Source organism: Oncorhynchus nerka, linkage group LG21, assembly GCF_034236695.1.
Source record: "Oncorhynchus nerka isolate Pitt River linkage group LG21, Oner_Uvic_2.0, whole genome shotgun sequence".
Taxonomy (NCBI): domain Eukaryota; kingdom Metazoa; phylum Chordata; class Actinopteri; order Salmoniformes; family Salmonidae; genus Oncorhynchus; species Oncorhynchus nerka.
In genome coordinates, this window is record NC_088416.1 from 28,269,954 (window position 1) to 28,412,864 (window position 142,911).

The 142,911-nt window shown below is 42.9% G+C and overlaps 9 protein-coding genes and 1 long non-coding RNA gene across 21 annotated transcripts; 4 read left to right on the forward strand and 6 right to left on the reverse strand.

The window, feature by feature from the left end:
- Positions 1–12,590: 12,590 nt before the first annotated feature.
- Positions 12,591–30,227, reverse strand: LOC115110880 (histone acetyltransferase KAT7-like). 2 transcript variants are annotated; one of them, XM_065006510.1, is made up of 14 exons: positions 27,728–30,227; positions 21,187–21,334; positions 20,189–20,350; positions 18,405–18,644; positions 18,147–18,229; positions 17,906–17,992; positions 17,637–17,735; positions 17,267–17,356; positions 16,577–16,762; positions 16,346–16,435; positions 16,099–16,239; positions 15,918–16,011; positions 15,535–15,788; positions 12,591–14,945 (listed from the first exon to the last, which is right to left on the reverse strand). In XM_065006510.1, the coding sequence occupies exons 1-14, from the start codon at positions 27,740–27,742 to the stop codon at positions 14,847–14,849; spliced, it is 1,788 nt and encodes a 595-aa protein (XP_064862582.1). In that variant the 5' UTR covers positions 27,743–30,227; the 3' UTR covers positions 12,591–14,846. The 2 variants fall into 2 exon arrangements, with proteins under 2 accessions (XP_064862582.1, XP_064862581.1); XM_065006509.1 differs by having other exon boundaries at positions 17,246–17,356.
- Positions 30,228–30,313: 86 nt separating this feature from the next.
- On the reverse strand, positions 30,314–33,266 carry LOC115110372 (glucose-6-phosphatase catalytic subunit 1-like). Its single transcript, XM_029635973.2, has 5 exons — positions 32,796–33,266; positions 32,463–32,572; positions 31,580–31,685; positions 31,333–31,448; positions 30,314–31,099 (listed from the first exon to the last, which is right to left on the reverse strand). Exons 1-5 carry the CDS (start codon positions 33,011–33,013, stop codon positions 30,591–30,593), a joined length of 1,059 nt encoding a protein of 352 aa, XP_029491833.2. The 5' UTR covers positions 33,014–33,266; the 3' UTR covers positions 30,314–30,590.
- Positions 33,267–37,867: 4,601 nt separating this feature from the next.
- LOC115110371 (amine oxidase [copper-containing] 3-like) lies at positions 37,868–41,010 on the reverse strand. The gene is made up of 5 exons (XM_029635972.2): positions 40,732–41,010; positions 39,620–39,777; positions 39,118–39,403; positions 38,869–39,001; positions 37,868–38,742 (listed from the first exon to the last, which is right to left on the reverse strand). The coding sequence occupies exons 1-5, from the start codon at positions 40,977–40,979 to the stop codon at positions 38,458–38,460; spliced, it is 1,110 nt and encodes a 369-aa protein (XP_029491832.1). The 5' UTR covers positions 40,980–41,010; the 3' UTR covers positions 37,868–38,457.
- Positions 41,011–41,477: 467 nt separating this feature from the next.
- Positions 41,478–43,819, reverse strand: LOC135563610 (putative nuclease HARBI1). Its single transcript, XM_065006514.1, has 5 exons — positions 43,760–43,819; positions 43,645–43,680; positions 42,996–43,548; positions 42,603–42,714; positions 41,478–42,508 (listed from the first exon to the last, which is right to left on the reverse strand). The coding sequence occupies exons 3-5, from the start codon at positions 43,062–43,064 to the stop codon at positions 42,204–42,206; spliced, it is 486 nt and encodes a 161-aa protein (XP_064862586.1). The 5' UTR covers positions 43,065–43,548; positions 43,645–43,680; positions 43,760–43,819; the 3' UTR covers positions 41,478–42,203.
- Positions 43,820–43,830: 11 nt separating this feature from the next.
- Positions 43,831–45,059, reverse strand: LOC135563612 (uncharacterized). Of its 2 annotated transcripts, XR_010460406.1 has the most exons (6): positions 44,715–45,059; positions 44,452–44,627; positions 44,300–44,361; positions 44,131–44,217; positions 44,002–44,043; positions 43,831–43,933 (listed from the first exon to the last, which is right to left on the reverse strand). It is a non-coding gene; the product is annotated as an uncharacterized LOC135563612 (long non-coding RNA). The 2 variants fall into 2 exon arrangements; XR_010460405.1 differs by having other exon boundaries at positions 43,831–44,043.
- Positions 45,060–48,286: 3,227 nt separating this feature from the next.
- On the forward strand, positions 48,287–49,764 carry LOC135563611 (putative nuclease HARBI1). The gene is made up of 4 exons (XM_065006516.1): positions 48,287–48,506; positions 48,576–48,691; positions 48,788–48,899; positions 48,994–49,764. The coding sequence occupies exons 3-4, from the start codon at positions 48,788–48,790 to the stop codon at positions 49,362–49,364; spliced, it is 483 nt and encodes a 160-aa protein (XP_064862588.1). The 5' UTR covers positions 48,287–48,506; positions 48,576–48,691; the 3' UTR covers positions 49,365–49,764.
- A 6,480-nt stretch (positions 49,765–56,244) lies between these two features.
- Positions 56,245–66,727, reverse strand: LOC115110377 (proteasome activator complex subunit 3-like). Its single transcript, XM_029635979.2, has 11 exons — positions 66,568–66,727; positions 65,995–66,027; positions 65,717–65,779; positions 63,317–63,421; positions 58,483–58,537; positions 58,124–58,239; positions 57,920–57,988; positions 57,687–57,754; positions 57,524–57,578; positions 57,352–57,438; positions 56,245–57,230 (listed from the first exon to the last, which is right to left on the reverse strand). Exons 1-11 carry the CDS (start codon positions 66,610–66,612, stop codon positions 57,150–57,152), a joined length of 777 nt encoding a protein of 258 aa, XP_029491839.1. The 5' UTR covers positions 66,613–66,727; the 3' UTR covers positions 56,245–57,149.
- A 191-nt stretch (positions 66,728–66,918) lies between these two features.
- On the forward strand, positions 66,919–79,893 carry LOC115110368 (next to BRCA1 gene 1 protein-like). Of its 4 annotated transcripts, none has more exons than XR_003860627.2 (19): positions 66,920–67,169; positions 70,515–70,577; positions 70,676–70,694; positions 70,788–70,810; positions 70,899–71,084; positions 72,249–72,326; positions 72,488–72,684; positions 73,005–73,130; positions 73,412–73,615; positions 73,831–73,990; positions 74,148–74,417; positions 74,568–74,775; positions 74,901–75,182; positions 75,286–75,453; positions 75,577–75,982; positions 76,089–76,171; positions 76,565–76,663; positions 76,820–76,916; positions 77,135–77,219. XR_003860627.2 is itself a non-coding variant. In XM_029635963.2 (19 exons), the coding sequence occupies exons 1-19, from the start codon at positions 67,068–67,070 to the stop codon at positions 77,306–77,308; spliced, it is 2,922 nt and encodes a 973-aa protein (XP_029491823.1). In that variant the 5' UTR covers positions 66,921–67,067; the 3' UTR covers positions 77,309–79,893. The 4 variants fall into 4 exon arrangements, 2 of the variants coding, with proteins under 2 accessions (XP_029491824.1, XP_029491823.1); XM_029635963.2 differs by having other exon boundaries at positions 66,921–67,169; positions 76,565–76,640; positions 77,135–79,893; XR_003860628.2 differs by lacking the exon at positions 77,135–77,219 and having other exon boundaries at positions 66,919–67,169; positions 76,525–76,663; positions 76,820–76,909.
- Positions 79,894–80,228: 335 nt separating this feature from the next.
- Positions 80,229–87,181, forward strand: LOC115110380 (transmembrane protein 106B-like). Of its 7 annotated transcripts, none has more exons than XM_029635984.2 (7): positions 80,229–80,325; positions 81,461–81,674; positions 82,387–82,540; positions 82,698–82,838; positions 82,950–82,993; positions 86,340–86,393; positions 86,862–87,181. In XM_029635984.2, the coding sequence occupies exons 2-7, from the start codon at positions 81,466–81,468 to the stop codon at positions 86,977–86,979; spliced, it is 720 nt and encodes a 239-aa protein (XP_029491844.1). In that variant the 5' UTR covers positions 80,229–80,325; positions 81,461–81,465; the 3' UTR covers positions 86,980–87,181. The 7 variants fall into 7 exon arrangements, with proteins under 7 accessions (XP_029491844.1, XP_029491843.1, XP_029491842.1 ...); XM_029635983.2 differs by having other exon boundaries at positions 80,233–80,459; XM_029635982.2 differs by having other exon boundaries at positions 80,233–80,459; positions 81,464–81,674.
- Positions 87,182–92,965: 5,784 nt separating this feature from the next.
- LOC115110382 (ADP-ribosylation factor-like protein 4D) lies at positions 92,966–95,246 on the forward strand. Its single transcript, XM_029635991.2, has 2 exons — positions 92,966–93,124; positions 93,878–95,246. Exon 2 carries the CDS (start codon positions 94,021–94,023, stop codon positions 94,624–94,626), a length of 606 nt encoding a protein of 201 aa, XP_029491851.1. The 5' UTR covers positions 92,966–93,124; positions 93,878–94,020; the 3' UTR covers positions 94,627–95,246.
- The last annotated feature ends 47,665 nt before the right edge of the window (positions 95,247–142,911 follow it).

The following is a 142,911-nucleotide window of genomic DNA, read 5'->3' on the forward strand; positions in this document are numbered from 1 at the left end:
TGTAAAACATACAGAATGCTGCAGCATGGGTACTGACCAAGACCAGAGCGCACACATTACACCGGTTTAAAGGTCTCTGTACTGTAAAACATACAGAATGCTGCAGCATGGGTACTGACCAAGACCAGACTGAGAGCAGACATTACACCAGTTTAAAGGTCTCTGTACTGTAAAACATACAGAATGCTGCAGCATGGGTACTGACCAAGACCAGAGCGCACACATTACACCGGTTTAAAGGTCTCTGTACTGTAAAACATACAGAATGCTGCAGCATGGGTACTGACCAAGACCAGAGAACACACATTACACCGGTTTAAAGGTCTCTGTACTGTAAAACATACAGAATGCTGCAGCGTGGGTACTGACCAAGACCAGAGAGCACACATTACACCGGTTTAAAGGTCTCTGTACTGTAAAACATACAGAATGCTGCAGCATGGGTACTGACCAAGACCAGACTGAGAGCAGACATTACACCGGTTTAAAGGTCTCTGTACTGTAAAACATACAGAATGCTGCAGCATGGGTACTGACCAAGACCAGACAGAGAGCACACATTACACCGGTTTAAAGGTCTCTGTACTGTAAAACATACAGAATGCTGCAGCATGGGTACTGACCAAGACCAGAGAGCACACATTACACCAGTTTAAAGGTCTCTGTACTGTAAAACATACAGAATGCTGCAGCATGGGTACTGACCAAGACCAGACTGAGAGCAGACATTACACCAGTTTAAAGGTCTCTGTACTGTAAAACATACAGAATGCTGCAGCATGGGTCCTGACCAAGACCAGAGAGCACACATTACACCAGTTTAAAGGTCTCTGTACTGTAAAACATACAGAATGCTGCAGCGTGGGTACTGACCAAGACCAGAGAGCACACATTACACCGGTTTAAAGGTCTCTGTACTGTAAAACATACAGAATGCTGCAGCATGGGTACTGACCAAGACCAGAGAGCACACATTACACCGGTTTAAAGGTCTCTGTACTGTAAAACATACAGAATGCTGCAGCATGGGTACTGACCAAGACCAGAGAGCACACATTACACCGGTTTAAAGGTCTCTGTACTGTAAAACATACAGAATGCTGCAGCATGGGTACTGACCAAGACCAGACTGAGAGCAGACATTACACCGGTTTAAAGGTCTCTGTACTGTAAAACATACAGAATGCTGCAGCATGGGTACTGACCAAGACCAGAGAGCACACATTACACCGGTTTAAAGGTCTCTGTCATGTAAAACATACAGAATGCTGCAGCATGGGTACTGACCAAGACCAGAGAGCACACATTACACCGGTTTAAAGGTCTCTGTACTGTAAAACATACAGAATGCTGCAGCATGGGTACTGACCAAGACCAGACTGAGAGCAGACATTACACCGGTTTAAAGGTCTCTGTACTGTAAAACATACAGAATGCTGCAGCATGGGTACTGACCAAGACCAGAGCGCACACATTACACCGGTTTAAAGGTCTCTGTACTGTAAAACATACAGAATGCTGCAGCATGGGTACTGACCAAGACCAGGCTGAGAGCAGACATTACACCAGTTTAAAGGTCTCTGTACTGTAAAACATACAGAATGCTGCAGCATGGGTACTGACCAAGACCAGACTGAGAGCAGACATTACACCGGTTTAAAGGTCTCTGTACTGTAAAACATACAGAATGCTGCAGCATGGGTACTGACCAAGACCAGAGAGCACACATTACACCGGTTTAAAGGTCTCTGTACTGTAAAACATACAGAATGCTGCAGCATGGGTACTGACCAAGACCAGAGAGCACACATTACACCAGTTTAAAGGTCTCTGTACTGTAAAACATACAGAATGCTGCAGCATGGGTACTGACCAAGACCAGAGAGCACACATTACACCAGTTTAAAGGTCTCTGTACTGTAAAACATACAGAATGCTGCAGCATGGGTACTGACCAAGACCAGAGAGCACACATTACACCGGTTTAAAGGTCTCTGTACTGTAAAACATACAGAATGCTGCAGCATGGGTACTGACCAAGACCAGAGAGCACACATTACACCGGTTTAAAGGTCTCTGTACTGTAAAACATACAGAATGCTGCAGCATGGGTACTGACCAAGACCAGACTGAGAGCAGACATTACACCGGTTTAAAGGTCTCTGTACTGTAAAACATACAGAATGCTGCAGCATGGGTACTGACCAAGACCAGAGAGCACACATTACACCGGTTTAAAGGTCTCTGTCATGTAAAACATACAGAATGCTGCAGCATGGGTACTGACCAAGACCAGAGAGCACACATTACACCGGTTTAAAGGTCTCTGTACTGTAAAACATACAGAATGCTGCAGCATGGGTACTGACCAAGACCAGACTGAGAGCAGACATTACACCGGTTTAAAGGTCTCTGTACTGTAAAACATACAGAATGCTGCAGCATGGGTACTGACCAAGACCAGAGCGCACACATTACACCGGTTTAAAGGTCTCTGTACTGTAAAACATACAGAATGCTGCAGCATGGGTACTGACCAAGACCAGACTGAGAGCAGACATTACACCAGTTTAAAGGTCTCTGTACTGTAAAACATACAGAATGCTGCAGCATGGGTACTGACCAAGACCAGACTGAGAGCAGACATTACACCGGTTTAAAGGTCTCTGTACTGTAAAACATACAGAATGCTGCAGCATGGGTACTGACCAAGACCAGAGCGCACACATTACACCGGTTTAAAGGTCTCTGTACTGTAAAACATACAGAATGCTGCAGCATGGGTACTGACCAAGACCAGACTGAGAGCAGACATTACACCAGTTTAAAGGTCTCTGTACTGTAAAACATACAGAATGCTGCAGCATGGGTACTGACCAAGACCAGACTGAGAGCAGACATTACACCGGTTTAAAGGTCTCTGTACTGTAAAACATACAGAATGCTGCAGCATGGGTACTGACCAAGACCAGAGAGCACACATTACACCGGTTTAAAGGTCTCTGTACTGTAAAACATACAGAATGCTGCAGCATGGGTACTGACCAAGACCAGACTGAGAGCAGACATTACACCGGTTTAAAGGTCTCTGTACTGTAAAACATACAGAATGCTGCAGCATGGGTACTGACCAAGACCAGAGCGCACACATTACACCGGTTTAAAGGTCTCTGTACTGTAAAACATACAGAATGCTGCAGCATGGGTACTGACCAAGACCAGACTGAGAGCAGACATTACACCAGTTTAAAGGTCTCTGTACTGTAAAACATACAGAATGCTGCAGCATGGGTACTGACCAAGACCAGAGCGCAGACATTACACCGGTTTAAAGGTCTCTGTACTGTAAAACATACAGAATGCTGCAGCATGGGTACTGACCAAGACCAGAGAACACACATTACACCGGTTTAAAGGTCTCTGTACTGTAAAACATACAGAATGCTGCAGCGTGGGTACTGACCAAGACCAGAGAGCACACATTACACCGGTTTAAAGGTCTCTGTACTGTAAAACATACAGAATGCTGCAGCATGGGTACTGACCAAGACCAGACTGAGAGCAGACATTACACCGGTTTAAAGGTCTCTGTACTGTAAAACATACAGAATGCTGCAGCATGGGTACTGACCAAGACCAGACAGAGAGCACACATTACACCGGTTTAAAGGTCTCTGTACTGTAAAACATACAGAATGCTGCAGCATGGGTACTGACCAAGACCAGAGAGCACACATTACACCAGTTTAAAGGTCTCTGTACTGTAAAACATACAGAATGCTGCAGCATGGGTACTGACCAAGACCAGACTGAAAGCAGACATTACACCAGTTTAAAGGTCTCTGTACTGTAAAACATACAGAATGCTGCAGCATGGGTCCTGACCAAGACCAGAGAGCACACATTACACCAGTTTAAAGGTCTCTGTACTGTAAAACATACAGAATGCTGCAGCGTGGGTACTGACCAAGACCAGAGAGCACACATTACACCGGTTTAAAGGTCTCTGTACTGTAAAACATACAGAATGCTGCAGCATGGGTACTGACCAAGACCAGAGAGCACACATTACACCAGTTTAAAGGTCTCTGTACTGTAAAACATACAGAATGCTGCAGCATGGGTACTGACCAAGACCAGAGAGCACACATTACACCAGTTTAAAGGTCTCTGTACTGTAAAACATACAGAATGCTGCAGCATGGGTACTGACCAAGACCAGAGAGAGCACACATTACACCGGTTTAAAGGTCTCTGTACTGTAAAACATACAGAATGCTGCAGCATGGGTACTGACCAAGACCAGAGAGCACACATTACACCGGTTTAAAGGTCTCTGTACTGTAAAACATACAGAATGCTGCAGCATGGGTACTGACCAAGACCAGACTGAGAGCAGACATTACACCGGTTTAAAGGTCTCTGTACTGTAAAACATACAGAATGCTGCAGCATGGGTACTGACCAAGACCAGAGAGCACACATTACACCGGTTTAAAGGTCTCTGTACTGTAAAACATACAGAATGCTGCAGCATGGGTACTGACCAAGACCAGAGAGCACACATTACACCAGTTTAAAGGTCTCTGTACTGTAAAACATACAGAATGCTGCAGCATGGGTACTGACCAAGACCAGACTGAGAGCAGACATTACACCGGTTTAAAGGTCTCTGTACTGTAAAACATACAGAATGCTGCAGCATGGGTACTGACCAAGACCAGAGAGCACACATTACACCGGTTTAAAGGTCTCTGTACTGTAAAACATACAGAATGCTGCAGCATGGGTACTGACCAAGACCAGACTGAGAGCAGACATTACACCAGTTTAAAGGTCTCTGTACTGTAAAACATACAGAATGCTGCAGCATGGGTACTGACCAAGACCAGAGAGCACACATTACACCGGTTTAAAGGTCTCTGTACTGTAAAACATACAGAATGCTGCAGCATGGGTACTGACCAAGACCAGACTGAGAGCAGACATTACACCGGTTTAAAGGTCTCTGTACTGTAAAACATACAGAATGCTGCAGCATGGGTACTGACCAAGACCAGAGCGCACACATTACACCGGTTTAAAGGTCTCTGTACTGTAAAACATACAGAATGCTGCAGCATGGGTACTGACCAAGACCAGACTGAGAGCAGACATTACACCAGTTTAAAGGTCTCTGTACTGTAAAACATACAGAATGCTGCAGCATGGGTACTGACCAAGACCAGAGCGCACACATTACACCGGTTTAAAGGTCTCTGTACTGTAAAACATACAGAATGCTGCAGCATGGGTACTGACCAAGACCAGAGAACACACATTACACCGGTTTAAAGGTCTCTGTACTGTAAAACATACAGAATGCTGCAGCGTGGGTACTGACCAAGACCAGAGAGCACACATTACACCGGTTTAAAGGTCTCTGTACTGTAAAACATACAGAATGCTGCAGCATGGGTACTGACCAAGACCAGACTGAGAGCAGACATTACACCGGTTTAAAGGTCTCTGTACTGTAAAACATACAGAATGCTGCAGCATGGGTACTGACCAAGACCAGACAGAGAGCAGACATTACACCGGTTTAAAGGTCTCTGTACTGTAAAACATACAGAATGCTGCAGCATGGGTACTGACCAAGACCAGAGAGCACACATTACACCAGTTTAAAGGTCTCTGTACTGTAAAACATACAGAATGCTGCAGCATGGGTACTGACCAAGACCAGACTGAGAGCAGACATTACACCAGTTTAAAGGTCTCTGTACTGTAAAACATACAGAATGCTGCAGCATGGGTACTGACCAAGACCAGAGAGCACACATTACACCGGTTTAAAGGTCTCTGTACTGTAAAACATACAGAATGCTGCAGCGTGGGTACTGACCAAGACCAGAGAGCACACATTACACCGGTTTAAAGGTCTCTGTACTGTAAAACATACAGAATGCTGCAGCATGGGTACTGACCAAGACCAGAGAGCACACATTACACCAGTTTAAAGGTCTCTGTACTGTAAAACATACAGAATGCTGCAGCATGGGTACTGACCAAGACCAGAGAGCACACATTACACCAGTTTAAAGGTCTCTGTACTGTAAAACATACAGAATGCTGCAGCATGGGTACTGACCAAGACCAGAGAGCACACATTACACCGGTTTAAAGGTCTCTGTACTGTAAAACATACAGAATGCTGCAGCATGGGTACTGACCAAGACCAGAGAGCACACATTACACCGGTTTAAAGGTCTCTGTACTGTAAAACATACAGAATGCTGCAGCATGGGTACTGACCAAGACCAGAGAGCACACATTACACCGGTTTAAAGGTCTCTGTACTGTAAAACATACAGAATGCTGCAGCATGGGTACTGACCAAGACCAGAGAGCACACATTACACTGGTTTAAAGGTCTCTGTACTGTAAAACATACAGAATGCTGCAGCATGGGTACTGACCAAGACCAGAGAGCACACATTACACCGGTTTAAAGGTCTCTGTACTGTAAAACATACAGAATGCTGCAGCATGGGTACTGACCAAGACCAGAGAGCACACATTACACCAGTTTAAAGGTCTCTGTACTGTAAAACATACAGAATGCTGCAGCATGGGTACTGACCAAGACCAGAGAGCACACATTACACCAGTTTAAAGGTCTCTGTACTGTAAAACATACAGAATGCTGCAGCATGGGTACTGACCAAGACCAGAGAGCACACATTACACCGGTTTAAAGGTCTCTGTACTGTAAAACATACAGAATGCTGCAGCATGGGTACTGACCAAGACCAGAGAGCACACATTACACCGGTTTAAAGGTCTCTGTACTGTAAAACATACAGAATGCTGCAGCATGGGTACTGACCAAGACCAGAGAGCACACATTACACCGGTTTAAAGGTCTCTGTACTGTAAAACATACAGAATGCTGCAGCATGGGTACTGACCAAGACCAGAGAGCACACATTACACCAGTTTAAAGGTCTCTGTACTGGCTGCCTGTGAGTTTTAGAATTCATTTTAAGATTATTCTCTTGGTTTTTAAATCAATCCACGATTGTTCACCCCAATACATGTCAGACATGCTTTTAAGTTATGTACCCAGTAGGTCCCTCAGGTCCTCTGACACTGTCCCTTTAACTGTCCTAAAGCTTACGGCCAAGAGGCATGGAGAGGCAGCTTTTAGTTATTATACCCCCAGCCTCTGGAATAGCTTCCCAAAGAACCTGAGGAGGGCCAAAACTGTGTTGGTTTATCTGACGTTTGTTGTGTAGTAAATATTTCAGCTTTTATTTTCGTAGGTTATTCATAATCTTTTCCTGTAATGCACATTGCGTTGCATTCCATGTCTGAAATGCTTGATTTCATTTGATTTGATCGGTGGAACAAGAGAGAGAACACTAGGGACTAATCATGCTCTCCCTCAGGAGCGTTTTAGTTGGCAGTGTGACATTCTAGACTGAAGGCAGAAGTGTTGAGAAGGAACTGGCATATATTCTCATCCTAATTGGCTTGAAGTCAATCTAACCTATGCATTCCTCGGTACCTGTAATAGAAATGGCTGACATGTATCGCCCAGGTGGGATGACTTTTCAACGAGGTCCAATTCTAGGAACACATTTTTGCTCATTAATACCCTGAGTTATAAGATGTAGCATATGTGTGTAGGGTTGCGTAACAATCCAAATTAGCAGGCTAATTTCCGAATGAATTACAATAACTAATAAAGATGCTTTCAAGTTGATGCCAGATGTTGAAAACTTGAAGACTAACATTCTTTATTGCTATTTATTGCTCTTTGTAGATGGGTTGCCTGACAACGTCGCAAAAATGATGTGCGCGCATCGATGGGCAGAATGCTGTGTGTTTTATGATTCTGAAAGGTCAGATAGCTGGGAGAAAACTACTCAACAACATGGCTGCTATGTCTCCATCTAATTTGGTTGATCTCTTGAGCTGTGCTAGACATGATTAACACAACACAGCTATGTTACCAAAATGTTGTTTCAGTTATATGGCTGAAACAGGACTGTAAAACACAAAATAAAGATGACTAGACTAAACATTTATTTCAGTTTTTTATCTTCCAGAAATATGTCATTATCTCTTGATGACGTCCACAATGTCCATTGATACGGACCCTTATGACTTCAATGGAGAATGATTTTCAAATGGGTCTGATTTTCAATACAGCTTGATTACAGGCATTTATATCATGTCATTCTGGCAGGTTCTATATAACCTCTCACCTGTATCAATCATTCTACTTCAATGATACATTCATTTTATTACATATACTTTTTTTAGTTTTTTTTTATCAATCATATTAAAAAAAGTGAATCCTGTCAAAGACGCTAAGTTAACTTAACTTCCCAGCCAGCCTGATCTTCCTGGCACATATTCACACCTCTAGACATGAGGCAGCAACATGCCTGAGATTGACTGCCTACTCAGTGAGACTTGCCATTTCACTGAAACAACCTCTGTGGCCTGGGTAGGATTGAGCTGGATAGAGCAGCAATCTCATTTTACAGATTCATCCCTAGAGTTGACCCCAATGTCCAAAAAGACAATGAGGATATTAGGAACCTTTGTGACTGGCTGGAATATTGAATGCAAAACACATGGCTATGTGCTGATTGAACCACTCTTGTCACGCACATCCAATAGCACCTGTACTTCAGCCTGGAATTGGTCCATCTATCATTAGAGGGATGATATAACCAACGCGTGTGTAGCATGTTATTTTGTTCTTTCTTGTGGTGTATATCCAGCCTGTATTTTAATGTATGTATTGTATTGTGTGTATTAACATAGACCTTAGCCTATGCCTGCTATGTGACGCATGCCATATAACACATGGAAGATGTAGGCCTACATGCTACATGCAGATCTGCCACCAGAGGTGTCATGCCCATAAGGGGCACAGGGGCACGTGCCCCCTCAGATGTGTCCTGGGGAAGGAAAAAAAAAGAACATGACATGTTTTTGTTTAATTTGTTGTTATTGTTTCTCTGTAATACTACTAGACACCTACATATGTAGGATGTTAATTTGAGGCAGTTTACTACAGCAGGAAAATAATCCTGCAGCAATAGGAAATATTATGTGGATTATAATTGATGCAATTCTTTTGTAAGGAATGATACATTTTTTGTAATTGAAAATCAAGTCTGTTATTTCAAAGTGGAAATGACAGACTTCAGAAACCTTTTTCAACCTCAAATACACTACAAGTGTTACATTTCCTGCATTGCAGGAAAGTTATGCTGCAACAGGGTGATCAAATTAAGTTTTTGGAAGCAAACCACTCGATTTCATCCCTACTTTATATCGCCATCGAACATGTCATCCTCCATAGGAGAGGGGGTGACCTCGACAATTTATTGTTAAAACGAGAGGCTGCCTGGATCTTTAATTTAAAGACCATTGTTCCTTTCGGGCTTAATGTAGATTTTTATCTGAAGCCATTCTTGTGATTATTGTGATTTTGCTATTGTAAATGTTTGTAGGCCTATGTAGCCAAATTGTATCTATGATCATATGCTATCCATTCATGTTTTTGGTATGTTATTTATATATCTGAGAATTAACCAATGGTATCAGGCTACACCCGGCCATGATTACAGACACCTGTGTGTGTCCTTTGACACTATGTGAAGACAGCTTGTCTGTTAAAACTTTGGTTATTAAATTATTGCATCTGAGCTCCTAGAATGTGCGCCTCTCCTTTAATTTTTCAAGTGATCAAATTAAGATCCTACATCTGTAGCAATTTTATGAAGTTGGCTTTAGCTAGCCCAGATATGTTCCCAATCTCCCAACCTCATAACTAGCTACCAAGAAGACATTTCAGGCTATCAAGTTAGAGTAGCTTGTCTAACTATCTCAGCTGGCATGCCTGCTGGCAAGGTTGGTAGACTAGAAAAGCAAGCAATTACTAAATGTACTGAATAAGACTCATTCATTTCAATATTTTACTCATATTTGAGTAGAAATGCAAAGTAGCATATTTAGTTTATTAATAAAAAAATAAAAAAACACCAGTCAGTAGGATACAGACAGGTCAAGAGGTATGATTAGATATGCAGAAAAATAACCATGTTGTTTTTACATAGAATTAAGCATAATGCTTATGGCTCTAGATTGCAGAAAAAAAGCTGTTTCAAATGTTTGAAAAATTCTAAATTCTCCAAATTGGCAAATAGCTGAATTATTGGTGATAATGAACAAAGCAATGTTAAACATTCCTAATTAATGACATAATTGCGTTCTGGGTATATTTTGTAAATGAGCTTTATGATTTTATATTTATAGCCTTTCTCTGGCCGCCCACCCACCAGACATCCTCACATACTTTGTGCCCCCTCTGGTTTTTGGGTTGCATGACTCCCCTGTCTGACACAGAGATAGAAGGAGTGAAATTACTGAATAAGAACTGTTAAGATATAAGAAACTTTTTTCAATACATATATTGATTAGAGAGGGTTGGATTTGTCCAACATTGATCTAATTAGCATTTTTTTTCACCAAGTCAACTGCAACTGCAATATATATTTCTTCAATAAATCATTGCTTATTGTGCTAACTCAATAGTACTCACCTCTGAGTGTTTTGCCCTCATTGGATGATCATTTATCCAGAGGTAAACAATTCGAACACACCATGTGAAACAAATGGGTTGGAAAAAAACAACACATGCATCATGAGAAAAGGTCAGATGGTTTTAGACACTCGTGTGTTTGCTCACCAGTTGCGCACAAAGCTATGTCAAAAACAATATTTATTCTCATAAAAATGCACATATGATGCTACATGGAGAGAGGGGCGGAGCAAAAACATTGGAATATAAATTGATCACAGCGTTACCGATTGACAGGCACACGAGAGAGACCACACTATAAAGACTGTTACAACTTTGGCTTTGCTTATTAATAGATATCTGTTTGTTTCAAACAGAAGAAACACCTGCTGCCTATCATCTATTTCCTCAAATTTACCGACATGGACGTTTTAAAGTTTGTGGTTTTGATTGTTGCAGTTTTTGCGCAGGTTTACTGTGCCCTGGGAACCCCAACCAGCGACGATGGAGATATTTGGTCGATTGAAAACTGGCAGGTAAAACGCACGTCCCTCTTCTGAAGTGCATAGCTAGTTGGTTAGCAGCGAATGTTGTAGCGTCCTGCTACATTCAAGCTATTATTTTGGGGGTTCACGTTTAGGACATCTTATATGGCAATGGTTGATAGAAGGCTTATGTTACTTATTCACTGTTACAATTATTGTTACAGAGGGATCCGTTGGAAAGTGGCTTTGCCTTCCGAGTGGCTGACCCCATCAAGAGGTCCAACTCGCGGCAGTTTCATGGACTAATTGGGCGAAGCTCAGGTCAATTCAACTTTCATATCTTTTAATTTGGTCTTGTTTTTTTTGGGGGGGGGTCATAGTAAAATGAGCTTGTAGGCTATAATTTATAGAAATGATAGAAATTTGAATGAACTAAACACATTTCATTTCCCAATTTAGGAGTCCCTCAACCGATTCGACTGGGGCAGAAAAGTAGGTTTTTCAAATTTGAAATCATTATTAATTAAATTATTAATTGGCCTGCTTTGGGCTATAGCCTATATTATGTATTTCTTGAATAAAATACATATTGTGTGTGTGTTTCATCAGGAAATAAAGGAGAAATGTATATTGGACTCATGGGTCGAAGGTCCTCAAGTGGAGGTAGAGTCAAGCACCTTACCAGATGATAAATATGTTAGCTATCATTCTTCAGAACAATTTCAATCTAATGTACTTATTCCATATTTGTTTTTTCCAGAGTCACAAGAGGAATGGAAAAAGCCCCAGTATTACTAGAGATGAAGATATAACTTGATTGTTCAAAGTTACTGTAATAATCAATGTTGCTCAAAGTATTCATCTAGTTCAAAGCAATCCAATACATGCAACAAAGCTTAATTGATGTAACATAAGGAATGTGTAATAAGGGTCAATAATTATTTGACCCGTGTTTAAACTGCGTCAGGGATTTGCTGCAACTAATTGACATTTTATGCCTTCCTTAACTGTATCATTCTGTACTCTTCTTTGCAATACAAGCCGCTTGTTATGTTCAGTCAAGTATTTTTGTTGTTGTTGCATAATATTAGATGGATTGTTGTACAAACAAACAGGTATATTTGTCTAATGTAAGATAATTCACACATCCCATCACTGAGAGCATTACTGAACTTCAAGATTCATTAATATTGAAAAATGATTTGCTTTTCTGTGCTTCATATCAAATGCTGATAATTTGTCAGTGAACCCCTATACATCTATGTGGCAAAAGCTCAATGCTGTTCACATTTCCTTAATAAAAACAATTTGTTCAATCAAGTGCACTTTTTGTAGTGTTCATTTGCTTTCAACTGTGTAGATTGACCAGATTGGTGCCGGTCATGGAACGGAGATGAAACCACTAGACTGATCCATGCACCCGAAACAGGAACACATTGCAGTGTGTAGTGGCAATTGGTTGGGGAAACAGAAGATGCTGCCCAAGAAAGTTCAGAAAGAACACCTTGCACACAGGATCAAGACATTTTGGAGTTTAGATTTATTGGAGAGGAAGCAAGTACAAAAGCAGGTGCACACAACTTATCTACATATTAATGCTGTACAGAGGTACTGCTGACTGCTGTGCAGCAACAGTGGTCTACTGCTCTTTTGATAGCTTATTGAAGAACAAATGCTTGTATGATGGTGAACATTATGACCACACACACTGGTTTCAGATAAACTGAGCTGTTCTGGAGTGTCTTTCTATAGCTGCCATGACTGGCACAGGAGGAAACATCAAGACAACACAGCAACCTGTTGGGAGGCAAAATATGAAAGGCAGAGGTAACGGATAATTGTTTTGGGGAAATTAACAGTTGACCTGTTGTAGCAGTGTGTTCTCAGGTTCCAATAAAATGTACAGTGAAATGAGCTGCAAGTTGACCTGCTATAATACCTCTGTGTGATGTTAGGCCAAGTTAGCATCTATTCATGCCAAAGATGCTGCCATTATACAGACTCTTTGAAGAACCATGAACTTTGCAACTAAATCAAAATCATACCCCATAATATAGTGGACAGTGTACAATCTAGTTTTAGAGAGTCAAAATAAGGAAGTAAACAGTCTGATGGGCAGGTATATTTCAAGGCCTTTTACTTAACATTCAAAAGCAGAAGGAATGAATGAAGCCGGACTGGCCCAAAACTATGTTAACATGCAATTTAAATTGGACATCCAACACGAGTGCTTATATTCTGAAAAGAATCATAACGCCATATTATTGGAGTATTAGTTTCCCAGTTCAACCTGGATGCATTGAAATATGACGGTGAAATATACAGTCTATTTGGCAGCCTTGAAGAAATACCTCCTCTCAGATTCTGAGCTTGTTTAGTTTCTCCCCTCTGACATACAAATACACAGATCAAATAGCTTATTTTTTTAAACACACAAGAAAGAACCCAGAAAGAAACACAACGGAATAAAAAAATCAAAACTCTACACAATGATTAACACTATTTCAGAATGACAGTGACGTTTGTGAATCCTTTACGGTGTTAATAAAGAGTTCACTTTTGACATATGGTCAGTAAAGGCCATTTCTTCTGCAACTATAAAGATGTGCACTTTATATATTTGTTGCCCTATTGTGGCTATAAATTCTTGAGATGAGGGCCATACGTCGCTGTGGAAACTCTAAATCTTTATATACACACAGCAGATGGAGGTCATTTCTGGTTTCATCCCATGTATATGCACAATCAGTCTAACAGTCAGTAACATCCATTATTTTATCCTTTTACACATAAACAGACATAAAATGGGTTGACCACAGCGCAAGACAAATAGTCTATTTTGCTGTGTACTACATGCATTTGCTTGTTCCTCTGCAACATGTTAGAGAAAATCTCTTCTAAATAACACGTTCAAATCTAGTTCTCAGTACGGCTAGGAAACCAGTCCTGCACATTTTAAAAACTTTCTTCAAATATACTTTGTCTTGCCAAACCTGTACTATAAAATCTTCTCTCCATCATTTAAATATATTGACAGCATGACTTGAACTTGACATCAAATTCGCACTTCGGCCTCAGGCAGAGCCTGACTGAGAATTCCAGTTCTTCTCCTCCTCCCACAAAGTGTTTACTTGTGCACTCTTCCTCATGGATTTAAAAGGAAGGGATTGGGGTCAGGAACTTCCTCCAGCCAACGTTTTCACCAGTCCGATGCTTTTAAATACTTGAAAGAGTGCACACTGTGGAGAGAAGGGGAAGAAAGGGAATTGGCAATCTTTCAGGAAGCCAAATGTAAAATAGCTTAAAAAAGGACATTAGCCAAAACAGCTTAAAACAGTGGTAAAACCAAACAGAAGTTGAAAACATATATAAAAAAATAAAGTAAAATAAAGCCCAAACCAAACAGAAAATATTAAAGACAATCAAGACACATGGATACATTGTGGTGTTACCTTAACCCCTCCCCAGAAAGACAGCTATATTCCCATACGTACTAACTGACTGGCTCACTAGGTTAATACGGTTCTACTGAGAAGTTGTGTGAGGCAAGCTAGGGTCTGGATTCAAGCAACCCACCATCAGTATTCTTGTTGCTATTATGATCTACTACTTAAGCCTGGTTAGGACTCTCAATAATCATGATCAATAATTCTGCACTAACACAGTGTACTGATCAAAAAGTTGTTTGAAGTAAACTATTCTGATAGTGAGCTTTGAACCCAGGTCATTGTATTGGAGAGTTGGTGTGGTACGGTGTAGGGGGAAGAAGTGTCCTATGTTCCTTTAGGTGGGGTCCACTTTAAGGCAGTGGGTTCAATAGTCTTGCTGCTGCCGCGCTTGGTCTCCTTGGCTTTCCAGTCGTCGATTAGGTCCTGGAGGAGATAGTTAGCATATTAGCCTCAGAAGCCAAGGTTTGTCACGCTCCGTTCCAAAAACCAGTGGAAGTTCTCCTCAGGAAGACAAAAAAAAGGACAGACAACAGTGGTATAGATGGAAACTAGACATGTTGCCACTTTTCAAACCCATTAAATATTTAGCATGTTTCAGCTTATTTTATTTATTCATACACAACTAACACAGCATAGGCAAACTGACTGACACGGTAGAAAGAGAAACAAAGCTAATTTAAAAAAGCAACAAAAAAAGGCCTCTCCTGAGGGGAAACGTCACTTCTACTCAAAATCCAAATACCAAAGTTCTCCAGACTTCCAATAGTAAAGTCATCGTGATGAGATTTGGAAGGATGGCTCCGTGAGGTTAGTAGCACGTTAGCACTGCTAGGCTCAATGATAAGTGGATGTCCAAGACAATATCGAGACTGAACTGATGTCTAATGGAATAACCCAAACCCCAACTAATTCCACAGTTAGTTGGAGAAATGTCCTGGCCGTCACACTAAAATCAGAACTTGTTCTTGGCAGATTAAAGAATAAATATATGAGGAAATAGTAGGTGACATACCTGTCTCTTCAAGACCAGGTGCTTCCCTTTCCAGTACTTGAGCATCTGGAGGGACTGCAGGGTGCTGACGATGTCCACTGGGTTAACGGCTGTCTCCTGGCTGATCTCCTTGATGGAGATCTCCTTCCCCTGGAACTGGTTGAGGTAGCGCAGCAGCACCTCCTTCCAGTAGGACCTGTAGCTGATTAGGCCCAGGTCTGAGAGGGGCCGCTCTGGAGAGCCCACCTTCTCCTCCACTTTAGACAGTAAGTAACCTGGGAGAGGGCAGACCACACACAGGGTTACACAGAGACCAGGGTTAGGGAGAAACCAGGAACACACACGGGGTTACACAGAGGTCAGGTAGAGTTACAGAGAGACCACAAGGTAGTGGCTGTACTCACTGAAGTCAATCAGCATCTTTCCGTAGCCCTGCCTCATGTACTGTGGCATGGTGAGGATACAGGAGACATTGTAGTTCAGGAACGAGTTCTTCTCCTAAAATGGGAGGGCATAGACATTTTGAGTTTGAGAAAAGCAGTTTATAAATTAAACGTAGCATTATAACTATGACTGACTGGTTACCTTTGAGAAGTAGCCAACAAGATGGCAGCCGGTGTTGTCAGCCTCTGTCATGACGTAGAAGAGGAAGGGCTCCACGTCGTAGTATAGGGTCTTGTGGTCCAGGAAGAGCTTAGCCAGAAGGCACAGGTTTTGGCAGTAGATCTGTGGATGATAGGGTCATTTAGCAGGGCTATGGTCAGAGCAGGGTAGTCATAACATTCACAAGGCAGGATAACATTACATTCCTGGGACCCCAGCAATCTCTCACCTTGTTCTTTTTACCGTCCACCTCAAAGACGGAGATGTTTCCCTTTCGATAGATCTCATCCCCTGGTGGGTGTTTCCAGACACACTTGGCCTGTACAGGGGGAGGAGCAACACCGACCATCATATAAAAACCTATTCAGAACTGAGATCCACTCTGAAACGTCTGAATCCATCCATAAAGAACAATCAGAAAACACCGGAGAAACTAATTGACATGCACCAACGTTCTCACCATGTGCCGACGCAGGATGGTCAGACTCTTCATGTACTTGAGGCAGAACTCACACATGTAGAGGCGTCCCAGGCGGGCGTACTCCTCGGGGTAGGGCGAGTGGTACCAGGTGTCCAGCTCGTAGCGGCCAAACACGATGGTCTTGATCATGTTGCTGCCCTCCGCCACCTGGCCCTGCAGCTTCTCCTGCACCAGGCGGAGGGCAGGGAGAGGGGACAGAAAAGGGAGGAGGAAGAGAGAGGTTTGACTAACGCAGCGATGGAGGGGCAGGCAAAGCGCCACGGTAGGAGAACTCATTACTCTCCGTGGAAGCGACCACGGAGATTACGCTTTCATTTAGAAAGAAAAGGTTAGAAATGTGTGTGGAAAGGATAAGAGAGAGCTTTGATTTGGAAGACTGAAAGGGGAGCCTCTTAAAGATATCGGCTAGAGTAAATCTAACTCAAAGAGAGCGAAGAAGAACTTCTCCATAAACTACCCGGTCTTGTAACTGACAACACCAGACAGTGTGAGTAGCCAGATTACCCAGAATGCTCCCCGTCTGGCACTGCCCACCATAAACGGTGAGAGCTGGGCGTCGACTGGGCCCAGTCCAGACAGTCACTAGTACAGGCTCAGGAAAAGAAAGAGGAAAATGGGAGGAAGGGCGATGAGTTCTCTCTCTCTTACAAGATCCTCCGAAGCACGTGCCTGGGCTTTTCGAAAGAGCTCCAGGTCGTAATCACTTGTGATGTTCTCCAGGAGGGGCTCTCGGTTGTTGCCGTGGGACTGCCGGTGATCCTGGGACATCAGAGAGGGAGAAGAAGCCTTTAACCTCAGAACAATCAGCACATCTCTTCAACCGGACACATTATTTACCTTCAACATATGTTGTCCGAACAGTTGTCAAACTGTGCTTGCGAGACACTTTTTAATATTGGAAGTATTATATTTGTTTACCTTTCGTATGGGATAAGAGTGTATTACAACACGTAGGCTACAGCTTTTTCTTCTGGCACTAATGGAAAAGGGTCGTTTTTTCTTTCCTAGTTTGGATTAGAGGTCAGATCATCACACTCACCATGTACTGGTCTTTCTGCTCTTTTAGCAGACCCGAGTTCCTCTTCTTCCTCATTTCCGTCACCTTCTCCTTGTACCTCATCTGTCTCTCCGTTGGGGCCTAATCCATTATGCAATGTTATGAAACGGCCATGATACTGCCTTTAAATCCAAATCCTATTTTGCGCCCTATAGCCTTTCTTGAAACATTTACTGCAAGGAGGGACAAATCCAAACCAAAAACAGTAGCGTAGTGATAAAATGAGATGGTTGACCAAATGATCATAGTACCTGGTGACGGGTACCGTGTCTGTTCTCATCCTGCCGGTGGGACAATGTCCGCTCCTCCACCTGTTTGTCACGAGAGGAGGCCCTCGTCTGTGAAGATAAATCCCGTTTGGTAAGCCATCCCTACTAAAGATATGCCTACATTATGTTGTTTTATTAAGTAGTAGGCAGACAGATGTCAGACACGGTCCTAGAATCCCACACCTCAACACTAAAGCCAACTTCCAAGGTCTTGTAGATTTACCTTGCATTCATCTACAGAGAGGTTGTGGAAGAGAGGGCAGCCAGATATTGAGAAGTGCCTCTCATGTTTCCCTGTCAAATGGCCTGAAAAACAAATAAAACAGAGAACGTCAAGTGAAACAAATGCAGAACATAACAATTAACAGTGTGTGTTTTGAAGGTGTAGCGTTCTGAGGTCCACATTGCACCAAAAGTCAACTATGTAAATAAAATGTCCTGATTGACGGTGGAGCTGACAGTTAAGAATGAGATCATTTACCCAGAGAGTTGCAGCCTGGTGTGGGGCACTTCATGTTGAAGTTGTAGCTCTCGTGGAAGCGGCGGCGCTTGGGCCTGTGGGAGAGGTCACTGCCAGTGTCTTTGAGTGACAGCTCCTTGGCCAGGCTCTCGTCATGAGAGGCGTTAGGGCTGGACACGTCAATGTCCGACTCCGATGAGAGGGCGTTCCCTGTTGGGGTGCGGGGCGGAGACTCGTCCTGGTCTGCTGCTCGCTTCAGGTCTGGAAGAGCCAACGAAGAACACATGTAAAGGAATTGTTATGTGAATTTAAAGTAGGCTCTCTCTAATTCTCTCGCTCTCTCTCGGAGGACCTGAGCCCTAGGACCATGCCTCAGGACTACCTGGCCTGATGACTCTTAGTTGTCCCCAGTCCACCTGGCTGTGCTGCTGCTCCAGTTTCAAACTGTTCTGCCTGCGGCTATGGAATCCTGACCTGTTCACCAGACGTGCTACCTGTCCCAGACCTGCTGTTTTCACTCCTGAGGTGCTGTTACACCCTCTTCATCCACTGTGATTATTATTTGACCCTGCTGGTCATCTATGAACATATGAACATCTTGGCCATGTTCTGTTATAATCTCCACACGGCACAGCCAGAAGAGGACTGGCCACCCCTCATAGCATGGTTCCTCTCTAGGTTTCTTCCTAGGTTCTGGCCTTTCTAGGGAGTTTTTCCTAGCCACCGTGCTTCTACACCTGCATTGCTTGCGGTTTGGGGTTTTAGGCTGGGTTTCTGTACAGCACTTTGAGATTTCAGCTGATGTAAGAAGGGCTTTATATGTACATTTGATGTTATATTCACAAGCCCGACAGACACCTCACGTATTTTTATTTTAACTTTATTTAACTAGGCTAGTCAGTTAAGAACAAATTCTTACTAATACAAAATAAATTTTAAAAAACTTTATTCAAGTAGGCAAGTCAGTTAAGAACATATTCGGACGACGCTGGGCCAATTGTGCGCTGCCCGATCACGGCCAGGACTCCCAATCACGGCCAGTTGTGATACAGCCTGGAATCGAACCAGGGTCTGTAGTGACACCTCTAGCACTGAGTTGCAGTGCCTTAGACTGCTACGCCACTTGGGATGGGGCTTAGTTCATATTTCAAGTGCCTGGCTTGTATCTAGAATTGTGAATGAGGACATTCCGACTATCTCACCACCCTCTCACAATACCATGTTTATACAGTTTCAAGACACAAGATTCCATTTTGTTGTGATGCTGCTATACACACACACACACACTATGCTATATATATTTTTTGTCAATGTGATGCTTTTGGTGATGCATTTATTTTTCCCAATTCTTGCACACCCCCTTCAGGTTTGGAAAAACATGCCTTGGGAGGTATGAAACAGGACAGGAGGGGATGATGACTCATCATGACACCAAACACCCAATACATGATCGCATACAACGACCCCACCACACCAGCAACGGAAACCCAAAGGAATGAATAGGGATGGTAGCTACAAGCATAGGCTGCAATTTTCCACAGAACTGTCTGAGAAACATAACAAATGAGTGGAATAACATGTGGAGGACAACACAAGCTCAAATCATCTATGTTTGAAGACACAAGCCCAAAACAAACTTAAAGAGTAGAAAAGCACTGGTTGAGCATCACTGCCTCTTCGACAACTTAAAATGATACACTGAAAATATAACATGAATAATGCAGTGGGTGGCCAGCTCTCAGGTGTGGACAATGGAGCAGGGGGGAGCTGTGAGAGAAAGTGACCATGCTGCCTCGTCCTCCTACCCTCCACATGCTGCTCCGTGTCCGACCCCGAAGAGCGACTCTGGCGCAGAGGGTATTTCTTGGGGGTGACCGGCGGCCCTTGCTGCAGACTACGGCTACGGGTCACTCGCCGGGCAGAGAAGGTCACCACCTCTGCTGGGCTGATCTGGACAGGGCTGGAATCTAAAAACACATTTTTTTTTTTTAAACAGATGTCTTCAGGGTTCTCTGGCCCTCAGCAGTAATGTAGCAGGCTAGGAGCTACAACTCTTGTCTCGTCAATGGACAAATCCCTTTCAAGCAGAGACACTTACGTACGCTCCCTTAACAAACGGATTCGTTTCCACAACATAACTGACCAGTAGAGTACAGGCAACAAACAAAACATAGGCCCAAGCAGTAGACTACTTGTTGTGTATAACAACTTAATAACAATATCAGTTCAGTTGTCAAATTGAGGACCAAGGGACATGCCAAGCTTTTTAAAAACCACATAGAATGCATCCTGTTTTTTTCAATAACAAAAGGGAGTGGAAACTATATCATCCTCTACTCAAACCATGACCGCCAGACCGAATAGGATGACTGCTGTCTAAACCTATTCACAGTTTATGACTTTTAATGCTGATATACAATGGCTATTGTACAGCAAGTGATAATAACCCATGAGCACATCTATGGGTATAGCTACAGACAGACAAAAGAGAACCCCAGCATTACATTCAGTATCTTCATTTTGAATCTTCTGACTTAGATTATTGTCATAACATTTGGTTCAATGACCGAGACTAAAAACTCATAGGGCTGGAATCCAAGGGATTCATATAGGATTCATAGTTATTCAGCAGGTTCTTGATGCAGAAACATAACCATATAAATATATTGGCCATCTCATGACAGTTCCATATCAAAACTGCATTGTTGGTTAAGGGCGTGTAAGTAAGCCACTGTAAGGTCTACCTACACCTGTTGTATTCGGCGCATGTGACAAATATTTTATTTGAAAAAGGCATATTTACCTTGTGAACTTTGGCTGAGTCGCAGCGATGCCCGGGTGAGGCGCGTGTTCCTCCGTGTTCTCCCATAGGTCTCGATTCGGTCTGTGTGCTCATGGTCAGCAGAGAAGTCGGAATCCTCAGTGCCGTCGGAGCTGCTCCCAGCATTCCTCTTTCATAGAACAAAAGGGAAGATCGGTCGTCAGTTATGCACACCAGTAACATAAACATGACGATTATTTGGTTTGGTTCCTGTTAGCTTGTATGAACACAATGCTATCGTTGAATCTATTTGTGATTATCACGAAGCATCACTTGTGTGCCCCAATCTTCCTATTACTTTCGTTGTCGTCTTCCAACAACATGTGGGAGGAAAAAGCGCAATAGCCGCTTTAACTGCGACGTGAATAGGCTATATTCAGTAGCCTACAGTGCATTCGGAAAGTATTCAGACCCCTAGAGACGTTTTCCACATTTTGTTACGTTACAGCCTTATTCTAAAATGGATTAAACCGTTTTCCCCCTCCTCAATCTACACACAATACCCCATAATGACAAGGCAACCTTTTTTTTACATAAGTATTCAGACCCTTTGCTATGAGACTCGAAATTGAGCTCAGGTGTATCCTGTTTCCATTGATCATTCTTGAGATGTTTCTACAACTTGATTGCAGTCCACCTGTGGTAAATTCAATTGATTGGACATGATTTGGAAAGGCACAAACCTGTCTATATAAAGTACCACAGTTGACAGTGCATAACAGAGTAAAAACCAAGCCATGAGGTCGAAGGAATTGTCTGTAGAGCTCCGAGACAGGATTGTGTCGAGGCACAGATCTGGGGAAGGGTACCAAAAAAAATGCCTGCAGCATTGAAGGTCCCCAAGAACACAGTGGCCTCCATCATTCTTAAATGGAAAAGGTTTAGAACCACCAATACTCTTCCTAGAGCTGGCCGCCCAGCCAAACTGAGCAATCGGAGCCTTGGTCAGTGAGGTGACCAAGAAAATGAAAAGAACCCAATGGTCACTCTGACAGAGCTCCAGAGTTCCTCTGTGGAGATGGGAGAACCTTCCAGAAGGACAACCATCTCTGCAGCACTCCACCAATCAGGCCTTTATGGTAGAGTGGCCAGACGGAAGCCACTCTTTAGTTAAAGGCACATGACAGCCCTCTTTGAGTTTGCCAAAAGGCACCTAAAGGACTCTCAGACCATGAGAAACAAGATTATCTGGTCTGATGAAACCAAATCTGGAGTAAACTTGGCATCATCCCTACGGTGAAGCATGGTGGCGGCAGCATCATGTTGTGGGGTTGTTTTTCAGCGGCAAGGACTGGCAGACTAGTCAAGATCAAGGCAAAGATGAACAGAGCAAAGTACAGAGAGATCCTTGATGAAAACCTGCTCCAGAGCCCTCAGACTGGGGTGAAGGTTCACCTACCAACAGGACAACGACCCTAAGCAGACAGCTAAGACAACGCAGGAGTGGCTTTGGGACAAGTCTCTGAATGTCCTTGAGTGGCCCAGCCAGAGTCCGGACCTGAACCCGATCAAACATCTCTGGAGAGACCTGAAAATAATTAGCATTTTATTGCATGACATAAGTATTTGATACATCAGAAAAGCAGAACTTATATTTGGTACAGAAACCTTTGTTTGCAATTACAGAGATCATACGTTTCTTGTAGTTCTTGACCAGGTTTGCACACACTGCAGCAGGGATATTGGCACACTCCTCCATACAGACCTTCTCCAGATCCTTCAGGTTTCGGGGCTGTTGCTGGGCAATACGGACTTTCAGCTCCCTCCAAAGATTTTCTATTGGGTTCAGGTCTGGAGACTGGCTAGGCCACTCCAGGACCTTGAGATGCTTCTTAGTTGCCCTGGCTGTGTGTTCCGGGTCTTGTCATGCTGGAAGACCCAGCAACGAACCATCTTCAATGCTCTTACTGAAGGAATGAGGTTGTTGGCCAAGATCTCGCGATACATGGCCCCATCCATCCTCCCCTCAATACGGTGCAGTCGTCCTGTCCCCTTTTCAGAAAAGCATCCCCAAAGATGCTTCACGGTTGGGATGGTGTTCTTGGGGTTGTACTCATCCTTCTTCTTCCTCCAAACACAGCGACTGGAGTTTAGACCAGAAAGCTCTATTTTTGTCTCATCAGACCACATGACCTTCTCCCATTCCTCCTCTGGATCATCCAGATGGTCATTGGCAAACTTCAGACGGGCCTGGACATGTGCTGGCTTGAACAGGGGGACCTTGCGTGCGCTGCAGGATTTTAATCCATGATGGCATAGTGTGTTACTAATGGTTTTCTTTGAGACTGTGGTCCCAGCTCTCTTCAGGTCATTGACCAGGTCCTGCCGTGTAGCTCTGGGCTGATCCCTCACCTTCCTCATGATCATTGATGCCCCACGAGGTGATATCTTGCATGGAGCCCCAGACCAAGGGTGATTGACCGTCATCTTGAACTTCTTCCATTTTCTAATAATTGCGCCAACAGTTGTTGCCTTCTCACCAAGCTGCTTGCCTATTGTCCTGTAACCCATCCCAGCCTTGTGCAGGTATACAATTTTATCCCTGATGTCCTTACACAGCTCTCTGGTCTTGGCCATTGTAGACAGGTTGGAGTCTGTTTGATTGAGTGTGTGGACAGGTGTCTTTTATACAGGTAATGAGTTCAAACAGGTGCAGTTAATACAGGTAATGAGTGGAGAACAGGAGGGCTTCTTAAAGAAAACCTAACAGGTCTGTGAGAGCCAGAATTCTTACTGGTTGGTAGGTGATCAAATACTTATGTCATGCAATAAAATGCTAATTAATTACTTAAAAATCATACAATGTGATTTTCTGGAATTTTATTTTAGATTCCGTCTCTCACAGTTGAAGTGTACCTATGATAAAAATTACAGACCTCTCTCTACATGCTTTGCAAGTAGGAAAACCGAAAAAAAATCGGAAGTGTATCAAATACTTGTTCTCCCCACTGTATATCCATCCTGCCCTGCCTTAATTAAAGTCTTCGAAAGCCAAGTTAATAAACAGATCACTGACCATTTCGAATCCCACCGTACCTTCTCCGCTGTGCAATCCGGTTTCGAGCTGGTCACGGGTGCACCTCAGCCACGCTCAAGGTATTAAACGATATCATAACCGCCATCAATAAAAGACAGTACTGTGCAGCCGTCTTCGTCGACCTGGCCAAGGCCTTCAACTCTGTCAATCACCGTATTCTTATCGGCAGACTCAACAGCCTTGGTTTCTCAAATGACTGCCTCGCCTGTTTCACCAACTACTTCTCAGAAAGAGTTCAGTGTGTCAAATCAGAGGGCCTGTTGTCCGGACATCTGGCAGTCTCTATGGGGGTACCACAAGGTTAAATTCTCGGGCTGACTCTTTTCTCTGTATACATCAATGATGTCGCTCTTGCTGCTGGTGACTCTCTGATCCACCTCTACGCAGACGACACCATTCTGTATACATCTGGCCCTTCTTTGGACACTGTGTTAACAAACCTCCAAACAAGCTTCAATGCCATACAACACTGCTTCCGTGGCCTCAAACTGCTCTTAAACACTAGTAAAACTAAATGCATGCTTTTCAACCGATCGTTGCCCGCACCCGCCCACCCGACTAGCATCACTACTCTGGACGGTTCTGACCTAGAATATGTGGACAACTACAAATACCTAGGTGTAGACTGTAAACTCTCCTTCCTGACTCCAATTAAACATCTCCAATCCAAAATTAAATCTAGAATCGGCTTCCTGTTTTGCAACAAAGCCTCCTTCACTCATGCCGCCAAACATACCCTCGTAAAACTGACTATCCTACCGATCCTCGACTTCGGCGATGTAATTTACAAAATAGCCTCCGACACTCTACTCAGTAAACTGGATGCAGTCTATCACAGCGCCATCCGTTTTGTCACCAAAGCCCCATATACCATCCACCACTGCGACCTGTATGCTCTTGTCGGCTGGCCCTCGCATCATATTCGTCGCCAAACCCACTGGCTCCAGGTCATATATAAGTCTATGCTAGGTAAAGCTCCGCCTTATCTCAGCTCACTGGCCACGATGACAACACCCACCCGTAGCACGTGCTCCAGCAGGTATATCTCACTGGTCATCCCCAAAGCCAACACCCCCTTTGGCCGCCTTTCCTTCCAGTTCTCTGCTGCCAATGACTGGAACGAATTGCAAAAAAAAAGAAGAAAAAAAAAAAAAAGATTTAAAATCAATTAAAAATAAATAAATAAAATCGCTGAAGTTGGAGACTCATATCTCCCTCACTAACTTTAAACATCAGCTATCTGAGCAGCTAACCGATCGCTGCAGCTGTACACAGCCCATCCAATCTACCTACCTCATCACCATATTGTTTTTATTTACTTTTTTTGCACACCAGTACTTCTACTTGCACATCATCATCTGCACATCTATCACTCCAGTGTTAATTTGCTAAATTGTAATTACTTCGCCACTATGGCCTATTTCTTGCCTTACCTCCTCACGCCATTTGCACATACTGTATATAGACTTTTTTCTATTGTGTTATTGACTGTACGTTTGTTTGTGTCGCACTGCTTTGCTTTATCTTGGCCAGGTCGCAGTTGTAAATGAGAACTTGTTCTCAACTGGCCAACCTGGTTAAATAAAGGTGAAAAAAAATGCGATAGGATATTTTCCTGTGTTTAGTCCGGACTGCATTCTCACCTGCAGTGAACCGCACCACGGTATGAATAGAATCGGACAGAGTACACCCTTCTTGAGCAAATCAGTGCGTTGTTTAGTGTGCTTTCGAGTGCAGATAGTAATCACACCAGTCCAAACGAGCCCAACTAAGGGGGTAAACGCACCAGAGGTCAGAAAAAACACACCAAACCAATTGTGTGAGAGCCCCCTACAACTGCAAAAACATGTGGCAAAGAAATGTACTTTATGTCCTGAATAGAAAGCGTTATATTTGGGGCAAATCCCAACACATCACTGAGTACCACTCTTCATATTTTCAAGAATGGTGGTGGCTGCATTATGTTATGGGTATGCTTGTCATCAGCAAGGACAAGGGATTTTTTTTAAATAAAATAAAATGGAATAGAGCTAAGCACAGGCACAATCCTAGAGGAAAACCTAGACACTGTGAGGCAAATTCACCTTTCAGCAGGACCATAACCTAAAACACAAGGCAAAATATACACAAGAGTTGCTTATCAAGACAACATTGAATGTTCCTGAGTAGCCTAGTTACAGTTTTGACTTAAATCGGCTTGAAAGTCTATGGCAAGACTTGAAAATGGAATGCTCAACAACCACCTTGACAGAGCTTGAAGAATTACAAAAAATAATCATGTGAAAATATTGCACAATCCAGGTGTGCAACGTTTTTTTTTAGATTTACCCAGAAAGACTCATTCTGATTTCATTTTCAATAAATTTGCTAACATTTCTAAACTACATGTTTTCACTTTGTCATTATACTTATGGGGTATTGTGTGTAGATGGGTGAGAAAAAAACATTTAATCCATTTTGAATTCAGGCTGTCATGTGGAATAAGTCAAGGGTATGTGAATACTTTCTGAATGCATTGTATGTTTTGAAGCAAACTGGACTGGAATACTAACTAATACTCTACACAGAAAAAAAGTCCTAATCCAACAGCACAAGCACATAAAATACAAGAATCACCGAAAACATTGTTTACAAGCGTCAATGGTTTACATATTGATTCATGTGGAGGAGGAGCATGTGTACAAGCAACACTTCCGTAGTACTTTTCCCACAATGCACCATATCAAAACATTTACCAACGGTCAGAACTGAAATCCACTCCATAAATGTTCCAAAACAAACATGAACATGAAACGGACCATGCATATGTATATCAACATTGCCATACTGTTACGTTGACAACTAGCGTAGCGAAAATAATTTCGAGATGAAAATGGTTCAACAATCATGAGGGCACTATGTGTCTTTAACCAATTGCAAGGGAGGAAAGGCGGGACAGGAGAAAATTAAACCAATTGACACTATGTTATTCCTGAAACAATCCAATGAAATCGTTGTTTTGAGGAAGACAAGTAATTTGCCTCACCACCAGCAGGATTCAACTAGCTTCAGCCAGAGAGGTTTGAACCTAGATAACACCTTTTCCTTACACCCTGCGGGCCTGTTCCACCAAGCTTTTGGTTCTATCACTGCTAGCTGGTGGTTCATCTGTAAGATAGATAACTACGTTAGATAGCTAAAGCGATTGTGAAATTATGTTCAAATGCGCCCCATCACTATAGCCATGAATGAACACACGCATGGATAGCTGGTTAGCATTAACTAGACCAGTATCGCATCAGCTTGCCATGGCATTTGTGCTATTCTAAATGTTACACAAAATTGATTGTGCTATGCTTTAAGGCCAACCAGGGCTCAAATAGCTCCCGTTATAGTGACATTTCGACATGATAGTAAGTTAGCTAAACAAATTGACATTAGATATAGCTAGCATGAGTCAGTCACCTGTATTTTACAACTACGTATATAAATAAACCAAGTTCTTACCTTTCTCCGAGGCATATTTCACTTTAACGGTGTCTGTTTTAAGACGTTAGCTATCCCTTAGCTGTAAAAAATAAACAGCGTTTTAAAATGAAAATGCTCACTAATGAAACTGATTGACTGGAGATGCCGCTCAACGTTTGTCTCACACTTCCGTGGTATGTTCAAGCAAGTCGACACGTTTCGGAATGTTTTGAAACGGTTCTACTGTTATTCAATTGGCCACTAGATGGCAGTGTGGTAACGTGTACATGATCGTCCATTGTGTAAAGGCCCCTTGCTATCCGGAATGCATGGGAAGTCCCTACCATACTACAAGTTGAAATGTAAGGTTAGGGTCTAGAGGTACGGACATCCCAAGGACCCCAGATAATGTACAGTGAAATACACTGACAATACACTGACTCATACAGTTTACATAAAAATAGACTGTGCATTTTTTTCTGAGGTAAAATACAGTACAGTACACAAGATGAATAGTGAGAAGTTTGATGAGGATGTACATAGACCATTCATTCATCATAGAGCGCTGATTGAGTGTATATCAGGGGAGGTCTTGTGTAGCTGACCTCCCCTCCCCCACACACTCTGTCTTTGCTACTAAGTCTCACTCCCACCGAGTTCTATAGAGTTCTATACTGAACAAAAATATAAATGCAACATGCAACAATTTCAAAGATTTTACTGTTACAGTTCATATAAGAAAATCTGTCAATTTAAATAAATTCATTAGGCCCTAATTTATGGCTTTCACATGACTGGGAATACAGATATGCATCTGTTGGTCACTGATACCTTTAACAAAAAAAGTAGGGTTTTGTATCAGAAAACCAGTCAGTATCTGGTGTGACCACCATTTGCCTCATGCAGTGCAACACTTCTCCTTCGCATAGAGTTGGTCAGGCTGTTGATTGTGGCCACTTCTTCAATGGCTGTGCAAAGTTCCTGGATGTTGGCGGGAACTGGAACAGGCTGTCTTACACGTCGATCCAGAGCATCCCAAACATGCTCAATGGGTGACATGTCTGGTGAGTATGCAGGCCATGGAAGAACTGGGAAATTATCAGCTTCTAGGAATTGTGCACAGATCCTTGCGACATGGGGCCGTGCATTATTATGCTGAAACATGAGGTGATGGTGGCGGATGAATGGCACGACAATGGGCCTCAGGATCTCATCACGGTATCTCTGTGCATTCAAATTGCCATTGATAAAAATGCAATTGTTTTCATTGTCCGTAGCTTATGACTGCCCATACCATAACCCCACCACCACCATGGGGCACTCTGTTCACAAAATTGACATTTCGCCCACACGATGCCATCTGCCCGGTACAGTTGAAACTGGGATTCATCCGTGAAGAGCAAACTTCTCCAGCTTGCCAGTGGCCATCGAAGATGAGCATTTGCCCACTGAAGTCGGTTTCACGGTGGACTGCAGTACACGTGGTCTGCGGTTGTGAAGCCGGTTGGACATACTATCAAATTCTCTAAAACAACGTTGGAGGCAGTTTATGATAGAGAAATTAACATTCAATTCTCTGGCAACAGCTCTGGTGGACATTCCTGCAGTCATTCAATTGCATGCTCCCCCTGTGTAATGATCATGCTGTTTAATCAGCTTCTTGATATGCCACAGTTGTCAGGTGAATGTATTATCTTGGCAAAGGAGAAATGCTCAATAACAGGGATGTAAAACCAATTTGTACGTAACATTTGAGCGATATCTGCTTTTTGTCCGTATGGAACATTTCTGGGATCTTTGGTTTCAGCTCATGAAACATGGGACCAACACTTTGTTGCGTTTATATTTTTGTTCAGTATATATGTAATTCTATGCTTACCCTCCTTCTCTCCCTATAACAATATTTCATGAAGACAAGAAACCGATTGGTAGTGCTTCTTGATTTTACAATCTAAAGACTGAATCCTCCACAGGCTTTTCTGACTGAGAGCGATAACAAATAAATGAACTGTGGTCTATCTACAGTAAGTGATTATTAATTATGCTATTTGATTGTCAAATAAAATGTTCCATTGGGTATTATAAATCACAGGGCATTTACATGAAAAGTGGCTGTTTCATAGAGCATGATTAATGTGGACTGTACACAATAAATAAAAATATATATTTAATTTTAAAAGAATTGACTCTCATATTTTTACCTTTATTTAACTAGGAAAGTCAGTTAAGAACAAATTATTATTTTCAATAATGGCCTAGGAACAGTGGGTTAACTGCCTGTTCAGGGGCAAAACGACAGATTTGTACCTTGTCAGCTCAGGGGTTTGAACTTGCAACCTTCCGGTTACTAGCCCAACGCTCTAACCACTAGGCTACCCTGCCGCCCCATCATATGAAAAGAAAACCAAGTAGTGCGCTAATCACGGATTTATTATGCTGTCTAATTTCTCAGGGCAAGCCCTGTCCATGACCACTGCACTGCGTGAGGTTACCAGCCCTTCTCCATTGAAAAACGACAGTTGATCCCTCAATGGACATTTTATCCCCCCCAACGGACAATTACCCTGCCCACACCCAATGAACATTTATATTTACCATTGTCACGTCGTAAACATGTATACATAATAATAATAATATTTTTTTATTGTTTCATTCACACCTGCACTGCTGGAGCTCGGAGCTTAAGAATTTCACTGTACACTGCAACTACATCTGTGCATGTGATAAAAAAAGAGAAAAAAAATCTAATATAAAACATCCACCTCATGCAGCAACAAGTGTCTATTGACCGACCTTCAAGCCCTTTCAACTGGGGTGAACATTCCTGCCTCTCCTATGACAGTCCGCCTCTGTCTGTCCCTTCATGGCATTTCTCACAGAATTACAATAAGTTCAAATTAGTTCAAAACTGGTGTTTCTTTCCGTTCCGTCCCGCTGCCCCGGCCACGCAGTAGGGCACTATGCCCACAGTGGCCAGGGGCACAGTGGCACTCTTACAGAAGGACAGCAGGTAGAACAGAGCCCTGGTGTGGGCTGGTGGCCTGAATGAGTCCAGTAGGTGGAGCAGCAGAAGTGTGGCGCCCACACATGCCAGCCTGTAGGTGGCGCCACCGCCAACTCTCCGGGCCTCGGCGTAGAGGGGCGAGTGCAAGCCCAAGCCCAGGCCTAACAGAGTGCCGGTGTTGCGCAGGAGGCTGGCGAAGGGTGTAGTGTCTATGTGGACCCATTGGGGCCGCTGGCACCAGCGCTGGGCCTTGTCCAGGGTCCAGAGCAGGTCCACCCCCAGGCCCCTGAGGACCAGGTAAAGGCCCACAGCGAAGGAGAGCAGGGAGAGGGTGGTGTAGACGTAGCGCCTCAGGCTAGCCCTGTAGATCCAGTGGACCCGGTCAAAGGTCTCCGCCACTAGGATGCCTAGGAAAACGGACAGGCTTGTCAAAGAGAAGTTCTTTCCCAGCTTTCACTTGCATGTTATCAATTGGGAAAACACCTAACAAAGGCGCCAGGGACCTACTACCATACCTCGTTCAAAGACACCTAAATCTTTTGTCTTGCCCATTCACCCTCTGAATGGCACACATACACAACAGGGTAGGGTGTAGGGTTTGATTTAGAATTCGGTATAAGAGTTGGGGCTCTCCACTGACCTGTGACGACCCCAGCGACAACCTGGTGAGGGAAGTGGGCAGCAATGAAAACCCTGGAGAGGCAGACACACACCTGCACACACCAGAAGACAGCCCACAGGGTCCCGCGGACACACCTGACACACACACACACACACGGGGGGGGAAAGACACACAGTCACCTAGAGTTGGATCATTCAATCTCGATAATTGTGTCTAGCGGATAAACTCTGATAAACAACATAAACAACCGAATTTGTCCTCTTACCAGTTCTTGATGTGACCCCCGTGTTCCTTGAGGAGGATGGCGAGGAGTGATGAGATCATAGCGTAGTAAACCCCTGCAGCACTCATGGCATGACCCGACGGACTTCCTGTGAGAGGAGAACTGCTGTAAAAGTACAGTTTTGCTTGAAAGAAAAATTGCGAACTGAATGGAATCCAACTGAATCAAACTGCCCTCTATACTCCTCTGTAAACTGGTCATCTCTGTATACCTGTCGCAAGACCCACTGGTTGATGCTTATTTATAAAACCCTCTTAGGTCTCACTCCCCCCTATCTGAGATATCTACTGCAGCCCTCACCCTCAACATACAACACCCATTCTGCCAGTCACGTTCTGTTAAAGTTCCCTAAAGCTCGTCTTTTCAGTTCGATGCAGCTAGCAAATGGAACGAGCAGCAACAAAAACTAAAACTGGACAGTTTTATCTCAATCTTTTCATTCAAAGACTCAATCATGGACGCTCTTACTGAGAGTTGTGGCTGCTTTGCGTGATGTATTGTTGTCTCTACATTCTTGTCCTTTGTGCTGTTGTCTGTGCCCAATAATTTTTGTACCCTGTGTTGTTGTCTTAGGTCTCTCTGTATGTAGTGTTGTCTCTCTTGTCGTGATGTGTGTTTTGTCCTATATTTTTATTTTATTTATTTTTAATCCCAGCCCCCGTCCCCCCAGGAGGCCTTTTGCCTTTTGGTTGGCCGTCATTGTAAATAAGAATTTGTTCTTAACTGACTTGCCTAGTTAAATAAATATTTTTTTTTTTATAAAAAAATAATAATGGAATTTAATTCATTTGAGTTGAAAATACTGCATGGATTCTCCAGAAGGGAAAGTGGTTTTGCCACCAGCAGCAGACAAACAGGCACTCACCTGGACTAGTCTCACAGGTCATAGGGAACTGCTCAATTTGTGGCGCTGATGAGTTGGCATAGTAAGGAGTCTCTTGAACCCACCAATAGGGACGCTCGCCAAACAGGATCCTGTGTAGACATGAGAGAGTAATATATCATGTATCACATATTGAATCCTCCTCTGTCTGGCAACATACGAAATGGAGGGATCATCTGTTGGATCGTTCTCATAGCATTGTTAAAACATTCGGAACCTGCAGTATTTTCATCCTGGAAATATACATATTATATTGTTATTCTTTATCTTAGCATCTGAGCACTGTGATTAGTATTAGTATTAGCAGTCACCTACCATTTGAAGATAAGGTTGAGCCAGTCTCCCACCACAGCCACCCAGACCAGCTTGATCCCCACTGATTCCCGCAGGTGGAAACACACAGGGAAGAAGACAAAGAAGGTGTTCCGCAGGTCAGCTGCCATGGAAACAAACAGGAACCAGCTCTGAGTGTCCCTGTAGTGAGTCTGGAGGTATCGTGTGGTGCTAACCCCATAGGCGTGGACGGTGTCCATGGCTGCTCTCTAGTTCACTGTATCTGACAGTCACACTAACGTTAAGTACAGTCTTCGACAACTGATCTATAGCTGCTGACTTGTCTGATATCCTATGTCAGAAGAGCAGAGGTGTCTGCTGAGTTGCCCGCTGGCAGTACCATAGTTCTGAGTGTATTGTCCGATAAAGTCGAGAGGTAGTGGTGTGAGGTCTCTGTGCAGCCCTTGTAGTGTGTGCTACGTGTCTGTCCAGTACCCACCTGTCACCACTGCCATCCCTTTTGTACCCTGTGTGAACACCTGGTCACTCCACCACGCCTGATCTTTGAACTGGAGAGAGTGGGGAGGGAAAAGAACTGGACAAACATTACATCATGACCGACTGCACTGCAGCCAGCTGGCCAGTGCATCACCATGGGGACTACCTGTGGCCTTGTATTGCTGGACACCCCCCCACACACACACACACACACAGACATGCACGCGCGAACACACACACCAGTGGCGGCTGGTGGGAGGAGCTATAGGAGGACGGGTTCATTGTAATGGCTGGAATGGAATCAATGGAACGGTATCAAACACATCAAACATATGGAAACCACATGCTTGACTCCGTTCCATTAATTCCAATCCAGCCATTACAATGAGCCAGTCCTGCTATTGTTCCTCCCACCAGCCTCCGCTGAAAGACATATGCATGCACACATACTCATCACCACCGTCACGTGTCATGCATGTGCATGGAGGCTGCTCCTCCAGTTATCGCTCCCTGCCCTGTTGAGAGCTCAGAGTGAGTAGATGCCAGATGAAGTAAATGTGAGGTGTTCTTTTTCCCCCGCCGCCTGATTGCCCTCTTATGGGGATAGTGGAGTTGAACAATAACAAGAGTATGGGTTCAATATAAGCGCCAATGAATCGCTGACGGATTTCTCCTTTCAAGAGTTCAATATCTCTCAATGTCTCATTGATCCATCATTCTTATTTCATTCAATGACTGCTTCAAACTACATGTACTCTCCAATGGTTCCAAAAGGGTCCTTTGGCTGTCCCCATAGGAGAACCCTTTTTGGTTCCACGTGGAACACTTTTGAGTTCCATGTAGAACCCTCTGTGGAAAGGGTCCTACTTGGAACCCAAAAGGGTTCTACCTGGAACCAAAACGATTCTACCTGGAACCAAAAAGGGTGCTCCTGTGGGGACGGCCGAAGGACCCTTTTAGGTTCTAGATAGCCCCTTTTTTTCTAAGAGTGTATGGTTAACCATTTTAAGAAAGGGGACTTTTCCAGGACATACTACTTTGCACGTGTTGCTGAAGGCCAAAGGAGGAGGGGGAAAAAAGGCAATATGGAAAAACCCACACTGGACAGGCATGCCGAGCTAGTGATGGAAAAGAGTGTAGCCTCGTTTAGTGAGGGTAGGCATGGAGGGAAGAGGAGGGGAGGATGAGAGGGTCTGTGTTTACTTCTAGCTGAGTGTTCCCAGCCACCATCCTCCAACCAGCACAAGTTTCCAAGGTGATATGTTATCTGGCCGTGGCCGGCTGACAGACATTAGACCTGTTCCTTGCCTGCTGCTGCTGCTGCTGTTGTTTGCTCCACAAACCATAATCTTCCCCAGGGAGCTAAAAATAACACTAGCATGGTCCCACTGTGCAGCCCACCACACGTACACACACATCCTACAATTCCCAATGTCCGTCCCCCCACCCCTCCAACTGCCCTAATGGAGCGGATGGCTTTTCCTTGAGAAACACGTTTAGGGAGAGGGGAGACAAGTGAACGTGTGTGTGGGGTGGGGTGGGGAGGGGGAAACCAGGTGAGAGATGCATGATGTAAGTGTGTTTTGTTGAACTCTTCCCTGATGGTATAATAGGACATATTTTTGCGATATTTATTCATGTAACATTTGTAAATCTATTACAAACCTATTGATATTTTCTAGCCAGCCAAGGGACTGCTACTGGTGTGAGATTGAAACTCAAGGAGGTCATTAACTGTGGTTGATCTCTGCTATGAAACATGTAACTGTGAATATGTTTACTCAGCCAAGAGCCTCTTGTTTATGTCTACACAAATACGTCTGTGATTAACAAGGCAATTGTCTTAATTGCGCCATGTTGATTACCAGAGTGCTATAACCAGGTTTAATAAACAGAGTTAAAACAGGTTAAACCGGGCACTCCATCACCAATAATACCCTTGCCATAGACCACATCACCAACATCACTGCCCTGCACCCCAAGGTACCATCTGTCCCAGTGGACTGTGCTGATAAACTAGAGAAAAACACACAGTTGTCCAAATATTGAATGTTCAGCCAATGGTTGTCTGCTTTGTATGGAGATCAGTCCTCTGAGCTGTGGCTGTTTGGGACTGTGAGTTATGACCAAACCAGGTCTATCAGTTAATGATTACAGACATCCCCAACACATTCATCACAAGTGTGAGGATGCATGACGCATTAGAGAGTAAACCTGTGCAGGTCACCATGCGTTCATTACATTGTCTAGTGTTGCTGTTGTTCACCACGTTATAAAAGGAGGATAACGGTCTCCTGCAGTCTTTTAGCACCAGGGAATCACAAGGCTCAGACTTTTGCGGAAATAATGCATTGATCTCAATGGGAGATTTTTGGATTCCTCCCCGAGTTTCTGGACTCTGTCAGCATCCTCTTTCATCAGTTGGAGAGGCTTACCTTTGAGGTAGTCAAATACTGCGGTCTCACACCATGCATAGGCCTAGATTTAATTTCATTTATGGTTTATTTTGATAGGGACGGGTACAAGCACATTGAAATATTGAATAAACAATCATCTGATGTGCTGCATCAGATATATTAGTGTATTAAAATAGCATCACTGTGTTTACACAATACAATTTAGCCATAAAGTTGAGGTTTTGTTTATAAAGTCATCTGGTCTGTTCAACATTTATGCATCTGTTATAGAAGTTATTGTTGAAAGAGAAACAAGACTAATTAAGGACTACAGGATCAAAGGAAGTGTTGTACTCTACTATCACGGACCTCAACTTGTAGGCAACTTTCCATCTATTGCCCTTGAGAATAGACAGATGAAGTTATAGTATGTGACACCCATGTTGCTCTCGATGTCTCGCCAGGCAGTCTGCCAACAGAATCCAAATGATAAACAGTCCTGTTATGACAGTAAGGTTCTTTATAGAAACTTCCAACATACTTTCCCAAGTCAGTTCAGACTCTTCGCAGCATGCCTTGAACCAAGAGACCCTGACATTGAGTACTTTTTGCTCGATTTTCTTGTTGCCATAAAGAACAACATTTCCCACGGTTGAAGTTACCTAATAGTTGTGCATGGGTCTTTCATTATGAAATGAAAATCAAGCTCAAGTGAACTCAGGTAAATAGCTAAAGATGTGTGGTTTTATCTGGCCAGCATTTGATCTAATGTTGTATAGAACTATGTTATCTTTCCATGTAGGCTAAAGGCTATCCTGTGTATATTCCTCTATTCAAGTCTTCTTACTGCTTAGTCTAAGTCTAGTTAATCTTGGTGCAGACTTTTCAACTCCAAGGGAGTGACTCTCAGAATGAAGGTGCCTCTAGGGAGACTGACAACCAGTATTTGGTCTACCTCTGAGATCAGTGTGTGGGGGGGTTCTTACCAGTAACTGGTCATGACTCATGACCGTTATATGGTTAGTGGAGCAGGAAGGTCACAGGGCGAGGATGTTGGGGTGACCAGCACTAGGCAGCTGAGAGTTTGAATCCAGTGGAAAATGTCCCTGACATTAACATAGAGGCAGTTATCTCCTCTTTATTTAGGGGGAGGGGGGTGTGGTTGCTATGTCAGGAGTCAAGTTAGGAATTTGACAAATTAAGTTCCTTCGCTTTCCACTGAATGCTTTTAAAAAAAAATTTTTTACAAATGTTTCTTGTTTTAACCAAGCCAGCCTGCAGGCATGAATTAGAATGGACGACAAACCAAAGTGTCCTTAGTGTCTGACTGAAATCATGCGAACCCATAGGAACGTTTTCTCTGACACCACTAACGCCAGTGTTGATTTAATGTATCCATTCCCCTCACATTCTAACACTTTAACATCTGGTCTGTAACTGAATGTCTACACAGTCTGAGTGGAATTTATTGAAAGTGGAAGGTTAAATTCAAACAGACGTTTTGCAACACAAGTGGGAGTAAACATGTGTGCGTGTGTGTGTGCGTGTGTGATGAGCAGCCTACACAGGTCTAAGAGGCACTTAGCACCGGAGCAGAAATCCATCACTCCAAAATGTGGACAAAGTTCAGCGTAAGAGGCCTGTTACCTGCATGGACATTCCTTCAAATATTTACGATGGCCAGCGAGAGGAGGTCATTTTCAGGTCACCTTTTGTAAGGATTAGAGGCTGCGCCAAGATATGTTACAAAATCTGTGGGTTATCCAATGGGGGAAATTACAGACTCGCAATGGCCTTAAAAAAGGACAAAATCTTGTGCAACAAACCCCCCAGAAATGCATGTTTACAGGAAATAAATTGCAGTGCTGTTTAAATTTTACCCTAATTGTACTGTGAAAACAAATTCTAAGTTAATTCTTATCCAGGCTGTATCACAACCGGCCGTGATTGTCCCATAGGGTGGTGCACAGTTGGCCCAGCGTCGTCTGGGTTTGGCCGGTGTAGGCCGTCATTGTAAATAAGAATTTGTTCTTAACTGACTTGCCAGTTAAATAAAGGTTTAAAAAATGTTTTCAATGTATTAAAATGCATTACAACAAGAACTTGTGTTCCCATGAAGTGAGGAGGGGTGGGGAGTTCATTCACCCACTTTGATCTGGTCTCTGCAGACACCATGGGGAGTAGAAAGACTGAAAAAACAGGAAACAGCTGAGGTCCGGCCCATTTTAAACAATTATTTTTATTGGGAGAGACAACTAGACAGATTTATCCTTGTGTGTAAGGTAAAAACATAAACAAAACAATCAACGGAGAGTCCCAGCTTCCTCCTCATACAGAGAGTGGTCAGACGAAAGTGAATTGAAAAGCCTCAGTGCAGTGATAAAGTATTCAAATTAGCAGATATAAACCTATACTGTATTGAGTTGAATATATACAGTGGGTGTACCATTTAGAGGGTTAATGGACAAGACAAAAGATTTAAGTGCTGTTGGACAGGGTATGATAGCAGGTGCCAGGCACACGGCAAATGCCGCTGGGTTTTTCCACTCTTAAACAGTTTCCTGTGTGTATCAAGAATGGTCCACCACCCAAGGACACCCAGCCAACTTGAAACAACTGTGGGAAGCATTGGAGTCAATTTGGGCCAGCATCCCTGTGGAACACTTTTGACAACTTGTAGAGTCCATGCCAAGTTAGAAATCCAATGCTGTTTCTTAATGATTTCAAATGTTGTCTTGGGCAAGATTCACATTTTTATAAGTGTTTTAATGTTTAGTGCAGAGCACACTCAGGATTGGGGACTTTTTTTTTCACTCTTCAAACTTTATGGTGCCTTCAAACCCATTGTAGGTGAAGGGTTCAACGACTGGGCTGCATGCGTCTTCAGCCAAGCAGGCCATCTTGTTATTTTCACAGTTTCCCTCTGACCCTGGACTGATGTACACCCCGTCTGGAGAGTGAATAGACGGGTCCTCATCAAAGTAGTTATGTGGTCTCAGGATCACTCCGCATCCATTTCCAACGGTAACTGTGTTGGGGATGTCCTCAGCATGGGGAATGTGGAGGAAGCCGGTGGTTACCCAGGCAACCAGGTCCTAGACGAAAAAGCACTAATTTGGTGACTACCAAACCTTCATTTATCAATGACCTGAAAATGTGCAAATCTCAAGAGAGGGTTAAAATATATGTAAGGACAACGGCACATAAGATCAAAAACACACCTGGTTCTCAATGTTCTCGTCATCCTCAATGTACTTGCTGAAGTCCACTGCTGGTGTCCACATGTTGTTCTGACTGTACAGACTACTGCTGGTCTGCTCGGAGTCTTTGTGCTTAGTGATGGCCACTTTATACCTGTCAAATAAAATAACAAAAGTTGGTCAAACTGCTTTGCCTTTGGTCTACCTGTAACCTGTGTTTTAGGAAGTAGGACCTTCCTTAGGAGGAGAGGGGAGGGGAGGGAGACTCACCTAGCCCAAGACATGGACTTCTCCTCTGGCTCCGTCTCTGGAAGGCTGTCACCGGTGAAGCTGACCACCTGGAGGCGGTAGGAGCGCTGGTGGCCCCAGCGGTTGGTGCGGTTGCTGGCGATGTGAAGGTAGCGTGGCGTCTTGGTGTCGTAGCGGAGAGCAGCCTCCTTCTCAGTCTTTAGCTGGGCCTCCACCAGCTGAGGAACCATGGCATAGCGCTCCGGCATCCAGGGTAAAGACACATTCATAAACTTCATGTCCTTGGTCTGGAATACATTCTCAACCCCTGTGGTACAGAAACCCAATTCAAAACTCGAAATATTGGATCATGTTATAATCCTATCATTGAAATGAAAGATAACTCACAGACACGTCCAGCACCAATGTAACCAACTGGGGTTCAAACCAGGTCTTCAGTGGCCACAAGAACATTTAAAACATTTATAACTGTGCTTGACCTTTCATCGGTTCATACTCGGCCACATTTATTGTTCACACTTACCCAACACGTCCAGGTCAACTTTGAAGTTGATGAAATGAGTGTGGATGTTCCCAATAGTATTTTCTGCCACCTGGTGTCCGTATTTGAGATTGCCGTCAACATTGAAAGATGACGATATGTATCCAGTGGCAGTGCACTTTGGCCTCAACAGAGCCGCTCTGATAAAAAAATGAAGTCCCACAAGTAGTCATAGTTACCTATGGCCGTAATGGTCCTAAAAACTAAGGCACTGTTAACCATGCCTCCATAACTATTGCTGAAAAAGTCAGAGAAGTGTCTTCTGAGAGGACGGCCTGTAATTGTGCTCAAAAAAGGCAAATTGAATTCCTGAATCTCTGAGGTGCACTGACGTCAATGTATCGGAAAGTGTCGATGTAGGTTGCCGCGTACGGACAATCCACGCCTCGAACGAGCTCGTGCGCAAAGCGACCTATTCCGATACTAGAGTCCAAAAACTTAGTCAGAATCATGCCGGGTGTGATGGAACCATAAACTGACATTGCCTCTTGAACACTAACCTCATAAGCTATCCTCTCCCCCTTGAAACGAACGTCGAAAACTCTCATACCGGTGAGGGAACTCAGAACTCAGCAAAACTCCATTCGAGATACATAACATGATTATTCTTGACACTGAAGCGTTTACCTTGCGCGTAAAACTGCCGAGGGCTTAAACCGGTGGGTTTACTTTTAAGTTTGAGTGATGCATAGTTCTGGACAGGTTTATACACAATTTTAGTCACTTTTCCATCATCATATTGTTTTAGAAGATCCTCCACACTGTCGAAGTACTGTCCGTTATAAAGTAATCTCTTCACACTCCAAAGAGACGCGTTGGTGCTTTCGTGGTTGATTAAAACTTCCAAACCTACAGGGTGGATGTACATCCCACTCAAATCACGAAATAAAGATATCCATGTCTGTCTCTCTCCCGATTTGACACCCCGAGACATGCCTTCGTAATAATTCAGGGTTTTCTATTTACTGACATCAAAACTTTCTTTCACAATTTTACCAAGTTTTGTAAATACCTCTTCATTAATAAACTTGGAAATAAGTGCATATTCACCAATGGTGACCGTACGCGCATTGATGGGCAACTCTTCTTTATACCTCTCAACGGTGACATCGCGGTGGTAAATCGGGTTGGGGAGAGGTCCCACCACATATTCTTTAATGTGCCCAAGGGTGCCATAGAAAACCACCGCAGTCGCCTCTCTCACCGGCTTGGGCTTATTGTTATCTAGGTAGCCAAGCGCATCTGCTTTCCTTGGCAACAAAACATCAATTAAGAAGAGGAAATTCCCTGAAGGCTTTGTAAGCGCATTGACAGAAATATCCAAGTCTTTCTGATTACTCATATAGTCGCGGACTTGGAGATATTCCTCGGCGGACAGGGGCCTGTTGCACAAAACTAGGATAAGGGATTAAGCGAGGATATCTTGGTGATCCTGGCTCAATTGATCCGTAATCCGGTTGCACTAAAGATGGATAGGGGGCAGGAGGATATGTTATGGTATAAATTACCATGGAGATTTATTCTGTGGAGCTAGCCTGCTCCAGACCAGGCTAAATTCCAGGATCTATTTAATCTCATCCCTAATGTCAGTCAGCAGTCACCACAAATGGAAACCAATAGTTATTTCACTGCTCACTATACATTGTTATCACATATAACTAGACCCACTGTTATTATTTAAACGTTTGTGATCATTAATTTCAATGATTTTGGATAAAAAAATGATGTTTAGATGATGTTGCTATCATTAGATAATTTACAGTTTCCCATAGACTATAAGGCTATATATAAAATGATAGAATATTAGGGCCAGAGAGGGGAAAAAAAACACAAGTCATAATATTGTAACCAGTTGTTTTAAAGGAGGACAGTTGTTAAATTGACAGATGTGGGGCATTTCATGAAATTGTACTTCAGTATGGTTTCATAAACAAAGACATGCTGATGTGCCAGAATATTAAGTATCACATTGTCATAAGTATCAAAACTGTAAAAACAATATGTAGCTTTTCTGCAGAAAGAACCAGCCTCATAAATGTATGACTTTATCCTTTTTCTTCAGTGTGGCCCTAGTACTCTGTCATATAAACAAATACACATTCCATATGAATATAAAAACACAATGTGTAACATTATGTTCCTTTATTGAATAAGGACAAAACAAAGCAGGTAAACCATCAGCTCCTTTCGAAACTGAAGTCACAGTGACTCTACAAGATGGAAAGCACAGAATCCAAGCATATTATACAAAATGATACATACACATTCAAAGGTCTGTATATAACACACCCTGCATGTCTGCACACTAAAATAAATGCAGGACAAATCCATACACATCAACTGAACAGACAAATGAATGGATGCAGTAGCCTCCCTGCAGCCTTGTATTACACACAGTATACCGCACAAACATCATAAGAGGCCAAATTCGTCAAAAAACGAACCCAAAAAAAAAAACAAATTCCGTCTGCCACCGCAGGACATATTTAACCAAAATTGAAAGCACACATACTAACTAAAATAATTCAACACATATTGGTCCCTCAGCAGCCGACCACTGTCGTCATCAGGGAAGATTGCCGGATTGTCCCAGTCCATGGCTGGTGGCCCTCTCCTTCCTCAGGCAGGCCACATTGTGGAGGACAGCACAAGCCACAGTAATATCACATGCCCTAACAGGGCTGACCCTTAATTTGTGAAGGCAGTGAAAGCGTGCCTTCAGGAGGCCAAAGGTCATTTCAACTCTGGCCCTGGTCCTGGCATGGGCATGGTTGTAGGCCTGCTGTGCTTCCTGGGGGTCTGTGAAAGGTGTCAGGAGAAAAGGCTGGCAGCCATACCCCCTGTCTCCCAGCAACACACCAGAGAATTCACCTGTCAACACAAAATCTCATCATTACTACCTCATAAACACAGTGATATTCTTGACACAGCCATGATGGTTATAAATAGGGGTTGTGTGGCTTACCTTGTGATAGGCACTGATAGATTTCAGAGGCCCGAAAGATTCTGGAGTCATGGACTGAGCCAGGCCATTTTGCCACAACATTGCTGATCACACAGTCAGCATTGCAGACCATCTGAAATCATAAGATGAGGAATATTACACCAATCAATGCACATCACTGGCAATGCAGAGTGTTCGTCAATGGACAATATCAAAAAGTTATGTTCACCTGAACATTAATGCTGTGAAAGGATTTCCTATTCACAAAATCGGCCTCATGGGCACCTGAGGGGGCTTTTATCCTTATGTGTGTGCAGTCCACTGCACCAATGACATTGGGGAAACCTGTCACACAAAGTAATGAGTATCCTACTATGTGTTAACAGTTGTCCTGTAATTTGTAGATCCTCTTACCTGCAATCCTATAGAACTCCTCTTTGATGTCACAGAGTCTTCTGTGGCCAGGGAAGGAGATGAAGACATCTGCTAATGCTTTGATAGCCAGACACACACTCCTTATTGTGCGGCAAATTGTGGCCTTGTTCAGCTGTTCTGCATCCCCACTGAGTACAGGAAGGCTCCACTAGCAAAAAGCGCAAGGCCACACAAACCATTTGCTCCACACTCAGTGCATGGCTCCGTGCAGTGCGGTGCTTAATCCTGGGACCCAGTAGTCTGCATAGATACCTGATGCCATCTGCAGAAAACCTGTATCTTTCATATAGATGGTCATCAGGGAAGGCCAGTGGGTCCAACCGGTCCCTGAAGACCCTTTCTCGCCTGAAGGCTCTCCTCAGCACAAGTGCTTCTTCATCCACCACATCTCGCACGAATGGGCATGCCATTGTCAGAGCAGAAAGGAACACACAATTTTGGGCCTTCATATAGGCCAGTGGCCACACCTGGTGCTGGGGGGGTGGGCAAAAGAGGGCGATGCCTTATAACGATGACTTGGTTGTACTGATTGCTGGGAAAATAAAAAAACTTAGAAAGATGCCACCGTCCTGTGTGCTCACAATAAGAGCTCATATGTCATGGCTCACTTGACTTTACGAGAATATACCTAATTTTTATTTTGAGCTGTGTCATCTTCTTGGAGCTGGGGGAGGAAAGAAAAATAATGATTAATACATTTGTGTTACAGTTAGCATACAGTGTACATTGAAGGCATATCTCACCTCCCTCTCAAGTTTTTTTATTTCAAGGTCCAGTTTCCTAATTGTCCTCTTTTTTATTTTTCGACTCCAGTGCAAGATTTTCCATCTTTTCTTCTTGTACTGAATGTCTATGTCTGCCAGTTCTATTTGGCGCCGGAGGTGGTTGCCATACAACTTTCTGATAGCTTGTGAGCTCTGTGAACACAATACAATTAGCGCAGCTGGAATTTGGCAGGATGTGGTGTCCTTTTATTAATACGCACTATGTTGCCAGGCTGGTTTTCCCACTGTATAGCATCTGGGTCCTGTAAAAGAAATTAGATTTTTTGATTTTGATGAGGACTCCTCACCATTGTAGAGTAAATAGTACTTTCACAGTCTTAACATGATACCTCATGCCTTCTGGAATCCAGAGAGATGGTCTCCTCCTCATCATCGTCTCCATCATGTGCTGTTGCTGCTGCACTGGGGCCTTCACCCTATCACATTTAATCGGATTCATATTGAAGCTAGTAGACAAGACATGCCAGGCCTACAGTATGCCTTTGATGGAGTACTCACTGGATCAGCATCGTCTGGTGCTTGTGCTGGTGGCTCTAACAGGAACACAGTGCTGCCAGGCACTGCAAGGCAATAGGTAAACCAAAGTCAGACAGTCCAAATTGATTCAATATGAATGTGGTTGTATCCCATGTAGAGATGGAAGGACATACCTTGAATGAAGCGGGTGGCATCTTGGTAGGAACCTATGCTCGTCTCTTTCCCCCAGGGATCCCCTCTAAGACGGGCCTGCCTTTATTTAGCTCCAAGGCCATGTCCTCTGCTGGGGTAAGGTCAGCCTTTGGTGACCCACCACCCGTGCCTTGTCTGTGGGTATTCTTTTTCACTGCTAAAACAGTACAGACAATGTGTGAGCAGGCACCTTCTGGGTACAATATATGCTTGTGCTTTGTTAAATATTAGTCAGGGACCATACCATTCTGCAGAATGTTCTTGTATTTGATTTTGACCTGCTGCCATGTCCGTTTTGGCCCGTTCATGTTTAATCTACACACACACACACACATTTAATGGAGTCACACTGCAAAAATTACTTGGTATTTTTGTCTTGTTTTCAGTAAAAATATCAAAAAATTTATCATAGCTTTATACAGTGTGATGGAGTTACTTTACACAATTTCACTCATATCTGCAGTGCATTTCAATTAAAAATTTAACCGTTTCATAATTACAGTACAACTGCATTTTTGGAGATGTGAATTAAATATTTGAATTGTAATTGTGATGTTTCAGCGGAGCGGTGAGTGTGTAATTGTGCACTACTTACGCATTCAGGCGGTCTGCAATACTTTGCCACGCTTTTTCTCTTTGCTTTATCACTGTGGCGGTGTTGCCTTTCTTCTTAATTATATCTTTTACCTCCTCGTATGCCTCCATGAGGATTTGTGCTTCCGACGGGGAAAAATACGCGGCTCTAGTTGCCATGGTAAATCAGTTAATCTGTGATCTGTGGCGGGGTCTATTTGAGTGAGCCGTGAGCGCGCACCTATCCAGGATTGGTTTCACCTGGTTTAATGAATCCGTGTCTGCTCATCCTGGCTTGGTCTTTGTGCAACCAATTAAAGCCTGGACGCACATGTTTTGGCTTCATTGAGCTCAGCTGAGTCATTTATCCCGGATGTCTTAATTCTACTTTTGTGCAACAGGCCCCTGGTTTATAGAGGCTTCCAAACCAAAATAACCATTATAGTGTATTTCAACTTCAAGAAGAAGTTGCTCTTGCAAACCACATTTTACATGTACAAATAAAAATATCTTTAAAAAATATATCAACATAACCAAGTCCCTTGAACGAGTATTTATTTGACAGGAACGTGCAACCCTTTCCACAGTATGTGCGTAAAATACACTTTACGTAGGAGGAATGTTGGCCTTTATCCAAAAACTATTGGATTAAATCCCGGCAATTGCATAACATTATTCAAAGTATGGGAGAACTTTGCATTTCTTGAGGGTGCTGCATGGGGGTGGGACGAGGGACGGACGGGTGTGGCTCATCCCAAATTCACTTGCGCCTAATCTTATGTTATGCTCCTCGCAATCGCCTCCTCTATCCAGAACACCCCATGGTGTTTAGATGGTGGTTTTGAGAATGACTTCATTAGTTAAATGGATATTGATACTCTTTGGCCTGATCTCAGTAATAGCGAATATTGTCATTGTATGTCTTTACTCGGGTAGGCTGCCCAAATGCTCCTCGAAGCCACATCATGTTTTCAAGGGAAAACACAATGAACGCAGCGCGGTGTTTGCTGACCTGGGGCCTGTTGCACAAAAGTAGAATTAAGACATCCGGGATAAATGACTCAGCTGAGCTCAATGAAGCCAAAACATGTGCGTCCAGGCTTTAATTGGTTGCACAAAGACCAAGCCAGGATGAGCAGACACGGATTCATTAAACCAGGTGAAACCAATCCTGGATAGGTGCGCGCTCACGGCTCACTCAAATAGACCCCGCCACAGATCACAGATTAACTGATTTACCATGGCAACTAGAGCCGCGTATTTTTCCCCGTCGGAAGCACAAATCCTCATGGAGGCATACGAGGAGGTAAAAGATATAATTAAGAAGAAAGGCAACACCGCCACAGTGATAAAGCAAAGAGAAAAAGCGTGGCAAAGTATTGCAGACCGCCTGAATGCGTAAGTAGTGCACAATTACACACTCACCGCTCCGCTGAAACATCACAATTACAATTCAAATATTTAATTCACATCTCCAAAAATGCAGTTGTACTGTAATTATGAAACGGTTAAATTTTTAATTGAAATGCACTGCAGATATGAGTGAAATTGTGTAAAGTAACTCCATCACACTGTATAAAGCTATGATAAATTTTTTGATATTTTTACTGAAAACAAGACAAAAATACCAAGTAATTTTTTGCAGTGTGACTCCATTAAATGTGTGTGTGTGTAGATTAAACATGAACGGGCCAAAACGGACATGGCAGCAGGTCAAAATCAAATACAAGAACATTCTGCAGAATGGTATGGTCCCTGACTAATATTTAACAAAGCACAAGCATATATTGTACCCAGAAGGTGCCTGCTCACACATTGTCTGTACTGTTTTAGCAGTGAAAAAGAATACCCACAGACAAGGCACGGGTGGTGGGTCACCAAAGGCTGACCTTACCCCAGCAGAGGACATGGCCTTGGAGCTAAATAAAGGCAGGCCCGTCTTAGAGGGGATCCCTGGGGGGAAAGAGACGAGCATAGGTTCCTACCAAGATGCCACCCGCTTCATTCAAGGTATGTCCTTCCATCTCTACATGGGATACAACCACATTCATATTGAATCAATTTGGACTGTCTGACTTTGGTTTACCTATTGCCTTGCAGTGCCTGGCAGCACTGTGTTCCTGTTAGAGCCACCAGCACAAGCACCAGACGATGCTGATCCAGTGAGTACTCCATCAAAGGCATACTGTAGGCCTGGCATGTCTTGTCTACTAGCTTCAATATGAATCCGATTAAATGTGATAGGGTGAAGGCCCCAGTGCAGCAGCAACAGCACATGATGGAGACGATGATGAGGAGGAGACCATCTCTCTGGATTCCAGAAGGCATGAGGTATCATGTTAAGACTGTGAAAGTACTATTTACTCTACAATGGTGAGGAGTCCTCATCAAAATCAAAAAATCTAATTTCTTTTACAGGACCCAGATGCTATACAGTGGGAAAACCAGCCTGGCAACATAGTGCGTATTAATAAAAGGACACCACATCCTGCCAAATTCCAGCTGCGCTAATTGTATTGTGTTCACAGAGCTCACAAGCTATCAGAAAGTTGTATGGCAACCACCTCCGGCGCCAAATAGAACTGGCAGACATAGACATTCAGTACAAGAAGAAAAAGATGGAAAATCTTGCACTGGAGTCCGAAATAAAAAAGAGGACAATTAGGAAACTGGACCTTGAAATAAAAAAACTTGAGAGGGAGGTGAGATATGCCTTCAATGTACACTGTATGCTAACTGTAACACAAATGTATTAATCATTATTTTTCTTTCCTCCCCAGCTCCAAGAAGATGACACAGCTCAAAATAAAAAATTAGGTATATTCTCGTAAAGTCAAGTGAGCCATGACATATGAGCTCTTATTGTGAGCACACAGGACGGTGGCATCTTTCTAAGTTTTTTTATTTTCCCAGCAATCAGTACAACCAAGTCATCGTTATAAGGCATCGCCCTTTTGCCCACCCCCAGCACCAGGTGTGGCCACTGGCCTATATGAAGGCCCAAAATTGTGTGTTCCTTTCTGCTCTGACAATGGCATGCCCATTCGTGCGAGATGTGGTGGATGAAGAAGCACTTGTGCTGAGGAGAGCCTTCAGGCGAGAAAGGGTCTTCAGGGACCGGTTGGACCCACTGGCCTTCCCTGATGACCATCTATATGAAAGATACAGGTTTTCTGCAGATGGCATCAGGTATCTATGCAGACTACTGGGTCCCAGGATTAAGCACCGCACTGCACGGAGCCATGCACTGAGTGTGGAGCAAATGGTTTGTGTGGCCTTGCGCTTTTTGCTAGTGGAGCCTTCCTGTACTCAGTGGGGGATGCAGAACAGCTGAACAAGGCCACAATTTGCCGCACAATAAGGAGTGTGTGTCTGGCTATCAAAGCATTAGCAGATGTCTTCATCTCCTTCCCTGGCCACAGAAGACTCTGTGACATCAAAGAGGAGTTCTATAGGATTGCAGGTAAGAGGATCTACAAATTACAGGACAACTGTTAACACATAGTAGGATACTCATTACTTTGTGTGACAGGTTTCCCCAATGTCATTGGTGCAGTGGACTGCACACACATAAGGATAAAAGCCCCCTCAGGTGCCCATGAGGCCGATTTTGTGAATAGGAAATCCTTTCACAGCATTAATGTTCAGGTGAACATAACTTTTTGATATTGTCCATTGACGAACACTCTGCATTGCCAGTGATGTGCATTGATTGGTGTAATATTCCTCATCTTATGATTTCAGATGGTCTGCAATGCTGACTGTGTGATCAGCAATGTTGTGGCAAAATGGCCTGGCTCAGTCCATGACTCCAGAATCTTTCGGGCCTCTGAAATCTATCAGTGCCTATCACAAGGTAAGCCACACAACCCCTATTTATAACCATCATGGCTGTGTCAAGAATATCACTGTGTTTATGAGGTAGTAATGATGAGATTTTGTGTTGACAGGTGAATTCTCTGGTGTGTTGCTGGGAGACAGGGGGTATGGCTGCCAGCCTTTTCTCCTGACACCTTTCACAGACCCCCAGGAAGCACAGCAGGCCTACAACCATGCCCATGCCAGGACCAGGGCCAGAGTTGAAATGACCTTTGGCCTCCTGAAGGCACGCTTTCACTGCCTTCACAAATTAAGGGTCAGCCCTGTTAGGGCATGTGATATTACTGTGGCTTGTGCTGTCCTCCACAATGTGGCCTGCCTGAGGAAGGAGAGGGCCCCCAGAGTGCCACCAGCCATGGACTGGGACAATCCGGCAATCTTCCCTGATGACGACAGTGGTCGGCTGCTGAGGGACCAATATGTGTTGAATTATTTTAGTTAGTATGTGTGCTTTCAATTTTGGTTAAATATGTCCTGCGGTGGCAGAGGAATTTGGTTTTTTGGGTTCGTTTTTTGACGAATTTGGCCTCTTATGATGTTTGTGCGGTATACTGTGTGTAATACAAGGCTGCAGGGAGGCTACTGCATCCATTCATTTGTCTGTTCAGTTGATGTGTATGGATTTGTCCTGCATTTATTTTAGTGTGCAGACATGCAGGGTGTGTTATATACAGACCTTTGAATGTGTATGTATCATTTTGTATAATATGCTTGGATTCTGTGCTTTCCATCTTGTAGAGTCACTGTGACTTCAGTTTCGAAAGGAGCTGATGGTTTACCTGCTTTGTTTTGTCCTTATTCAATAAAGGAACATAATGTTACACATTGTGTTTTTATATTCATATGGAATGTGTATTTGTTTATATGACAGAGTACTAGGGCCACACTGAAGAAAAAGGATAAAGTCATACATTTATGAGGCTGGTTCTTTCTGCAGAAAAGCTACATATTGTTTTTACAGTTTTGATACTTATGACAATGTGATACTTAATATTCTGGCACATCAGCATGTCTTTGTTTATGAAACCATACTGAAGTACAATTTCACGAAATGCCCCACATCTGTCAATTTAACAACTGTCCTCCTTTAAAACAACTGGTTACAATATTATGACTTGTGTTTTTTTCCCTCTGTGGCCCTAATATTCTATCATTTTATATATAGCCTTATAGTCTATGGGAAACTGTAAATTATCTAATGATAGCAACATCATCTAAACATCATTTTTTTATCCAAAATCATTGAAATTAATGATCACAAACGTTTAAATAATAACAGTGGGTCTAGTTATATGTGATAACAATGTATAGTGAGCAGTGAAATAACTATTGGTTTCCATTTGTGGTGACTGCTGACTGACATTAGGGATGAGATTAAATAGATCCTGGAATTTAGCCTGGTCTGGAGCAGGCTAGCTCCACAGAATAAATCTCCATGGTAATTTATACCATAACATATCCTCCTGCCCCCTATCCATCTTTAGTGCAACCGGATTACGGATCAATTGAGCCAGGATCACCAAGATATCCTGGCTTAATCCCTTATCCTAGTTTTGTGCAACAGGCCCCTAAATGTAAATGAACAATGTATACCCTCAAAACATGGCTAACAGAGACAATGTTGTATTAGCAACTGATCATTATGAGCTTATAAAGCAGCACAGGGACTTCACCCTGTGCTGCTTTAACCATAGTAGGGGAGAAAAAGGGCAAACACCATCTTGAGAACTGAGTGTGTTACTTGCAAATTACTGTAAGTGTAAACTCCAGGTTGCAATCCTTATTAAACAAACCAACCTCTGAACATATACGTTTCCTGTGGTCTCTTGTATGAACATAGGCCAGAAATCCCTTACAACTGTTTGCATCTGAGTGATTGAAGCAGGGTGAACAGGGCATGGCTGGGGTCCCTGATGATCATCTTGGACTTCCTGCGACACCTGGTGTTGTAGGTGTCCTGTAGGGCAGGCGGTGTGCACCCAATGGTGAATTTGACTGCACGTATCACCCTCTGAAGCGCCTTACGGTCCGTGGCGGTGGAGTTGCTGTAAGTGATGCAGCCCAACAGTATGCTCTCGATGATGCACCTGTAGAACACTGTGGAGGGCCCTTCGGTACAGGCCGAATTTCTTCTGCATCCTGAGGTTGAAGAGTCACTGTTGTGCCTTCTTCACGTGTCCGTGTGGTTAGACCATTTCAGGTTCTCTGAGATGTGTACACCAAGGAATTTTAAGTTATTGACTGTCTCCACGGTGACCCCGTTGATGAGAATGGGGGCGTGTCCAGCCTGGTTCCTCCTGAAGTCCACAATCAGCTCCTTTGTTTTTCTAACATTGAGGGAGAGGTTGTTTCCCTGGCACCACGCCGTCAGAGAGCCTTCCTCCTACCTGTAAACTGTCTTGTCGTTGTTGGTAATCAGGCCTGCTACTGTCGTGTTGTCAGCAAACTTGATGATGAAGTTGGAACTGTGTGAGGCCACACAGTCGTGTGTATACAGGGAATACAGAAGGGGACTGAGGACGCGCCCTTGTGGGGCCCCTGTGTTGAGAATCAGTGTCGACGAGGTAATGTTGCCTACCTTCACCACCTGGGGGTGTCCCGTCAGGAGGCCAAGGACCCAGTTGCATAAGGAGGAGTTCAGACCCTATGATATTGAAGAACAAGCTGTAGTCGATGAACAGCATCCTCACATATGCATTCCTTTTGTCCAGGTGGCTAAGGGCAGTGTGCAGTGCAATGGCGATTGCGTCGTCTGTGGATCTGTCAGGGCGGTAGGCGAATTGGAGAGAGTTGAGTGTGTCAGGGAGGGAGGTGATATGGTCTTTGACTAACATCTTTAAGTACTTCATGATAACAGAAGTGAGTGCTACTGGTCGGTAGTCATTCAGTTCAGTTACTTTCCCTTTCTTGGGCACAGGGATGATAGTGGACATCTTGGTGTGTATAGCGGCCTGACCGTTATGACCTAGTCAGAGAAAATGTCAGAGAAGACAACAGCCAGCTGGTCTGCACATGCTCTGAGGGCAGGGCTAGCAATGCCGTCTGAGCCGGCAGCCTTTTGAGGGTTAACACATTTGAATGATTTACATATGTCCTGGGTGTGTAGCCCACGTTGTCATCGGGGGCTCTCCTCGGCAGCTTAGGGTCCTTGCGCTCGAATCATGAGAAAAAGGTGTTTAGCTCGTCCGGTAGTGGGGCGTTGGTGACCGCGATATGGATGGCTTCCTTTTTTTATGCTTCAATTAAGGAATCTAGCTTTAATTTCAGGATTAACTGGTATATTTGGATACATTTTATTCCCCATATTCTATTGATCCAATATAGCAACACAATTCATAATTAAAAAATAAATGTTTTGCTTAGGGCCCCCAAAACGCTAGGCTGCATGTGTGGTTATCGATGTGGGTATGGAGACCTGATTGATCACCCGTGGCTGACAGGTGTATAAAATCAAGCACCGAGCCATTCAATCTCCATAGACAAACACTGGCAGTAGAATGGCCTTGCTGAAGAGCTCAGTGACTTTCAACGTTCCGCCATCATAGGATGCCACCTTTCCAACAAGGCAGTTTGTCAGATTTTTGCCCCAGTCAACTGTAAGTGCCGTTATTGTGAAGTGGAAACGTCTAGGAGCAACAAAAGCTCAGGTGCGAAGTGGTAGGCCACACAAGTTGACAGAACAGGACTGCCGAGTGCTGAAGTGCATAGCGCATAAACGTTTTGTCCTCGGTTGCAACGCTCACTACCAAGTTCCAAACTGGCTCTGGAAGCAACGTCAGCACAAGACCTGTTCGTCGGGAGCGTCATGAAATGAGTTTCCATGGTCGTGCAGCCACACCAAGATTATGATCACCATGCGCAATGCCAAGCATTGGCTGGAGTGGCGTAAAGCTTGCCACCATTGGACTCTGGAGCAGTGGAAACACGTTCTCTGGAGTGATGAATCACGCTTCACCATCTGGCAGTCTGACAGATGAATCCAGGTTTGACGGATGCCAGGAGAATGCTATGTGCCGAATGCATAGTGCCGACTGTAAAGTTTGGTGGAGGAGGAATAATATAACAATTACATTTACTTTCGATACATTTACTTTCGATTATATTTCAAACCAAATACTTTTAGACTTTCTCTCAAGTAATATTTTACAGGGTGACTTTCACTTTTCCTTGAGTAATTTTCTATTAAGGTACAGTATCTTTACTTTTCCACCACTGTCTTTAATGTACCCGAGGGTGCCATGGAAAACCTCCCTCCTCGGGTCTCTCACCGGCTTGGGTCCTTTGTCATCCAGGTAGAGCAGCGTATCCACTTTATTTGGCAGCGAAAGGTCGATTAAAGTAATCATCAAAAGGCATAGTTTGTGAGTAGTACGAAATGTTTATGTCTGGAATTGTGCCCATGTAGTTGCGTACGTGACGATATTCCTCAGCTGATATGTCAGCAAAAACAACGCTGCGCTCCTTGTGTTCACCCGTTATAGGGTGGAGAGGTTGAGCAAGGAATTGTTGCCCTGCTGTCACATCTCTCGTATTAAGCCATATTAGAACAATGTTCCCCATTACTGAGGCAATGCCAAGGACTATCAATATCCATTTGACTAATGAATACATTCCTTGAGCGACCATTTTGCAGGGGAGGTCTGAAGAAAGCGGTAAAGGAACGGTTGCCAGTTGTATATATTGTGAGAGGTGCACTTCTTATCTGAGATGACCAGCCCACACCAACCATTCCCTTTAAGAGTTCATTAACAACATTCACATCACAGGGTTGCATTTACAGCTGGATGGGATCTTTTGGAACATTGTTCAGGTCAGGATCAGATGTAACCCCTGACAAGATTTACCTTTAAGAACCAACTGTATCATATATAAGAGTACAATAAACCTTAGCAGGCACTAATGCTACTCTAAACAACCACTGTTCTGTATACAGTAAAGTAATGTGCTGAAGACTCACCGTCTCTCTAAACTCTCACAATATACGAACATTTCATATCACACCCGTGGGCAGGGTTGGGGAGTTATCTCAAAAAAAAATATGACAAAAAAGATAAGCAATCAGTTATTTTACCAGCAAAAATATTTTAAACAATAGATACTTTAAAAAAGATGATTATTTAAAATCTAATTTTATTGGTAACATACACGTGTTTAGCAGATATTGCGGGTGTAGCTGTGACTAAGATACCGTAGAATAGTATAGAGTACAGTTTACACATATGAGAGGAGTAAAAGTGGCCAGTGATTCCTAATCTATGTCTATAGGCAGCATCCTCTGGTGTGCTGGAGATTGCTGTTTAACAGTCAGTGGTGTAGTATAGAATACAGTATATACATATGAAATGGGTGATGCAATATGCAAACACAATTTAAAAGTGACTAAGATACTGTATAATATTGTGGAGTGCAGTTTATACATCAGAGATGAGTAATGCTAGATAAGGGACATTATTGATGTGGCCAGTGATTCCTAATCTATGTCTATAGGCAGCCACCTCTGATGTGCTAGTAGTCTGTTTAGCAGTCTGATGGCTTTGAGATAGCTGTTTTTCAGTCTTGGTGCCAGCTTTGATGCACTTGTACTGACCTCACCTTCTGGATGATAACGGGGTGAACAGGCAGTGGCTCGGGTGGTTGGTGTCCTTGATTATCTTTTTGGCCTTCCTATGGCATTGGGTGCTGTAGGTGTCCAGGAGGGTGGGAAGTTCACCCCCGGTAATGCGTTGCGCAGACCACACCACCCTCTGGAGAGCTTTGTGGTTGTGGGCAGTGCAGTTGCTGTACCAGGCGGTGATACAGCCCGACAGGATGCTCTCAATTGTGTATCTCTAAAAGTTTGTGAGGGTTTTGTGTTAAGCCAAATTTCATTAGCCTCCTGAGGTTGAAGAGGCGCTGTTGTTGCGCCTTCTTCACCACACTGTCTGTGGGGGTGGACCATTTCCGTTTGTCAGTGATGTGTACACCGATACTCAAGTTTAAATTTGTTCCACCTGAGTGAGTCTAACTGCAAGTCAGAGACCACTATGACACACCAAATCTGTTTGATGGGTCCTTTTCGTCTTCTTATATTGCCTCTTAAGGGGAAAGTAAAAGAAACTGAAATTAAAACATACTACGTTACTGAGTTTGTGTAATCCCAAAATTACATTACATAGAAAGTACAGGTTACATTTAGAAAGTAACCTACACAACCTTGCCCATGACCAACCAGCAGCCAATTCTAGATTATTTCCCATTATTTAGCCTGTTATACATTACCTCTTGGGTGCACTTCCCTATACCACCACTACATAGTGTAGTGCCCCCAAACTCAACTCTGGACCTCAAAGTCAATGCCACTGCTTTTTTATTTTCTTCCTCCATTGTTCCCCTCTAATCAGGGACTGATTTAGACCTGGGTGCAATTAATGATCAAGTAGAACAAACCAGCAGGCTCCAGACCTCTTAGGGTAAGAGTTGAATACTGCTGTAGTCGATTAAAGTTCCCCTATATCCATCAAGTTTTTATGCGAGTAAAGGCCTGCCGCATAAAAATACATCACGACAAGTGTGAAAGAAACAGGATGTGTCCTTACAATTCTGTAAATGTTTACAATTTGTTCACTCGACGTGGTAGGATCTGTGTCGGTAAAATTAATTGTGCATTGAATTGTGGTGAAATTTCTTACGCAATTTGATAGAATAATCATCATGTTGAGGTAAATTTGCAGTCACACGTTGCTATGTGTGGTCATCCCACTGCAACTTGGTAAAGCATGCAGTTGTCTACACTACAGGGTGCTGAAAGCGCGCTTGATGCTCCTTTCCAATAAAAATCAAGGGTCTTAATTTGTATGCTAGTGACATGAACAGTGCTTAGCTGCCAATTAACAAATACAAGTTATCTTGCTCTTATCCATCATATAACCTAACCTGTGTACACCATCAACAAACTTGTCTAGTGCATGCAAACCAAATTGGGCAAATTTGCCATTTATCGCAACACTGCGTGACAAAACTAAATCTGTAGAGCTGAAAATACCACAGAAACACTGACCTTAATTCAGTACATGAAACTTCATCACGCAGCCTTTTATCCACAAAAAAAAGTGTGATGGGAAACCTCTGGTGGGGAAATGCACATATTTTCAAAATGCAGATTTGCTCACATTTGTATGAAAATACGTAGCAAATTAGATATTAATAGCTAGGTTTCTAAGTATTTTCCCCCCTCATCCTGAGGTTAATCATTTTCACAGCAAGGCTTGAATTCAACGACACAAGCTCTTTGAGACACAGTTTCAGCATATACAACAGGTCAGAAACCATGTCATTCTCTCAAGTTGTATTAAGTAAAAATATTTATTCTTAAAACATAATTACAATTAAGGGAGAGATACAGTAAAGACATCTCTCTCATCACGTAGCATCTGGATATGAGAACATTACAGATCTGGCTTTTAACACAATTTAAACTCCAAGATCAGAGTGGAAGTGGATGGCCATTACATATTGTGCTGGAAACAGACCATAGTCCTTCATAATGTACTTGTGAGTAGTCCCCTAAGAAAAAATAAAATAGAAATAACTGACAGGACTGCAAGCTACACTACAACTAAAATGCAGACTGAGCATTCCCACACACTCACCTTGAAAATCTCACATACAGCTAATTATAGTTACCACCAAGCACTTCAGAATCCTAAAAATAATTCCTTAAAAACAAACTAAAGATAAAACAGACAAAGTATACCTGTGAAACTCCCATGACAGTTTCCAGACAAGACATACACACTACAAGCACACAGACAACAAGGACACAAGTTATCTGACCTCCTACCAACCTTGTGGAGGCCGGCCATGTTTGAGTTCAGTTCAAGCCCGCTTGATTGGTCGACATGGAGAAAAATCCATAATCAAGGTACAACCTTCGCACAAGTCCTGGAAACATGGATGTTTCAGAACATGTCTAAAGAGGTTCTTTTGAAGTCCACCTTGAGGGAATTGATGATAATAGTCCAGAACAAAGCCTGTTACAGTCAATGGCTGCATTCACACAGGCAACCCAATTTGGAGCTTTTTTCCCACTAATTAATTGGCATTTTGACCAATCACAACAGAGGTTATCTGATTGGTCAAAAGACTAATTAGTGGGGAAAAAATATCAGAATTGGGCTGCCTATCTAAATACTGCCAATGTGGCTGTTACTAGGAGTTGGTGAGAAGAGGATAAGGAGAAGTGGAGTGTTCAGTAGAGGGCTTCATTGTTGCTGCTTCGTGGCCTCTTGATCTTCTCTATGTTTTTCAGGATCATGTCATGTAATGTCACCTGCAAGCGGATGGGGTTTGGTTATTAGTCAACAAATATCTGCACCAGAACATGACAGTCTAACATAACATTGATACAACATGGTTGAACAGAGCCAGACCGGTGTGCATGTATTGCTCACATATTGATTCCTCAGCTCTGACACAATGATCTTGAGGCTGATGTATTCCTTCTCGTCTATTTCAGTCACCGTGCGCTGGTAGTCCTCCTGCAGACAGACGGATGGTCAACAACGAGAGGACTCAGGGCAGCAGATTGGATGTGGATGTAAACAGTATGCAGTTAACACTTACCACATGAGGGTACTTTGTAATTTTTGAGACTAGCTTCGCTCTGGTGATGTAATACCTGTTGAAAACAAATGTTTGAGACAGTCCAAGGAACCGTTTTATAGATTCATAAGGGAATTTTGTGAAGTAAATAAAAACACACAAGGTAGTGTATACCGTGGCATACCTGGAAATTTGGTCCAGGTAAGAGGCTGCCTCTCCTTCCACAGTCCTGAGCTCAGCAACAGTTTCCTCCTGTGGACAGAAACAACAAGACCAGCATCATCTGACAGAAAGGCAAAAGAGTGCAATTTCTGCACCCTAGTGATGGAGATTTGTTCATGTTCGGAAAAGTAGACCAGAAGCTAGACATGTGAATGTGAATGTCTCTGCACTCATACTGATGGGAAAGTATAATACCTGGATGGATACACCAAAGTTGTTACCATCCTCTATTCTGGGGATTAAGAGCTGGACCCACATTTTGACCTGAGAGTGAGAGACATACACATGAGACAGTCATTTCTTAACAGTAGATCTCCACTATGCAATTCAGTGGGAGAGCCCTCAAAAAGCAATCAATAAATCCCTCAAAGAAAAATGGCTGTGTTTGTGGGTACATACCGTGTTGCATTTCTCTATGAGGGTTCTTATTTCTGGTTTGACTCTTTCGATCAGGTCCACCAGCTGGCCGTTGCTCTTTATCATGCCCCCTGGCATGACAAACACCTTGGGGCCATCTAGAGAGGTGGGATTCAGAGGTCAAATATCCAAGCAGTTTCTAGCTAATATAGAATACTGCAAATCAGTCAAGTGTAGTCTACTATTCTCTTCTATCAAGACATTTATTAAAGATGAATGGTTCTGGCAAAAGTCGGCATCGACAGACATTAAGAGATATCAAGTGTATTTTACAGTACAGTAATGCCATCAGACTTATTATGCAAGTATCAAATGGCATGACTACAGGCAGTAGGGTTTACCTTGACAGTTATCATCATCAAGTCCATCTTCCATTTTCCGTTTTCTGGAATTTTGCTATAAAACATTAACTATGCGTTAACATAGGCATTACTTCTGTTACATGTCTCCACATTTTTCTCCCTCGAACAGTAATGGTCAAGTGCATTGAGCACAGTGACATGCTGAGAATCAATGATCCATTCTGTTTATGTCTCATTAACATTCCTTTACAGTGTTATGTTAAAGTGAGTGAGAGACTGCTGGTGTTGGCTTATCCTCCACTTTGTTCAGGGTAGTCTCTTTCAGATGTGGAACATACCCTTGTGATCAGACTAATTAAGTTGTTAGGCAGTGGCAATATAAACAAATGCTAGCTAACTGTGGGTGCAAGCCTTTGTTCCAGCCAAGCAGTAACATACCTGATTCTACTTTTCATAGTATTTTTATTTCACCTTAAATTTAACCAGGTAGGCCAGTTGAGAACAAGTTCTCATTTACAACTGCGACCTGGCCAAGATAAAGCAAAGCAGTGCGACAAACAACAGCGTTACACATGGAATAAACAAATGTACTGTCAATCACATAATAGAAAAAAATATATATACAGAGTTTGCAAATTAGGTAAGATTAGGGAGGAAAGGCAATAAATAGGCCGTAGTGGCGAAGTAATTACAATCTAGCAATTAAACACTCGAGTGATATTAAACACTGGAGTGATAGATGTGCAGAAAATTAAATGTGCAAGTAGAGATACTGGGGTGCAAAGGAGAAGAAAAAAAAAACATGGGGAAGGGCTATTTACAGATGGGCTATGTACAGATGGGCTATGTACAGATGCAATCTGTGAGTTTCTCCGACAACTGATGCTTAAAGCTATTGAGGGACATATGAGTCTCCAGCTTCAGTGATTTTTGCAATTCGTTCCAGTCATTGGCAGCAGAGAATTGGAAGGAAAGGCAGCCAAAGCTTTGGGGGATGACCAGTGAGATATACCTACTGGAACGCGCGCTACGGGTGGGTGCCGCTATGGTGACCAGTGAGCTGAGATAAGGCAGACCTTTACCTAACAAAGACTTAGATGACCTGGAGCTAGCGGGTTTGGTGACGAATATGAAGCGAGGGCCAGCCAACAGGTCGCAGTGGTGGGTGGTATATAGGGTTTTGGTGACAAAACAGATAGACGACATCCAAATTGCTGAGTGTTGGAGCTAATTTTGTAAATGACATTGCCGAAGTCAAGGATCGGTAGGATAGTCAGTTTTACAAGGGTATATTTGGCAGCATTGTTGCAAAATAGGAAGCCGATTCTAGATTAAAATTTTGGATTGGAGATGTTTGATGCGAGTCTGGAAGGAGAGTTCACAGTCTAACCAGATACCTAGGTATTTGTAGTTGTCCGCATATTCTCAGAAGTCAGAACCGTCCAGAGTACTGATGCTGGACGGGTGGGCAGGTGCGGGCAGCGATCGGTGCATTTAGTTTTACTTGCATTTAAGAGCAGTTGGAGACCATGGAAGGAGTTGTATGGCATTGAGGCTCGTCTGGAGGTTAGTTAATAGTGTCCAAAGATGGGCCAGAAGTATACAGAATGGTGTCGTCTGCATAGAGGTGGATCAGAGAATCACCAGCAGCAAGAGCAACATCATTGACGTATACAGAGAAAAGAGTCAGCCTGAGAATTTAACCCTGTGGCACCCCCATATAGAGACTGCCAGAGGCACGGACAACAGGCCCTCCAATTTGACACAATGAACTCTGAGAAGTAGTTGGTGAATCAGGCGAGGCAGTCATTTGAGAAACCAAGGATGTTGAGTCTGCCGATAAGAATGTGGCGATTGACAGAGTCGAAGGCCTTGGCAAGGTCGATGAAGGCGGCTACACAGTACTGTCTTTTATCGATGGTGGTTTTGATATCGTCTAGGACCTTGAACGTGGCTGAGGTGCACCCATGACCAGCTCGGAAACCAGATTGCATAGCGGAGAAGGTGCGGCGGAATTCGAAATGGTCGGTAATCTTTGTTAACTTGGCTTTCGAAGACCTTAGAAAATTCAAAAGGCACTCGCAAATCTGAGCAATCTTATTTGCAGGTGCATGGCAACAATTGAACACGATGAAGGAAAAAGGAAACCGCACACTGCTCTTGATAGTATCACTGATCTTTAATCAGATTACGTATCACTGATCTTTAATCAGATTACGTATCGGCCACACGGCCTTCGTCAGAGCTTTTGTGATTAAAAAATAATAATTAGCACCCTTATGTAGACCTGGCCCCACCAACATCCGTTCTAAACATCGAAGGGGGTTGGAGGCAAAGGGAAAACAAATAAGTGCTACCAAATATAACAATATGCATTTCATAAATATTACAAGTGTATAAATAAGGCGTATTGAACACGTCTGTAAAATCTCAATGAGGACATAGTAAGTTTTCATTAGTCACTGGGTACATCGTACGAAAAAAGTCAGAATAATCAAGACATATTCGAGACATATTTCATGTTCAAATTCACAACATACATAGGCATTTCATCATTATGTCCTTTAGGAAATAATGTCTGGAGGGTGAAAATCCCAAAACATTATCTTTTACTCAGAGTATTATTAATATCACCTCCACTGTCTGATATCTTAACTTTCTCTATGCCACAAAATCTAAAAGGTGGAAATGTCATGCTTCAGGTCATTGAAATGTACAGCGACTGGATAATCCCTGTCGTTTCTCCTGATTTAACTTTTATGTTCACTAATTCTCTGTTTGAGAGAGCGGGTGGTTTTACCGACATAACAGAGCCCACATGGACATTTAATCATGTAAATAACATGGGTGGTGGAACACGTAATAATGTAATTTATTTGGAACTGTTTTGCTGTGTGTGGGTGGCAGAAATATTCACACTTCATCATATTGTTGCATACGGTTTCTTAGAAAGAAAGGCAGGGTAGGAAAGATATGGGTCTGTAGCAGTTTGGGTCTAGAGTGTCTCCCCATTTGAAGAGGGGGATGACTGCGGCAGCTTCCCAATCTTTGGGGATCTCAGACAATACAAAAGAGGTTGAACAGGCTACATTTACATTTAAGTCATTTAGCAGACGCTCTTATCCAGAGCGACTTACAAATTGGTGCGTTCACCTTATGACATCCAGTGGAACTGCCACTTTACAATAGTGCATCTAAATCTTTTAAGGGGGCGGGGGGGGTGAGAAGGACTACTTTATCCTATCCTAGGTATTCCTTAAAGAGGTAGGGTTTCAGGTGTCTCCGGAAGGTGGTGATTGACTCCGCTGTCCTGGCGTCGTGAGGGAGTTTGTTCCACCATTGGGGGGCCAGAGCAGCGAACAGTTTTGACTGGGCTGAGCGGGAACTGTACTTCCTCAGTGATAGGGAGGCGAGCAGGCCAGAGGTGGATGAACGCAGTGCCCTTGTTTGGGTGTAGGGCCTGATCAGAGCCTGGAGGTACTGAGGTGCCGTTCCCCTCACAGCTCCGTAGGCAAGCACCATGGTCTTGTAGCGGATGCGAGCTTCAACTGGAAGCCAGTGGAGAGAGCGGAGGAGTGGGGTGACGTGAGAGAACTTGGGAAGGTTGAACACCAGACGGGCTGCGGCGTTCTGGATGAGCTGTAGGGGTTTAATGGCACAGGCAGGGAGCCCAGCCAGCAGTGAGTTGCAGTAATCCAGACGGGAGATGACAAGTGCCTGGATTAGACCTAGGCTAGTAATAGGGGTTGCAACAATTGCGGCGGATAATTTTAGAAAGAGAGGGTCCAGATTGTCTAGCCCAGCTGATTTGTAGGGGTCCAGATTTTGCAACTCTTTCAGAACATCAGCTATCTGGATTTGGGTGAAGCAGAAATGTGGGGGACTTGGCAAGTTGCTGTGGGGGGGTGCAGGGCTGTTGACCGGGATAGGGGTAGCCAGGTGGAAAGTCTGGCCAGCCGTAGAAAAATGCTTATTGAAATTCTGAATTATCGTGGATTTAAAAAAAAAAAAAATCGGTGGTGACAGTGTTTCATAGCCTCAGTGCAGTAGGCAGCTGGGAGGAGGTGCTCTTATTCTCCATGGACTTTACAGTGTCCCAGAACCTTTTGGAGTTTGTGCTACAGGATGCAAATTCTGTTTGAAAAAGCTAGCCTTTGCTTTCCTAACTGCCTGTGTATATCGGTTCCTAACTTCCCTAAAAGAAAGTTGCATATCGCAGGGGCTATTCGATGCTAATTCAGAACGCCACAGGATGTTTTTGTGCTGGTCAAGGGCAGTCAGGTCTGGAGTGAACCAAGGGCTAGATCTGTTCCTGGTTCTACATTTTTTAAACGGGGTATGCTTATTCAAGATGGTCAGGAAAACACTTTAAGAATAACCAGGCATCCTCTACTGACGGAATGAGGTCAATATCCTTCCAGGATACCCGGGCCAGGTCGATTAGAAAGGCCTGCTTGCTGAAGTGTTTTAGGGTGACGGGTGGTCGTTCGACTGCAGACCCATTACGAACGCAGGCAATGAGGCGGTGATCGCTGAGATCCTGGTTGAAGAGAGCAGGTGTATTTAGAGGGCAGGTTGGTCAGGATGATATCTATGAGGGTGCCGGTGTCTTCAATCAAGATCCGATTTGCTAAATCAGGTGTGTTACCTGTAACCATGGGGGCAGCAGGTAGCCTAGTGGTTAGACCGTTGGGCCAGTAACCGAAAGGTTGCTAGATCGAATCCGAGCTGACAAGGTAAACATTTGTTGTTCTGCCCCTGAACAAGGCAGTTAACCCACTGTTCCTAGGCAGTCATTGTAAATATTAATTTTTGTATTGAATGTATACTTTCATGATACTGATTTGATGCAAATGAGAATCCATGAACTTACCACATCTACTCCATCATGACTATTGTTGAGAATGATTGGGTCAGGTACTTTGACGTTTATCTCGGAGTGGATATCTTTCAGGTCTGCGACATTCAAAATGGGCTCCTGGAAAGGATGAAGAAATCAAGTCTGTGTATTTGTCAAATGCTTACGGGCCCTTCCCAAAAATGCAGAGAATTTGAAAAATAACAATTGGAATAATTACACAATGAGTAACGATAACTTGGATATACCAACTCGATGTGCAGGGGTACGAGGTAGATATGTACAGTTGAAGTCGGAAGTTAACATACACTTAGGTTGTAGTCATTAAAACTTGTTTTTCAACCACTCCACAAATTTCTTGTTCACAAACTATAGTTTTTGCAAGTAAGATAGGACATCTACTTTGTGAATGACAAGTAATTATTCCAACAATTGTTTACAGACAGATTATTTCACTTATAACTCACTATGACAATTCGAGTGAGTCAGAAGTTTACACACACTAAGTGGTGGCAGGGTAGCCTAGTGGTTAGAGCGTTGGACTAGTAACCGGAAGGTTGCAAGTTCAAATCCCCAAGCTGACAAGGTACAAATCTGTCGTTCTGCCCCTGAACAGGCAGTTAACCCACTGTTCCTAGGCCATCATTGAAAATAAGAATTTGTTCTTAACTGACTTGCCTAGTTAAATAAAGGTAAAATAAATAAAAAGTTGCATGTGCCTTTAAACAGCTTGGAAAATTCCAGAAAATTCTGTCATGGCTTTAGAAGCATGTTAGGCTAATTGACATCATTTGAGACAATTGGAGGTGCACCTGTGGATGTATTTCAAGGCATACCATCAAACTCAGTGCCTCTTTGCTTGACATCATGGGAAAATCAATAGAAATCAGCCAAGACCTCAGAAGAAAATGTGTAGACTTCCACAAGTCTTGTTCTGTCAGGAGGAATGGGCCACAATTCACCCAACTTATTGTGGAAGGCTATCTAAATTGTTTAACTTGGGTCAAATGTTTAAGGCAATGCTATCAAATACACACAATTAGTATGGAAACTTGTGACCCACTGAGAATGTGAAATCAATCATTCTCTCTACTATTATTCTGACATTCCACATTCTTAAAATAAAGTAGTGATCCTAACTGACCGAAGACAGGGAGTTTTTACTAGGATTAAATGTCAGGAATTGTGAAAAACTGAGTTTCAATGTATTTGGCTAAGGTGTATGTAAACTTCCGACTTCAACTGTACATATACGTGGGGTAAAGTGACTAGGCAACAAGATAGATAATAAACAGTAGCAGCAGTGTATGTGATGAGTCAAAAGAGAGTGCAAAAGGTTCAATGCATATAGTCCAGGTATCTATTTGGTTAACTATTTAACAATCTTATGGCTTGGCGGTAGAATCTGTTCAGGGTCCTGTTGGTTCCAGACTTGGTGCATCGGTGCCGTAGCTGAGAGAACAGTCTATGACTTGGGTGGCTGGAGTACTTGACAATTTTTAGGGCCTTCCTCTGACACCGCCTGGTATTGAGGCCCTGGACGGTAGTGCGTACGACCCAGGATGCCAAGCCATTGCCATACCAAGCAGTGAGGCAGCCAGCCAAGATGCTCTCAATAGTGCAGCTGTAGAACGTTGAGTATCCGAGGGCCCATGCGAAATATTTTCAGCCTCCTAAATGGGAAAGAGGCGTTGTCGTGCCTTCCTCACGACTGTGTTGGTGTGTGTAACTGATGTGAAATGGCTAGCTAGTTAGCGGGGTGTGCGCTAATAGCCTTTCAATCGGTGACGTCACTCACTCTGAGACCTTGAAGTAGTTGTTCCCCTTGCTCTGCAAGGGCTGCGGCTTTTGTGGAGCGATGGGCAACGATGCTTCGAGGGTGGCTGTTGTCTATGTGTGCAGAGGGTCCCTGGTTTGAGCCCAGGTAGGGACGAGGAAAGGGACGTAAGCTAAACTGTAACATGTGGACTAGAGCCGGGTGATATGGACAAATCCAAAGCGCAATAAATTGCCTGAATTGATGCAATAACAATAAGTTATAACATTAATGTGCACTACAGTTATGTACTACTGGTTTGATGGTTGTTGCCATCAACTGTTCCATTAAGAATCACCCATATTAGCAAGTCTATTTAACATCAAATTTCACTAGTAAATGCTACGTATCGTAATGATTGATATCGGCAAAATTCTTGTAATTGGTGTTGATCATTATCGTCCGAGCTCTAGTGTGGACCATGTTAATTAGTGACACGGACACAGGAACTTCAGGCTCTCAACCCACTTCACTACAGCCACGTCGATGGAGGCGTGCTCAAACCTTACCCTTACTTAAGGGGCTCTGGATTAACCTAGATTCTATTTTGACAATAAAATGTACAACAATAGAATCCCTGTTATTAGAATATGAATTACCTTCAGAAAGCTGTCAAGTTCCAGCAACTTTTTGGGGAAAAAGTCTGCGACCAGGTTCTCAGCCTAGTAAAGAACAAAGTTTTTTATTTTTTTTAATCAATGATCACGTGTCCACCAGCATCAGTATATACATGATGCCTCCACTACATGACGACTCCAAACAGTTATTTGTGGTTTTTGATTGATAGTTATTTGTAGTTGGTAAAATTTATATAATATAAGACTAGGACCATCAAAAGTCTAAAATAGGAACATGATGACATAATATTGATACTCACCTCACCCGTGATCCGCTCTCTAAATGCGTCAACCTGAGAAAATAAAAATTTTCGAACACATCTTATGACATGTGAGTGAAAGTAAAACCATGTTGAATGAGTCCAATAACACCACGTGCCATTTGATGGGAGCAGCTGTTCTTAACACCATACTTTTTTCCCCCCCGTCGTGTCTTTATCTCTAGCTATCTAGTTAAATTTGTACAAATGCTAATGTTATCGCTCTCCCCAAGAACTGTTAGTGTTACAACAGATTAAATAGAGTTACTAACGTAACTACCTAACGTTGCCGTTTCTGCAGAAAAAGACAGCCCGCGTGCTTAAAATGTGTGATGCGGGATACTGTAGATAAACAAACAAATCGCTACTGTCCAGTCTCAACAGGATAGATAAACAAACACCACTTACTGAGCTCAGATTTTTTTAATTGAACATTCATAGATGTTGTGCTGTGCTAATAACGTAGCTAGCTACTATAATCAATGAGCAAAATGCAGCTAACCTCCCTAGCTAGGCCTGGCAAGCATTCTCAATTATTCAACTTCTGCGTCAAAGAAATTGTGAAAACATTACCTTTGTTTTGAGGCCATTGTCTACCTTAATGCCTTTTGAAGACATAATTTGAAATAAATCAAATTAACTGATATAAACAAAAAAAAAACTGTTTTAAGTGGCTCGTAGTTGCTTTGCCGCACACTGCTTCGAAATGAAGTTATGACGTAGGAAAGATGCGACTCGTAAAACAACCACGTGGACCAAAAAAAAAACGCATCACTAGCTATGTTTCTCGTGGATTATTTTAAAATGTAAGATTATATACTGATAAACAAAAGTTACGTCCATGTATTACATTAACTTTGTGTCAGTGTTTATTTTTACGCAACATTGATTCAAATATGCGTTTCTGTCACGTGGTCGTATGGGTGTGTCTACATAGCTGATGATGTAAACAGAAAAGACGCCTCATCCGGATAAGTCACATACCATAAAGGCAGACAATCTGTATTTATCTCGGCAACAGTGATTCATTTTTGTTTTCCTTGATATGTTTTAATTCATAGAAACAAGAAGCAATGGACTTCTACATCAATTTGAAGGTGAATTTCAGGGGGAATGCGAAGAATTTTCTTCTGTCAGGTTCCGAGACGAAGAGTTGGGAGTCAATGGAGGCCATGGTAAGCAGGATAACGACGCTGGTGTTTTCATAGCAGCATTCACCTTGGCATACCTTTACGGTAGGCTGTTACTGAAGCTAAAGCTATCAACCATCGATCGCCGGCCGCTTATTTGCTAAATGTTGTATACCTTGTATAAATGATTGATACCCTGTAGTTGAAAACATTGTTCTAGCTATGACAATCTAATATTTAACAATTAGGGCCTAATGTTAGCTAGTAGTTACAGTAGCTACGGATCTAAACGAACATAAAATCACTACTACAACAACATCCCAGTCGCAACAACATAATATCGAGCAATGCTAAAATAAGAGGCGCTGCTATTAATAAAAGTGGATATATTACAATAGGCCTACATTTTGATGAAGATGCATTAGAAATTAATTTGTTGCCTGCCCTGTAGAGGGCATCCACGTAGATGAGTATACATGCGTCGTAACCATGTCAATGGTAACAACAACAGTAAAGATGACCAGTGACATTCTTGGTATGAGCGCATGAAGCCGTGGCTGTCAAAATAGACTAAGCAGAACCTATCTACTCATGGAAACTCTTACTGACAGTTGTGGCTGCTTTGTGTGATGTATTGTTGTCTCTACCTTCTTACCCTTTGTGCTGTTGTCTGTGCCCAATAATGTTTGTACCCTGTTTTGTGCTGCTAACATGTTGTGCTGCTACCATGTTGTTGTCATGTTGTGCTGCTACCATGCTATGTTGTCATTAGAGGTCGACCATTATGATTTTTCAACACCAATACCGATTATTGGAGGACCAAAAAAAGCCGATACTGATTAATCGGCGGAATTTTTTTTTTTTAAAGAAGAAAAGATTATAATAAATATATATATATATATATATATATGAACACTTATTTTAACTTAATATAATACATCAATAACATCTATTTAGACTCAAATAAATAATGTTCAATTTGGTTTAAATAATGCAAAAACGAAGTGTTGGAGAAGAAAGTAAAAGTGCAATATGTTTAAGTTTCTTGCTCAGAACATATGAAAGCTGGTGGTTCCTTTTTAACATGAGTCTTCAATATTCCCAGGTAAGAAGTTTTAGGTTGTAGTTATTATAGGACTATTTCTCTCTATACCATTTGTATTTCATATACCTTTGACTATTGGATGTTCTAATAGGTACTTTAGTATTGCCAGCCTAATTTTGGGAGTTGATAGGCTTGAAGTCAAACAGAGCAATGCTTGAAGTACAGCGAAGAGCTGCTGGGAAATGCAGGAAAGTGCTGTTTGAATGAATGCTTATGAGCCTGCTGCTGCCTACCACCACTGTCAGACTGCTCTATGAAATCATAGACTTAATTATAATATAATAACACACAGAAATACGAGCCTTAGGTCATTAATATGGTAAAATACGGAAACTATCATTTCAAAAACAAAACGTTAATTCTTTCAGTGAAATATGGAATTTCCGTATTTTATCTAACGGGTGGCATCCCTATGTCTAAATATTGCTGTTACATTGCACAACCTTCAATGTTATGTCATAATTATGTACAATTCTGGCAAATGAATTACGGTCTTTGTTAGGAAGAAATGGTCTTCGCACAGATCGCAATGAGCCAGGCGGCCCAAACTGTTGCATATACCCTGACTCTGCTTGCACAGCACGCAAGAGAAGTGACACAATTTCCCTAGTTAAAAGAAATTCATGTTAGCAGGCAATATTAACTAAATATGCAGGTTTAAAAATATATACTTGTGTATTCATTTTAAGAAAGGCATGGATGTTTATGGTTAGGTACACATTGGTGCAACGACAGTGCTTTTTTTCGTGAATGCGCTTGTTAAATCACCCGTTTGGCGAAGTAGGCTGTGATTCAATGATAAATTAACAGGCAACTCATCGATTATATGCAACGCAGGACAAGCTAGATAACTACACATGGTTGATGATATTACTAGTTTAACTAGTGATTATGTTAAGATTGATTGTTTTTTATAAGATACGTTTAATGCTAGCTAGCACCTTACCATGGCTCCTTGCTGCACTCGCATAACAGGTAGTCTCCCTGCCACGCAGTCCCCTTGTGGAGTGCAATGTAATCTGCCATAATCGGTGTCCAAAAATGCAGATGACCGATTATTATGAAAACTTGAAATCGGCCCCAATTAGTCGGCCATTCCGATTTAATCGGTCAACCTCTAGTTGTCATGTGTTGCCGCCATGCTATGTTGTTGTCTTAGGTCTCTCTTTATGTAGTGTTGTGTTGTCTCGTCATGATGTGTGTTTTGTCCTATATTTTAATTTAATTAATTTAAAAAAATAAAACAATTAAATAATCCCAGCCCCCTCCCCCGCAGGAGGCCTTTTGGTAGGCCATCATTGTAAATAATAATTTGTTCTTAACTGACTTGCCTAGTTAAATAAAGGTAAAAAGATATATACAAAAAAATCCCCAGTATCATCTATTATTCAGTTGCATCATTTTGGGATTAATTCATATTTAACCCAGTGACACTTTATTGACAACAGTCAGGCTATTGAGATGGAGGGCTACACTGCGTGCTACAGTTCATGTTGCTAGTTCTCTGTGGTTCTCATTTCCTTTTCATAACTTCAATAACAGAACATGTTACTCGCCTATGATAGCTTGGTTCATGTTAGTACTATAGTCTTTTTGACGTCATTGTGGGTGGTATTGATTCGAGGGCGAGTCTGGCTTATGACACTTGAGGCTTCCGTCTCTCACTCCAGGGTTTAACAGCCCAGCCATATGATGTCAAAATAAACATTTGAGCCAAGCCACCTCATCTGACAACATCCCCTTGTGCCAAGATGTGTCACTTTCCAAAGCAAGCCAATAAAATATTGTGCAATGGGCTGCATTCTCTCTCTTCCCACAGTAAAATGGGAAATCTTAATTTCAGTGAGTGCAAGACTGAATGGTAGATGCCAGTTGTTGTTTTTCCTATATGGAGGGCTTATGAGACTGTTTGCCTCTGAATCTCCTGGCAGCAGCAAGCTCAGACTCCATTGTCACTCTGCTGTCCAGTCACCAGTCACAGAGTTCATCCTCATTGAAAATGCCATTGTGTCTCCATGTTGCCATGGCATTGCCTTCAAGGAGATCGATCAATTTTTCTTTCAGGCATCATATGCTACATCAAAGCCCTGCTTGTTCATTCAATGAGCAAATATGGGATACTACGGCATAGCCTAAATATAACCGTGACAAGATGGTTGATTTTTGGCTCTTCTTGAAAGGATCACTTTTATTCCATTTGGAGGTGCCTGTCCTTTGTCTGAGATACAGCTTACTGAATCATGTAATACACTGGTTGGTTTATAGATTGTGTATTTTGTCTACAGGTGAAAAGGTCCTTTGGCCTGTGTAATCTACAAGTTACTTATTTTGATGAGGAGAATGAGGAGGTGAGTGAGCGAAGAGTTACGGCAATGTTAATTTGTTGGGACTGGTAACACAATGCTATTACAATGTTGTTGCAATACATTTCCGTTTTGTGTTTCAGGTATCCATAAACAGCCAAAGTGAGTAGTAAAACACATTTATTTTGTACCAAACATAATATGAATTAGTTGTTCAATGTAACATGTCCAATAATTATATTTTTCCTCTTCTAGTGGAGTATGAGGAGGCATTAAAGGTAGGTGGTAACTTAAATCTGACTTCAAAATACACCTTTCAGTAACAAAGCAATACATTAACCATCATTCCTCTGTTGATTTCATCAGAGTGCATCCAGGCAAGGGAACCGGCTGCACATGAATGTGTATGAGACCAGGGGTCAGCCCACGCGTGTGCCGGCCAAGGCCAGTGGAGGGGAGCCCAAGAGAGGGTTCCGTCCCCCACAGCACTGCCCAACCCTGGCTCAGGTGGTGAGCCGGAAGGTCCAGGCTGCTGTCCCCGAACAGGGCATGGTAAGGACAGAGCTATAGATATGCACACTACTGTATACTTCGCACTTAATAGTGCTGAGCGATTAACCAACATTTTGGTTATGTTTCAGTTTTTAAACAACTAATTGACCAATGTTGGTTAAATTATAGGGACCAAGTGGTGCAGCGGTTTAAGGCACTGCCGCGCAGTGCTAGAGGCGTCACTACAGACCCGGGTTCGATCCCAGGCTGTATCACAACTGGCCGTGATCGTGAGTCCCATAGGGCAGCGCACAATTGGCCCAGCATCGTCCGGGTTAGGGAAGGGTTTGGCCGGGGTAGGCTGTCATTGTAATATAATAATTTGTTATTAACTGACTTGAATGGTTAAATAAATGTGTAAAAATATATTTTTATATATACATATATATATATTTGAATTCCATTTAGTTCATTTTTTTTCTGTGAGCTCAATGCACACATTCTCTAGAGATAAATTAGATCCAGCCTGAACTGTGTGATGTAGGAAGGAGTTGTAGATTCCAACAGGCCAATATTCTACATAGGTTAGCGCATAAAATGCGGTAATTAACTACAATGACCAAGATCCATTGCGTGAGGTGATATAGAGAGCAACGCTTCGTGGGGTATCTACCAGAAAATACACGATCTAACTGATTGGTAGTGGCTATTTAGCAGTCATAGAAGTATGCCTTATTTACTTTGAAGAACTACATTTTTAGATTTTGTCAGACTGCATAGGCAGCAGCTACAAAGAGATGAGATGACTTGAAATAATAAAGTAATCAAATAAAACAAATGTAATATACACAACAACTGAAATATTTCATTAATGTATGGTGAATAAATGATGGTTGATAAGCAGTAATGGGCAGTCACTACCATCATCATGGGATTTTTATTCATTGCTTTATTCTGTGTTACAGCATTCAACCCACATAATGCATAGTGTATTTAATGTTGTTTTTATAATCGAACCAAAACCAAACCGAACTGACCTCAAAGTACTAATCGCTCAGCACTATTACTTTTATATAGCTAATTCTTTCAAATTGGATGAGCTTTTGTGTCATTAGGTATTCATTTAATAAAAGTAAAGACCAAACTAAATCATTGCGTGTCCTAAAATAAACATGGCTTATTTGTCTGATTTCTCACCGATGTGTTTCTACTTTGGTTTCCAAGGTGATCATGAAAGAACTAAAGGGGACCAAAGAGGAAGATAAGACACCTCCAGCATGGTTTACATCTTACATGGAGAAGGTGAGGAGATGATTTGGAAATTACTGTGGTTTTATCGTCAATGAATGTACTATTTAGAATCATACCACTTAACCTTGACATTATATGGTTGTATGTGTATATTTTTATAGATTGAAATGAAACTCACTAGCTAACCAGTAACCCAAACTCTTGTCATCCAGTTCAAAGACCAAGTAGTGAGGGAGGCAGTGGAGAAGATATGTCGGGAGTTCTCGGGCCAGTGCTGCATCCACAAGCCCATTGGGGCTGAGGCCCAGATCCCTGAGGTGACCTCCTCCACCCTGCCTGGGGGTCCTAGTTCCACCCCTGCCTGCAGCAGCTGCCGGGGCCAGACCGCTGGGGGAGGATACCAGTGCAGGTGAGAAGGGGAGGAGGTGGCTTCGAGAAAGACTAGGGAGGACATTGACAAATGTGAATTAGTTAAAATGTGAGTTAAGGTAAATGAACACCAATGTAATCAGATATTTTCTTACATGTTTTTGTAAATAGCCTACTCCCACATACTTTTAATTTAGTGCCTCCAACATACATTGTGTTGCTCCAGAACAAACTAATTCCTTCAATCAGTTGTCATTTCCATTTCTTCAGTATGCGAAACCAAAGAAGATCAGTTTAAAACAATCAGAAGGGCCTTTGTTTGGTGTGCCGCTCCTTGAATGTCTGGTTTCTTTTCCCCAGTGTGTGTACGTCCTGCACACTGTGTGAGCCCTGCAGCTTCTCCCATGACCCCAGCCACAACCTGGTGAGAGCCAGAACACCCCTCTCTATCCCTGAGCACGGCTCACCAGCCCCAGACCACAGCAGGTAAGACCAGGGTTGGAAAATATTACATATTGTAACAGTTACATAATTCACTTTTTGGAACCTCATTTAATGTTTATGGGGTGCCAATGTGAAATAATTATTGTTTATGGGGCTGCTATCATTTGATATGAGAAATGGCTCTCCATTTTGGGGGTTGTTTTGTGTTTGTAATTTTCAATCCTACAATGATCATTGTCATCAGAAAGTTGTCAGAACTTTATCTGTCCTATGATGGCCAATCAGAAACCCTTGCATTCTCCCCTTTCCTACCTCGTCCCCAGGTTCTACCGGCGAGGGGACCGGAGCTTCCGTAAGGCGGAGAAGCAGCGTCTGAAGGCTGAGAAGCGTCAGCTGAAGGCGGAGGTAAAGGAGATCAGGAAGCAGCTGAAGATGGAAAGGAGGGGCCTGCAGTGGAGTGCTGCTGGCGAAGGGAGCTCCTCCCCCGTCCTGCTCCAACCCAGGGCCACCCAGGCCAACAGCCCAGAGTACGTCTTAAAGGGACAGTTCACCAAAATTAGATGAAAGGAGATACACTGAATACAAAGCCTTGCAAGCAGTATCTTTAGGTCAAATCAGTGAGAGGCACGGGTCTTGTCTCAGTAGTTAGACTGCTGTCAAAAGGAGGGAAAGGACAGTGAGAGTTGTGCTTTGTAGAGATGTTCTGTGGTTTAATAGTGTATTTTGGCGCTGTGTCCACCAGACGTCCCAAGCGACCCTGCCCTCTGGTGGTGCCAGCCATGACGGCCCTGTTCCTGGATGAGAACCTGCCTGATGGGACTCGTCTTCGCCCGGGCACCAAGTTCATCAAGTACTGGAAGATGAGAAACACTGGCAGCGTGAGCTGGAGCTCTGAAACCAAGGTACTATTATGGGCTGAGGATGCACCTGGGATATGCACATTATCTGAGGTTACCATTGACAGCCACAGTACTCTTAGCAGAAAGGAGGACACGACGATGAGAGTTAGGCATAACATTGACAGTCTCTTTCTCTCTCTACCCCCCATCTCCTTTTCAGCTGAAGTTCATGTGGGGGAATCTGGCGGTGGCGTCGGGTGACCGCTGGCGTGAGGTGGCTGTGCCTTTCCTGCAGCCAGGTCAGGTGGGCGTGGTAAGCGTGGCCCTATGCGCCCCAGCCCTGGAAGGCTCATACACCTCCCACTGGCGTCTGGCACACGGTGGGGAGCAGTTTGGCCCTCGCGTCTGGTGCAGCATTGTGGTGGACCCCCTGGCCCCTGCAGCCGTGATGGCAGATGGCGTGCTGGTGTCGCCCTGCGTCACCCCTCAGGCAAGTCCACCCATCCTCTTGACTTTGGTTCTCAGTGGCCAATCCCACACTGCTATACAATGCTGTAGTTCTCTGGAAAAGATGGTAGTAATCTCAGTTAAGTATGTATTCTGTCTGGGTAACATATTTCGATCTGCTGGTGCTCTACAGGGGAAGAACCCCCTCTCCACAGATAAGGGTGGGAAGTCTGGTACTGCAGCCTCTAGGGACCAAGCACTCATGTCAGTGGACCAAGACGAAGGAGAATACTACATTCCCTCTGTGGACCTGCTCACAGCCCAGGACTTACTCTCCTTTGAGCTGCTGGACATCAACATTGTTCAGGAAATAGAGAGCGTGCCCAACAACACCCCGGCAGGTAAGCCTTCCATTGCTATTCACATGCTAAATCTGCAAGGTGTTCCTAATCAGTTGACTGCACTTAGGGTCTCTCTGTCTCTTTTTCTGAATTTCTCTCTCATTCTCTCTTTCCCTTCCACACAGATATGACCCCGTGCATATCCCCACTGCCCCATGACGGTCCCCTGCAGGAGAAGCCCACCCTGGGGTTGATCCAGGAGGAAGCAGAGGCCCATCAGGCCCAGGGAGTCAAAAGCATCCAGCCGTCTCAGGGCCTGGGGGCGGAGGGGGGACGGGTTCCAGCCCAGGAGGAGGGAGAGGAGGATATGAGCGGGACTCAGTTTGTGTGTGAGACGGTGATGCGCTCGCTCACACTGGAGGAGGCCCCAGACCACACACCCCTGCGTGGGAACTGCCCCGGCAAAGGTGAGTTTTTATTAATTAGTTCCATATTAAGCCTATGTTAGTTAATACCAGATTAAGGGCCATAACATAGTGTAACCAAAATTACTTTCCCTGATCTTCACAGTGGTCCGCCCAGCAGCCCAAGGTGGCTCCGCCTCCTCTTCTCTTAAAGGGAAAGGTGTTGAGAAGCGTTTGGAGGCGAGGTTGGAGAAAACCCGGGACATATTACCTGTGGCTCCTCTCACAGCCCTAGCACCACCCCAGATGGCTATACCAGAGCTGATGATGCCAGGTGATTGGCCCAACTTATCCTCCTGTTTTCAATTAGTTGATTGGTTGATAAATACCACTTGAGCTCAAATCTGGGCCCTTTTGTCAGGTAAAAACAACAATTAAATAGTTTGACCGTTTGCAGATGAGGGTCTGGAGTCAGACATCGAGAGCATCTGCGTGGACGCCAGCGGGGACGAAGATAAAGGAGAGTTGACAGAGGGGAACAGGGGCCCCCGCAGCCGTTCCTCCTCTGCCTCATCCGAGGATTACATCATCATCCTCCCTGACTGCTTCGACACCAGCCGCCCGCTGGGAGAGTCCATGTACAGCTCCGCCCTCTCCCAGCCTGGCGACGCCCCCGACAAGCCCACAGACCCTGACCACCAGGGCCGTACCACTCCCGAGGGGGAGCACGATGAAGCAGAAGAGACGGTTTCAGGCTCCAGCAGCGCTAACGATATGCTGTGCACCTCCCAGACTTTGGACGCCGTGCCCCTAACCCCTGTGGTGGTGGCACCCCCTCGGCTCAACTCAGCTCTTACACTCAGGTGAGAAACCTTGGGCCAGCAGTGCTTGGAAATAGGTTTACAGTGCTATTATACACTTTGACAGATGTTCCAAAATGTAGATGTATATTGTTGGTGTTGTTTTCAGCCTAGACGGCAATGATCAGACCGAGGCAGCAGCGGAGTCCCTGGACAGGACTGAGGTCTACCAGCCGGGGGAGTCAGAGGATGGTAAGGAACACACACGGTCACATACTGAACAGTAGTTCCAGCAACTTAAGGAAACAAAGCGTTTTTGCTCGTCACATGAAGGAAGTTGGGCCTAACTGACGACAATGCCCTAACAGTAATAATGTTTTCTGCTTGCTGCAGTGCCTTTTTTTCTGTCTGGTCATTCAGCGGTAATATCGAAGTACAATATGTCTGCTTGGTTCTAACGAATGCAAGTACTAAGCACTAGGTCAATGGCTATGGAGTAGAGGTCTGTTTGGAGAGTTATTCTTGTCAAAGAGCACCTTGTATACACTCCCTTCTAGAGCGCTACAACTTATCCATATGAGCATATCGGTATATCCTTTTCCCAGAACATAACCAACCAGTCAACTCTGTGGTTGTGTCTGAAAGGTTCCAAGCAGCCAGACAGCCAACCAGACAGCCCATCTGCTTCTGATGACTCAGAAGACAACTCCGAAGACCCTAGGTGGGACCCTGATGTGCAACTCAGTCAGTTCAGATGCTAATATTTTCCTAGATCTCTCTTGTTAAAGAGATTTGTTAAAGCGGAATGTCAATTTAATGATGTTAGTGTTGGCTGACCAGAAACAAAATGGTGTCAGTAACTCACTCCCTGGCCCTCTCTGTCTGTCTTGTTCCTTCTAGGCACCCAGGCATCACTGGAGGCCTGGTGAAAGGAGCCCTGTCTGTCGCAGCATCCGCCTACAAGGCTCTGTTCACTGGGCAGCCTGGCCCAGTGCAGGTCAGTCCTCCATTCACTTCCTACAGTACTGTTAATGATAGCATTCATGGTCATCCTTTTTGCAATCTCAGAGGATTGCTATATCATGTCAACATGGTGGTTGAGACATCGAACTGGAATGCCACCATTGTGAGGCTACTTTAACATGTCATTGCTGACTATCAGAGTCGTTAGTATCTAGGAGGTGTATTTTAAACAGTATACTGTCCTTCCTGCAGCCCCCAGTGGATGGAGCCACCCAGGACACCATGATGGGGGTGCTGGTGGAGATGGGCTTTGGTGACCGGCCGCTCAACCAGCGGCTGCTGAAGAAACACAACTACAACCTGCTGGACGTGGTCAACGAACTGGTCCAGATGACCGACAATGACTGGTACTCCACCCGCTACTGAGGAGAGAGGGAGGAGGAGGAGGAGGAGGAGAAAGAGGAGCGGGGGTGGCGTCATGGGTTTAACCTCTGATGCCTTGACCTCTTGTCTCTTCTTCCTCTCTTAGATTTGGCCCATGTTGACAGGAGGTATCCTGATTTATGACCTAGAGACATTCCCAAAGACTTTGGGATATTTAGACTATCAAATAGCTACAGTATGTATGTATGTATGTATGTATGTAGATTCATTTAACATGGCCGTTTCTGGCTGTTGGCTTTTGCATAGAAAAGGAGGAGACAGAAGGGGGGTGGATGAGGTGGGCTACTCTTTCCAGGAGAACACCTTCATTGTTGTGGTAACAAATTGCAAACATATCACAAGTTGCTATCGCCAAGCCATTCCTGTTAAACGGTATACTCACCCTTGAAATCATAGATTGGAATACAGGCTGAATATGCAGCCATAGACCAGGTATATTCAACAAGAGTTACAGGAAAAGGTGTGAGCTTAGCTGAAGGGGTGTTGGGTGTAATATTTATCACAGAGAGACAGAACCATATAGGACTTACTTCTATAAGCTGTGGCAATAGTCAACATTGTATGACGTTAATCAACTTCATAGTGTTTGAATAGTGGACACGTCAGGGTCCTCGTTCCAAGTGTGAATGACTGTTAGTGTTGAAGAACGCTATGCTTCGTTCAGATCACAGCAATTAAAAACACACACAAACACTCACCCCCACATGCTTAAACCTTTCTCAGCTTAACTGTTCAAAGTATCAGCGTACTGTAGACACAGTGCGTGTCTTATTGATTGAAGATAATCATTCCCCTACTTTCTGTGATGTCGTGCCATGGCTGACAACATGCTATGGATATTTGTGCGTAATGGTGTACACATGAATTATTTTTGAAATGAGGACCATTACATTGATGCACTCCATTTAATTCCATTTTGAGAGGGTATATTAATCACCATTCTTAACTAGGAGTATATTTGGGTTTAAAAAGAAAAATCATGTAAATATAATATACAAATTATTTCTTTTGTTGCACATGGAATAAATAAATATCGATGCAAACCCAAAAGACTAGCTGCTCAAGTGAAGGATGTTATAATTTTTAATGTCCTGTTGAAGGGATTTTATCAAGAAATGAATTAACCTCCTTTACAAAATGTCTTCAATCTGCTCAATATTGTCCTCAGAGGGAGGGGGTTCTTTTCAGAACCATTCGGGGGGCCTGGTTCCACTTGGTATCACTTTTTTTTTTTAAATGTACATCAAGTTCTTTCAGAACTTAAACTGAAATCAAGCATTATGTAACTAGTTTGAAATGCTTATATTATTTTCAATAAGGAAATGCTAACTTGTTTCAGGTGATCCTAGGAGGTAATTGTTGTTAAAATATTTTTTGTTTTAGACTTGATTGCTTGAGGGCTGTTTCTGAAATGTAAAGGAAGATTTGCCTATGTTCTTCTGGTTGAAGCTTGCTCACGTCATTGTGCTTGAATTTCCACTGTACTAATATGTTTATATTTGAAGAAAAGATAGTGGAAAGGTTTGCTTAAGTATTGTACACTAAGGGGAAATTGACAGGGTTGTGAGCATTGTGAAAAATAATGAACACTTACAGTGGGCAGTCATATAATGTAGCAAATGGATGTTGGTAAAAATCATTAATACAAAAACACTTTGAATCGACCCTATTTTGGAATAGTGTAGTCTTAATGGTTCTTAGGGGCAGGGTCTTACCAAAGGATAAGTGTCTGCTAAATGACTCAAATGTACAGTCCTACCAGGTGATGGTATCTGATTTATTGCCACTTTTGAGTCAACTTTTAGGGTGTCAAAGAGAAACTGAATTCAAGGACAATAAGGATTGTGGTCTTTTTAATTCAAGTAAGCTTTTCCCACAGTGGAAAACTATATGTCAGAAATTATGGCAGGTTAATGGAGGTCAGAAACAGTGCGATTCATACGTGTCTACATGTACTTGAAACATTCATACCTTCCATATATATGGGCAGGATATTTTCATAGAGGGTGAAGAATGAGAACTTTTTGGGAGGGATAATGTGCAGATTGTCTGAACTCTTTCTGTGTTGCACTTAAGATTTACCTGGAACGTTGAATTGCATTGAATTCTAAGTCGGCAGAATTTAGCATTTGAATCAGGAAAAGTTTATACTCACGACCTCTACACAAGCCAGAATGTTGAATACAATTATATTTTAATGTACTTTACCGGCATGCACACATTATAAAAATACATGCATTACTTGCCGAGCTTGTGTACGTGTTTACATGGTTTTGCTCATGCTTCAGGTGAAATCTGAATGTAATTATACTTTCCTGTGGATATTGTCTGACATTCCTTCCACCAAAAGGACCAACCGGTAAAGTACGTAAAAAAAAAATATATATATATATATATATAACATTCTGGCTTGTAGAGATCGTGAAAGCAAACTTTCCTGATTCAAATGCTAAATTCTGCCGACCTAGAATTCAATGCAATTCAATGTTGGGTTCCCAGGCAATTAAAATACATAGGCTACCTGTGATGTACAAATATATTGTCTCTAATAAAAGTCACTACACTTAGATATCACTCATTTTTTGAACAAGTGGGAGTATACCTATTAAAGATGCACTATGCAGAAATTGTTCCGCCATTTTCTGGTTGCTAACGTTTGCCTATTTTCAGTTTGACTACTAGCAAGTGCAGTGTAAATAATAATTGTACCCTCTAAACCACTGAAATATTTTCCATAACTAAAAATATTGTATTTTCAGCTGTTTGATGCTGGTATACAAAACTGAAAGTAAAAGACTCGAAAATAAAACAATCACGGGAAGCATAAAAATAGAACACATCTACCGCTTCTTAGACTTCCCTTCGATGAAAATTACAGATCGAGAACTCCTCTTTGTGAGTTTGTTCGTTTTCCCAAAAAGTTACATATAGCCGCTGTAGGTGGCAGTAAAATTACGCTGCGTCACCTTCATCAGGATAGGGAATTGCTCCACTGCTCAGTGAGTATGTGACCAACATAAGAAGAATATTAGACCATTTTCACGACTGCTGTGAGGCGTATTGTGTGGAGTTAGATTACAGATAATCTTGATGACGGCGCCGTCATTATAAATCGTAACACCCCATAAACAAGGCAAGTAAACACAGTGAAACAAGTTGTTTTCTTCAGGGGTGGCGGAGAAACGAAACTCATCACAAGACTTGTATGCGGAGTCAAATTTCTGTTTAGATTAAAACTAACGTTCGCCCACGGTTATTTGCTAAATTGTAGTCTTAATTCACATAAAATGTTTGATGTATGGACAAAGCCGAATTCGATCTAATTGGTTCATATTTATGGTGTCTGCGAAATTAGACGTCTAATTGTATGCATTTAAAATAATCTCTATTGAAATCCACCAAAACAGCAAAGCACATACATACATAAAATATAATCCTTTGTCGTCACAAATATCAAATAGTAAAGTATCATTATATTGATGTGAAGCAAACTAACATTACAGGCAATTTCCAAAATAAAGGAAACACTTGCGTAAAAGAGGGATACAAAGTATATTGAAAGCAGATGAGTTAATTGAGCAATTAACATCCCATCATGCTTAGGGTCATAAAAAAATCCCCAGTTGCCTATTATTTTGGCTAGAAGGAGAGAGCTCAGTGACTTTGAAAGAGGGGTCTCAGGAGTGCATACTGGTACCCACAAGAATTGTAAACAAACAAAAATTTGCCCAACTGGGGACTATTTGCAGGTCACCACAAATAAAAAGTTATTTCTAGGGGGGGGAGAGTTAAGGTTAGGGACAATAGGCTTTTGAATGGGGGTTAAATGTTTCCCCGCAGGTGTGTGTGTCTCAGTAACCAAATCTCAACACAATTGAACACTTATGGGAGATTCTGGAGCAGCGCCTTATACAGCATTTTCCACCACCATCAACAGAACACCAAATTTAGACATTTCTTGTGTTAGAATGGTGTCGCATCCCTCCAATAGAGTTCCAGACACTTGTAGAATCTATGCCAAGGTCCATTGAAGCTGTTCTGGTGGTTCATAGTGGCCCAACGCCCTGTTAAGACACCTGATATTGGTGTTTCCATTATTTTGGCAGTTACCTGTATATATGACTGTCTCTTTAGTAGGCATGGGAGCTGGTTCCAGTCAACCCAGTGAGAATGATGAGCAGTCCATCGTACCCCAGCAGGACAGGAGAAAGACCTCTAACAGGAGACACTCTGAGGAAACACTGGACTGCCCAACCTGCCAGGGCACGGGCCGCATCCCACGAGGCCAGGAGAGCAAATTGGTGGCAGTGATCCCCTGCTCCGATCAGAGGCTGAAACCACGACACACGTAAGACCTTGTTGAGATTTATAGCAACAATTGTTTTATTTCCCACATGCAGCATTTAGAAGGTCTTTTAAGTCTATGGTGTGTAGAGGTGTTCAGTGTGTGTGCAAAGTATTATTGTGTTCTGTGAGTGGGCATCTGTATCTAGGTGTGTTTTGTGTATACTGCATGAAAACACTTGTGGTATGTTAAAATGGCCAATACAATGCAGGGTAACAATGAATTAACTTACTGTAATAGATTTCAATTAACACGCTTTTTAGCTAAACTTTCTCTAGCAATGTGGTCGTATGCCACGTTCACATGCTAGTCGGAACACCCGGCTTGCTGATTCCTTGGAACGCAGCACGTGTATAACAACCAGTTAGCAAGTTGTACATTTTAGAGTTTTCTAGTTCCAACTAGCAGTTGAATGCAGCATGACTGGAGAGAGGAAAACTAGCTGTTATTTGCAGAGGTTTGGAGCTTTTTGTTATTGGTCTACTAACCACATGGTGATGTCACCATGGAAATATAAAACACCTGCCCATGCAAACCTGCTGATTAGAACATCCTGTGTAGATTACATTTTCAACCAGCAAAAAAAACACACACACTTTTACAGTGTTAATTTCATCAGCTGTTGTACAATGTGATATTAAACAAAGAAAAAAAACATTGACTGCACTGGGCCTTCAATCAATACTCAACTTGTACATATCATGTCCCCCTACAGGAAGTTGTATGTCACTGTGTCGGTGACGCTGTGCCTGCTGGTCAGCTCGCTGGTCCTCTTCTTCTTGTTTCCTCGCAGTGTCATCCTCTCACCCGGGGCTGTCAAGTCTGTCTATGTTTACTTCACCCCGACCACTGTCCAAATGAACATCACGGTGAGACCTCATTGGCCTTGTTCATTCATATACCACACAGTCGGTTTCTATCTGGGCTATGCCATAAAAGTATTGGCCTCTTGTATCTTCCTCTGCATCACTGGAGTGTGTTTTTGGAGATGAATGTAATAATCGCCTTGTCTCTCTCCCATCACAGAACATCATGAATATTACCAATGACAACTTTTTTACAGTTCAGGCCTATAACTTGACAGTGCAGGCTCTTTTTGATAAAACGGTTGTGGGCAAGGCTGATATGAAAAATGTCACCACCGTCAAACCACTCACGGACAAAACGGTGAGCATCTCCCATCATTACCAACTACTATATTGATTAGATGTTAGCTTCTGAAAGCCTCTAAATATTGTTACTTGACTCACTAACGCTCTTCATTATTTCCCCTGACAGTTTGCCTTTGAGATATCTGTCACGCTAGTGGAGGAGGGTCTGAAGTAAGTACAAGTATAACCTTGGTTAAATTATGTGCTGATTATTCCATCACGTCAGTAGTGAGACATAAAGCTGCTTTTGTGGCTGTTTGGTTACACAAAGTGCCATGGTAACACACTTACAATATAGTGACGCAGTCCTTTTAATTTAGTTGTGCTGTAAAGTTGGCTTATTTTGATTGTGGCATGTTGTCATGTGAAAGTAATGTAACTCATTTGCTGTAAATGTGAGAATTTATTTTGTGTGCTCTACAGTTATTCTCCTTTTTCTTGGCTAGGTTTAAATAATGTATAAAGACTGAGCAAAACTGTAAATGATTTTTATTTAGAGCAGCTTTGAGGCATGACTATCAAATGTTTGAACAGATATTAAGTATTTGTCTTACAAAAGTACATAAACTAGCATAACTTGCTTAGCTGGGAGCACTGGCATGTGCAATCCATCTCCATTTCCTCCATGTGTTGCAGGCTAATTGTTACTAGCAGTAGCAATTCCTTTTCGCAAAATGAAAGTGCCTCTGGACTGAAAGTAGTCAAAAGCATTCCCACTGGGCACACCCATGTCTTTTTAATGTGGATACTTGGTTAAAATTTGGTTAACATGTTGATCAATGAGATTTCAACCTATATTTACCCACTCAAAAAGACAGCCAAAAGTTAGATGAATTTCCATTGTGTTGTCACTATGCTTTCAACCAAATTACATTGGAATAACAATTCGATTTTTGATTGTCGTCACCCCAAATGTATATCACTGTGCTTTCAACCATTTTAAAAGCCCAGCAAAGTTCAAATGGGAAGGCAATGTCATATTTTGTTTATTGATAAAACAGATGGTTTTCACTGCACTTCTTTTAAAAGCAGAACCAAATGGCCTAGATAGCAGTTGAAATTACATTAAAAGTATATGGTGCAACTGATCAATGCCTTTTGATATTCTGCACAGATGACAGAACTTGTGAAGATCTCCACAGACCTGTGAGGACCTAATGCGTGCTTTTTGAACATGCAGACTTTTATATGGCTACATAAGAAATGTATAGTTAGTGTCCTCAATGTGGCCTTGGATATGTTACTCATTTTAAGGTTGAATGTTACGTTCTCTTGTAAGAGAGCCTTAACTTTAAGCAATTTACCCTATTACAAAAGTAATATTGAATTGTTTGGTTGACAACGCAACCAAATATCAACATTTTTTAAAGGAGAGGTATGGGTAACTGTCAAAATAAAGGAAACACCAACCTAAAGCGTCTTAATAGGGTGTTGGGCCAGAACAGCTTCAATGCACCTTGGCATAGATTCTACAAGTGTCTGAAACTCTATGGGAATGCGACACCATTCTTCCATGAGAAATTCTGTAATTTGGTGTGTTGTTGTTGGAGAACGCCGTCTCAGGTGCACTCCAGAATCTCCCATAAGTGTTTTAGTTGGGTTGAGATCTGCTTACTGATACGGCCATGACATATGGTTCACCTCATTTTCATGCTCATCAAACCATACAGTGACCACTCGTGCCCTGTGGATGGGGTACTTATTATCCTATTGGGCGTAGCCAAAATAGTGGCCTGCCAAGCATTTTTATACATGACCATTATCATGATGGGGCTGTTAATTGCTTAATTCACTCCGGATACCGGTTTCAATATTCATTTTATCCCTAGTTTTACGCAAGTGTTTCCATTATTTTGGCAGTTACCTGGATCTACTGCTTGGCTAGTTCCATCTGACCCACTGGCTTAGTCCCAAAGAGTACCACAGTATTAGTCATAATTCCCATAAAACTTAGCAGTCAAGCAAGGAGATGGTTCCAATCGTTTTCCCACCATTCATTTTTCCCATAGGGGATTTTTAGAAACACTTAAAATAAGGGCTGTGTTTCGTATAGGCTTACCCTGGCATGATATTTTTGATAACCGTGTAGTCTCTAGGACTAAGTGACATATCAATATATTTGCCTGTATTTACCCCTAAAAAATGAAACGCTAAGCCACATTAGCAGCTAATATCATACAGAACTACAAATGCCATGATGATCTGGATGAGACTGCCAAATCGAGGCAAAAGTAAGAATCTTTGGATTAACTATCTAAATGTAGTAATTAATATTTCTTGTGCAAGTTTTAAATTAACACTACTTGTTAGCAAAGGTGTCAGCTAGAGATGACACGCAGGGATTTGTAGTTTTGCATGATGTCTACTTTGATGCTAATTAGAGTTTTAGAATCTGAGTAAATAGAGGTGACTATATTGATAAAAATCACCTTGTCTGAGAGATTTACATGGTTACAAAATGTCACGCCAGGGTAAGCCTACACGAGATGTTTGACGAAGGTTTTAATCATCTGCTTGGATAGTTCCATCTGTGCCACTGTCTTAGTCTGGTTTTAATTCCAGTTTGTCTACAAATTAACAATGTTATGTTGTATTCATGAAGCCATCTTAACCAAAAATCTAAATGAAAGAATACGATTAAATTAAACTTTCAATGCACTTTAAATAACGTTTGAATTTATTTAGTCCTATTCTTGAACTTTTTGGTTAAGATGGAGATCCAACACACATTATACATTTGGAATTACAGCCAGATTAAGTCATTGGCACAGATGTAACTATCAAGTAGAAGGTGCATCTCATTCAATTTGAAGTCAACCAGAGCTTGAAACGCTAGGCCTTATTGTATTGTCTATTTTTAGGTTAATTCTAGGTTGAATTTAAACAACTGTTGACTTTGCAAATGCGATATAGGCCTAAATAGCATCATTGATGATAAGTGCTAAAGTATGATCATATTTGAATTTACTCTGTTAAACCTACCCTTTGGAATGACTTTGCTAGCAACAGTGAAATTATTTCGTTTTAAAGTGGAGATCTCTCAATAATAATTGTCACGATAGCACATTGGTAATAGTTCATGACAAATCTCATAGCTAAGCTGAGCTTGGTTAAAACCCTGAATGGGAGACTCAAGGGTAGCTGTAGATGGATTCATTCTTCAGTAGGAGGTGCTGCCCAGCCTATTGTTTTTTTTTCTTCTGACAGTGGATATAACATTGAAGTTCTGACTTTGTTTTAAAGGTACAAATTCAACATTTTATACAATGTCTCAAATGTGGTTACCATGATGACATACATAATCCTGTTGTTGAAATTTCACCCTCAAAACAACAGTTGGTGACTTCTTTTCAAATCAATGTATTTTCCATAGATTTCACGTCACAATACGTTGTCAAATTACATTGAAACAGCTCTAATTCAACTAGTTTGTGCCCAGTGGGTTGTTTTTGAAATCATATCTTTCATAAGGAAATCCTGAAGGTATTCATGATTTTCTCCTATTTATTCTTCCCAGCAATTACTGCAAGAAATCTACGATCAAGATCCACACGTTATTTGTCCATCTTCAGTGAGTATGTGCCCAGTCAGTCAATATGGGTAAAACACCCCCCAAATGTAGCTTTGCTCCCACAGATTATCCATTTAGATTATAATGCATATATTCAACAATGAACAAGAATCATGTTGAATCTGTGTTCAGTGGGAAAAAAATGTAATAACATAATAGTTCATGACTAAATGTTTTGATGATAAACCGACACACAACTTCACCCACCTAGTGAACCAATGGGGTCAGAGACTGACCTATTTATTTCTAATTAGTGGTTAAACTGAGGAAGGGATATAAAAGGGCTATATTGCTTGTTAACATGGCCCAGTTTTTACAGTGATGGTTTAAGAGAGAGTTTATTTCATGATTGCGGTTAGGAAACCTTAATAGCTGGCTGACCTAAGTCTGGTACAATTACATAAATTATCATTACATTTGATAAATAATAGATGAAAAATGGTATCTGTAACCATCCTCCTCCCTCAGGATGTCAATGACTGTCTACTACCTGGCCCACTTTGAGCAGCTTTCCCTGGACACGTTTGAATACATCGACTGTGGGTCTAACACCACAACACCCCACCCCATCAACCCTACACCCTGAGAACAAGGGCTCCATTAGGGGCAGGATGACAAGGGTGAGGGGAAGACTGCGGAGCAGGCCATGAGGTGAACTGTGGAGAACAACCCTGTGACAGTGTGGTCAAAAACCATATGTTTTTTCTTGCAAAATCCAAATGTTATGGGGAAGAAAGAAACAACAAAAATGTGGAGCTTGAAATTCAAATTAAAGCTCTAAAATGTTCTGTTTGTCTATTTTATGCACCTCTGTAGAGCTTTATTAAGTAGGGTCATCACTGTGGTTGGAGGCTCTGCACTGTGAAAATTACTTTTTTTGCCACTATATCCTACTGAAAGAGCTACTCTGAAACTGAAAGACTAAAAATTTAAACAAATGTAATTCAGATGTTATATTTGTGCATAATTTCCTATAAAACAGATTGTCGGTGCACTTCCACAAACAAGTAAATTACTTTTGTATGTGTTTTAATTGGTTAAAGTAGATAAAATCATGTAAGTATTCTTAACGTTATGCATACAACTATGTAGCATTGATCACAGAACTTTTCTATGGAATCACATGGGAATTACAGTTCTCTGTCTTTGACTACTGACCACACATGTGATTTCTATGTTAAACCATCATCTCTAATTGTATACTAATTCTAACAGCTCTAACAAGATCTGGATATTAATTCACCTATGGGTTTTCTGTGTCACTGAAATTAGATTATTAGTGAGGGAAAAATTGTTAAATTGTTTGGAATCCACATAGACTAGTAGTGTCACCACGGGTACTTTTGGAATGGGGAAACTAACTAATTTACTCCCTTGTTCTTGCACTACAGGAAAATCATGGCAATGTTTCTTATGCTCTGTTCAAATACTCTTAATATTTACTTCCTCTATTTATGTTAAGGGTTTTAGTGCATTGTTTCCACCTTTGTCAGATCAGTGAAAAACATTCTATGTATTTTAAAGGATTCAATAATGAAATCACAAAGCCTGAGAAAATAGAATACAAGTTCCTTGTTTGGTCACATAATTAAAGGATGTCGTATATTTAAATGGCCGCTAAGTGGTGCTAAAGTTACATAAAAGTTTCCTTGATGACAGTTGGGTCCAGTCCATATGGGTCGTCTTCACCAATGACTGGATATGGGCTCTTCACCACTGCTGGGAGTACTGTATGGACTGTAATGTCGAGAAATAAAAACACTCCTATAATCTTATGTACTGTATATCAATAATACATAGCATTATCACGGTGTATCCCATTCACTCACAGAGTATCTGTTGTCAATCTTAGCACTGTACTGGAGCTTGTTTTTGCAGTGTGAACATTCCGTCACGGCTGGAAGACAAGAAGGAGAAGATAATGGCATGTTAGTGGATACTACGGCCAAGAGAGGAAGTCATCAAAAGGGCTCATAGAGTACTCCAAGACTTTGTACAGATATGTTGTAATCTGCGCTCTGTTACTAAGAACATGTTATCCTTCCTGTCAACTGGTCCAGTTGTCTGAGACTAGTTTCACAGTTGATAATTTACCTGCAAAATAGCACAATGCAGTTGGCCATGCCAATGAACTGTACGTGACCCATGTCAACGGGCTGGCGACTACTTCTAGTCATTTCTCTCCCACGACAGGCACTCACTGGGGGTTGCATCCAGTAAGAATGAAACAGGGACATTTTTTGAAGCAGAATATAATTACCACTACCTGAGCTTGTAACCAAGCATTTTCTCCTGTTTGTTTCTACTGAACACAACCCAAGACTTGGCTGCCTGCCACAAACCTCAGGTTTCCAATCCCCATAACTCCTCATCTGTGATATTTGAGACACTACACAGGAGTGCAGAGCATGGCCCCATATATTATTTAACAGACCCCATTCTAATGAGAGGACGGTAGAGCGTGACACCCTCTGCTACTGTGGAGACTTGATTTGGTCAGGCTAGTAGAGCCATTAAAATGATCGAACTGTATAGACAGTTGGTTCTATTTTAGTCCCGGGTACCCACGTGACCGCACATGTTTGTTCAATACCAGCACTAACACACCTGCTTCAATTATTGATGTTTAGATCATAAACATATGTTATGCTTGTGCTGCGGTCCTGTGTTATCCCCAGGACTGGAGTTGGGAAACTGGACTAGTGTAGACCACTCCGATCTGAGCATTCATCCTAAATGGGAGGTTTTCTGTTTGTGGTGAGGATGTGTGTCCATGTCACCTCTGGGGAATAGGCTGTTGTTGACTCAGTTAATGGAAATCATTGATGTGCCTGCAAGCAAGAAGCTACCAGATTACAGAGATATTCATGAGCCAATAGAAGGCTTTGGAGAGTAAATTGTAATTCCATTGTTCTCAAAGTGTTGGAGTCAATTGGGGATTAATGGCTCTGGTATTGTGGGCTACTTGCTGGACGACAAGGCAAAGTCATGTTGGAACATGAGCCCACAGATATAACTCCTTAAACAGAAGCGTCTGGGCATGGAATTGTTTGCTTATGAGATGTGATTACCTTCTTTGCCTGAATTACAGTCAGAAGATGGTTGTGGTTGCAGGTTCAGAGATTTACAAATAAGTATTCAAAAGTCCCTTTTCTGAAAGGCCGAGTCATGGGACATAACATGAGCATGTCTGGCTTATAACGAATATGGTTTTGTTAGTAGTTTGTCACCCTTTTAGGTACAACAAAAACGGTGCAAATGAAACAGTTAGATATTACCTGGCTGCTGAGCTGGTGCGTTAGACTCTGCCAGTGGCTTTGAGCTTGGCTCTGAAGGGTCCTTTGTCATCTGCACAAACAAAACAGGTACTTGTAAATGCTGTTTACTCGAGGCACCCTGACATGCAGCAGAAACACCACATGCACCTGAGATATTTTGCACATAACCTGAGGTGTTGTACACTACTTCACAGTTTTGTAAACAGTTGCACACCTCAGACAGGGAGGGGTTCACCCCAAGTGACGGGTTGGTTTTACACCCTCCATTTCGACAGGTGTTAATGGCCTCCAAGTTCTGAATACCTGTCAATGTTGAACATCCAAAATGTGGTGGAGTTGAGATCCTATACAATGATCCCTGTTCTCAATACCAAATTACCACAAGGAACTTGCAAACTTATTTGTAAGTGATAATGGACTGTGTTGCAGCAATTAACTTTGAATAAGACTACAGTAGCACCTTGCTCTGCTGTTTCAAGAGGTGCTTGAATATATAAGCGTAAGCCAATGACATTTAATGCCACCTGATGGTGGGAGTGAGGGATTCAGATGTTTTCCTGAATTTCAAGGCTATTCATTGGCTCTCGGTCAGTGTTGGCACACATGAAACATTCAGCCGAGGCGTAAGGTATGACCAGAGGGACACAACCTTCAAAACTAATAATAGGAAATGAGGTTGACCCCTCACATGGGTGTCGCATGTCCGACTTTGGTTTCCACCTCAGGTGCTAATCAATTATGGAACAAGCCTACTGACGGTAGCCTACCTGCTGCTTGGCCCTGGACATCCTGCGGTCCACCATGGTCTGCCGGCGCCGGGCTTCCCAATGCATAGCAGACATCCTACACCAGCATCTGTGGGAGAGTGGAGCTAACTATCATTAAACCACAGTGCCAGTGCTGTAACCTGATAGACAGACAAATCCCTATATCACCGTTTTGCCAATTCTGATTAATGACATACCAACACAATGTCTTGTCTTTGTCTTAATATAAACAGGGGCCACTGATGCTATTCCCTCTATGTCTCCACACTGCTGCATCGGGAGTTTTAATGAATGTGTATAAAAAAAGGCAATAGCTGTCCCTGGATAGTATAAACATAACCTAGAGTAACCACACTAACAGCCATTAATTAAAGAAAATCATGTAAGACATTAAAATGAACCTCTTGATGTACTGGATCTGCTATGTTGATTATTAATCTAGGTTAACCGATTGAAATAAGATATACAATGAGGAATGTACCAAAATAAAATGATTTGCAAGTACAGCCACTTTAAAATATTACATTGATAAGGAAAAACATATATACCCTGTTAAATTCAGCATGCAAAAATGACAAAGAATTATTGGATCTTTCACTTACAACAATCCCTGGAGAAAAAAAAGCTGTTTTGCCCTCAGAGGCAAGGTGGACTTCAGCAGCCCAAAGCAGGTAGCTAATGATGACGTTGACTACCTCAATTTTCCATCTTCAAGTATTTCCCACCTGCCTCGCAAGTTACCTAGCAACTGAACGCTCCCTTGAGTTGGTGGCGTCATAGATAAAGGTAAATAATTACTCACCCCAGTAGTTCACCCTCTGGAGATACAATTCTCACCTGAGGAGTCTGGAAATCTCCAACCCATTTTATCATGTAATATGTGCAATGCACGTTTGGTAATTTACCAAATGCATTGTCGTTCTGCAATAGTTTTGCACCTGTGAATCTTTCAGGCGTAAGCTTTACAATATATGGATGTATTTCCATTATTAGTCGATAGAGGGCGCTACTGTCATGTTTAGTAAGACAGACCCCCTTTTTTTTTAACCACGCAAGTCGGTTATTAAGAACAAATTCTTATTTACAATGACAGTTTAGGAGCAGTGGACTGCCTTGTTCAGGGGGAGAACGACAGAGTTGTACCTTGCAGGCTCAGGGTTTCGTTTTCTTGCCCAACGCTCTAACCACAAGGCTACTAGCTCCTTTCTACTGATTCAGTCTGGATGCCTTTTTTCTTGCATTCAAATTCCAATTGATCAAAGCTTTTATGGTTGTTTTTTTATCTAAAAAACATAGGCCTATTTGTTTTTCTAACCTTTTTTTCTCATACAAAGCAAACACAGTAATTGCCAATGACAATACATAAGTAGATGCATAGACAGTCTACTTAGAAACATATATTCTGCATGATTATTCAGCTCTAAAAGTTCATTGGTACCCAATTTATAATTTTCCAATTGTTTGTTAAGATAGCAACTGCTCTATGAATGTAGCGGCAATTAATAATTGTCCATTGTATATTGAGGTTGTTCCCTTGTGATAATGACAGTAAAATGTATGTGTTGTGTGTGTGCGTAGATCGAGGGAATTTACGATGAGAGAAGAAGCACAGTATTTTTTATTTGCTTTGCTTCACTGGAAAGATAATTTGTCAGTGATTTGAACGTTGACTGCATGTAATTACTGAGTTCGCTCAGAGGCAGACCCTTCGGTATGAAATCCTGCTCTGCAGGAAATATAATTATTGTTGCACACACTGACACAATTTCTCAATCTCAATTCCCCTGCGAGTTTTCATTTAACTCCCATGTGTGATATCTGCCCTCCATTTGCTGCACTGTGGGTACATCTGATAACCACTCCATTTTTAAATCTGCACACAGTTTTGCATCCTCCCCTCATGACAGGCTACAACCAGCAAGTGTTGTGCTGAGAGTAGTAACTGGATTCCTCCCAGATATGCTGATATGATCTGGCTGGTTTCATAACACATGCCCTATGAATACAGGGCACTCCAACTCCAGCGGGTCATTCACTGAAGTGTTATCATGGTGCTGTTCAAGGAAAAGACTACAAAGGCATTAGCATTCAAATTGCCACAGTCGATCCATTGTCCCCTTGCTGCCCCCAACTTTGTTCAGAGCAGAAAGACCTCAAGCGGCAACTACTTTATACACATATTTCCATGATTTTAGCTGGTATACAGTTCTCATAGGCTACTGAACATGACGTCTCATGTCAGAATATGAAATAGGTTACTGTTTAGTGGTTTACGATTATGTTTTGATTAAATAAAAAAAGGTGAACAGCCAAGACAGCCAACCAAGCTAAACGTACACACATAATCAATATCCTACTTTGTTTATGCCTTTAGTTTGACAATTCCAAAAGCAATGGACTGATAACTGTCGATAAGAGCTCAAAAGTTGACCTCTGACCACTTTCCATTTAAAAGTCATTGCATTAGGGGGAGGCTGGGACTGGGAGTGATCTCGTTACGTCACTCGTGGGGGTTGTGTTCTTCAGTCGCGCTCAGCACCTTTGGTTTCATTCCTTGTCTGGAGATTCGAGGGGAGGGACGCTGGTGGTTCTTGCACCGCTTCTTTTGGAATTCTTCTTCTGTGTGGATTTGTGTTTGTCTGTGTTGGAATTATGTTGTCTGATTCAATACAGACGCGCTATAAAGGTAAGATTACGTGTAAATGTTCTAACTAACATCGTTTGTTTGGTTCAGTTCAACTAGCTAACTAATTAACGCTAAGTGTCACGAATTTTAGATATTGTTTGTCGCACGGACAACATTACAGCACAGTAACTAGCCAATGTTTGTTAACCCAACTGGAATTACTTACAACTAAATAATTGTTACCCAACTATCTACCTAGATGGCCAACACTTCACTAAAGTGATGTAAAATTTGTTTATTTTTTTCTTGTTAATGTTAACTAGTTTAGCTTGCGTTAGCGACACCAGCGTTACTATGCAGTCGCATATGTAACGAACCAACAGGACAGAGGAGAGACGTTTGCTGAAGTAACGTTACATACAAAGGATTAGTATATTCTGTCCCTTATTGACAAAACACATTTCAATGTTGTCAATTCATTTTTCTGCAGATAGCAGAAACTTGTATGACAATGCGTGTACTGTTCACTCTACTCGTATTGCCATGTAAGAAAAAGTGAACAGGATTTTAGCCCGTGTTGTCAAACAGTAATGGCAATTCAGTTGCATTTCCATATAATTACATATTGAAAGTCGTTTTTTTCTGCTATGAAAAGATATGCAGGGTTGTTTTGAGGAACGTGTGGCTAACTGAAATGGGCAGTTAATTTTTTTCCCAAAGCAGTGTCAGTAGACTAAACATATAAATGATTGTCAGCCATGGTGCCATCTATAAAACATATCTAATCGTGCCAGTTTCCTTTCTTTTTACAAGGTCATCAGTGAGTCCGGTTGTCTGCCTCCTGGTCTGCAGCTGCTGCCTTTGAAGTAGGTGTGAATGCTTCATCTCTCTGGAGATACCCACCACCTCCCTGACTAGTCTGCCACCTCACTATCAGGACCAGGCAACCAGCCAGAATGGGCAACCAGCTAACAGAGATCGCCCCCAACACTCCTTTCCTCCCCAACTTCCAGTCTCTGCATGTGGTCGTCATCGGCCTGGACTCTGCAGGAAAGACCTCCCTGCTGTACAGACTAAAGCTCCGGGAGTTTGTGGAGACCATCCCCACAAAGGGCTTCAACACTGAAAAGATTAAAGTAGCAGTTGGAAGCTCGCGGGCCACCACCACCTTCCAGGTGTGGGACGTTGGCGGTCAGGAGAAGCTGCGGCCCCTGTGGAAGTCATACACACGTCGCACTGATGGCCTGGTGTTTGTTGTGGATGCTGCAGAGGCTGAGCGCATGGAGGAGGCCAAGGTGGAGCTCCACCGCATCAGTCGCTCGGCAGAGAACCAGGGAGTACCAATTCTGGTGCTTGCCAACAAGCAGGACTTGGACTCTGCAGTCTCTGCTGTGGAGGTGGAGAAGGCCTTGGCTCTCCACGAGCTTAGCAACTCCACACTGCACCACACCCAGGGATGCAGCGCGCTGAATGGCCAGGGGCTCCAACCCGGCCTGGAGAAACTATATGAAATGATCCTAAAGAGGAAGAAGCTGCTCAGACACAGTAAGAAGAAGAGATGAGCTGTGCGTCTGAGCTTCCGAAAGGCGCTTCGCCCGCAGAATGGACCTCGTTGGTGTTCCTGGGAATTTTATGGGAATTTTGTGCCCCGATGGCTCTGCTTCTGGTTTCCCAGTGACGGTCGGTCCAGAGGACTGAGAAATGGACCTGTTATACTATACGTTGGACACAGCACGGACTACGTTCAGCCCTTTACAGTGGCTCTTTTGTTCTATAAACATTGCCCTCTCCTTTTTTTTTTTATCAAGTTGTGGTGCCGACACGGTCTAGTCCAAATATCCAGTGATGTATGGTAGTTCTAATTTAGTTTACCTTGTAGTAGTTCTAATTTAGTTTACCTTGTAGTTCACTTTGTTTCACAGAGGTGGTTCACCGTTGGAAAAGACAACGCTTTTGTAGATCAAAAGAGGGACAGTGTTTCATCCCACTGTTCGGATGGCATTTGAACTGAAATGCCTGCTGGCACGAGGCCTGAGGCTGCTAACCATGATGCAAGTTTTCACCACAGTTTTGCTTGTCATGATGGACTTAAATGTGTGAAGTTGTTACAACCAATATGTTTTTACATTCTGTACATATTTTTTTGTAATACTTACAAGTGAATAAATTATTGAAGACACTATCTGGAAGTCCCCCTTTCCATCTGTTTATATGACCATGCTGACCAAGTGTTAGTTTGCCCTTGTTATATCAAAATGTTTGCGCAGTTAATGGTATTCTCAACAGAACACCAAGGGTCCCTATAACTTATAGGTCCTTGGTCCAGTTTCCCTTTTTGCGCTTTTGAGGTAGTTTTTCTTAACGTCATTGAAAGTGTCCTTTGGATTCAGGAGACAACGGCTCATGTTTCTATTTCAATTACTAATCTTTCCTTTAACATCTGCCTGCTGGATCCCACCCTGGCAGAGATCGTTTAAAGAACAAACTATCTCTTTGGCTTATCAATCATAGCTTTTGCATCAATCGCAAGAGGAACTGCTTACCTGTATTCTTCAATGGCATTTAATTAGTGATTTGCACATCAAAAGTCTCCTAGAGGATGTTCATTGGCAGGTTTCCAGTTATTTTAAAGATCTATTTTAGCTCCATTAAGTCATTAATTGATCAGAAAATGTATTAGACAAATGGTTTAATTAGCGCACAAAGATAATTGGTAATAGTTGTTAGAATGTGTTTTCTTGAAGGACATCTCACCTTCCATTGAGAAAGGGCAGTGTTAAATGGTAGCCCAAAAACCACAGGCAATTCTAAACCTGAGATTGTTAAGTTACTCTTCCTGACACGGTGCACTACTTTGGCAGTAGTGCCACAATGAAAAGAACCTAGTTCTTGCCAGGTGCTAATGTGTATCTGGTTTCTCAGATATATTGTATTTCATCAGTAGAGAAAATCTACAGGTTTGAACAAGTGACTCATATTACTTGTATAGTGGAAATCAGTGGATTTAGTAGAAGTTGTTAGATTTTTGTATGTGTTCACAATACTAAGAAACAGGATCAAGGATCTACAGAGTTTGGCCTGTATAAATATTTGAAAGCCATATGAAAGGAAAGCTGACTTCAAACGTACCACGTAATTCAAATCAATAATGGAGGCTAGGTGCCTACACCAGCACACGAAAACCTTCACTTTAGTCTATTTTTGGTCATTCTATTTATCAGGTAAGGGGGCCATGACCAGATTAATACAATGTCACTGTCTTTGAATTGTCTCTCTCACTTCACACATTTTGGGGGGGGTATATATTTCTACCTTTTTTTTGAGGTTGTGTCCATGCTGTTATATTCCAATTGCATCAACTATGTTTTGGAGGCATTTTCACCCTTAAGCTTACCGTATACTTCCCAGTTGAAACAGTTTGCACAAATTTTGTGACGTTTTGGTGTTCAGCAGTTTTTTTTGATGGGCTGTTTGAGCGCACTTTCTTTATTGAGGTTAGTTGAAGTCTACACCCCTTTGTCGGTGATTGGTCAAAAGTAAGGATTCTTCAATTAAATGTTGTCATTCAATAAGACTAGTTTTCATGCACATTTGTTCAGGGCGTAAATGAGACACAGATGTTCGCTTCGCCTAGCCGAGTTCTGCTAAGAGCTAACCGAACCTAGTGTGCGGACGGCCTGCAGGCCGATCTGGGAAGACAAGTCATGCAGGAATGTAAGGACCCACCAATACCCAGCCCCCCCCCCCCCTCACGGCCACAGTCAAACCACCAACTATACACTTCTACTGATACGATACCAAATCCAATTACCTTGATTAGAACCGCCCTGTGTGTGTCAGCAGCTTGAGCTGGATTAGTCAGCAGTATTGACTCAAACCAGCACAGAAAACACAGTAGCCAAGTTAAATGCAATTAAACTTTTATTTGATTAGTGTGTTTTTGAGATTTCATCATCAAAGTGCTCTGCTCTCCCAAGGCTCAAGACCAAAACCATGTAAAGCAGGTCTACATGAATTGAAGTTAAGGAAACATTTTTCAGTAAAAGTTAGGCTTTATAGGTCTTTGACCAAACCATTTGGTTTTGCCAATAACATCCATCCAGCCTGGCTGCTAACATAGTTGGCCCTGATGCCTAAATATGCCCTGCACGCTACATTTCACCCCCCCCCCCCTGGCCAGTGCTGTAATTTAGGGTGTTTCTGATGTGTATCTCCACATTCTATGGGAGGTTCTAGCTTTATGGGTAATTTAAGTTGGCTCACAGATAGTGCTTCCTGAATAGAACATTACCTCTCACTCTCCAATCAGCTTTGAGGTAATAAGGCAGGGAAATTAGTCTGTGGTAAGGGAATGTTTTGCCCTTGAGAAAAAGTACTCAACTTATTTGTGTACTTGAACTGCAGTGTAGGTCTAGTAGTTTACTTTTATGTACTTCACAGGGAATGCTTTGTAAGGGTGGGTACAAGTCAAGCAGAAATAGCAGAAGAATTTGACAGGTTCTCCCTCTGCATTGTTGCTCCCATAGTATAGCTTGCAGCTAGTGCGTCATAGCAGTGAAGGGTGTGCAGAGGCAAGCTATCAAGCTTGCGTGAAGCTCTATTATATCAAACAAACCCTGTGATTCACACCCACTCTCTAAAGAATAGCTGAGCAGTGACACAGGCCTGGCTATGCACTGTCCCCCAGGCACTAAAGGAGATACCCAGTCTGACAGCCAATGAGCTGAAAGTACTACTTAATTTGTTTTTTGCGGTATCTGTACTTTACTTTACTATTTATATTTTTGACAACTTTTACTTTTACTTCACTACATTCCTAAAGAAAATAATATACGTTTTACTCCATACATTTTCCCTGATACCCACAAGTACTCATTACATGTTGAATGCCTAGCAGGAAAAGAAAATGGTCCAATTCACGCACTTATCAAGAGAACACGTGGTCAACCCCAAGCTTGATGTCAACGTCAGTGATTTTTAAGCCAGTCCAACAGTAGTGATACCAACTACACCCCATATGGAAAAGAATCATGAAAATCAAATAGGAATCTTGTATGGCAGTGGTGTATTTGTATATGTGTTCATGTATATGCCTTATATGACATACACAAGTGAGTACATGATGTGGTGCATTTCCCACAAAGATATGGCAGTATTTGAGATAAAATATGAGTAATCTCCGAATATTATAAGGAAGGTGTATGTGCTGAGAATGTAACAAAATAAATGCTTTCCTTATAGGTTTCACTTCTTTTTTTTAAGTCAACATATATTTAAAAAAATCACAGTTATTATAACAAAAATCTAATACTTGAATAAACATTTTCAGGTATGCGTTTCTATGGTTAAGGTTGGGCAGCACCTCGTGCTAGACAGTTGGTGTATTTACAGCCCACCCAGGGTTTTAACCAAGCCCAGCTTAGCTATGATATTTGTCACTAAGCCAGTTTAGCCTTGATATTTGTCACATTACTAATGTGCTGTCATGAGACTGATTGGAGATCTCCACTTAATAACTAAATAGATGAACTTCTGCTATTAGTCATTCATCAATTTCCTCCTGTCTTCCTCCTTTCCTCCTCCTCCATCTCCTCTCTTCCTCCTCCTCTTCACCATCTTCTCCTCCTCCTTCACCCTCTCCTACTCCTGCTCCTCCTCCTTCCACTCATCCTCACAGTGACCTTTGCAGATTTTTCCAATAAGTGTCACATTGCGTGTGTCAGTGACATCAGACAGTGGTATGCAAGTGCTTTGAAATGATTATGTCCCATGTATGAGACCTTAGAAGGCTTAGGTTACATGTCTCTTGTATGGTTTTTATAATATAATACATGCAACATATAAGTCAGATATTACAATAATGTTCTATGAATGGTGTAAGTATATTTGCTGCCAAATGTATTGCTTACAAGTTCCAGGTAGAACATGAAAGAATCTTGTCAAATTCTTCTATCTTTTCCATATGAGATAGTCCCTGCTTTTGCATTAATACAGCTGGTTGACAGATGGGCCATCAGTTGAGTGCTCTCTTAGTGTGTTTATGTTTCTCTCCAATGACCTGGGGTTGTGCTTGTGTGCACAAAGGGAGATTTAGCGCCACTTGCAAGTTCAGCTTCACGTGTGATCTCAAACAAAGCCATCTGTTATGTTTTTGATATTCATCTTTGAAGATGTGGTGATGCACGATAAATGTAGCTTCTCTTATTAAACTGTAGTCCATTTTTGATAAAAGTGACAGAAGACAGCATCAGAAATCTGCAATTTTATGAAAGCAAATCTAACTGAAACCATGGTGAAAGAGAGATCACTATCTCTCATTTTGCCTGTACAAACCACTCTTTGCATACATAACATCCTATCTTCCCTCTGTACCTTTAATGGGTTATTGGGGTTAATAGGCAGATCCAGGGATCCTAATACTCTATTTGACACTGAGGGCCAGGAGGTAAATTATGTCTTCTGTTCTGGCCCATCCATAGAGGTCAACCCGGCTCCATTACTATCTTACCCAGGCTGGCGGAACAAGTGCCAATTCCAATGAGTGACTCGATAACGATGTGACCTGAAATGGGTTACTGTGCAATCAGCTCTTGCACTGGTGTCTGGAAGGGGATCTGCCTCCTACTATTGGGAATAATGAATGGTGAATGGGGATATTCATACGTGGATTGGCCTTGGTCACATATCTGTGTGTCTTGCAGTCCTGGGTTTAGTATTTGTCATTTAAATACTTACATTCTGTATTTTTTTGACTATTTCCTAATAATGTGGTGCCAAATCAACTATTACTATTTGAAGTATTTGAAAGCATTTTTTAAAAATAGCTTCCTATTTTACCTTTATTTTACTAAGCAAGTCAGTTAAGAACAAATTCTTATTTTCAATGACGGCCTAGGAACAGTGGGTTAACTGCCTGTTCAGGGGCAGAACGACAGATTTGTACCTTGTCAGCTCGGGGATTCGAACTTGCAACCTTTCGGTTGCTCTAACCACTAGGCTACCCTGCCGCCCTAGCCTACTACTTGAAGATATTTTTAAATACTTGTTTCCAAATACGTTATTTCAAATAACCCTAGGACCAAACAGAACTGAGTTCAAATGCATGGGAGATTTTAAATAATAGCATATTTGTGTTTGAAAATACATGCCAATACTTTCCAAGTGTATTTCCAAATACATTCCAATATTCAACTATTAGTTTTTTTCAAAGAAAAAATATCTGAATACTTACTTTGATATGTATGTGAATATAATTTAAATAATTTAGTCATTTAAACCCAGGTGTGGTGTCTTGCAAGGAGATGTGAGATGTTGAAAGGCTAACATCACATTATTATTAGAAGTCAGGTTAACTGTTAAATACTGTGTGACGGTGAGGACAACTGATGAATCATGAGTGGCAACATAGTGTTTGTGTTTATTGCACCCATATGCCTGCAACCAGTTACTCCATGTTCCAACGAGAACAGAGCAACTAAGACCTGTCAACAAACATGGTCGCTCGGGAAACCAGCACAGTGCCTTGTGAGACATGGCTCTCTCAGGCGTTAAGGAGGCAATTAAAGAGACTTGTCTCTACCTCACACGGTCGTTACTCAGATGCCGTTTATTTGGCACTGTGCAGCAATCTTCAGGTAGAAGTTTTCCCATAGACACAGATCTAGGATCAGTTTACCCTCTTCTAATCCTGGTGTTAAGCATTAAAGGGAATTGTAAAAACTAGCTCTAGATCAGCATCTATGTGTAACTCCATCTAGATTCTGTGTGATTTATCTGCTACAAACATAGTCATTTAGCACCTGGCCTCAGGGCTTGCTCTGAATCAGCATGAGTCTTGTTGTAACCCACAACACCAGGGTACAATGAAATGGTTTGGACAGTAAAGCACAAACCTACTTTGGTTCTCAGATAATTATGTATTTTTCTGTACCAAAGTTTTCCCTTAAAACAAGAGGTCAAAAAAACATGTTTTTAAATGAATGGATAACTCTGCCATTGGTTTGTAAGTGCAAATATAAGACCTATCTTCTGTTATTGTTTCTCTTCCTCTGTGATATCTTGTTTGGCCCATAAAGTTCCTCTCCCAATGTGAAGACAGTCCATGCTGACAGTTAGTTCTTGGTAGATGTCCTTGCTTGCTTATCACTCATATTGCAAAATGTTCCTATCCGCCCCCGGACAATGTTATTTTTCGATGTAGGTAGTAGAGATCTAAAACTGTCAGAAATCAGTAGGTTAGTGTACAGTGTAGGACAAGTGTGTGGTCTATGTTAGTCAATGTGTGTGGGGGAGACAGTGAGAGACTGACTTGCTGTTTACCACAGTGACCTTGAGATAAGAATGCATTTGTGCATGAAAACAATATCTTTATGTGTGTTCCTCTCATTTTTATTCTCTCTCTCTCTCTCTCTCTCTGCCAGTGAAACGTTTCTCTCTCTAGCCTCAGCCCAAGCTGTGAGCTCCCAGGATACTTCATCCGCTATTACACTCAGGAATGTTCTCATTAAAAGCTTTGGGAACTCTGTCCAGCCCATTTTACAATTTTGCCACACCAGTGGATATTTAATTAATTGCCGTCTTTTGGTGGTGGTGTGACACAAGCGAGAAGTACAGTTCTGGAACTATTTGGAGAGTTGAACTAAATGGAATTGTGCTTTTGTGAAAAGCCCACAGAAAAGGAAGAATAACATGTGGGGCGGTTACATCACTTGTAGTACTGTTATGAAGTACATCTTTATGTGCATCCAATTTGTTATCAGTGATCAAGTCTGTATTGTTTCTCTCTATCACTGACCATTTACCTCATGACAGACAAGTGACATGATGTAAGTTAACAAGAGCCCACAGAGTCTCTGCTTTTTCTCCCCGTCGCTCCTCACAGCCCCAGCAGTCTGCTGATCACAGTTTGTTTTCACTATAAAGTACTGGCCCAGGGGAGTAAGGATTATCGTAACAGCCAAGATGGGTGTCGGGATAGGGGAGAGCAAGGGAGAAGAGGGTGGTATTAGGACACAAAACTGGTTGTTTTACTCTCTGGGGCTTGGATGTCTGCCTGAACAGTCCAGCAAAGCTTTAATTGGAGCTGCAGAGGTTGGAGAATCTGCTCTGCTTGGCTCTCCTTGGCCTTTAGCTTTGCTGCTCTCAGGAAACAGACTGTCAGAGCACCACACTGGGACACAGCACTGCAGGGCAAACAGTTACAGTCTGGATCTCAGCTGGGCCATAGCAGCTGTTATACCCTCCAGTTGATGACATCACCTGAGAAACAACGACTGTTGTTTTGAAATGATTCAGGGATTTTATGTGATGGGTCTGATAGTGTGGTGTAGCCTGTCAAGTAGACTGATGATTAGTTTACCACCCCGGGTCCCGGGCCCTGGGCACTCTACCTCTCGATTTGCGCCATTATGGAGTCTACGGCACACTATCATGCCAGGGAAAGTTTGAGTAATTTTTGAATGAGAGAGGACATGTGAAAATGAGTATTGGTTTTCCACATCTTTGCGTGAGCTGTGCCCTTTGACCTGTGAAACATACAGAGAAGAGTAATCATTACATACAGACTTTCATGTCAAAGTAATCACACATTTTAGTCAATATTTGGTTTTACTATGTTCCACTTAAGAGCCTCAGCTGTAAAACTCAGTTTTCAGGTCTCACCACCAGTCTTGCATGTAGAGGTTGACTCCTGCTAGATTACTCAGCAAGGTGCCACTCTATGCCAGACATTCAAGGAATGTATCACCAGTTTGTCTGCATTGTCTGCATATATAATACCATTACCAGTGTCAGTCAGGCTTTAAAAGAACAACATGGATATGATAAAAGCTCCATGTGAAGATAATCAAGTCTGTCTGAGACTGTTGTTGATTATAAAGGACCCAATAACCTTTTAAGCTTCAAATCCTTCTTCTCTTTCCATTCTACCTCTGTTCTGTTCTATTCAGATATGCATACATTTTACAGGTAATCCATTTGAAGGCACACAATGAAACAATCCAAGTTAAGTGCCCCTCTCAAGGGCACTGCAGTAATATGCACCGCTTGGGATCTTAACATGCAACCATCTGGTAAACCCTCTTCCTCTACATACAAATTCATACAGCCTATTTAAAATTCCCCTTTAAAGGCTCCTTCAAAGTTTCTGGTTTTGTAATATTATTGAAGAGTATTGACGGCCCTCAAAATACCAGCTACATACCAATATCTGAAATGATTACCGGAAATATGAAGGCGATGGGCTCTTTTCGATCTGTATCCTGAAGCATTACAGATTGCGCGATAGACATTTAAAGGTAATGTCCGATTAACCCAACATATGCAGCGTATACCGTGATTGTAGTATCCACCAATGCGGTAACATTGTCTTTAAATTTCAATTACTCTGTAATGCTGAACTTCCGCGATATGGATTGAATAGAGCCCTATGAAAGCTACAGAACACTATTCCACTATATGAATGCATGAAACACTTTGTTGGCTTATTTCTCCTGAATTGAAGTTTCTGTCCTCGTTGAGTATTCTCTAACATATACACTGAGTGTACAAAAACATTGACTGACCAAGTGAATCCAGGTGCAAGCTATGATCCCTTATTGATATCACTTGTTAAATCCACTTTAGTCAGTGTAGATGACGAGGAGGAGACAGGTTAAAGAAGGATTTTTAGGCCTTGAGACAATTGAGACATGTATTGTGTGTGTCTCTTTCAGAGGGTGAACGGGCAAGACAAAATATTTAAGTGCCTTTGAACGGGTTATGGTAGTAGCTGCCCGGCACACCAGTTTGAGTGTGTCAAGAACTGCTACTCACACAGTTTCCTGTGTGTATCAAGCAGTGGAGGTTCCTCAGATGAGGAAGAGGAGGACCACCCTCCTCGATGATGAAATTTCACAAAAATAAAATAGTGAAACATTAAAATAAGTTATCCTGTTTAGATAAAACTATACTAAATACAGTATATTCACGTCACCAAATAATTAATTAAAACACAGTTTTGCAATGGTCTACAGTAGCCTCAACAGCGCTCTGTAGTGTAGCACTACGGTGTAGCCGGAGGACAGCTCATTTCTGTCCTCCTCTGGGTACATTGACTTCAATACAAAACCTAGGAAGCTCAGAGTTCTCACTACCTTCCATAGACTGACACAGTAATTATGGCAACTTCCGGAGGACGTCTTCCAACCTATCAGAGCTCTTGCAACATGAACTGACATGTTGTCCACCTAATCAAATGATCAGAGAATTAATCTAGTACTGAAAGCATAAGCTACAGCTAGCACTGCAGTGCATATATTGTGGTGAGCAGTTGACTCGAAGAGAGAAAGACAATAGTTGAACAGTTTTGAACAAATTAATTGTTTAAGAAATGCAAGAGAGATAGAGAGAGAGCTAGCTATATTTTGTTGTATTTTTTTCACTTTCACTTACTTAGCTAGCAAATGCAGCTAGCTAGTTTAGCCTACTCAAACACCCGGCTCAAAACAGAGGGGGATGCTATGTTACCTAGCTGACTATGGCTATCCAACACTGGAACTCTTCCAAGTTAAGGTAAGCTTTTGATTTTATTAATTTATTGCCACTGAGTCCACCGGTGTAACTGCTAAACTGCTTGCTCGACACTGTACTGCAGGATTGTAGTGGATTTACTAACGCGTTAGTTTTAGTAATTATGTTGACTATGAAGTTAGCTAATATGGTGACACCGATGTAGGCTGTGTTTAGCGGTTAGTGGTTATGATATGAAGGTTTGGCTTGGAAAGGTTTGGCTTTCTTCACCTGGTCACAAAAAGCAGTTGTGTTGTGCAATGAAGTCCACAAGTGAAGGGAAAAGGTGAGAGGAGGAGAGCGCGTAGATGCAAGAAGGAATTATATAACGAGCAAAGTGATCATGCTGTTTGTATGTGGCTGCTATGAAAGTGAACTGTGTTTGTGGGTGATCAAGTGTGTATTCATTTCGCCGATTCTGTTGAAAAACAGTTCTTAAACAGAAGCAAACGGAACTAAACGGGGATAAAAAAAAAACAGTAATTTGCAACTAATGATGCCACCCTAGATCATCTAGATGCAGGATAGAGTGTGCAAGGCGGTACTTAATGTGTCACTGTCACCTTGATTACTCAAATCTTCTCTCGACCTGTGCACCTACGTTGTAAGCTTTTATTCGTAGACTAGGTTGTAGCAACCTCATGATGGGTATAGGGAAAATGTGAGTATAATGTAGTAGTCTAAACCTATCAATGTTACATAGAGCTGGGTGAATGGAATCTTGCTCCCTCATTCTAAACAGCACCGACCGCCACTGATAAGAAGAATGGTCCACCAACAAAAGGACACCCAGCCAACTTGACACAATTGTGGGGAAGCATTGGAGTCAACATAGGCCAGCATCCCTGTGGAACGCTTTCGACACCTTGTAGAGTCCATGCCCCGACGAATTGAAGCTGTTCTGGGGGCAAAGGGAGCGCAACTAAATATTAGGAAGGTATTCCTAATGTTTTATACACTCAGTGTAAACTTAACCTCCCAACAGGCTTAAATGCTTAATTACTAACATCATGAGTAACTGCAGCTGCATTGGTCCCCGCTGGTCTCCTCTATTTTGATCTGTTAGGACCTTTTTAGGAATGTGAAATGGAAATAGACATTTATATAGACACCCGAGACAAGGGGGTGCTGAAAAGCTGTGGAGAAATGTAACGGACGAAGATAGCCAACACACTGAACTGACACAGACAGATGCAGCCAGAGAGGATGGATGCATTAGAGTTTCTCTCTGGATGACAACGCACCCAAATGCTGACCATCCTCCCTTTCGGTAGCCACAGAAACCACTGGCAGGTTACCAAGAGTGACCCTCTGGAAGCATCAGACATTTACTGCTTTTGTGGGGCAGGGCTGTATATCATGAGAGGTGCAGCCCCCACATGAACCTTTAATGTGGGGGCTGGGTTCATTGGTGGGATTTGATCATGTTCAGCATTGTACTCTCGCTCTGCACTGTTTGACTAACCAATATGATAACACAATAGATTATTGGTAGTAGCTCCTGGTTACGAACAGATTTTGTTCAAAACAAAATAACTTATCAAGGTTAGACCTAGGTCATTAGCTCATAATAATGTTTGTCCTCTCTTGGATTAAACTGTTGCTACTTTTTAGGGTGTAAAATAAAAAAATGCGTATTTTGACCAATGGGTAAAATAAGATGTTAATTGTGATGATGATCCTCTAAGATTGTCCAATTGTCCAAACCTCGTCTCTATCATAATCCGTTGAAAACGTATTGAAGTTTTTACCCTGGTAGGATGGTCAAAATGAATAACATAGCATGGTGTCAGATGCTGTGTGAGAATTAAGGGCTACCACTGAACTTGTCATCTTTCTCCTCAAATCTGGAGGACATAAAACAGCATAAAAATAAGATAGACATCGATTTTGAGACATGACATTTATTAATATTTTAGTATTCTCTGTTCATATTAATGCAAAGTTCCTGTGCTTTTTCAAAAACTTCTCACAAAAACAAGTGTATCAATAGTTAGGTTTCCATCCAATAGGAGACAGATGTTCATGCAAAAATTCTAAAATCTGCATTTAAACAATATGCACATTTTTCCCACCAGAGATGTTTCCATCAAATTGACTTGTTACAGATAAAAGGCTGTGCATGACGACATAGTGCACATGAAAATACATGATGACATAGTGCACATGAAAATACATGATGACATAGTGCACATAAAAATACATGATGACATAGTGCACATAAAAATACATGATGACATAGTGCACATAAAAATACATGACGACAAAGTGCACATAAAAATACATGATGACATAGTGCACATAAAAATACATGATGACATAGTGCACATGAAAATACATGATGACATAGTGCACATGAAAATACATGACGACAAAGTGCACATAAAAATACATGACGACAAAGTGCACATAAAAATACATGATGACATAGTGCACATAAAAATACATGATGACATAGTGCACATAAAAATACATGATGACTCGAGTGATTCTAATTTTGCTATTTGCAATCTGCAGAAACAACTTGGAAGACAACGTCAACTAAATGTAAAATCCTCAAAAGTTTTGGCAATAAAGCTGCACAGCTCTGTCAACAGAGCTCTGTGTTTATTATCAGATGTAAAAAATAAACATCCTCTCACTGTCAACTATATTTTTTTTCAGCAAACTTAACATGTGTAAATATTTGTATGAACAACTGAGACATAAACTGAACAAGTTCCACAGACTTGTGACGAACAGAAATGGAATAATGTGTCCATGAACAAAGGGGGGGTCAAAATAAAAAGTAACCGTCAGTATCTGGTGTGGCCACCAGCTGCATTAAATACTGCAGTGCATCTCCTCCTCATGGACTGCACCAGATTTGCCAGTTCTTGCTGTGAGATGTTACCCCACTCTTCTACCAAGGCACCTGAAAGTTCCTGGACATTTCTGGGGGGAATGGCCCTAGGCCAGGTCCCAGACGTGCTCAATGGGATTGAGATCCGGGCTCTTCGCTGGCCATGGTAGAACACTGACATTCCTGTCTTGCAGGAAATCACGCACGGAACGAGCAGTATGGCTGGTGGCATTGTCATGCTGGAGGGTCATGTCAGGATGAGCCTGCAGGAAGGGCACCACATGAGGGAGGAGGATGTGTTCCCTGTAACGCACAGCATTGAGATTGCCTGCAATGACAACAACCTCAATCCGATGATGCTGTGACACACCGCCCCAGATCATGACGGACCCTCCACCTCCAAATCGATCACGCTCCAGAGTACAAGCCTTGGTGTAACGCTCATTCCTTCGACGATGAACACAAATCCGACCATCACCCCTGGTGAGACAACTGTGGGTTTGTGCCCATAGGCGACGTTGTTGACGGTGATGTCTGGTGGGGACTTGCCTTACAACAGGCCTACAAGCCCTCAGTCCAGCCTCTCTCAGCCTATTGCGGACAGTCTGAGCACTGATGGAGGGATTGTGCATTCCTGGTGTAACTCGAGCAGTTGTTGTTGCCATCCTGTACCTGTCCCGCAGGTGTGATGTTTGGATGTACCGATCCTGTGCAGGTGTTGTTACACGTGGTCTGCCACTGCGAGGATGATCAGCTGTCCGTCTTGTCTCCCTGTAGCGCTGTCTTAGGCGTTTCATAGTATGGACATTGCAATTTATTGCCCTGGCCACATCTGCAGTCCTCATGCCTCCTTGCAGCATGCCTAAGGCATGTTCATGCAGATGAGCAGGGACCCTGGGCATCTTTCTTTTGGTGTTTTTCAGAGTCAGTAGAAAGGCCTCTTTATTGTCCTAAGTTTTCATAACTGTGACCTTAATTGCCTACCGTCTATAAGCTGTTAGTGTCTTAACGACCATTCCACAGGTGCATGTTCATTAATTGTTTATGGTTCATCGAACAAGCATAGGAAACAGTGTTTAAACCCTCTACAATGAAGATCTATGAAGTTATTTGGATTTTTACGAATTATCTTTGAAAGACAGGGTCCTGAAAAAGGAACGTTTCTTTTGTTGCTGAGTTTATTAGGTTACGAAATCTGACCTTTTGTCCATATAATGTCCCACAAACTGAGAAATCAGCATTGGTCAGTGACGTGACCAAGAACCTGATGGTCACTCTGACAAAGCTTCGGAGTTCCTCTGTGGAGATAGGAGAAACTTCCAGAAGGACAACCATCTCTGCAGCACTCCACCAATCAGGCCTTTATGGTAGAGTGGCCAGACGGAAGCCAGTAAAAGGCACATGACAGCCTGCTTGGATTTAGCCAAAAGGCACCTAAAGACTCTCAAACCATGAGAACCAAGATTGAACTATTTGGCCTGAATGCCAACCGTCACATCTGGACAAAACCTCGCACCATCGCTATGGTGAAGCATGGTGGTGGCAGCATCATGCTGTGGGAATGTTTTTCAGTGGCTGGGACTGCGAGACTAGTCAGCATCGAGGAAAAGATGAACGGAGCAAAGTACAGAGAGATCCTTGATGAAAACCTGCTCCAGAGCTCCCAGGACCTCAGACTGGGGTGAAGGTTTACTTTCCAACAGGACAATGACCTTAAGCACACAGCCAAGACAATGCAGGAGTGGTTTTTGGACAAGGATCTGAGTGTCCTTGAGAGGCCCACCCAGAGCCCGGATTTGAACCCGATTGAACATCTCTGGAGAGACCTGAAAATAGCTGTGCAGCAACGCTCCCCATCCAACCTGACAGAGCTTGAGAGGATCTGCAGAGAAGAATGGGGAAAAACTCCCCAAATACAGACCCAAGAAGACTCAAGGCTGTAATCGCTGCCAAAAGTGCTTCAACAAAGTACTGAGTAAAGGGTCTGAACAATTATGTAAATGAGATTTCTGTTTTTTATTTTCTAATACATTTGCACATTTTTCTAAAAACCTGTTTTTGTTTTGTCATTGTGGGGTATTGTGTGCAGATTGATGAGATTAAAAAAACAAACATGTAATCCTTTTTAGAATAAGGCTGTAACATAACAAAATGTGGAAAAAGTCAAGGGGTCTGAAAACTTTCCGAATGCACTTTCTCTTTAATAAACATGTCTGCCCATGTAATATCAAAGGTTTGCCCGGTTGATATATTATCGAATAGATATTTGAAAAACACCTTGAGGATTGATTATAAAAAACGTTTGCCATGTTTCTGTCGATATTATGGACATAATTTGGAATTCTTTTCGGCGTTGTCATGACCGCGATTTCCGGTGGATTTCTCAAGATAACGTGACCAACAAACGGAGGTATTTTGGGTATAAAAATTATCTTTATTTGACCTGACATGACTTTCTTCAGGTCTAAGATAACTCTGAGACTAAACAAAAAAAAACAGTGCTGGCCTCCTGAGTGGCACAGTTGCCACTAGAGATCCTGGTTTGAATCCAGGCTCTGTCACATCCGGCCGTGACTGGGTCCATGAGGCAGCAGTGAACAACTGGCCCAGCGTCGTTCGGGTTAGGGGAGGGTTTGGCCGGCAGGGATGTCCTTGTCCCATCGTGCTCTAGCAAATCCTGTGGCTGGCTGGGTGCATGCACGCTGACACTGTCGCCAGGTGTACAGTGTTTCCTCTGACACATTGATATGGCCTTCGCATCTCTTGACCTTCGCCTCTCCCGAGTCCGTACGGGAGTTGCAGCGATGGATACCACAAAATTGGGGAGAAAAAAGGGTAAAAAATAAAATTAAAAAAACATTAAAAAAAACAACAGTGCTGAATATTTTATCACATTGATTCACAACAACAGAAGGTTCTGTCTACTGTACGTTTAGTCTGCACACAACGCACAGGTTTCCTCCTGTGAATAATGCATCAACTTTACTGGTTTCATACAGGGTGTGCTTGTTAGTGTTTGGAGACTTGTGAGGGTCAGTTTTAGTGTTAGGTTTGATATTGAAAAGGTTCCCCCTGGATGTTGCTGTATGTCTGAGTTGTGATGTCTGGGAGTCTGGAGGTTTTCACTGTGTGTTTGTGTCTGGAGGTGCTGCGTAGACAGATTGTATAAACAGACCTGTTTGAAGATATCTGTCTCTTTCAGAGTGAGGTGGTAGACGCACGCTTTAAATCAACGCGTGGGGAAGCCTCAGCCTGAACAAAAGCCGGACATAACAGGGATGAGAAGGGTGACAACAGGCTATAAATCCACAGACCTCTTCGATGTTGGTGAGTCATTTGGTGTGGATAATTAGTCTGCCAGCCCCCGCAGAGGAGACACTCACAACACTCCCACACAACCTGTACCTCATCCTCACCCTGGCCACCACTGAGCTCCTAAATCCTGGTCGTAAAGTGAGGGACCCTGCTGCACAGGGAGGTCACAAAATGTTACTGCCAATCAAGCAATGGCAACCCCCTATTCTCCACTTTATGTCCTGCCTTTGTCCAAGTGCCTGTACTACTTTAATGAGATTTGGTGACAAACACTTCCCTTGGGGCCTCTTTGTACAAGCCGAGGACACAGAGAAGTGGATATCACACAGAGGTTGTTCTTGGTCCATTAAATCTTAAGCGTTGCTTTGTTGCACGAAGTCACACTTCATGGACAAAATTGATTTCTTTACAGTCTTACGGCTCTTTTTTTAAATGGTTGGGATTATAATCCTTACATTTATTTCAACACTCAAAGTAGAACAATACCTTGAGAGTGGATGGCCTCTCTCAAAATCCAATATTCCTTCCGATGTGAGTGCCATGTAGCACAGTTAACGCTTGGACTGGTCCCCCTCCATATTTAAGCCACCACAGCTATTACAGCCCCAGCAGGAGAGACTGAACCATGTGTGGCACAGGAGGAGGGGGGAGGAGCAGACGGAGGAAGAGGAGGAGGGGAAGATGGATCAGTCGGCCCCTGTAGAAAGATCTCACCTCAGATCTGCTTATCTTGCAAAGGGAAATGTAAGTCTCAGACTGTTTAGCAGCAATGCCACTGAAATGCCCTGCTGGTTTTCCAACCCATTGTTTTGATTACCATTGATATGTTCAACGAGTGCTTGGATTATTATTTGACGGTCCAATTTTGAAACAACTGAGCTCAGCCAGATGTGCTGGGGAACCAGACACAACAACAGTCCTAGCCTTGACATGGTAACACAACATGGCAGAAAAAAATGTAGAGAAAGACGACACAAGAAATAGTCACATAACACCATGTGAAGATTAGTTCTTCTGCACGTCGGTTTAGCTTGGCATTGAACTGTAAATAAAGGGCAATTGTTGTAAGCCAATCAATGTAAGCCTATCAATGTTGGTTTGTCTGCGTAATTATGACTGTCAATACACACATACACACAAAAATTACCTTGGTAAATTATATTAGCAAAAGCATTCTTTTAACCAGGATAAAAAGCCACATTTTATGACAACCATGTTTCTCCCATGAACACAAGAGCTTTTTCAGACAAAGAAAACAGTGTATGAAGTCAATATTACTGCCCACATATTTCTGAGGAACATTATGCGTTAGACTGAAATGGAACCAGCACTGATGTGTGTTAAGACGATCCTCCACATATAGGATGTAATGTAGATTCACCTTGGTGAAGACATAAGGAGACATATAAGCTTGTTGAAGACATAAGGAGACACACCATTTTTTCTCCTTTTTTGGGATCTTTAAAGGTTGGGTTGTTGGATCAGGTAAGACTTGCCCATAAGCATTTAGGCTCATGGCCAGGTTTTCCCATAAACCTGTAAATGTTACAGTTTTGAACGGAGTAGGTGAACCAGATCTGGGACAAAAATAGCGGTGCAGGGTGTCTTGGGTAAAACCCTAGGAAGTATCTATGGGATTGGGTTTCAAAACACACAATGCAATGCCACATGATCCCAACGTTGCCACCATCTGTAAATATGTATGTGTGAGAAATTCACTCTCTGCCTTTATTTTTGGGATCGTGCTGCTACTGAAAAACAGTAGATACAATTCATTCATTGAATTAGTTCCAACCTCGAGAGATTTGTTAGCGCTTCCCTAAGATTACCCAGCACCCCATCTGGCCCTAGTCAGAACACATGGCCAGAGTCACACCACAGAATTGAGGGGGAAAACAGGACTCAACAAACCATGGCTATCATCCCACACACTGGTCATCAGGGGATAGATGTTAAAGTACTTTCCCCCCTCTTTTTATGACAATCTGCAAATAACATTTTCTCCGAGACAGACAGACAAACTCAGGAGAGAGTGTCTTGTTGACTTCCTTACCAAAGCTAGTTTGCATACGGTTGTTAGCCTATCAAGTGCAAATCTGTTTTTCCTATTTCAGAGATCATCCAGACGGTTTGGACTTTGGATTTTCCACTCTGTGGATCAGTGGTGCAGACAGGAAAAGGTGGAGCTGAGTAATAAAATAGGAATTCCACACATGTCATTTAAACATTTATTTAGAATTCATATTTCTCCCCCTGTCCATTCTAGAACCAGGCAGTATCTTCTGAGAACACCCTCTCACATCCACCACTGATGGTATCCTTCTCCACATACAGTACATTATTCATTAGCCTACTACCTGCTCTACTTTATAGTATGTGCATATATTTATGTGCGGCTGCAAATGACAGTGTGTGTGCGCCTATGGAGGATATGTAGTATAAAAGTGTACATGCATGTTTGCATACCCCCCCCCCCCTTAAAATATTTAGATGCACTACTGTTCCACTGGATGTCATAAGGTGAATGCACCAATTTGTAAGTCGCTCTGGATAAGAGCGTCTGCTAAATGACTTAAATGTAAATGTAAATGTAATGGAGAGAGTATGCGCTGACCAACTGTCAAGTGTCTTCACTGACATTTTCAACCTCTCCCTGACTGAGTCTGTAATACCAACATGTTTCAAGCAGACCACCATAGTCCCTGTGCCCAAGAACACTAAGGTAACCTGCCTAAATGACTACCGACCCATTGCACTCACATCTGTAGCCAAGAAGTGCTTTGAAAGGCTGGCCATGGCTCACATCAACACCATCATCCCAGAAACCCCAGACCCACTCCAATTTGCATACCACCCTAACAGATCCATAGATGATGCAAGCTATTGCTCTCCACACTGCCCTGTTCCACCTGGACAAAAGGAAGACCTATGTGAGAATGCTATTCATTGACTACAGCTCAGCCTTCAACACCATAGTGCCCTCAAAGCTCATCACTAAGCCAAGGACCATGGGACTAAATACCTCCCTCTGCAACTGGATCCAAGACTTCCTGACTGGCCGTCCCCAGGTGGTAAGGGTAGGTAACAGCACATCCGCCACGCTGATCCTCAACACTGGGGGCCCCTCAGAGGTGCGTGCTTAGTCCCCTCCTGTACTCCCTGTTCACTCATGACTGTACGGCCAGGCATGACTCTAACACCATCACTAAGTTTGCTGATGACACAACAGTGGTAGGCCTGATCACCGACAACGATGAGACAGCCTATAGGGAGGAGGTCAGAGACATGACCGTGTGGTGCCAGGACAACAACCTCTCCCTCAACGTGATCGAGACAAAGGAGATGATTGTGGACTAAAGGAAAAGGAGGAACGAGCAAGCCCCCATTCTCATCGACGGGGCTGTAGTGGAGCAGGTTGAGAGCTTCAAGTTCCTTGGCGTCCACATCACCAACAAACTAACATGGTCCAAGCACATCAAGATAGCTGTGAAGAGGGCATGTTAAAACCTATTTCCCCTCAGGAGAAAATATTTGGCATGGGCCCTCAGATCCTCAAAAGGTTTTACAGCTGCACCATCGAGAGCATCCTGACGGGTTGCATCGCTGCCTGGTATGGCAACTGCAAGTTCTCCCCGACCGCAAGGCACTATAGAGGGTAGTGCATACGGCCCAGTACATCACCGGGGCCAATCTTCCTGCCATCCAGGACCTCTATACAAGGCGGTGTCAGAGGAAGGTCCTAAAAATTGTCAAAGACTCCAACCAACCTAGTCATAGACTGTTCTCTCTGCTACTGCACGTCAAGCAGTAGTGGAGCACCACATCTAGGTCCAAGAGGCTTCTAAACAGCTTCTACCCCCAGTCCATAAGACTCCTGAACAGCTAATCAAATGGCTACCCAGACTATTTACACTCCTCCACCCCATACGATGCTGCTACTCTCTGTTATTATCTATGCATAGCCATTTTAATAACCCTACCTGCATGTACATAATTACCTCAACACCGTTGACCCCGCACATTGACTCTATATAGACCCACTATTGTTGTTTACTGCTGCTCCTTAATTATTTGTTTTTCTTATCGCCTACTTTTTTTTGGGGGGGGGGGTATTTTCTTAAAACTGCATTGTTGGTTAAGGGCTTGTAAGTAAGCAGGTCTACCTGTTGTATTCGGCGCATGTGACAAATAAAAAATGTATAGGTATTTTGGGGTTATGTATCCAGTAGCACTTGGTTTGCCAGAAAACACAGTGCTAAGTAAGATAGCTAAGTAGTGATTACACTGTGGTTATCCGCACTTCGGTCTGCAGGTAGTATAACTTTTCATTACATTTCATTACATTTCATTATAGTACAACGGTTTGATTTGTCTAATCTTAGCAATTTCTTCTTAGCTAGCTACATAGCCGTCTTTGTATCAAAGATAATTGCGTAATTATCGTATTTCGTCGTCCTAACGTATCTGCCCAGCAGCTAGCCAGCTAGCTAACGCCCACCGTCTACATAGCTAGCTACATAGCCGTCTCTGTATCAAAGATAATTGTGTAGATAATTGTGTAGTCTAGAGCGATTTTCTAGGTTACCTAGCCAGCTATTGTCGCTCTTTTAACGCAACGTAACGTAATCAACACTGCTAGCTAGCTAGCCAGCTAGCCCCTGAATCAACAACGCAGCCAGCTATTTGTCGTCCTTAACGTAGGAGACACTGCTAGCTAGCTAACAGCTAGCCAACGTCTACCGATTAGAACTCAACAACCCGGTCGCATTCCGCCTCGCTCCACAGGTAGTATCACATTTTCATTTCATTTCATTACAGTACAACGGTTTGATTTGTTTGATCGTAGCTAGCTACATAGCTAGCTACATAGCCGTCTCTGTATCAAAGATAATTGTGTAGTCTAGAGCGATTTTCTAGGTTACCTAGCCAGCTATTGTCGTTCTTTTAACGCAACGTAACGTAATCAACAACGCAGCCACTGCCAGCTAGCCTACAAAGTCAACAACGCAGCCACTGCCACCTAGCCTACTTCAGCAGTACTGTATCATTTTTAATCATTTTAGTCAATAAGATTCTTGCTACGTAAGCTCAACTTTCTGAACATTCGAGACGTGTAGTCCACTTGTCATTCCAATCTCCTTTGCATTAGCGTAGCCTCTTCTGTAGCCTGTCAACTATGTGTCTGTCTATCCCTGTTCTCTCCTCTCTGCACAGACCATACAAACGCTCCACACCGCGTGGCCGCGGCCACCCTAATCTGGTGGTCCCAGCGCGCACGACCCACGTGGAGTTCCAGGTCTCCGGTAGCCTCTGGAACTGCCGATCTGCGGCCAACAAGGCAGAGTTCATCTCAGCCTATGCCTCCCTCCAGTCCCTCGACTTCTTGGCACTGACGGAAACATGGATCACCACAGATAACACTGCTACTCCTACTGCTCTCTCTTCGTCCGCCCACGTGTTCTCGCACACCCCGAGAGCTTTTGGTCAGCGGGGTGGTGGCACCGGGATCCTCATCTCTCCCAAGTGGTCATTCTCTCTTTCTCCCCTTACCCATCTGTCTATCGCCTCCTTTGAATTCCATGCTGTCACAGTTACCAGCCCTTTCAAGCTTAACATCCTTATCATTTATCGCCCTCCAGTTTCCCTCGGAGAGTTCATCAATGAGCTTGATGCCTTGATAAGCTCCTTTCCTGAGGACGGCTCACCTCTCACAGTTCTGGGCGACTTTAACCTCCCCACGTCTACCTTTGACTCATTCCTCTCTGCCTCCTTCTTTCCACTCCTCTCCTCTTTTGACCTCTCCCTCTCACCTTCCCCCCTACTCACAAGGCAGGCAATACGCTCGACCTCATCTTTACTAGATGCTGTTCTTCCACTAACCTCATTGCAACTCCCCTCCAAGTCTCCGACCACTACCTTGTATCCTTTTCCCTCTCGCTCTCATCCAACACTTCCCACACTGCCCCTACTCGGATGGTATCGCGCCGTCCCAACCTTCGCTCTCTCTCCCCCGCTACTCTCTCCTCTTCCATCCTATCATCTCTTCCCTCTGCTCAAACCTTCTCCAACCTATCTCCTGATTCTGCCTCCTCAACCCTCCTCTCCTCCCTTTCTGCATCCTTTGACTCTCTATGTCCCCTATCCTCCAGGCCGGCTCGGTCCTCCCTCCCGCTCCGTGGCTCGACGACTCATTGCGAGCTCACAGAACAGGGCTCCGGGCAGCCGAGCGGAAATGGAGAAAAACTCGCCTCCCTGCGGACCTGGCATCCTTTCACTCCCTCCTCTCTACATTTTCCTCTTCTGTCGCTGCTGCTAAAGCCACTTTCTACCACTCTAAATTCCAAGCATCTGCCTCTAACCCTAGGAAGCTCTTTGCCACCTTCTCCTCCCTCCTGAATCCCCCTCCCCCCTCCTCCCTCTCTGCAGATGACTTCGTCAACCATTTTGAAAAGAAGGTCGACGACATCCGATCCTCGTTTGCTAAGTCAAACGACACCGCTGGTTCTGCTCACACTGCCCTACCCTGTGCTCTGACCTCTTTCTCCCCTCTCTCTCCAGATGAAATCTCGCGTCTTGTGACGGCCGGCCGCCCAACAACCTGCCCGCTTGACCCTATCCCCTCCTCTCTTCTCCAGACCATTTCCGGAGACCTTCTCCCTTACCTCACCTCGCTCATCAACTCATCCCTGACCGCTGGCTACGTCCCTTCCGTCTTCAAGAGAGCGAGAGTTGCACCCTTCTGAAAAAACCTACACTCGATCCCTCCGATGTCAACAACTACAGACCAGTATCCCTTCTTTCTTTTCTCTCCAAAACCCTTGAACGTGCCGTCCTTGGCCAGCTCTCCCGCTATCTCTCTCAGAATGACCTTCTTGATCCAAATCAGTCAGGTTTCAAGACTAGTCATTCAACTGAGACTGCTCTTCTCTGTATCACGGAGGCGCTCCGCACTGCTAAAGCTAACTCTCTCTCCTCTGCTCTCATCCTTCTAGACCTATCGGCTGCCTTCGATACTGTGAACCATCAGATCCTCCTCTCCACCCTCTCCGAGTTGGGCATCTCCGGTGCGGCCCATGCTTGGATTGCGTCCCTACCTGACAGGTCGCTCCTACCAGGTGGCGTGGCGAGAATCCGTCTCCTCACCACGTGCTCTCACCACTGGTGTCCCCAGGGCTCTGTTCTAGGCCCTCTCCTATTCTCGCTATACACCAAGTCACTTGGCTCTGTCATAACCTCACATGGTCTCTCCTATCATTGCTATGCAGACGACACACAATTAATCTTCTCCTTTCCCCCTTCTGATGACCAGGTGGCGAATCGCATCTCTGCATGTCTGGCAGACATATCAGTGTGGATGACGGATCACCACCTCAAGCTGAACCTCGGCAAGACGGAGCTGCTCTTCCTCCCGGGAAGGACTGCCCGTTCCATGATCTCGCCATCACGGTTGACAACTCCACTGTGTCCTCCTCCCAGAGCGCTAAGAACCTTGGCGTGATCCTGGACAACACCCTGTCGTTCTCAACTAACATCAAGGCGGTGGCCCGTTCCTGTAGGTTCATGCTCTACAACATCCGCAGAGTACGACCCTGCCTCACACAGGAAGCGGCGCAGGTCCTAATCCAGGCACTTGTCATCTCCCGTCTGGATTACTGCAACTCGCTGTTGGCTGGGCTCCCTGCCTGTGCCATTAAACCCTACAACTCATCCAGAACGCCGCAGCCCGTCTGGTGTTCAACCTTCCCAAGTTCTCTCACGTCACCCCGCTCCTCCGCTCTCTCCACTGGCTTCCAGTTGAAGCTCGCATCCGCTACAAGACCATGGTGCTTGCCTACGGAGCTGTGAGGGGAACGGCACCTCAGTACCTCCAGGCTCTGATCAGGCCCTACACCCAAACAAGGGCACTGCGTTCATCCACCTCTGGCCTGCTCGCCTCCCTACCACTGAGGAAGTACAGTTCCCGCTCAGCCCAGTCAAAACTGTTCACTGCTCTGGCCCCCCAATGGTGGAACAAACTCCCTCACGACGCCAGGACAGCGGAGTCAATCACCACCTTCCGGAGACACCTGAAACCCCACCTCTTTAAGGAATACCTAGGATAGGATAAAGTAATCCTTCTCACCCCCCTTAAAAGATTTAGATGCACTATTGTAAAGTGGCTGCTCCACTGGATGTCATAAGGTGAATGCACCAATTTGTATGTCGCTCTGAGACAAATGGTATATGTGCAGTTAGTTACTGTGTATCACTGTATCACATGATCATCTTGACTCATCTGAGAAAAACAATTATTACAGTATGGACTTACAGTATGGACCTATAAGCCAACAGCTGACGTGTTTGTGCTCAGTCTTTGTACTGTCTGGGCCAGTGCATTCATGTCCCCTTATCTGGGGTAAATACAACCACAGCCTGAGTCAACAGGAACTCCTTTTTCTCACTATGTACTTGTCAGATGTCGCCTTGTATGTATTCTCCCTGTCAATGTGTCAAATAAGCAAAAGATTTGTTAAACAATAAATACCATTTTTTTAAATGAGGATGCATTTTGTACACATTCCATAAGTACAAGGGATACATGATTTATCAACGAAATGATAAACATCAATAATATTGACAATGACAAAGCTTTTCATTTTTGACAGTGTTTGTCCCCGGTCCTATGCATTTGGCTGATGATTGTCCCCTATTGCCTAGTCTTTGTAAGCTAGTGGATTCTCTCTCTGTCTTCTCTCCCATATACCCCTATCCCTCATCTTCTTATTTATCTCTACAAATCTTTGAAAAGCTTCCCCTCTCTGTCTCAACCATTTTCTCCTATTTTTCTCTTTCACTGCCTAGCTGTGTCTCTCTATCTCGGAGCCTGCACCACATTGCTCTGTTCCTCTCCTCCTTTTCCTCCTTTTCTCTCTCTCTCCCTCTACCTCTCCTATCTTATCTCTCAATCGCCTCTGCTTCCTTCCTCTCCCTCCTTGTCCCTCTCTCCCCCTCAATATCTATCTCCTTCTCTGTCTCTGCTTCTCCATTCTCGCACTCCCTCACTCCCTTCTCTCACTCTCTCTGTCTCTCTGTCTCCCTGTCTCTCTCCCTCGGTCTCTCTCTCTCTCCTTTGTCTCTCTCTCTCTACATGTAATTGCAGCCTACTACAGAGCTCTTGTACTCCTCCACAACAGCCCCTTTGTTTGTCACACCTGGGGGGAGGGAATCCACAGGTCTGTCATCCACTCGCCTGTCTGTCTCCTTCTCTCCATCCCACATGGCCACACACTATCTTCATTGTCTTCCACTGTAGCATCTCAGGCTCGCAAGGCCCAATTATCACAGTCTTTCGTATATGCACCCGAGCGACCCAAATTAACGGCCCTGTAATTATGTTGTTAGTGTAGTGTGCTCGGTGTCGAGGTGTTCTTTGTGTTTGTGGTTTGCATTAGAATGTGATGAGGAAGAAGCTCTATTGATGGATCTCAGTCTCAGATCTGTATATTTATAATGAAGAGGACCCAAATTGGAGCTGTGTGTGTGTGTGTGTGTGTGTGTGTGTGTGTGTGTGTGTGTGTGTGTGTGTGTGTGTGTGTGTGTGTGTGTGTGTGTGTGTGTGTGTGTGTGTGTGTGTGTGTGTGTGTGTGTGTGTGTGTGTGTGTGTGTGTGTGTGTGTGAGAGAGAAAGAGAGCCAGAGCAATAGGAACACAGACAAACTTGTTTTGTGGTGCTGTCAGATACTGTCTCAGCAGGAACACACTTTTCTCTCCACAGAGTCCCCTTGCCTCTCGGGTCTCATCATCTCCTTTCCTCTCTCACAGGCATTGGCCCTATTCCCCACTGGGAGAGTATTATTGTTCTTAAGCTAGCTAGCACCCTCTCCTTCTGTGACTGTTTGCTTAATTCTGGACAGACTCCAAAACGACAGAATTTTTGGGAAAATTCTCAAAATATACAGCGTATATTCCAATTAGCCTGTTCAACAGCAAGAAGATACCTCTAGAGGCAGTATGCCAATCTTTCACTTGTCAAGGACACCATGTGAGCACCAATGCTACATGCAGGCGGGTTGACCTGAGCTTTATTTAGAGCAGGTCTGTCTGCAGCCAACCTGGGCTCCTTTTCTTCTGACATACTGAGCTTCTGACGTCACAGAGCTAAACCCTACACACCACCACAGGTCACCTGGGTCCCCACCCGAAGGCTGGCACCTGATAGGAGGAAAACACAGAGCCGGAAGGACAAGGACAGGAATGGCTCAAGGGACACACGTCATAGAGACACTGTGTAGGAGTCAATTAAGAATGTACATTGTCATGGAAGGAAAAACATGACTGGAGCCTGGGGAGTTGGGGCTGAGCTATATATTTAGAGCCCATCGGAATTTGATTGATGCACAATAGACCATGGGTCAAGGCGTTTTTCCAATATGTCGTATTTTTAACAAATACAGATCTTAATGTTTCCTTAATTTTTTATTGATTTATTTATATTATTATTAGGGGTGCCCCCGCCCTCCAATTGACCACTCACTCTACTCCCTTCTTGACCCTTCTTGACCCCTTCTAACAAGTCTCTGCAGAAAGAGTCACTCATCACTTTCTGCACTGCTCAGTGCAGTTCCAAGCCTCTGGCATGACAAGTCTGATTAAAGGCTCTGAGTTCCGACTCCGTCTCAGCCATGACAGAGCTCAAAGGATCACGCCACAGTCAGGCCACATACAGATCCCCCACTCCACAATTAGCCAATGGAGGGAGGGAGAGAGAAACGGGCAGATTAAATGCTGGGGGGACAGCCAGGGGTAATTATAGCTAATACTGCAATAAGGGAGCAACCGCCAAGAGAATGAAATACGGAGGGAGTGGAAGGGAATGTCTTTTTTTGGAAGGTGGCGATGGGTGCCTGGGAGAGTTGAACTGATTTGACCCTAGGGAGTACGAGGAAGATAAAGTTTGTGGTGTATGCTCACAGTCACAGTTGAACCATTGCTAATCCTATTGATTTAGTTTAAACTCACCACAAGTCCATATCCAACATTTAAAACTGATTGTTACAATGCACATTTTTTGGGCTCCTGCTTATCAACTGGCATATCTGTGCAAATGTTCATGGTACATAGTACCTCATTATCATTCTGAACTATTATGTTATTCATGTGCTCCAGTTAATCTATAACGTTTTTCCCTTTTATGGAAACCTGCATTTAAGTTACACATCAACAACGGGAGCTTGTTAGAAGTTCCAGCGGAGAGAGAAAAACATTTACGTCATTTCTATCTTTGATATCATCATGGTCCATTTAAAAGTCATCTGATTTGCATGTCTCCTGCCTGTCTGTCTCAGTGACAGACTGTCCTCTTCCTCTGTGCCACCACAAACCACAGTCGCTGGTCTGCCTGAACACCCAAGCAAACACATAATTGTATGTTGATGATATGACTTCCTGTGGAAGATGGTACACTCAACGCAACATACAACACGGTCAATTACATGTTTTCCAACTGATCCTTGACAAACAACTAGGACTACGTAATATTTAAAAAATGTAACCTTTATTTAACTGGGCAAGTCAGTTAAGAATAAATGATTATTTACAATGACAGCCTATCCTGGGCCAATTGTGCCCTGCCCTATGGTACTCCCAATCACAGCCAGATGTGTTACATTCTGGATTTGAACCAAGGACTTGCACTGTGATGCAGTGCCTTAGACCACTGCGCCACTCAGGAGCTTAAGGCTGTGCATTTTTTCGCATTGGATATTCAACCTCATAACCTTTTAAAATCATATTTGACACACAAAATGTTTACCGCCCTCACAAAAATGTCCTATTTTCAGTTAAGGGGTCTTCCCATGTCAGACCTGGTTGCCACAGTAACAGTTTGGTTTCCCTTGGTGATTACAACATCTATTATCTACCTGGAGAGGTAGCTCTCCCAGTCTAAATAGTTGGAAATTAGGTTTATTTTTTTGCGGCTGTGTCAGGGTCGAGGGTTAAGAGGCACATATGGTGTACTCCTTTCCCTCAGTAAATGCAAGCTTTTGAAGATTGCCACCAAAAATGTTAGTAGACACTACTGTATAGAGAAAGAACCAAGAACAGGTTGAGGGTATAGTTTTTCAATATCGTTTATGGTTTTTTGGAGACAAGCCGTAAGCAGTTGACCAGTTGACTAACCAGCTTATCACGCAAACACTTTTAACTTGAAATTGCTTTCTCCAGGGTCGTCTTCTAGGGACATTTTGATCTTGAAAGGCGTGGTATGAAATGGAGACCACATGAGAAGTAATGAGGAGCACTTATGGGCCATTGTCATTGGCAAAGACAGGGTCAGGGTTAGGGTGAATCCCCTGCGGTCGAGCGTGTGCCTTTTGTAAGCTCAAGGTCGAGGCTTGTCTTTGTGTCTCTTTGTTTTGGGTTTCCATCATCCATGCCTGACCCCCTCCCCTCCCCTCCCTGAACCCCCCCCCCTCTCCATAACCCCCATATCTTCTGTTCTCCACTCTCATCAGATATGCAGGAGGCTCAGCTCCCTACAACCCCCCCATCCCTCCAACTACTGCGATGGCACACCCTCCCAATGCCTTCTGGGATTTCCAGTCCCATATGCCCGCAATATCAGCTGTGTTTGAACCTCTCAAGCAGACCAGTCTTATATCTCTGTGTGAAGGGCAGTCAAGCATATTAAAGGCCCAATGCAGCCGTTTTTTAAAAAATCTCAAAATCAGATCATTTCTAGGGAACAACTAATAACTTACTGTAATAGTTTTCCATTAAAATGGTCAGAAAGAATTAAAAATGGCTTCAGATCCGCTTTAGCCAACATCCGTAAAGAAGTTGTTTTGATGGTATCAGAGGTGGAACTGCATTATGTCTGTCAAATCCACAAACGACTCCTGGCATTACAAAATGGACGTTGCCATTGGCTGCACGGAGTCGCATTAACAGAAACCCCATGCAGCCTTTTTTACAAGTTACAACACTGTGAGATGTAATCTACATCTCAACTAGGATGATAGAAATCCTTATTATTTTAGTTGATCGATTTTTCAATTTGAGCGTAATTATTTCTATATAGCCTGCACTTTCTTGTTCTGAATATGTGGGCATGGCTTCATGACAATGATCGCAAGAGCAGCTGCTCACAGATTGAATGGCTACAATCCAGTTCTACCGCCATTTCACCTCTGACACCACCAAACCATCCTCTCAGGGCCGGTCCCAGGCATAAGCGACATAAGTGGTCGTTTAGGGCTCCAGGCCGCTAGGGGGCCCCCAACCCAAACCATGTTTTCTTAGGAACTCAGTGGGGGCCTAAACTTACTGTTCAGAATTAGAACAGTAGTATACACAAGTTGCAAGTTCGAAATTTGGTTGTGCATCAGATTTTTTTGTTTTGTTATGTCAGTCACCGACAGTCACTCAATTAATGATCTCTGCCGCATGGTAAAATGTGTAGAATTTCAAGAAAATTCACTTTAAAACATATAAAATTTAAAAAATCACGGTCAAGAGGGGGGGCCACTAAAATGTTTTTAGGTGGGGGGTGTCGCTTAGAGCTCCCAAAAGGCTAGACCCGGCCCCCTGTCCTCTATGTGGGTGTCTGCTATTGCTAGTTAACACTTGATCTGATCGAATCTAGGCATATTTTTCGTAAGCAACGAAATTTGAGGTTTGGAACTCTCTTCGTTTTTGGTCTAAATTAAGTTATGATGTCACCAGGCAAGCAAAAAACTCCACCCTGATAGATTGCATTTTCAACCAGCAACTATCAGGAAATAACACGGATCAAATTTCTTCACACTTTTACAGTGTTAGTTTCATCAACTGTTGTACAATATGATACAAAAAAACAGGAAAACAGAATTTCTACTTCACTGGGCCTTTAAATAGTGATTGAATAATGCCCTGTGATTAGCCTATGCTGTTTGAAACTCACAAAGGGAAAATTTAATTCATGTCCGGGGATAAATATTTGGTCTTCAAATGTATTTTTTATTGCCAGACATATTGTGGTGGTTCTAAGGAATGCAAAACCTCTGAATTTAATCTCAAGTTCTAGCAGACAGTTCTAGCAGATTTTCAGATTGCTGAAAGTTCAGAATCACTAATGCATTTCCCTCACATATTCCTAAAATGAACATAGCTATTTCTCTTCGATCAAAACATTATTTACCCCTTGATGGACATTAATTTGGCCATCATTAGGGCATCAAATTTGTTCAGAAGCTAAGATTGTACGTCCAGGCATAAATAGCACCTTCTGTATATTGTGTATTGTATTGTTTTCTATTGTCATTACTGATGTAGGATCTTAATTTGAGACAGTTTGCTACAGCAAGAAAACAATCCTGCAGCAACAGGAATTGTGAGTCATTATGTGGATTAGAATTAATGTAACATTTCTGTAGGCGTTGATACATTTTTCGTTAGGACAAATCAAGTCTGACATTTTAAAGTGGAAATGACAAACTTTAGAAGCCTTTTAAAACCTCAAATACACTACAGGGAAATTTTTCAGCAACAAAAGAGTGATCAAATGAAGATCCTACATCTGTATGTATGTTTGCTGGCCAGGAATCGCAGTCTTCTTACAACACTAATATTATGTGCATCATATTGAATCACATGGGTGCTTTCGTTTTTGTTTGATTGGATGTCCCAGTAGGACACAGGCCTATTGTTTACCTGTCCTTGAGTCATGAACTCAATACCGGAACAAACTGGAGTTAGTAGAGCTATTGTTTTAGATAAGAAAGCTCTGTAAAAACACAAAGATCAGAAAATAGGGCCAGTCAACACTAAAAATACCCATCTCCCATTCGCACACATCCGTTTTTACAGTCTACCAACTATATGTGTTGCTGTGTTGTGTTGTGTCTTCCTCCGAGGGACAGTAGAGGGGGATTCTGGGCCGGGGAAGCAGTTCTGACAGATGAACTCAACAGCCACATGTGAACGGGGCTTTAGGAAACAAGGGAGGGATCTGTGTGGGAGGTGTGTGGGTATGAGGGCCTCTCAGTGGAGTGACATGGGTTTTTAGCTATGAGACATACTATGACATACTCTTACAGTCAACCGGCTCTCAAACTCCCTTTCAAGATGTGCACAGCAGGTTTTTGTTTGTAGGGAATGTGCAGTACAGCAACCCTGTGGTTATGATAAATTATTATTACCTTTTTCCTTATGAAAGCAAAATCACTTAAAACCTCTTAACTCATACATCGCAAGAGACCATTTCCTTTCAGTCAGATGGAATGTTCTTGTCACTACATTTAGCTCTCTACAAAACATTGCCTATAGACATGACAGGCAAACTGAATAATATAGCTTCAAAAATGTGGGAAACTGCAGTGGTCTATCTCAAATGTACCCCTGTTGTCCAGTGCAGTGGTAAGATAACGAAAGGTGTTAACCATCTACCACAGTCCCCAGGTCTCTTACCAAGTGTCTGGTAAAAACCTTTCTCCTGCGTAGGCTACTGTATGTCACCAGCGACTAAAACAATAACACTGCTGCAACTGTCCAAAGAAAACAAGTCCACAAGTCCCATCCTGCCTGGTCCACCATGGCTATATTTAGACAGTCTGTTTAATGGATCTCAGCGAGACAGATCCTAGAGCAACATCAGGACTGATAATCAGGGCCTTGGCGGCTGGCGCTGGCTGGCTGGCTGGGGAGTGCGTTTGTTTACAGGGGAATGAGGGGATTGGAGGCAGTTAAACAGGTATAAAAACTCTATAATGATCCCAGAGCAACCATAACACAGCCAAGTAAAAGTAATATATGCAAGCATTTCAGAGAGAGTTAACAGAAAGTTCAAGATGTTACTAGGAACCTTTGCTCAATCTATGTTCTATATGCCCAGATTTAGAATGTCACGTTATGCCAATTGGAAACCATGTGTAAGATGCACAGGAATGTTACTTAATAACTAACCTAACGTTAGCTTAGCATAAAAGAGCCTAAAACCTGCCTGACTAGCCTCTCTGCAAGCTTAGGACCCTGGGACTGAACACAACTGGAAATCATAGATGATCGTATGCTATCCATTTGTTGTTTGTATGCTGTTCTTTGTATGACATTTTAATATTTGATTATTAACCAATGATATTAGGCCACTCTTGGCCATGATTACAGACACCTGTGTCTTTTGACACTATATATACGAGTCATCCCGCAGTGTTTGTGATTATACCCTGATGAAGACAGCTTGGCTGTCGAAACGTTGGTATTACATTTTTGCATCTGAGCTCTTAGAGTGTGCGGCTCTCTTTTATTTTCAAGTTTCTACTCCGCTAGCCAGCACCTCTTCTTAATAGGTGTGCGTTTCTTTTTCTTCAACATCACCTCCACTGTCACGTTCTGACCTTTATTTCCTTTGTTTTGTCATTATTTAGTATGGTCAGGGCGTGAGTTGGGGTGGGCAGTCTATGTTTGTTTTTCTATGATTTGGGGATTTCTATGTTTCGGCCTAGTGTGGTTCTCAATCAGAGGCAGGTGTCATTAGTTGTATCTGATTGAGAATCATACTTAGGTAGCCTGGGTGGGTGTTTGTTTCCGTGTCTGTGTTGTTCACCACACGGTACTGTTTTGGGTTTCGTTCGTGCCATGTTTTTTGTATTCAGTTGTTCATGTGTAGTATTTCTTATTAAAAGAACCATGGACACTTACCACGCCGCATATTGGTCCTCCAATCCTTCTCGCCTCTCCTCTTCGGAAGAAGAGGAGGAAATCCCTTACATCCACCATGCTGAACCTCAACACTAGGGCCCCACAGGGGTGTGTGTTTAGTCCCCTCCTGTACCTCCTCTTCACACCCCAAACACCATCATTTTGCTTAGGACACGGCGGTGGTAGGCTTGTTCACCGGCGACGATAAGAGGTCAGTGTTTTCCTCAACTTATTTAGGCTTGCCATAACAAAGGGGTTGAATACTTACTGACTCAAAACATTTAAGCTTTTTATTTTTTTCTTAATTTTATTAACATTTCTAAAAACATAATTCCACCTTGACATTATGGGGTTCAGGCTGTAACACAACAAAATGTGGAAAAAGTCAAGGGGTGTGAATACTTTCTGAAGGCACTGTAGCTTCTTTCTCATGTTCTTCATCTCTTGTGTTTTTGTTCTACCTTATGTTATTTTTAGTGCTACATTGATATTGATCACTGCATTGTTGGGTTTGGAGCTTGCAAGAAGGGCATTACACTGTACTTGTGCACCTGCTCTTACTGTAAAAGTTGAAACTTGCAGGGAGCAGCTGTGGATACAGAGGAATGACAGAAATGCCGGTTGAACCAGGTTGTATTTGTGGTGAGTCAACATGGGGAGGAGAAAACAAACAATAGTAACACAGTTTGTAGGGTTCCTTTAAGAAAACAATGGTATCATCAACGTTGTGAAATACAATTTAGGTGAGATTGTAGACTGCCTTGTGTTGTCATGGAAGTGTGTGTGTGTGTGACAATCCTTATTTAGATAGAGATTGGGCTGAGGGACTAGGGCTCCTATTCAACTATCACACATATTTTTACCAAACACACAGTCTTGGAATGTCAGCAATTGTCTTTTATTTATTACATATTTTATTTAACCAGGTAAGTTGACTGAGAACATATTCTCATTTAAAGCGATGACCTGGGGAATAGTTACAGGAGAGAGGAGGTGGGATGAATGAGCCAATTGGAAGCTGGGGATGATAAGGTGGCCATGATGATATGAGGGCCAGATTGGCAATTTAGCCAGGACACCGGGGTTAACACCGTTACTCTTATGATAAGTTGCATGGGATCTTTAGTGACCAAAGAGAGTCAGGACACCCGACCAGATGGGCACAGTGGCCAAAAACAGATTGATAACATATTTCCAATGTTACAGAAATGGATGTCACCAAATCTTTTTTTCTGATGTGACTGGTGACCTACATCCTTTTTCAAATATGTACTTAATCACCTTTCAGATAAAAACATTCCACAGCACTTACCTACCTCCACCAATTGCACCCACCTGAGTGATGCAACTTTAGTTTTGCTGTTATAGAGAGAAGGAACCCGTATGGCATCTCACAACAGGGGGATCTTGTTCGTCAGGTCTGTGACCTGTCTGTGCTGTGTATCATGAACAGTCCTAACTGTACCAGGCTACACAGCAGTGAATTCTCAAGTCATGACCACACCTAGTTAACAAACATTCTCAACATACCAAGTGACACCATGGCATTGTGAATAGGAAATTAGGTCACTAAAGTTTACGAGCTAGCCCTTTAGATCCAAGATGGCGTAGCAGTAGTTGTCCTGTCGTATCGTCTCTCTGTAAATATCGTCTCTTTTTCGTTTTAGATATTTTTTTGATATTTTTTTCTTCGCATATCCTTAAAAACATTTTGCTAAACCTAAGCTTCCAAATACTCTTCTGCAACCCGCCAATGTAGCTACTTTCCTAAAGTAGTTATATTTACTTCGGAACCGGACTCTCTCAACTGAAGCTAGCCAGCTAACTACCAGCTATGCTAGCGGTCATCAACTAACCAGAGCATAACGGACCTAATTATTTTTTTTTTTACCCCCGGATTCCCACCACAAACAGAACATTCTTCAGCTGGATCCTCGCAACTAGCTATCGAGCGAAACAGCAACCCTGGTTGATTACTCCTGGCTAGCGTTTCCACCCACGTAGCTTGAAGCTAGCCCGGCCAGAGCTCCTAGCATACTCCTGGGCTACAATACCTTGACTACGACCGGTCTATCGATATCACTGCATGAAGAGGAATAAACAGACTCACCCCATCGCGACGTCCTCCAAAGGCTAACTCTCTAGCCCTCGCTATCTCCTTGCTTGCTAGTTCGGCACGCTAACTGCTAGCTTGTTTAGCCCAGGTCCGCTAACTACTACCTTGTTTACCCCGGCCTGCTAATCTGTTAGCTTGTTAGCACAGGCCTGCTAACCGTCCCGCCGCGTCCCAAAAACGCAGTGGCCCATATGTACTCTATCTCTTCCCGATTTAAAAAAAAATTTGTTTATACCTTCCGGAAACTTGCCTCACCCAATGTGATACGGAATCGCTATTATCTTTATTTTCAGAACACACTCAAGAACCTCCAGAAGCTAACCAGCTAGCTAGCTACAAGCTATTTAGTCATTGTTAGTTTTCTTAACCTGGATAACACTCGCCAGCCCAGCCCCCCCTGCCCCATCCACCGCTGCCCCCTGGACTCTGATCACTTGGCTACATAGCTGATGCACGCTGGACTGTCCATTAATCAAGGTACTCCATTCTGCTTGTTTGTTTTATCTGTCGGCCGAGTTGCCTAGTCAATGCCATCTCACCTGCTGTTGTTATGCTAGCTGATTAGCTGTTGTCTCACCCACTGTTTTAGCTAGCTTTCCCAATTCAACACCTGTGTTCACTGTATGCATCGTTGTATGTCTCTCTCAAATGTCAATATGCCTTGTATACTATTGCTCAGGTTAGTTATCATTGTTTTAGTTCACAATGGAGCCCCTAGTCCTATTCCTCACACCCCTGATACCTCCTTTGTCCCACCTCCCACATATGCGGTGACCTCACCCATTACAACCAGCATGTCCAGAGATAAAACCTCTCTCATCATCACCCAGTGCCTGGGCTTACCTCTGCAGTACCCGCACCCCACCATACCCCTGTCTGTGCATTATGCCCTGAATATATTCTACCATGCCCAGAAACCTGCTCCTCTTATTCTCTGTCCCCAACGCTCTAGGCGACCAGTTTTGATAGCCCTTAGCCGCACCCTCATACTACTCCTTCTCTGTTCCGCGGGTGATATGGAGGCAAACCTGGGCCCTGCATGTCCCCAGGCACCCTCATTTGTTGACTTCTGTGATCGAAAAAGCCTTGGTTTCATGCATGTCAACATTAGAAGCCTCCTCCCTAAGTTTGTTTTACTCACTGTCTTAGCACACTCTGCTAACCCTGATGTCCTTGCCGTGTCTGAATCCTGGCTCAGGAAGGCCACAAAAAATTCAGAGATTTCCATACCCAACTATAACATCTTCCGTCAAGATAGAACTGCCAAAGGGGGAGGAGTCGCAGTCTACTGCAGAGATAGCCTGCAAAGTAATGTCATACTTTCCAGGTCCATACCCAAACAGTTCGAACTACTAATTCTGAAAATTACTCTCCCCAGAAATAAGTCTCTCACTGTTGCCGCCTGCTACCGACCCCCCTCAGCTCCCAGCTGTGCCCTGGACACCATTTGTGAATTGATTGCCCCCCATCTAGCTTCTGAGTTTGTTCTGTTAGGTGACCTAAACTGGGATATGCTTAACACCCCGGCAGTCCTACAATCTAAGCTAGATGCCCTCAATCTCACACAAATCATCAAGGAACCCACCAGGTACAACCCTAACTCTGTAAGCAAGGGCACCCTCATAGACGTCATCCTGACCAACTGGCCCTCCAAATACACCTCCGCTGTCTTCAACCAGGATCTCAGCGACCACTGCCTCATTGCCTGTATCCGCTACGGTGCCGCAGTCAAACGACCACCCCTCATCACTGTCAAACGCTCCCTAAAACACTTCTGTGAGCAGGCCTTTCTAATCGACCTGGCCCGGGTATCCTGGAAGGACATTGACCTCATCCCGTCAGTTGAGGATGCCTGGTCATTCTTTAAGAGTAACTTCCTCACCATATTAGATAAGCATGCTCTGTTCAAAAAATGCAGAACTAAGAACAGATACAGCCCTTGGTTCACTCCAGACCTGACTGCCCTCGACCAGCACAAAAACATCCTGTGGCGGACTGCAATAGCATCGAACAGTCCCCGCGATATGCAACTGTTCAGGGAAGTCAGGAACCAATACACGCAGTCAGTCAGGAAAGCTAAGGCCAGCTTCTTCAGGCAGAAGTTTGCATCCTGTAGCTCCAACTCCAAAACGTTCTGGGACACTGTGAAGTCCATGGAGAACAAGAGCACCTCCTCCCAGCTGCCCACTGCACTGAGGCTAGGGAACACGGTCACCACCGACAAATCCATGATTATCGAAAACTTCAACAAGCATTTCTCAACGGCTGGCCATGCCTTCCGCCTGGCTACTCCTACCTCGGCCAACAGCTCCGTCCCCCCCCCCCCCCCGCAGCTCCTCGCCCAAGCCTCTCCAGGTTCTCCTTTACCCAAATCCAGATAGCAGATGTTCTGAAAGAGCTTCAAAACCTGGACCCGTATAAATCAGCTGGGCTTGACAATCTGGACCCTCTATTTCTGAAACTATCCGCCGCCATTGTCGCAACCCCTATTACCAGCCTGTTCAACCTCTCTTTCATATCGTCTGAGATCCCCAAGGATTGAAAGCTGCCGCAGTCATCCCCCTCTTCAAAGGGGGGAGACACCCTGGACCCAAACTGTTACAGACCTATATCCATTCTGTCCTGCCTATCTAAGGTCTTCGAAAGCCAAGTCAACAAACAGGTCACTGACCATCTCGAATCCCACCGTACCTTCTCCGCTATGCAATCTGGTTTCCGAGCCGGTCACGGGTGCACCTCAGCCACACTCAAGGTACTAAACGACATCATAACCGCCATCGATAAAAGACAGTACTGTGCAGCCGTCTTCATCGACCTTGCCAAGGCTTTCGACTCTGTCAATCACCATATTCTTATCGGCAGACTCAGTAGCCTCGGCTTTTCGGATGACTGCCTTGCCTGGTTCACCAATTACTTTGCAGACATAGTTCAGTGTGTCAAATCGGAGGGCATGTTGTCCGGTCCTCTGGCAGTCTCTATGGGGGTGCCACAGGGTTCAATTCTCGGGCCGACTCTTTTCTCTGTGTATATCAATGATGTTGCTCTTGCTGCGGGCGATTCCCTGATCCACCTCTACGCAGACGACACCATTCTATACACTTTCGGCCCGTCATTGGACACTGTGCTATCTAACCTCCAATCGAGCTTCAATGCCATACAACACTCCTTCCGTGGCCCCCAACTGCTCTTAAACGCTAGTAAAACCAAATGCATGCTTTTCAACCGATCGCTGCCTGCACCCGCTTGCCCGACTAGCATCACCACCCTGGATGGTTCCGACCTTGAATATGTGGACACCTATAAGTACCTAGGTGTCTGGCTAGACTGCAAACTCTCCTTCCAGACCCATATCAAACATCTCCAATCGAAAATCAAATCAAGAGTCGGCTTTCTATTCCGCAACAAAGCCTCCTTCACTCACGCTGCCAAGCTTACCCTAGTAAAACTGACTATCCTACCGATCCTCGACTTCGGCGATGTCATCTACAAAATGGCTTCCAACACTCTTCTCAGCAAACTGGATGCAGTTTATCACAGTGCCATCCGTTTTGTCACTAAAGCACCTTATACTACCCACCACTGCGACTTGTATGCTCTAGTCGGCTGGCCCTCGCTACATATTCGTCGCCAGACCCACTGGCTCCAGGTCATCTACAAGGCCATGCTAGGCAAAGCTCCGCCTTATCTCAGCTCACTGGTCACGATGGCAACACCCATCCGTAGCACGCGCTCCAGCAGGTGTATCTCATTGAGCATCCCCAAAGCCAACACCTCATTCGGCCGCCTTTCGTTCCAGTACTCTGCTGCCTGTGACTGGAACGATTTGCAAAATCGCTGAAGTTGGAGACTTTTATCTCCCTCACCAACTTCAAACATCAGCTATCTGAGCAGCTAACCGATCGCTGCAGCTGTACATAATCTATTGGTAAATAGCCCACCCATTTTCACCTACCTCATCATATTTATTTACCTTTCTGCTCTTTTGCACACAAATATCTCTACCTGTACATGATCATCTGATCATTTATCACTCCAGTGTTAATCTGCAATATTGTAATTATTCGCCTACCTCCTCATGCCTTTTGCACACATTGTATATAGACTCCCCTTTTTTTTCTCTACTGTGATATTGACTTGTTAATTGTTTACTCCATGTGTAACTCTGTGTTGTCTGTTCACACTGCTATGCTTTATCTTGGCCAGGTCGCAGTTGCAAATGAGAACCTGTTCTCAACTAGCCTACCTGGTTAAATAAAGGTGAAATAAAATAAAAAATAAAATGATGGCATGAGGCTGTGTAATATCTTATTACGTCTGTCCCAAAACCTAGCATAGCCGGAGTCATGTATAATTAGACAATAACATGTATTCATGAATGTAAAACCATAAGAAGAACGTAAATATAGTTGATACAGCCTATAAAACGCTTCATGAACATCATGCTTGTTTGTTGACTACCAACAACAACTTCAATCTAACAAAGATCCGTGTGCTTCGAAAATGTGAACTCTTCATGACTTTGTAGAAAACAATGAAAGGGTCACTTTTGTTTTCTAAAAGCCTTTGACTACCCAGGAAGGATTAACACAAAATATAAGTCTCCCTGGCATCTGCTTGGCAAATGATTCATCCGAACGTGATCCATCCCCCATGCTGGTTGCTAGTAGCACCACCCACAAGACAGAGAACAAGGATAGGCTTGATGCTGCTGCTGCTTTCATGCCGTGGGTGTTCCCTGGTCTCTCCCGGCCTGGCCCAGATAGACAACAAGCATTAGTTCTGACCTCCTGCTCCAGTTACCCATCTTTTTATTTTTCATCCATCTTATTTCTCAGACTCAAAACATTAAGATTGATAGACAAAGGTGTCTATGTTAGTGGGCTGTTAATGTGTGTGCTTCCTGTTTCAAGAGTTTCTGTGCTTGTCCACTGTTGTACTTCACTCTCTCTCCCTCACCCTCTCTCTCTGTATGTATGTGTGTGTGTGTGTGTGTGTGTGTGTGTGTGTGTGTGTGTATGTTCTGATACTGTATATCCTGATGTACTGTGCTGTGCAATGACATGGCCCCAATCCAGAGGCTCATTGATTCCTAGGCATTCCCAGAATGACAAGCATGGAATCTCCCGAATGGGCATGCAACCCCAGTACCAGCCTCTAATGCAAACAAGTATGAGTGGCAGGCTTGCGTCACTTCAATCATCACCAGTGACCTCATTCACAACAACTGGCTGACCCTGGTTCAGTATCTTAATGTGTGGACTATGGCAGGGAACTGACCCAACTCACACAAACCTGAGCCTGGTTCAGCAGAATATAATGTGTTAATAACTTCTTATGGCTGGGGGCAGTATTGAGTAGCTTGGATGAATAAGGTGCCCAGAGTAAACTGCCTGCTACTCAGTCCCAGTTGCTAATATATGCATAGTATTATTATATTTGGATAGAAAACAATCTGATGTTTTAAAACTGTTTGAATGATGTCTGTGAGTATAACAGAACTCAAATGGCAGGCAAAATCCTGAGAAAAGAAATCCAACCAGGAAGTGAGAAATCGGAGGTTGGTCGTTTTTCAACTCATTCCCTATTGAAGATACAGTGGGATATTGGTCATGTTGGACTTCCTAAGGCTTCCACTAGATGTCAACAGTCTTTAGAACCTTGTTTGATGCTTCTACTGTGAAGTGGGGCCGAATGAGAGGGGAATGAGTCAGAGGTCTGCCAGAATGCCTTGAGCTCGTGACGCTCGTTCACATGAGAGCGAGTACTGTTCCATCGCAATTCTACAGACAAAGGAATTCTCCGGTTGGAACATTAATGAAGATTTATGTTAAAAACATCCTAAAGATTGATTCTATACATCGTTTGACATGTTTCTACGGACTGTAACGGAACTGTTTTACATTTCGTCTGCTCCTAGTGAACATGCTTTGTGAGTTTTGATTTGTTTACCAAACGCGCTAACAAAAGGAGCTTTTTGGTTATAAATGATGGACATTATCGAACAAAACAAACATTTATTGTGGAATTGGGATTCCCGGGAGTGCATTCTGATGAAGATCATCAAAGGTAAGTGAATATTTATAATGTTATTTCTGACTTCTGTTGACTGCACAATATGGCGGATATCTTTTTGGCTTGTTTGGGCTTTAAGCGCCATACTCAGATTATTGCATGGTTTGCTTTTTCTGCAAAGCTTTTTTGAAATCTGACACAGCGGTTGTATTAAGGAGAAGTGTATTTAAAGTTCCATGCATAACACTCGTATTTTCATCAACATTTATAATGAGTAGTTCTGTAAATTGATGTGGCTCTCTGCAAAATCACTGGATGTTTTTGGAACTACTGAAGATAATGCGCCAATGTATACTGAGATTTAAAAAAATATAAATATGAACTTTATCGAACAAAACATACATGTATTGTGTAACATAAAGTCCTATGAGTGTCATCTGATGAAGATCATCAAAGGTTAGTGATTAATTCTATCTCTATTTCTGATTTTTGTGACTCCTCTCTTTGGCTGGAAAAATGGCTGTGTTTTTCTGTGACTTGGCTCTGACCTAACATAATCGTTTGTGGTGCTTACGCCATAAAGCCTATTTGAAATCGGACACTGTGGTGGGGTTAACAAGAAGTGTATCTTTAAAATGGTGTGAAATACTTCTATGTTTGTGGAATTTTAATTATGGGATTTCTGTTGTTTTGAATTTGTCGCCCTGCACTTTCACTGGCTGTTTCCATATCAATCCCGTTTGCGGGATCTCAAACCTAAGAAGTTTTTAAAGCTGGCAGCCAACTCCCTCAGTCATACAGTATAGTAGGAAAACTAGGATTCCAGTAAGAGATTAAGTATAAAAGTGGGCATCTCAAGGGCATTTTTATAACTGCAATGGCTTCCATTTGTCTGTCCGCTGTTAGGTGGATTGAGAAATAGTGGCAGCGGTGGGATTTTCTAGAATTCTCTCTTTTATCCAATTGCACAGAGTATTATTAGAGGAGGTGTTTTACCCTTCCAATCTTTACTAGACCTTGCCACATGAGTACATTTCTGTATGTTTTCTTCTCCCTGTGCCGCATACTGCAGCAAGCCTCCAGTCAAACGGCATATCAGATATCCACAAGCCCTCCTGCTGGAGCCCTGAGTCCTGGTGAAAAGGAGAGAAAAGGAACAGTGATTAACTAGAATCAGACACCAAATGTTCATCGTATCACATTACAATTCATCTACATGAGCACAAAACAGACACTATGTCATAACATCATTTCCTACTGTTTCCCCATCATTGCTGAATCAAGTACAAGCTCATGAATAATATAGCGAAAAATATATACAAATAGTCATTTTAAATCCATAAAATGCTAAACAATACATAATAAAGGGATATATGGTACTACAAGAGACTGCAGACCTTGTTTGATGAAAGAAATGTGATGGTGGACCAATGAGTCAGCTCTTACTAAGAGGCCCAGGGCAAGAAGGAGTAACATGGCTGGCAGATGCAGTGAATCATCATTTATTATGACCGCTGCACTGGGGTGCCCCAGCTACTGCTGCTGCCCACATCTCAGACGAACAAGCTCAAACCAGCAGAGACCATCGTTGGGCATCACAGAGGCGTGGTAAACCAAGTACTTTACTGGCAGTCCACATAACTCACATTATAATGTGCAATATACATGAGACAATAAAACACAGCATTGATTTGTGGTAGAAGAGAATTAAAGCACTGAATTAAGCTCATCACCCAGACCAGATCAGATAATTATCTGTACATCACTTCTAACATGTCTACTACTGTTACTTATCAGTTTATCCGATCTGGGAGGTGTTTCTGTTCTTTTGTGTGTAGAGTGCATTACATAAGTGTAGTTAGTCATTGCCATATTTCCGTATTAATTTGAAAAGTCAAGTGAATTTACATAACTGCACATTGCCTAAATATTACTCCACTACATAAATCATGGAGCTTTGGTACTAGACTATCATTTTGTGTACAATTATTAATTAGAAACATAACAGATTACTTTAAAATGCCCAGTGCAGTCAAAAACATGATTTCCCTATGTTTTATACAGTATATATTTCCACACTCTGAGGTTGGAATAATACTGTTAAATTGTAAAAATGATGATAATGCCCTTTTAGCATAAGAGCTGTTTAAAAAATATTGCCTGAAATTTCAGCCTGTTTTGGTAGAATGGAGTTTTGGCCTGCCTGGTGACATCACCAGCCAGTATAAGTTAATAGACCATTCTACAAATAACAGCTAGTTTTCTGGCTACTTGTCGCTTCCATTAGGCTCGTCCAATTAGGCCTCTCACTCAGACCATTCGCAGACAGTCATAGCAACATTCTTGCTTGAGAAATTGCTCTTTGTTAAGAAGCCATTATTGTTCCTTTTTGACCATTTTAATTGAAAGAAATCACAGTAAAGTACTTAATTACTACCCAGAAATGATTTGATATTGAGTTAAAAACAGCTGCATTGGACCTTTCATACGGCAGTGGGCTAAATCAGGGTCACACAGAGGGATTCTTGGTTGTCTTAAAACAATCGACTTTGAAAACAAAAGTATACACATCACACGTGCATTGTGTCCCTCCCACCACCTGCCAACCCCTCTTTTACGCTACTGCTACTCTCTGTTCATCATATATGCATAGTCACTTTAACCATATCTACATTTACATACTACCTCAATCAGCCTGACTAACCGGTGTCTGTATGTAGCCTCACTACTTTTATAGCCTCGCTACTGTATATAGCCGGTCTTTTTACTGTTGTTTTATGTCTTTACCTACCTATTGTTCACCTAATACCTTTTTGGCACTATTGGTTAGAGCCTGTAAGTAAGCATTTCACTGTAAGGTGAAACACCTGTTGTATTTGGCGCACGTGAAAAATAAACTTTGATTTGACATGGTAATTGGGCTTTAAAAAAACAATACACCTGTATTATGTAAGATATAGAGTTGAAATGTATTACATTTTCAGTTTGCATCCCAATATTACACTTTATATACATCACAGAAGACTGAAATATAACAACACTGTTATGAACATAGAAACACCGGACATAAGAAGCTTATTACCTAAAATGGATCAATTGAAAGTGTGGGTTCACAGCTCCAATCCAGATGTGTTGATCATTATTGAGACGTGGTTAAGGAAGAGTGTTTTGAATACTGATATTAACCTTTCTGGTTATAACCTTTTTTCGGCAAAGGTGGGGGAGTGGCAATCTTTACCAAGGATCACATTCAGTGCTTGGTTGTCTCCAACAAGTCTGTCCCCAAACAATTTGATTTGCTGGTTTTAAGCATTAAACTTTCAAATAGCTCTTTGTTGACTGTTGCTGGGTGCTATCGTCCTCCATCAGCACCGGCCTGTACCCTACCTGCCCTAAGCTCTTACTTTAAGGAGCAGTTCTCTCTCTGTGGGCCTAACCTCAAGAAGTTCTGGAAAAAGATTAAAGACCTGAAGAATAAACCCTCCTGCTCATAGCTGCCCATGTCCCTTAATGTTGATGATGTGGTTGTTACTGACAAGAAGCACATGGCTGAGCTCTTTAATCACCACTTCATGAAGTCAGGATTCCTATTTGACTCAGTCATGCCTCCTTGCCGTCCAACATTTCCTCATCTCTCACCCCTTCTAATGTGACTATCCCTGATGCTTTCCCTAACTGTGATAGGCCTATTTCTATTTTGCCCTGTTTATCAAAAATGGTAGAAAAACTGACTGGCTTTCTTGATGTCCATAGTATTCTCTCGGGTATGCAATCCAGTTTCCGCTCAGGTTATGGATGTGTTTCTGCAACCTTAAAGGTCCTCAATGATGTCACCATTGCCCTTGATTCTAAGAAATATTGCTCAACTATTTTTATTGACTTGGCCAAAGCTTTTGATACGGTAGACCATTCCATTCTTGTGGGCCGGCTAAGGAGTATTGGTGTCTTTGAGCTGGTTTGCGAACTACCTCAAAGAGTGCCGTGTATAAAGTCAGAAAATCTGCTGTCTCTGCCACTGCCTGTCACCAATGGAGTACCCCAAGGCTCGATCCTAGGCCTCTTGCTCTTCTCATTTTAGATCAGCAATGTAGCTCAGGCAGTAGGAAGCTCTCTTATCCATTTATATGCAGTTGATACAGTCTTATACTCAGCTGGCCCCTCCCCGGATTTTGTGTTAAACGCTCGACAACAAAGCTTTCTTAGTGTCCAACAAGCTTTCTATGCCCTTAACCTTGTTCTGAACATCTCCAAAACAATGGTCATGTGGTTTGGTAAGAAGAATGCCCCTCCTCCCACAGGTGTTATTACTACCTTTAGAGCTTGAGGTAGTCACCTCATACAAGTACTTGGGAGTATGGCTAGACGGTGCACTGTCCTTCTCTCAGCACATATCAAAGCTGCAGGCTAAAGTTAAATCTAGACTTGGTTTCCTCTATCATAATCGCTCCTCTTTCACCACAGCTGCCAAACTAACCCTAATTCAGATGACCATCCTACCCATGCTAGATTACGGAGACATAATTTATAGTTCGGCAAGTAAGGGTGCTCTCGAGCGGCTAGATGTTCTTTACCATTCGGACATCAGATTTGCCACCAATGTTCCTTATAGGACACATCACTGCACTCTATACTCCTCTGTTAACTGGTCATCTCTGTATACCCGTCGCAAGACCCACTGGTTGATATTTATTTATAAAACCCTCTTAGGCCTCACTCCCCCCTATCTGAGATATCTACTGCAGCCCTCATCCTCCACATACAACACCCGTTCTGCCAGTCACATTCTGTTAAAGGTCCCCAAAGCACACGCATCCCTGGGTCGCTCCTCTTTTCAGTTCGCTGTAGCTAGCGACTGGAACGAGCTGCAACAAACACTCAAACTGGACAGTTTTATCTCAATCTCTTCATTCAAAGACTCAATCATGGACACTCTTACTGACAGTTGTGGCTGCTTTGTGTGATGTATTGTTTTCTCTAGCTTCTTGCCCTTTGTGCTGTTGTCTGTGCCCAATAAGGTTTGTACCTTGTTTTGTGCTGTTACCATGTTGTGTTGCTACCGTAGGAATATGTGTATGCGAGTGAGTGTGTGTGGTATCGACCTTGGTAGCCAATGCAACGTGTAGGTTGATGATGTCACAGTGCAATAGCCAGAGTCCTGTTCTTTTCTTCCTGGTTGTGATTAAACATACTCTCTCTCCCTCCCTCCTATCTGCTGATGACTACAGTATGTAGGTCATAGCTGGTATGCAGCATCCTGCCCATAGTCACACAGCACACCGAGGACACTTAAGGAGAAAAGGACAGGAAGGAAGTAACTAACCAAGCTACTACAGAACCCAGCAGGGAGTCTGTGGAATTTTCGATTGCATTGACACCCAGATAGAAGGTGGCCTTGGTTTGTGCTGTTGTGATCTGTGACCTGCCAACAGGAGAGCAACTTCTATGACAGGATCTGAATGTAAACACACACGCACACACATACATACACTGATGCACGCACGCTCACAGATACGCACGCAGGCACCCATCACACTCACACATACACAGGTCCCATGGGAGGTGACAGCGGGAGTGTGCCAGAGCCTGAGGACATGCCAGCCGCTGGAGCCTCGTCCTGAGCTGGCATCGTTTGCTGCAATGCGGAGAGGAGGGAGAGAAAGAGAGAGAGTGAGGAAGAGAATAGAGAGAGGGGCATAAACTCCCTCACACACAAGCACATTAATTCTGCCTCAAGAGCTCCTTGACCCCCCCCCCCCCCCCCCCCAACCCACTACAAACCACCTCTCTTATCCAGGGTGAAAATTAGCAAAGGCGGCCCTTTCACCTGAATTATTAAAGTCATGCAGCTTTAAAGAACAACTTTTCGTTTTTCTTTTCATTCAAGATGGAGCCCTCCTGTTTTCTTCCTTTTCTCAAAGGACGAAGATGAAGCAAAAAGACAGACAAGGATCGATACGCTGAGATTCTACATTGCCGTTTTTGAGTTTAGAGGTTTTTGACAGCTGAAACTATTTTATCTGATAATGCTGCTACTAAATACTGATCCTTAAGTACACAACTTCTTCTATCAGAATGGAATTCTCCCTTTTTTTTGTTCATTCTGCCTTTCTGAAGGTTAGTTTTTCATCTTTCAGACTGCCTCCACTGTAGGCTCCATATGTAATTCACAACCAAAACAAAATAACCCTAGAGGAAGTGTTCACTGTAAAAGTAATGAGACTTCTAAATGCATCATATTCTTTCTTTCATCAACTTCACATTATGAAGGAAAAGGCCATACAACCTAGCAGGGGCAGATTGGCCATCTGGCAATTCTGGCAAATTGCTAGACAATTTGTTTGGGCTGGTCGAAATTAACACACCAAAATATTTTTTGGTATATAAAAATAAAGCAATGAAAATGTGACATGGCCTGCAACCTTCTAAGAAAAATGTTTAAGGTTTTTGTGCAATTTCTCTGTTATACTACTCTGTAATGAGCCTTTGGCTGATCAGTGGGTAACAGCCGGCTCGCCACATTCAAAATCAAACGCTGCATAATAATAATAATTAACACTAAGGGTAGGTGTTGATTCAGGGGAACATGTTAGTCTGGAGCCCTGTAATAGTAATTAACAGTAAGGGTAGGTGTTGATTCAGGGGAACATGTTAGTCTGGAGCCCTGTCATAGTAATTAACAGTAAGGGTAGGTGTTGATTCAGGGGAACATGTTAGTCTGGGGCCCTGTAATAGTAATTAACAGTAAGGGTAGGTGTTGATTCAGGGGAACATGTTAGTCTGGAGCCCTGTAATAGTAATTAACAGTAAGGGTAGGTGTTGATTCAGGGGAACATATGATAGGCACAAATTTGCAAGATACTGTAGCCTAAGTCTTTTGCTTGGCTTTTAAAACGTTTATGGCTTCCGCCACTTTTCGACCCCACATCCATGATCTCCAGCACCAAACCAGTGTCTATATATGTGAAAATGTTTGTTTCTGTGATCCGTGATTAAAAAGATAAGAAGAAACCTCCTAAAAAAATGCTTCACTGTGACATCACTGTCACACTCTGATCTGTTCCACCTGTTCTTGCGATTGTCTCCACCTCCTCCAGATGTCGTTTATTTTCACCAGTGTATTTATCCCTGTGTTTCCTGTCTCTCTGTGCCAGTTCATCTTGTACGTTTTCAAGTCAACCAGCATGTTTTTCCCCCATGCTCCTGTTTTCTATTCTCTTTTTCTAGTCTTCCCGGTTTTAACCTTTGCCTGATTTTTTCTGGACTCCGTACCCACCTGACCCTCTGCTTGCCCTGACATCGAGCCTGTCTGCAACTTTGTACCTGCCTGACCCTCTGCTTGCCCTGACATCGAGCCTGTCTG

Excerpts from the sequence above, each read along its gene's own strand:
- LOC115110880 (XM_065006509.1), bottom strand. Across the intron at positions 20,351-21,186 it reads ACTCAGCCAAAGTTCACAAG|ATTCCAGCCCTGTCCAGATC; the intron begins GTAAATATGCCT and ends ATGTGTTTTTAG. Across the intron at positions 17,357-17,636 it reads AGCAGAAAGACCAGTACATG|GATCACCGGCAGTCCCACGG; the intron begins GTGAGTGTGATG and ends CTGATGTCCCAG.
- LOC115110372 (XM_029635973.2), bottom strand. The coding sequence starts at position 33,013 with ATGGACACCGTCCACGCCTATGGGGTTAGCACCACACGATACCTCCAG. Across the intron at positions 32,573-32,795 it reads CTCAACCTTATCTTCAAATG|GATCCTGTTTGGCGAGCGTC; the intron begins GTAGGTGACTGC and ends ATGTCTACACAG. Across the intron at positions 31,449-31,579 it reads GGGGGTCACATCAAGAACTG|GTGTGTCCGCGGGACCCTGT; the intron begins GTAAGAGGACAA and ends TGTGTGTGTCAG.
- LOC115110371 (XM_029635972.2), bottom strand. The coding sequence starts at position 40,979 with ATGAGTAATCAGAAAGACTTGGATATTTCTGTCAATGCGCTTACAAAG. Across the intron at positions 39,002-39,117 it reads AAGTCCATGTCTTGGGCTAG|GTATAAAGTGGCCATCACTA; the intron begins GTGAGTCTCCCT and ends TTTATTTGACAG. Across the intron at positions 38,743-38,868 it reads ACGAGAACATTGAGAACCAG|GACCTGGTTGCCTGGGTAAC; the intron begins GTGTGTTTTTGA and ends TTTTTCGTCTAG.
- LOC135563610 (XM_065006514.1), bottom strand. The coding sequence starts at position 43,064 with ATGTCTTCATCTCCTTCCCTGGCCACAGAAGACTCTGTGACATCAAAG. Across the intron at positions 42,715-42,995 it reads GGAGTTCTATAGGATTGCAG|ATGGTCTGCAATGCTGACTG; the intron begins GTAAGAGGATCT and ends TTATGATTTCAG. Across the intron at positions 42,509-42,602 it reads CTATCAGTGCCTATCACAAG|GTGAATTCTCTGGTGTGTTG; the intron begins GTAAGCCACACA and ends TTGTGTTGACAG.
- LOC135563611 (XM_065006516.1), top strand. The coding sequence starts at position 48,788 with ATGGTCTGCAATGCTGACTGTGTGATCAGCAATGTTGTGGCAAAATGG. Across the intron at positions 48,900-48,993 it reads CTATCAGTGCCTATCACAAG|GTGAATTCTCTGGTGTGTTG; the intron begins GTAAGCCACACA and ends TTGTGTTGACAG.
- LOC115110377 (XM_029635979.2), bottom strand. The coding sequence starts at position 66,612 with ATGTCTTCAAAAGGCATTAAGGTAGACAATGGCCTCAAAACAAAG. Across the intron at positions 57,579-57,686 it reads TACCTGGACCAAATTTCCAG|GTATTACATCACCAGAGCGA; the intron begins GTATGCCACGGT and ends TGTTTTCAACAG. Across the intron at positions 57,231-57,351 it reads CAGAGCTGAGGAATCAATAT|GTGACATTACATGACATGAT; the intron begins GTGAGCAATACA and ends ATCCGCTTGCAG.
- LOC115110368 (XM_029635963.2), top strand. The coding sequence starts at position 67,068 with ATGGACTTCTACATCAATTTGAAGGTGAATTTCAGGGGGAATGCGAAG. Across the intron at positions 71,085-72,248 it reads CTGTCCCCGAACAGGGCATG|GTGATCATGAAAGAACTAAA; the intron begins GTAAGGACAGAG and ends TTGGTTTCCAAG. Across the intron at positions 76,172-76,564 it reads GCCGGGGGAGTCAGAGGATG|GTTCCAAGCAGCCAGACAGC; the intron begins GTAAGGAACACA and ends TGTGTCTGAAAG.
- LOC115110380 (XM_029635984.2), top strand. The coding sequence starts at position 81,466 with ATGGGAGCTGGTTCCAGTCAACCCAGTGAGAATGATGAGCAGTCCATC. Across the intron at positions 82,839-82,949 it reads AACCACTCACGGACAAAACG|TTTGCCTTTGAGATATCTGT; the intron begins GTGAGCATCTCC and ends TTCCCCTGACAG. Across the intron at positions 82,994-86,339 it reads CTAGTGGAGGAGGGTCTGAA|CAATTACTGCAAGAAATCTA; the intron begins GTAAGTACAAGT and ends TATTCTTCCCAG.
- LOC115110382 (XM_029635991.2), top strand. The coding sequence starts at position 94,021 with ATGGGCAACCAGCTAACAGAGATCGCCCCCAACACTCCTTTCCTCCCC.